Source organism: Nuphar pumila, chromosome 2 (genome assembly GCF_984573655.1).
Source record: "Nuphar pumila chromosome 2, dmNupPumi1.hap1.1, whole genome shotgun sequence".
Lineage (NCBI taxonomy): Eukaryota > Viridiplantae > Streptophyta > Magnoliopsida > Nymphaeales > Nymphaeaceae > Nuphar > Nuphar pumila.
Window position 1 is genome coordinate 140,370,935 of NC_143250.1, and position 103,804 is coordinate 140,474,738.

Consider the following 103,804-nt stretch of genomic DNA (forward strand, 5'->3'; position numbering starts at 1 on the left):
GAATCTGGCAAGATCCAGCCGGAATCCAATCCGATTGCACTCCTATTTCGCATGTTTTCATTAACGGATAAACTATAAAGCAAATTTTTGACACAAATACTATCTAATAAGTCAGTAAACAAAAAAGCAACTTTGTGAACACCACAGTGATTTTTTTTTAAAACTTGGTTTATCAATTGGTTTTAGCAAAAACTAAATAAAAAATCATTTATTAAAAAATAAAAATGGTTGGCATGTTCAGCAACTTTTATAAAAAAAAATGTTCTTAACGGGTTGTGAATTTTGTATTTTGTGTGGCCGGCTACCATGAGCATGTTTAATTGCTTGTCCAAGATTGGATGAAAACAGACAAAACACATGTTTTGTTTGTTATGTAACAAGGTCCAGCATTTGTTTTGACTCAAATAAAAAATCATATTTTTTATTTAAAAATAAAAAAATCACAAAAAAAAACATAAATAACCCTAAACTGCAAGAAAATAAATCATAAATAAACTAAACAACCATAAGCTACAAGAAAAAGAAATCATAAAATCAAATATAAAATATAATATTTCAAACCCTTATCAAAGAAAATCAAAGTTTCTTATTTTTTAGATTTAATTCCAAAGTCCCTAATTTGAAACCCTGCCCTAACCTAATTTAAAACTTGAAATTGAAAAACCCTAATTCTAAAATTATTAATTCAAACCTTAACGAGAACAAGAAAAAAAAAAGTGAAGAAAGAGAAAAAGAAAGAATGAGAGGGGAGAAGAAAGAATAAAAGAGAAGTGTGCAGTGTGTCATCGCCCTTTGCCCGTGTTTTTTTAATCATGTAACCAGTGTTATATTTCACCATTCTAAGGGTGAAACAGTGATTCACCGTTTTTGTAACGTGGCTTATGCGCATCCTCAGTAATGAAATGCAGAATCGAATGCACGTGGATCCAATTACTGGATCTTCTTTATTATTCATAAGCTGTCATATGCTAAATTGATGTGATTGATGTAATTGTCTATCATAATAATGTTTTGCATTATTATATATTTTGAACATGTATCAGGTCAGAGGCATAATGATCAACAAGCTGGCTACTGTTTTTAGCCTGAGGTCCTTGTTTGTTTTCCGTTTAGTGTACCCATGAGACTGATCAGTGAAGTACACATTTTGGTGATTTGACCAAATCTTGTATTTTGGTCTTGATTAAGTTTCTTTTTTTCAGAGAGAGAGAGAGAGAGAGAAATTGAATTAACTTGGTGCCTTGATTGAGAAATTGAATTAACTTGGCAGGCCCACTTTACTTGATCAAGTTTGCACTAGGAACAGGTGAACAGCCTTCACCTGATCATTGCACGTGAGAACTGAAGATATTGTGAGATTTGGATTCTATCTTAAAGCTGGTAGATGCTAATCACCAATCTATTCAACCTATGTTGCAAAAGTCATATTCAAATAATGACCCATCGTGCATAGGCCCCAAGTGGTTCAAGTCTCGAAGTTTTATGCTGTCGGCACAATGACTATAGGTATGGCAGGCTGACCAGATTTTCATTGTTGGTGATTAAATAGACTAGATTGATAGTCTAAACCTAGAGCTAGAAAACAAATTAAGTAGCTTGTGGCTTGGCTTGGCTTGGCTCGGTTCAGTTTGACCCACTAAGATCATGTTCAGGCTCATAAACTAAGCTTGGCTAACTGCGCAATGAGTTGCTTATGTACATTATTAAATCAAGCATGCACACAGGGTGTTCTGCTTGCAAGCTAGGTACACACATTGATTGCCTTAGCTTCAACAACCCAAACTCTATTCTTTCAACCTACCCTAATTGACATATAAGGTGCCTTTGAATTATCTTGATCTCAAAACCAGAGAAAATAATAAACAAGAACGATCAAACCAAACACAACAAGGATACACAAATTTACGTGAAAAAACATTCCCTCAAATTCGAGGGTGAGTAAAAAACCATGGCCGCTAAAAAAAAAACTTTATTGCACTTCTTCGACTGTTACATGAGAGAAAAAAAAAGAATTTATACAAGGTAAGGACAACAACCCTAAACCTAAACAAATCGGGTCAGATCCATAAGAAATCGGCTCTCAAACATAAGCCCAAAAAAAACTTTTGGGGGCGGCGCTATCCCCTATGATCCGCGTTGGGGAAGCTCTCGGACCCTTCTTCTGCAAGGGCAAAAAACTCTGAATCAGGCTCCACAACTCTTCACTAGGATCTCAAATCCCAACCTCTCTCTCCCTTGCCCCTCACCCTTAAGTGATCTAAGGTTTGTTTGATTGTGTGGGATGCTGTGAAAATTAAACATTGGACACAACTAACACGTGGTTACATCCGTGGAATGGTGATTTCCACTGCCCTCCCTCACTCATGTCCAGCGCGTTGCAAGAGATGCCATAAAACTCAAATATTGGACATGGCGGATGTGCAACTGCAGCCGTGGAATGGTGATTCACCAGTTGTTTGAGAGTCCGATCTATTGTGGACCCTACATTAGATCCCACCTCCAGTCAATAGATCCAAGGAACTCCAAGGCATTCAAAAGCACCTATAAACTTAACAATGATTGATGGTGAATAGTAAGTCTCATAGTGAGTGCATCTTATTTAGAATATGCTATCAAATAAGTAAGATTTGAGCATCAAAGTACAATGACCCAACAAGCAAGTATGCCCAAGCTTAGAGATGGATGGGGTTTGGTCAGACCTCCAATCCACACCTTATTTTCAAATACAGTTCATTAAAGTAAGATCTGAAAGGATATTCAGATCAGATTTAAATTTACACATTCAAATCATTTTTTAATCTGAAACAGATTTAGACTAGTGTTTTATCTCTTAATCTATGTTCAGGAGTTGGACACAGTTGCACATTTTACATATAAGTATTGACACAAGAATCAACAATTGAAGCATCCCATCTGAGTTAACTAGACCTGCCCAGATAGCAACCGTTCAGCTTTGGGTTATGTTGGGTCAACAAAATGAAATGCAAACATGTCTAGTATAATTAGAAGGGTACTGAAAACATAATTATGTTTAAAAATACATGCATAATACTTAGGTAGGCCGAGTCAGGTCAGATATCTATTGAAAATCGTAGTTCAAACCCAGCCCCAATATTGCTTGGGTTGGGTTCGGACACACACACACACACACATATATATATATATATATATATATATGTGTGTGTGTGTGTGTGTTCCTTCTGCCTTGTTCTGCCCCCTCAAAAATCATTGTTTTTTACACTTTTTTCCTCACGTCTAACACCACAGATGTGATCTACAGAATCTGTGAGAGGCGTACGCCTCAGTACCTGAAGCTTACGCCTCAGAGGCGAGGCACACGCTCAAGGTACTGAGGCGTGCTGTGATGCGCAAATTGCCCCTCATCAACCTCCAGAACCCCCTCCTTCATCCCCAAGTCTTCCTCCTCCGCCCGATTTGTCGGCTGTGCTAACCCCAAGTGCCGGTGGATCCACCGCCACGTGCCGGCCAACTGCTCCTCCGCCGCTCCCTGCCTCCCCTCCCACCGCTTCACTTCCATACCAGTTGTGAGAGGCGTACGTCTCAGAGGCGAAGCGCAGGCTCAACGCCTGGCTTCGCCTCATCACATTTAACAACCTTGCTACAGATTTTGTTTAGTGGGAACCAGCTTTTGGTTCACCGTAATCTAACCTGTTTTTCGGTAATCCAAAATCAATGGCTATGAAGGTACCAGTTTTTCCTAGCTCATAACATGTTTTTTTGTCGAAAAAACATGATCCATAAGTCGATTACCACTAAATCTAGCATGCTAAACACATCCAACTGTTCAGATCTATCATAAAACACTTCAAAAACTATGGGGCAGAATGAGAAATGGGACCTAATATGTATATATTTGACCAAATCTGGCCCTTGGGTTATATTCTTTCAGCATAAAAATCTGAAAAATTTTTATGATTGAAAATGGCAATCAATTCTTTGTTTTTCAACTCAAAAAACAGACCACATTTAAAATGTCAGGTATTAAAAAAAAGAACTTCTTTACCATGGAGTTTGAAACCCATATTTCATGGAGATCTACCTAATGTATTTAATAAAAAAATTGTTCTACATGATCATTTTACAATACCTAGACATGTTTTTCAAAACATGAAAAATGGACGGCTCACAATTTTATAATACAAAGTATTATTGGTCGTAGAATTTTAGTGGTTTAAAAACTGCATCTTAATATAAAAAAAATCATAATCTAAAATATGTTGCTTTCTAAATAAATGATAAAAATACAATAGGTAGATCTCCATCAATAAAAAACTCAATCATTAGAGAAAAACACTGCCTGATCGTCATTGGTTATACATGTTGCACCTTTTTTATGCACACTCCTCGTGTGTGATTGCTTTTCATGAAACCAACCTTACAGACATGATCTACATGTTTTTGTTTAGTAGGAACAGCTTTTGAATTGCCTGAAGTATGCATGTTTTTATAAAGCTTATAATATGTTATACTTTCTTAGGTCCTGAACTCATGTTTTTCATCAAAAAAACACAATTTAAAAGCTTGTTCCTACTATTTGGAACATGTTGAACACATCTATAAGGTTTGATTAGATCAACACAACCTGCACCTGTAGATAGACTTTTATAGGTTACATGATGTAATAGCGAAATTACCAAATGTTTTACACACGCTCATACACACGTATAGATAGATATAGAGAAAGAGGGAGAGGAGGGAGTAGCTGCCTTCGACAACCTACCATGGGCGTTTTCAAGTTATTTTTCTTAAATCTGACCGCACATATGTGTTCGGCATGGTCGATTTGCTAAAAAATGACACTTGGATCATGTTTTTTTATTAAAAATTTATAATTGATAAGCCTTGAATATTTATGATATTTATAAAAATTATTATCCGATCAATTTTCAGAACTTATAAAAACCTACTTGCGTGCCATAATCCAATGATGCAATAGTCCATTCCTATAAAATCAAATATAGTCAGCTTCAAGAAAAATGTGAAAAGAAACCCCTTCAAAAGCCGTGTAGGCAGCGGTAGGCACCAATGTTGTCAGTCTGGGAATTGTCCCTGAATCGTTTGGCCACCGATTCAGCTGTATTGACCGATACTCAAGTGAATCGCTATGTATAAACCCAAAAATAATAAAAAAGTATTATGTATCAATCAGGTGTTAAAATTATTAAAAAAAATTTAAAATAATATTAAAATTTTATTTTTGGTATTTTTTATATTTATTAAAAAATAGCTTATTCAAGCTTGCAGCTTATCGATTTTCTTCCTATACGATGCATATCTGCCGATACAGGCTGATAAGCACCGATACTGATAACATTGGTAGGCACAGACCGGCGTAGGCAGCTTCTCTCTCTCTCTCTCTATATATATATATATATATATATATATATATATATATATATATATATAATTCAATCCTAAGTCATCATATTTTATTCATATTCATATTTGAATATAAGATCCAACTCACATCCGATCTGTAACCCTACCCAATTTAGCTTTCCAACTATCTCTATCTAAAGTCTAAACAGTCTTTCACATAACTTGGGTTCAAAGTTGTCATTTTACGAAGAATTTTTGTTTTAACAAGAGACAACCCAAGTGGCAGTCCTTGCGATACAAAAAGAAAAAGAGAGACGGTTTCCTCATGTTCATTGCAGTTTTTGTGTCACCTCCAAAGGATATATGTTAACGCTCCCACAAGAAAGGGGTGACTTACCCACTTTCTGGCCTGTCTCTGTCTGACTACAGAAATCAGGATGCTACTGAATCTCTCAGTCAGAACGTGGACAGTACGAATTAAAAAAATATCCTAAACAAATGAAAAAAAGAAACACCACCCTTTTGCTTACGTTTGTTAGTCCAGCCTTTTTCATATTCTTTTGTTTTTTGTATAGTTACAAAGTGTTTGACGACAGGAATCTGACCGTTAATCACTACCCCAGATGGGCCTTCATGGTAGATCCACCTGAGTTTTTTTTCTATTCGGTTGTCCTTTTTCTTCAATAGAAATGGTCTTCTTTTTCGAATTTGGGGAGGCAATGACACCTCATTGGTGTAGGACCCTTTCCTTCATTGCTGTTCATTGATAGAGGGAGTATTTTGAGGGCTCCTCATTAAAAAAAAATCGCAGGAAATGACAAAAACTGCAGTGGTTTCGATGTGGACAGAGACGGACATGGGTTGGCTCAGAAGCTGGACTATGAAGGTGAGGCGTAGAGATAAAAAAAAAAGGAAAAAATCATAAAATATGAAGGTGGGCATGAGGAATTCACGTTGGTGGATCTCAATTTTCTGATTTAATAGACGTGGATTAATGAGAGGAATGGTCTTCATCAAGTGAAGCCTTTTTTGGGGTGGTTTATGTGATTTGTGACATGGGTCTTTCTTGATTAGCTGAAAAAAAAATGAACACATGAATTATTGAGAGAAACTGTGGTCTTCTGTTTAGTTCTGATTTGGGGTGTAAGTTTTTTTGTAAGTGGTTGGTGTGAGAAGCAATGGATCAAGTGGGAAGAGAGGAAAGATCACTAGCTGATACACCGACGTGGTCGGTTGCTACGGTCACCACAGTAATGGTTTTCGTTTGTTTCGTTGTAGAAAGATCAATCTACCGTTTTGGAAAGGTATTGAATGAGTAGGAGGTGTTTTGGTTTGTGGGGATCTGTTAGTTTTTTATTTTATGGATTTCAGTTAATCATTTGTTTGTTGCAGTGGTTGAAGAAAACAAAGAGGAAGGCTCTCTTGGCTTCTTTGGATAAGATCAAGGAAGGTGAAGAATGAAGAACCTCTGTAGATTTCTTTGTGTTTTGATTTTTCTTCTTTTTTTTTGTCTTCTGTATTTGTATTGATGTATACCATTCTTTTGATTAAGAGCTTATGCTGCTGGGATTTATATCACTGATGCTGGGACAATGGGCGAGATGGATCTCTGAGATCTGTGTGAAGTCATCTCTTTTCACCAGCCGATTCTATCCTTGCGCGAGGGAGGATGTTGACAGAGTCTCCATTCTCACTGATGTCAATCAAACAGTTGTTCCATTGGAAGGGATCAGTATGGCTTCTAATAGCTGCGCTGAGGTGCTCTTTCATGTTCATTAACCGGATTCTTATATTCATAGGATTTTCGCAGCCGTCCCAAAAATGCATTACTGAACATTCTCCTTTTTCTTCCATGTCCTGTTTGTATATGCAGGGTCATGAACCATTTGTTTCATATGAAAGTCTGGAGCAGCTTCACCGTTTCTTGTTCCTTCTTGGGGTCACCCATGTATTCTACAGCTGCTTCACAATTGTCCTGGCTATGATTAAGGTGTTTTGTCATGTGTAAATTACACAGAGCTTCTTGTGTTGATGATATTGGTAACATGTAAAGTTTCCGAAATATTTGCTCATCCCCCATCTTGCCTAATTAGTTGATTCTTGAATTTTCCAGATTTATAGTTGGAGGGCGTGGGAAACACAAGCAAATTTGGTAATCAGTGAAAATTTGCGGGGTAAGTATGCACAAAATTCAAGTGATGATTTGTTTAAGGACCACCACTTCTTTATTGCCTGCCAACTCTAGCACACTATTTTATAGATGTATGTTATTAATTGGATTATTTTCCTTTGTGAATTAACTAGTTATGTTTGCTGAATCTCAGTAGAATTTTTGCTGTCATCATGTTGCCCACAACCTAGGTTTTCTTCTGACAGGTTTGCTTCCTATGCAATTGTTTGGGAAATATTAGTCTTAAACCAGTACACGGAAGCTCCCCTTTAGGAGTCGAAGTTTTGCTTCATGCCCAAAAAGCCATTGACGATGAGATTGAAAAAGGAAAGGTTTCATGAATTTAGAGAAAAAATTTCAGAATATGAATAATTATGTGATTAAAAAGAGCCAGGAGGGAAAAGCTCCTCGTAGGTACATATCAAAAATGCTCAAAATCTATCTTCATGATGCAAGTACCCTTGTTTTGAGCAAACTATTGGTTAAAGGAAAACTGCAGCAAACATTTGGAAAGGTGATGATATTTTTACTGGCTTTGTTGATTCTTTTTTTCTTTAAATGACTGATGATGTTCGTTTCAGCAAACTGGATGTGGTTTAGAGTGCTGGTCTTGTTAATGAGAATGAGAAAACATTCATGATTATCTGATGCTTGAGTCAAATGAAAATATACATATCAGGGTTTAATGGAAAACCTAAATGTTTTGTCCTAATACCATTTAAAGTTCTAACACCTGCCAGAGACTCAAAAAGTGTATTAGATTCAAAGAATAGTTAGTGTTGATGCCATGTCTGGGTATATGTTTGGGAGAAGGGAAGTAACACGATGCTTTACAGTAAACAGTATGAAAATGGCCATCATACTAATGTTTAACCAACAGTTTCAATACCGTTTCTAATTTTTCTCAGAAATTGTTATTTTTTTTTTCGTTTCTTTCTCTTTCTTGCAGCCAAACGGGGTGCAGTAATCAAGCGTCAATCCACTTTTGTTTTTCACCATGCATCTCACCCATGGAGCAAGAACAAGGTTCTTATTTGGATGGTAATATAGAAGCTTCAAAACTTTTCTTTTGTGATCCAGTTAAGAGGATGTGCATTATGAGAATTTTGTAGTAGCAACTTAGTTTAACTAGGAAATCAAGCTAAAATGTTGCACACTTTTTCTGTGATTATAACAAGCATTTTATACAATAGTAAGAAGTATGCGATATCTTGGCACAAGCATTTTGCAACATTTTTCTCAAATGAACTGAAAAGACATTTTTGTTGCATGTATCTAGTTTCTGCATGGTTATGGTACCGTTGCATAAATGTAAATAGATGAACATAAGGCATATTTATTTGATATTTCAAATTTGATCATATGACAGATGCTATTTCAAAAGATAGTGCCTGAGAATCTGAGAATAGGAAAAATATTCATGTAGTGGGATTCATGAGCTCAAAAATGAAAATCATCCATTTTAATTTGATGATTGATATATGAGAAAAATGTGTCTGCTTGTCTGTTTGTTTGTATGTGTGTGTATTGTCATAGTAAATTGGGATGTTTGTGTAACACCCCAAAATTTCGACTTGTGATTTCGAAAACCTTATCGAAAAACCTTTCAAAGATTTAAAGTTTAATATTTAAAAACAACAGCGGAAGACATTTAAAAAGGGACACAAGTCAACAATCCTGGGTACGTTAGCTGAAAAACCATCATTCACATGTACAACATCTTAAAGGAATTTAGGAAATAAGGCAATCGATTAAAATCTGCAGTTTATTACAAAATGGGTCTTTTATTCCAAAGTTCAATAAATCTAAGAAAACTCCAAAAAGTCCCAGAGCCAAGCCGCCAGCAGAAAGAAAATGAATCTTGATCCACGTTGCACCACGCCATCGGCCGCCAGTGAAGTCCTACTCCTCACCTGCCCATGAAATGGGTCAGTTTCATAACAAACTAGTAGGTGCACGAACAGATAAGTAGAATGAAAATAAAACAGGACATTCATGAGATAAGCAATTATGATATTTAAGCAATTAAAGCAGTTGTAGTCTATTCTAGCAAATGTAATAAGTGCAAAGAGAAGCAGTGTAAGTCTCAGTCATCTATATCTATTCCTGAATATATTCTTTAAGTTCTGATATTAACTGGCCTGTGGGTACGCACAGACGCGAAACGTAGAAACAACCGAGACCGATCCGGGGGTTTATTATGTCAGGTGTTTTCATTAACCCGGATGGCTGACTGAGTCCGCTCCTAAGGGGACGGTCAGTGACCAAGAGAGTAAATCCCCAAAGGCATTCGTGGCCCATGGATGCATCCAACTTCTGCAGAAGTGCCTGGGAGTTACCACCTAGGATAATTTATGGTAATCCCAATTCCCCTAACTCCGATGACTGGGGAAAACCGAGTCTTTTGCTCGTGGGGTGGTTGTTAACAACCTGTCCATCGGAGTCTTTGTACCATCCATCCTCTCCCTTGATGAACCGTGAAGATCGGATGGGTACGACGGGGGTTTCTTAACCGCCGCCCCATCCTACATGCTCTGGTCTATTAGACCCACTCGAGCATCTTGCCTGTGAAGGCGAATGGTCACCTTTTTATGTGATCTCAGCCTTTTGCTAATTTCACTCATCGAGGTTGCCACAACCTCATCATCCCACCATCGTAACCCACATGGGACGTACTTGTCCAAAAGTACGATCGTACCTTCCCAGAAGTACAACTACGATGAGAGGGCAACATAATGGTTTATGATTCTTTTGGTTCATACATAACATGAATTGCTCTCTGAGCAGAGGGGCCTGGGGAGGCCGGTATCATCTAATGGATATCAATAAGGAATTTCTTAATCACTTTGAGGTACTGAATGACCTCCCGTACTATTGTATCATACTTTTCTTCAGGTCTAATTACCAAAGTAAATTTGTAGGTTCTTGATAGATAGCCTATCACAAGGTTTTATAAATGTCTGTATTATGCTTGGCATGCTCGAATACTAAGAATCAAGAAGTCACCTCCAAGATTCATCAGGCAATAATCAATAAGGCATTTATAGTAACTTATAACAGTGAGCCAGGCGAACATACAGGAATAAGGTCTTTCTAGCAATGAGTCTACTCGTAGAGCTTCAACAATAAGTATGAAATTTCAAAAGAATACAGATGCAGAAACACAACACAGACAATCACCAGTTAGGAATTTCTACGAGTGAGAATGCATGCCAAATAAACTATTCTATCACAAAATCCTTATAATTTTAATTCATTCTTACAAACCCATCGTGCGACTTTCCCCTACCTCGGGATGTCGTGCAGCTGCATGCGTCTACGCGTGTAGATGATACGAGGCTCGGGCCGCGGAGCCAGAGCGAGGGGTCCGATGCGAGGTCTGCAACAGTGCTACGTTAATTATCATGCGGAAAGTAAAAGAAACAAACCTGCCTACAAGAAAAGAGAGAGGCAATAGGGGTGTGCCCCTACAGGCTGAAATCAGGAAAACGACAGGGGGCGAACCCCTGCCTGCAGACAGCCGCGGGGTGACAGGGCTGAGCCCTCTGTCGAAAATAATACCGAGGCGGCAGGGGGGTCAGCCCCTGCCAATCGCAAAGAAGCGGCAGGAGCTGAGCCCCTGCCGGCAAAATAAATATGGCAGGGGTTGAGCCCCTGCCAGAAACAATCAAGTGGCAGGGGCTGAGCCCCTGCCAGCAACAGCCAAGTGGCAGAGGCGGAGCCCCTGCCTGCAATAATGGAAGTGGCAGGGGTTGAGCCCCTGCCAGAACCGATTAGGTGGCAGGGGCTGAGCCCCTGCCTGCGAAAATGAAAGTGGCAGGGGCTCAGCCCCTGCCGGCAACAATGAAAGTGGCAGGGGCTGAGCCCCTGCCTGCGAAAATGAAAGTGGCAGGGGCTCTGCCCCTGCCGGCAACAATGAAAGTGGCAGGGGCTGAGCCCCTGCCTGCGAAAATGAAAGTGGCAGGGGCTCAGCCCCTGCCGGCAACAATGAAAGTGGCAGGGGCTGAGCCCCTGCCTGCGAAAATGAAAGTGGCAGGGGCTCAGCCCCTGCCGACAACAATGAAAGTGGCAGGGGCTGAGCCCCTGCCTGCGAAAATGAAAGTGGCAGGGGCTCAGCCTCTGCCGACAACAATGAAAGTGGCAGGGGCTGAGCCCCTGCCTGCGAAAATGAAAGTGGCAGGGCCAAGGCCCCTGCCAGGAAGAGTCAACGAATGGCAGGGGCCTCAGCCCCTGCCAGACCGAGTCACGGCAACCCCAAAGATGACGACAGGCAAAGAGGTGCCGCAGGGGGTGACTGGACCCCCGCCGGCCCTTTGACAGCCCCACAAGAGAAAAAAAAGGGGAGAAGACAGGTGACAGGGGCCTGAGGGTTCCCTGTCGACCCTCCGAAGGGCACAGGGGACGTGGGAGGGCGCGGCAGGGGCCGTGCGCCGCCTGTCGGCCTCCCGGCGAGGCGACTGAGAGGGGGGGTGAGGAAGAGAAGAGGGAGGAGAAGAGAAGAGGGAGGATGGCGTACCTGGGAATGGTGGCCGGCGTCAGCGACAGGGCGCAGCGAGGGAGGTGACCGGCGCGGAGGGGGGGAGCGAGGGCTGCGAGAGGGAGGCGTGACTCCCCTCGCCCTCCAACCTCTCTCTCTTAAAGTCGCAGGGGGAAATCGGAAGGGGAAACCCCTGGTGGGTTTCCCAAATTTGCCCGCACGAGAAGGGGAAAGAAAAAGGGGGGGGGGGGTTGCGGCGCCTGAACGCTCGGGTTTCTTAAAACCCTAAATAAAAAGGGGCCCGGGTCGGGTCGGGTCCGGACCCGACCCGGCCCGGGTCCAAACAGATGTTTTTTTTTTTAAATGGGGTTTTACATCCTACCCCTCTTAAAAGAATTTCGTCCGCGAAATATCTATTACCTTGAAGAATCAAAATACAGGTGAGGATATTTATCCCTGATATCGTTCTCAGGTTCCCAAGTACATTCGTCAATCCCATGATGTTGCCACCGAACCTTTACAAAGGAAATGGTCTTTGACCTAAGCACTTGGTCACGACGGTCGATGATCTCCACTGGTCTTTCTTCGAATGTCAAGTACCCTCTAATGTCCACATCATCATAATGAATGATATGCGATGGATCGTGAACATATTTCCTCAACATGGATACGTGAAAAACATTATGGATCTGAGCATACTGCGGAGGTAACGCCACGCGATAAGCTGCTTCTCCAATCCGCTCCAGGATTTCGAACGGTCCGACGTATCTAGGACTCAGCTTTCCCTTTTTCCCGAACCGAAATACGCTCTTCGTCGGAGATACCTTAACAAAAACCATCTCGCCAATATCGAAGACAAGCTCTCGTCGGTGTCTATCTGCATAGCTTTTCTGCCGACTCTGAGCGGTACGGAGTCGTTCTCGAATCATCTGCACTTGTTGAGTATAGTGTTGCAAGACTATAGGTGCCTCCAATTTTCGCTCGCCAACCTCATCCCAGTAAACAGGTGATCGACATGGCCTCCCATACAAAGCTTCGTATGGGGCCATCCCGATGCTCGCATGATAGCTGTTGTTATATGCGAACTCCGCCAAACTGGTGTGGGAATCCCACTCTCCCTTCCAGTCCATCATACAGGCTCGAAGCATGTCTTCCAAGGTTTGAATCGTACGCTCCGACTGCCCGTCCGTCTGAGGGTGAAATGCAGTACTAAACTTTAACTTTGTGCCCAACGCCAACTGAAGTTGTCCCCAAAACCTTGAAGTGAATCTAGGATCACGATCGGAGATAATCGAGACTGGAACACCGTGCAATCTCACAATCTCTCTAACATAGAGATCAGCGAGACTATCTAACGATTGGTTGAGACGGATAGGTAGAAAGTGAGCCGACTTGGTGAGTCTATCGACGATCACCCAAATCGCGTCATGCTTTCTCCGCGTCCTCGGAAGACCGACTATAAAGTCCATGGTAACATCTTCCCACTTCCATAGAGGGATCTCTATCTGCTGCATGACCCCACCGGGTCTCTGGTGCTCGATCTTGATTTGCTGACACGTTAAACACCTCGAGACATACTCAGCCACGTCTCGCTTCATACCGCTCCACCAATAACTGCGTTGTAGGTCCTTGAACATCTTCGTGCTACCCGGGTGAATGGTGTATCTAGACTTGTGGGCCTCCGCCAAAATTTCATCTCGAAGAATCGGGTCGTCAGGAACCCAAAGGCGCTCCCTCAACCATATACTTCCATCCTCCTTCAGACAAAAAGGTGTATCTGCCAATACCGCTTGAGCCTTCAACTTCTCGTAGCGTGCATCCGTTTGTTGTCCATTGATGATCCTCGCAAGTAGCTCAGGTTGAGCAACAAGGTGGGATAAACCGATTGAACCTTGAGTGATTGCGAAAGGTTCCCAAGCGGCTAGGTCTTCGACCAACCTCCATCCAGCAAATAAGGCATTAATCGAAACTTCCGGTGCTTTGCGGCTGAGAGCGTCAGCCACGACGTTCGCCTTTCCTGGGTGGTAGGAGAGGGTGAAGTCGTAATCCTTGAGGAATTCAAGCCAACGCCGTTGTCTCATGTTCAATTCCTTCTGTGAAAATAGGTACTTAAGGCTCTTATGATCGGTGAATGCTTCAAACTGCTCCCCATACAAGTAATGTCTCCATATCTTCAGTGCGAACACCACTGCCGCTAACTCTAAATCGTGAGTTGGGTAGTTCTTCTCGTGAATTTTAAGTTGCCGAGAAGCGTAAGCGATCACCTTCCCATTCTGCATCAGCACAGCCCCTAGGCCTGACCCAGAGGCATCGGTATAAATCACAAATCCGCCTTTACCAGAAGGTAAGGTCAAAATAGGAGCACTGGTAAGTCGTTCCTTTAATAATTGAAAACTCGCCTCGCACTTCTCGTCCCATAAGAATTTAGCCTCTTTCTTCAGTAACTTTGTCAGGGGTAACGCAATTTTAGAAAAATCCTAAATGAATCTTCTGTAGTAACCCGCTAGTCCAAGGAAACTTCTGATATCACGCGCGTTCTTTGGTTGCTGCCAACCAAGTACAGCCTCCACCTTTGCAGGGTCCACGGACACTCCCTCCTTAGAAATAACGTGTCCCAAAAACATGACTTCCTCGAGCCAGAATTCACATTTAGAGAACTTGGCATACAATCGTTCCTTTCGCAAGGTTTCTAACACAGCGGTTAGGTGCTCTCGATGTTGCTCTCGACTTTCTGAGTACACCAAGATGTCGTTGATGAACACGATCACGAAGGTGTCCAAAAATGGCTTGAACACCCTATTCATCAAGTCCATGAAAGCTGCGGGGGCATTGGTCAGTCCGAACGGCATGACTGTGAACTCGTAATGTCCGTATCTCGTCCGAAAGGCCGTCTTAGGAATATCCTCATTCCTAATTCTGAGTTGATGGTATCCGGACCTAAGATCGATTTTCGAGAAAACCTTGGCCTTCTGCAACTGATCGAACAAGTCTTCGATACGCGGCAAAGGGTACTTGTTTTTTATTGTGGCCTGGTTGAGCATTCGATAGTCGATGCACAACCGCAAAGTCCCGTCCTTCTTCTTCACGAAGAGCACAGGAGCTCCCCAAGGAGAAACGCTAGGGCGAATGAATCCCTGATCCAACAACTCCTGCAACTGCTTCTTCAGCTCTGCAAGCTCAGCTGGCGCCATTCTGTAGGGTGCTTTGGAGATTGGTGTCGTACCTGGTAGCAATTCAATATTGAATTCTACCTCACGAGACGGTGGAAGTCCCGACAGCTCTTTAGGAAAAACGTCGGGGTAATCGCGAACAACATCCAGCTCACTGATGGGAATGGGCATTGGATCTGACTGGATAACACTAACCAAAAAGGCAGTGTATCCCTTCCGCAAGAAGTTATGTGCCTTAAACGCCGAGATCATCCGGCTTGCTCGAACAGGTCTGGGGATTCTGAAATCTACTCTCGAAGAGCCTGGAGGTGATAAAACGATCTTGCCATCACGGCAAAAGATCTTGGCATGATACTTGTGCAACCAATCCATGCCTAGGATGACGTCAAATTCAATCATCTCCAGCAAGATAGCACAAGCAGGCAAGTGCCGCTCTGCCATAACTACGTCCAAATCAGGTATGTAAGTAGTGTAAACCGTGTTTTTCCCAACGGGGTTATACACGTCTAATGCCTTATCAAGTGTTTTTACCGTTATATGCAATTGTTTTACGAATCTTTCTGACACAAACGAGTGCGTAGCACCACAATCAAAGAGTGCAAAAGCTGCTTGATCAGCAACAAGAATGGTACCTTGAACGAGATCCCCTTTGGTCAATTGATCGACCGTGGCTGCATAAACTCGACCCGGCTCTCTGCCGCTGCTTGGTTGTGCTCGTTGTTGCTGCTGATGAGGTGGTCGAGGAGGCTGAGCTACGTTGCCGGTTTGCTTGAGGTCATCTGCTGCTTTCTTCTGGCAGTCGCGTATGAAATGGCCCATCTTGCCACAGTACAGGCATCCGCCAGTGTCCCGCGGACAAGATTGTCCCACATGAGGCCTCTTGCACCTGGGGCAGTTATCACTCGACGGTTGCCTGGGCGGTGGAGGGCCCTGTTGTCGCTGGCGTTTTGCTGGAGGAAACTGTTTCTTCCCTGCTTCAGTCTTCACTGGAAAAGGTGGTCGCTGCCCTGGGCCGCCGGAAAAGGTCTTCTGCTCACCACCTGACGCGGTTGACTTCTTGGCTTGCACACTTTTTGAACGTTCCCAATCCTCGTTCAGTAGGGTGGCTACTGCTACTGTCGCAGAAAAAGTCGCGGGCATACTGGTGAGAACCCTATGCCTGAGTCCTTCCTTCAGTCCGCGAATAAACTTCCCGGCCCGCTCATGATCATCCTCGTATAGGTGAGGACAATAGCGCTCCAACCATTGAAATTTAGCGATATATTCGTTCAAACTTAAGCTGCCTTGGCACAGTTCCAGAAATTCCACCTTCTTCTTTTCCCTCGCATGAGGAGGGAAATAGTTTTCGAGAAAAACCCTTCGGAAGGCCTCCCACGGAATCACCTCAGCACCCGGAAACTGCACCTCCCGCGTAGTGTCCCACCATTCGCGAGCGTCGTCCTTCAAACGAAAGGACCCGAACATTGTCTTCTTATCCTCAGGAACGGACAACACTTGGAACACCCGTTCCACCTCTTTAACCCAACTCTCCGCCAAGTCAGGATCAACCTTGCCAGAGAAAGTAGGAGGGTCCAGCTTCAGAAATTTTTCATATGTGGCGGTTGGTGCATTCCCAGCAAGGGAACCCGGATCCTGATGGGGGCGACCCTGGTTACGAATCGCCTCAGCTAAGGAGTTGAGGGTATCCATCATGAATCCCCTCTGTTCACGCAACTCATCGGCCATGCTGTGGCTTGAGTTTCCCGCCATCCTTAAAAAGCAACCAAGATTAAAATCAAAAACACTGAAGACGTACCAGTAGGCATAAGTATAGAAACAAAGGCAAGAACATAAATCTTTATTCCGAGAGTCAAATATTTAGAATCCAGCTGTGCTGGTACATAAGCAAAAGTTATATTCCGCAGTTATAAATGAGTTCACAGACTCCAACAAAACTGGGTGCGTGCTACCTCCCCTTAGGGACGACTAGAATACTTCCTAAGATATTCCCTTCTATTGCCTTTGCGCCTGAATCTGCGCTTAGGGGTGAAGGGAAGTGGCTCATCGTAGGAGGGCTCCTGCCCGTAAAGGGGCGTCGCCGAAGTATATTCCAGTGAGCCCAGACTATATTCTGAAGAATCCGTCGCAGGTGTATATGTGGGTGATACACCGCCAACTGGGTCAGCTGGAGGGGGCGGTTGCTCGCCTGCAGTCGAAATTGCGATCTTGTCGTCATGCTTGACCTTGTGGAGGCAAGCATCCACGGTGTGCCCAATTCCTCCGCAGAAACCGCACTCCTCTGCTAACTCAGGGGGAACAAAATCTCCCGATGACTCCTGTGGTGTCTGATGGTGCACCCGAATGTGTGAAGGCGCGAAACCACCTTCTCGAGCATGCACTTCAGCCCACGCTGCTGCCAAGGGTATCTGGTAGGCGATTGGTAGTGCGAAGCCTTTCTCATCCGTAAAAATGGGTAGAGGAGGGCGGTTAGCCCAATAACCAGCCCCGAACATCTCACGTCCGCCCCTTACGGAACGGCCACGTACACTACGCGTGCTCCCACCGCGACTATTATTAGAACCAGTAACCGGATCCATATATCCAACGGTACTACGAATAAAACAAGAATATAATTTAGTCTAAACATGCTATGAAATATCAAAGACTTACTTACAGCGCGATGGGATGCTCAATAGTCAAGATTCACTTCTTTCTGATCTGGCTCTGATACCAAGTTGTAACGCCCCAAAATTTCGACTTGTGATTTCGAAAACCTTATCGAAAAACCTTTCAAAGATTTAAAGTTTAATATTTAAAAACAACAGCGGAAGACATTTAAAAAGGGACACAAGTCAACAATCCTGGGTACGTTAGCTGAAAAACCATCATTCACATGTACAACATCTTAAAGGAATTTAGGAAATAAGGCAATCGATTAAAATCTGCAGTTTATTACAAAATGGGTCTTTTATTCCAAAGTTCAATAAATCTAAGAAAACTCCAAAAAGTCCCAGAGCCAAGCCGCCAGCAGAAAGAAAATGAATGCCAGTGAAGTCCTACTCCTCACCTGCCCATGAAATGGGTCAGTTTCATAACAAACTAGTAGGTGCACGAACAGATAAGTAGAATGAAAATAAAACAGGACATTCATGAGATAAGCAATTATGATATTTAAGCAATTAAAGTAGTTGTAGTCTATTCTAGCATATGTAATAAGTGCAAAGAGAAGCAGTGTAAGTCTCAGTCATTTATATCTATTCCTGAATATATTCTTTAAGTTCTGATATTAACTGGCCTGTGGGTACGCACAGACGCGAAACGTAGAAACAGCCGAGACCGATCCGGGGGTTTATTATGTCAGGTGTTTTCATTAACCCGGATGGCTGACTGAGTCCGCTCCTAAGGGGACGGTCAGTGACCAAGAGAGTAAATCCCCAAAGGCATTCGTGGCCCATGGATGCATCCAACTTCTTCAGAAGTGCCTGGGAGTTACCACCTAGGATAATTTATGGTAATCCCAATTACCCTAACTCCGATGACTGGGGAAAACCGAGTCTTTTGCTCGTGGGGTGGTTGTTAACAACCTGTCCATCAGAGTCTTTGTACCATCCATCCTCTCCCTTGATGAACCGTGAAGATCGGATGGGTACGACGGGGGTTTCTTAACCGCCGCCCCATCCTACATGCTCTGGTCTATTAGACCCACTCGAGCATCTTGCCTGTGAAGGCGAATGGTCACCTTTTTATGTGATCTCAGCCTTTTGCTAATTTCACTCATCGAGGTTGCCACAACCTCATCATCCCACCATCGTAACCCACATGGGACGTACTTGTCCAAAAGTACGATCGTACCTTCCCAGAAGTACAACTACGATGAGAGGGCAGCATAATGGTTTATGATTCTTTTGGTTCATATATAACATGAATTGCTCTCTGAGCAGAGGGGCCTGGGGAGGCCGGTATCATCTAATGGATATCAATAAGGAATTTCTTAATCACTTTGAGGTACTGAATGACCTCCCGTACTATTGTATCATACTTTTCTTCAGGTCTAATTACCAAAGTAAATTTGTGGGTTCTTGATAGATAGCCTATCACAAGGTTTTATAAATGTCTGTATTATGCTTGGCATGCTCGAATACTAAGAATCAAGAAGTCACCTCCAAGATTCATCAGGCAATAATCAATAAGGCATTTATAGTAACTTATAACAGTGAGCCTGGCGAACATACAGGAATAAGGTCTTTCTAGCAATGAGTCTACTCGTAGAGCTTCAACAATAAGTATGAAATTTCAAAAGAATACAGATGCAGAAACACAACACAGACAATCACCAGTTAGGAATTTCTACGAGTGAGAATGCATGCCAAATAAACTATTCTATCACAAAATCCTTATAATTTTAATTCATTCTTACAAACCCATCGTGCGACTTTCCCCTACCTCGGGATGTCGTGCAGCTGCGTGCGTCTACGCGTGTAGATGATACGAGGCTCGGGCCGCGGAGCCAGAGCGAGGGGTCCGATGCGAGGTCTGCAACAGTGCTACGTTAATTATCATGCGGAAAGTAAAAGAAACAAACCTGCCTACAGGAAAAGAGAGAGGCAATAGGGGTGTGCCCCTACAGGCTGAAATTAGGAAAACGACAGGGGGCGAACCCCTGCCTGCAGACAGCCGCGGGGTGACAGGGCTGAGCCCTCTGTCAAAAATAATACCGAGGCGGCAGGGGGGGTCAGCCCCTGCCAATCGCAAAGAAGCGACAGGAGCTGAGCCCCTGCCGGCAAAATAAATATGGTAGGGGTTGAGCCCCTGCCAGAAACAATCAAGTGGCAGGGGCTGAGCCCCTGCCAGCAACAGCCAAGTGGCAGGGGCGGAGCCCCTGCCTGCAATAATGGAAGTGGTAGGGGTTGAGCCCCTGCCAGAACCGATTAGGTGGCAGGGGCTGAGCCCCTGCCTGCGAAAATGAAAGTGGCAGGGGCTCAGCCCCTGCCGGCAACAATGAAAGTGGCAGGGGCTGAGCCCCTGCCTGCGAAAATGAAAGTGGCAGGGGCTCAGCCCCTGCCGGCAACAATGAAAGTGGTGCCGGCAACAATGAAAGTGGCAGGGGCTGAGTCCCTGCCTGCGAAAATGAAAGTGGCAGGGGCTCAGCCCCTGCCGGCAACAATGAAAGTGGCAGGGGCTGAGCCCCTGCCTTCGAAAATGAAAGTGGCAGGGGCTCAGCCCCTGCCGACAACAATGAAAGTGGCAGGGGCTGAGCCCCTGCCTGCGAAAATGAAAGTGGCAGGGGCTCAGCCCCTGCCGACAACAATGAAAGTGGCAGGGCCAAGGCCCCTGCCAGGAAGAGTCAACGAATGGCAGGGGCCTCAGCCCCTGCCAGACCGAGTCACGGCAACCCCAAAGATGACGACAGGCAAAGAGGTGTCGCAGGGGGTGACTGGACCCCCGCCGGCCCTTTGACAGCCCCACAAGAGAAAAAAAAGGGGAGAAGACAGGTGACAGGGGCCTGAGGGTTCCCTGTCGACCCTCCGAAGGGCACAGGGGACGTGGGAGGGGTGCGCCGCCTGTCGGCCTCCCGGCGAGGCGACTGAGAGGGGGGGTGAGGAAGAGAAGAGGGAGGAGAAGAGAAGAGGGAGGATGGCGTACCTGGGAATGGTGGCCGGCGTCAGCGACAGGGCGCAGCGAGGGAGGTGACCGGCGCGGAGGGGGGGGAGCGAGGGCTGCGAGAGGGAGGCGTGACTCCCCTCGCCCTCCAACCTCTCTCTCTTAAAGTCGCAGGGGGAAATCGGAAGGGGAAACCCCTGGTGGGTTTCCCAAATTTGCCCGCACGAGAAGGGGAAAGAAAAAGGGGGGGGGGGGGTTGCGGCGCCCGAACGCTCGGGTTTCTTAAAACCCTAAATAAAAAGGGGCCCGGGTCGGGTCGGGTCGGGTCCGGACCCGACCCGGCCCGGGTCCAAACAGATTTTTTTTTTTTTAAATGGGGTTTTACAGTTTGTCATGCTGAGCTCAAGAAACTTCAAGAATGCTTCCTCTGTAATTTCATGGCTCATATGAGAAAAATATATTTCATGGCTCATATGAGAAAATATATAGACCAAAGTGTGTCCGTCTGTCTGTGCGAGTGTACATTGTCATGGTAAAAATTGGGATGCTTGTCATGTTTTAGATAATTTTCTGCATTTTAATGGTAATGTTGTGGCTGGTAACTGTATCAGAAATGACATCAGAAGATTGACTAAAGCAACACTTAAACAAATGATGAATCCACGTGTATCTGTTGCTGGTAGTACTATTCCCTGAAAACTCAACTCCTGAAATTGATTTCTATTTCGTGAAATTTGTCAGATGCAGGTGATAGTTTTAAGAATATACTGGATATTTTAGTGAATAGCTTGGTGAATAAATCTAGCCGGATATCATTAAGAATACTAAAAGACAGAGCACTCTTGCATTATTGAATTTTTTTATACAAGGATACTCCTCTATTCCATCAGAGGGAAACTGAATGGCCCAAATAAGCACACTTGTTTAAGTTCATGGTTTGGTTATGTCAGTCAAGAAACTGGAAGCCCAAACCTCACCTGTATAATTTAAAGGGTATTTAAACATATATTTTTACTTGACAATACATATATAACATAGGTCAGCCAGGTCAGGACAGACATCTGGAAAAAAATCGTAACTCAAACCCAACCTATATGTTACTTAGTCGGCTTCGGGTTGACCTGAATAATATTCATGTTAGCATTTTTATGCTCATACCTGGATGTTTGGGTCTAGTTGGTCCCTGTGAAGATCCCCACCATTGACAGCCCTAGTCTCCTGTAGGAGCTGCAATTCATGCTGTTTTCCCCTATTAAATGTCAATCTCCATCTAAACATATCTCAGCATTTTGTGTACAACATGAATTGCTAATGCTGGTTGCTGTTTTGTCTTTTTCCATACCATGGAGATCGTTAATGCTTGCTTCCATTGCAGCTTTGCTTTTTCCACCAGTTCAGGAACTCTATGAAACGGTCTGATTATATGGCACTACGATTGGCGTTTATCACTGTGAGTACATTTTTCATACTCTAACTTCTCCTGTGAAGTTCATGGTTGATACCAAAGTTCTCTTGATGTGATGAGTAGCTTAGAAGAAATAATGTCCCCATTAATAACTTGTGCATACGAAAGTGAACTGTTCAATTCTGATTGGTTGTTTTGTTTTAACTACTTTCAGTAGGAAAATTGTTGTCTTTGGCTTCCACATTTTATTGTGAAAACTGTCTCTAATATTTAGCTTTCATATTTTATTTCTTCAGAACCATAGACTTCCCCTATCATATGATTTCCACAAATACATGGTCCGCAACATGGAGGATGAGTTTCATGGGATTGTTGGAATAAGGTAAACGTGCAATTATATAACACATGTTTGATGCTCTCTATATTCAGCAAATTATATTTTGTGGAAGCATTATACTGATTCAAATATTAGTAGTCTTTTTATAGTTGTGACATTAATATATTTCCTGCATAGTTTTCATACATGAGAAAATTGCTTATTTATGTTGATATTGGGCATTCTGTAAACTCTCAATATGCACATATATCCCTCTTTTACATTTATGGATTTGTTAGAGAGGGAATTGAAACTTTTAAAACAAGCTAGCATATATGATTGGCCATTTTAGGAACCGTAGGTAGTAGCAGACTGAACTCATGGTGACCACATCCTCTAATTCAAGTCATGAATTTGTCAAAGTGCTTGTATAGATATCAAATTCAAGCAAACCTCTATAACTCTTTGCAGTTGTTTTTATATTCTTACAGACATCTCCGGATGCCAGCCTTTAAATTAAGGTATATAAGGAGGTTTATGACAAGTTGGATACCAAAGAAGGCGAGAAGGATATTTATAGGCTTGCAAAGATGAGAGATAGGAAATCGAAGGATTTGGGTATGGTTAGATGTATCAAAGATGAAACGCAAAGGGTTTTAGTCAAAGATGAGGAGATTAAGGAGAGATGGAAAGATTATTTTGATAAGCTATTTAATGATAGTCATGCTCAAGATCTTGGAGACTTCTCCATTCCTTTTCATGAGATAAATCGTGACTTCATGCGCAAGATTCAAAAGAAAGAAATTGCAGAGGCTTTGAAGAAAATGAAATCAAGAAGGGCAGTTGGCCCAGATGGTATACCTATCGAGGCTTGGAAATGCTTGGGAGAGAAAGGTTTAGAATGGTTGACAAATCTTTTTAACTTGATTTGGCGAACAAATAAGATGCCTAATGAGTGGAGGAAGAGTACTTTGGTGCCTTTATATAAGAATAAGGGTGATATACAAGATTGCACAAACTATCGTGGTATAAAACTCATGAGTCATACTATGAAACTTTGGGAGAGGGTGATTGAGTCTAGGTTGAGGAAGGTTGTCATGGTATCGGAGAATCAATTTGGTTTTATGCCTGGAAGATCAACTATGGAAGCTATACATCTTCTTAGACAACTTATTGAAAGATATAGAGAGAGGAACAAAGATTTGCATATGGTTTTTATTGATTTAGAGAAGGCATACGATAGAGTACCTAGGGACGTTCTCTGGTGGACAATGATGAAGAAAGGTGTTTCTCTCAAGTACATTAGTATAATTAAAGATATGTATGAAGGAGTAGTAACCAATGTCCGCACTTGTGGAGGGGTGACAACCAATTTTCCGATAACGGTTGGGTTACATCAAGGATCTGCTTTAAGCCCTTTCCTATTTGCGATAGTGATGGATGAGCTTACGAGATCAATTCAAGAAAATGTACCATGGTGTATGTTGTTTGCTGATGATATTGTTTTGATTGATGAGTCTAGAGCTGGGGTTAATGCTAAGTTAGAATTATGGAGACAGACATTGGAAGCTAGAGGTTTTAAGTTGAGTAAGAGTAAGACTGAATATATGGAATGTCGGTTTAGTAAGCAACGAAGTAGTGATGGGAGTGTAGTGAAGCTTGGTGAGCAAGATATACCGGTGAATGATTATTTCAAATATTTGGGATCCATCATTCAAAAGTATGGAGAAATTGATGGAGATGTAAATCATAGGATAAAGGTTGGGTGGATGAAATGGAAAAGTGCTACTGGAGTGCTGTGCGATCGTAGAATGCCATTGCGGTTGAAGGGAAAGTTTTATAGGACGACTATTAGACCCGCTTTACTATATGGTACGGAATGTTGGGCTGCCAAGAGACATCATATTCAAAAAATGAGTGTAGCTGAGATGCGGATGCTTAGATGGATGTGTGGAAATACAATAAAAGATAAGATTCGGAACGAAGAGATACGTAAGAAGGTAGGTGTTGCACCCATTGAAAATAAGATGCGAGAGAATCGTTTACGGTGGTTTGGACATATTCGGCGAAGGCCTAATGATGCTCCAGTTAGAAGGTTGGAGAAATGGGAAAATATATTAGTTAAAAGAGGTCGGGGTAGGCCTAGGAAGACTTGGATGGAGATGATAGGAAAGGATATGAATGCTTTGAACCTCACCGAGGACATGACGTTGGATAGAAATGATTGGAGGAAAAGGATTCATGTGGAAGACCCAAAATGAATTTCTTTTTTGGTTCATATCGCTGACCCCAATTGTTTTGGGATGAAGGCGTAGTTGTTGTTGTTTGTTGTTGTTGAGACATTTGGACAGTTGTGCTACTGTCTCTTGGAAAGTTAGCAAGTGGGAAAAATGCAGTGCCGTGTTGATTACAGTTATGGCAAAGAAATAGAAAACTAGAATTGCCTCCTTGCCTATTCCTTTGCTATTCAAAGTACATTTCCAGAATGTGGCTAAGAAATGGACTTAATGATTAGCCACTCCATTGATATTCTATGATGTGCCTTATGTAGAGGTTATAAAATGAATATCATTATATCAGGGCACATATTTGTCCATATCTCCTTTCTGCATGCCATATTATTGTATGATTCATCTAGTTCAGGATGCTGTTCATTTTTTCAGCTAATTAGTGCAGGAAAAAATATTTTATATGGTTTCTATCTACCAATCTCTTGAAGGCACAAGTTGAACTTTGTAGTTTGTACCACTGTTTTCTATATGCTAGGGGTATCTCTTTTCAATCTCTGCAGTTCACCTTTAGCTATTCTTCGCTATTGAACCCCTTTTATATTTTGTATATATTAGTAGTCTTTTTGTAGTTGTGCCATTAATATGAAAATTTCTTGCATGCTTCTATGATTTTAGGAATTCTGTAACCCATAAAGATGCACATATGTATATTACATTTATGGATTTTTTGAAAGTGTTCCATAATTGAAGCTTTTCCAACAAGATAGCACATATGATTGGCCATTTTAAGGACCCTAACTAGTAGCACAACCAATTCATGGTGCCAACTATTCAAAACCGAAATCTCAATGATGGTTTCACAAGGGAAGGCTCAAAGAGGGAGAAGTGAAGAAACTTCATTTTTAGGCAAAAGCAAAAAGGTTCCAACATATAGGGGGGATGATCCCTTATGTTATACTACCCGACAAAATTGGTTGACTTCTAACCTCCTGAATAAATACAGAATTTCCGCTGAATAGGGCAGCACCAAAACTAGTATTACATATCATCCCATGTTTTGGTCTCCATAGTTGTATAAATAGGGGTCAAAGACCCCCTCATTCTTAATGATTTTCAAAGAATTTTCAATACAACAACAACAACAACTACGCCTTCATCCCAAAACAATTGGGGTCAGCGATATGAACCAAAAAAGAAATTCATTTAGGGTCTTCCACATGAATCCTTTTCCTCCAATCATTTCTATCCAACGCCATGTCCTCGGTGAGGTTCAAAGCATTCATATCCTTTCCTATCATCTCCATCCAAGTCTTCCTAGGCCTACCCCGACCTCTTTTAACTAATATATTTTCCCATTTCTCCAACCTTCTAACTGGAGCATCATTAGGCCTTTGCCGAATATGTCCAAACCACCGTAAACGATTCTCTCGCATCTTATTTTCAATGGGTGCAACACCTACCTTCTTACGTATCTCTTCGTTCCGAATCTTATCTTTTATTGTATTTCCACACATCCATCTAAGCATCCGCATCTCAGCTACACTCATTTTTTGAATATGATGTCTCTTGGCAGCCCAACATTCCGTACCATATAGTAAAGCGGGTCTAATAGTCGTCCTATAAAACTTTCCCTTCAACCGCAATGGCATTCTACGATCGCACAGCACTCCAGTAGCACTTTTCCATTTCATCCACCCAACCTTTATCCTATGATTTACATCTCCATCAATTTCTCCATACTTTTGAATGATGGATCCCAAATATTTGAAATAATCATTCACCGGTATATCTTGCTCACCAAGCTTCACTACACTCCCATCACTACTTCGTTGCTTACTAAACCGACATTCCATATATTCAGTCTTACTCTTACTCAACTTAAAACCTCTAGCTTCCAATGTCTGTCTCCATAATTCTAACTTAGCATTAACCCCAGCTCTAGACTCATCAATCAAAACAATATCATCAGCAAACAACATACACCACGGTACATTTTCTTGAATTGATCTCGTAAGCTCATCCATCACTATCGCAAATAGGAAAGGGCTTAAAGCAGATCCTTGATGTAACCCAACCGTTATCGGAAAATTGGTTGTCACCCCTCCACAAGTGCGGACATTGGTTACTACTCCTTTATACATATCTTTAATTATACTAATGTACTTGAGAGAAACACCTTTCTTCATCATTGTCCACCAGAGAACGTCCCTAGGTACTCTATCGTATGCCTTCTCTAAATCAATAAAAACCATATACAAATCTTTGTTCCTCTCTCTATATCTTTCAATAAGTTGTCTAAGAAGATGTATAGCTTCCATAGTTGATCTTCCAGGCATAAAACCAAATTGATTCTCCGATATCATGACAACCTTCCTCAACCTAGACTCAATCACCCTCTCCCAAAGTTTCATAGTATGACTCATGAGTTTTATACCACGATAGTTTGTGCAATCTTGTATATCACCCTTATTCTTATATAAAGGCACCAAAGTACTCTTCCTCCACTCATTAGGCATCTTATTTGTTCGCCAAATCAAGTTAAAAAGATTTGTCAACCATTCTAAACCTTTCTCTCCCAAGCATTTCCAAGCCTCGATAGGTATACCATCTGGGCCAACTGCCCTTCTTGATTTCATTTTCTTCAAAGCCTCTGCAATTTCTTTCTTTTGAATCTTGCGCATGAAGTCACGATTTATCTCATGAAAAGGAATGGAGAAGTCTCCAAGATCTTGAGCATGACTATCATTAAATAGCTTATCAAAATAATCTTTCCATCTCTCCTTAATCTCCTCATCTTTGACTAAAACCCTTTGCGTTTCATCTTTGATACATCTAACCATACCCAAATCCTTCGATTTCCTATCTCTCATCTTTGCAAGCCTATAAATATCCTTCTCGCCTTCTTTGGTATCCAACTTGTCATAAACCTCCTTATATACCTTAGCCCTCGCGTTTCGAACAACTTTTTTAGCTTCCTTCTTTGCTATCATATACTTCTCCAAATTCTCATTATCACGACTCTTACTTAGATTTCTATAACACTCTCTTTTAACCTTAATAGCTAATTTGACATCCTCGTTCCACCATGATGTATCCTTACCTAGTGGTGCACCGCCTTTAGACTCACCCAATACCTCCTTAGCTACTTTTCTCATACCACCCGCTATCTTATTCCACATTGATTCTGAATCCTCCTCGAGACACCAATCAACTTCCTTAACTACCTGCTCTACAAACATTCCTTGTTTAGCTCCTTTCAGTGCCCACCACTTAATTCTAGGATCTATCCTATGTCTATCCCTTTTGCGGCATTGTCTAATTCTAAGATCTAAAATTAAGACTCTATGTTGTGTAGCTACACTTTCTCCTGGTATAACCTTACAATCGATGCAACAACCCCTATCTCTCTTTCTAAGTAGGAAAAAATCTATCTGACTCGTATTAACCCTACTTTTAAATGTTACTAGGTGAGACTCCCTCTTCCTAAACCAAGTGTTTGCTAAGATCATATCATAGGACAAACAAAAATCTAAAATCCTTTCTCCACTTTCATTTCTTTCTCCTATACCATAGCCTCCATGGATATTCTCAAATCCATCACTACTAATGCCTACATGTCCATTAAGGTCACCGTCGATGAAAAGCTTTTCTCCATAAGATGTCTCTTGTACTACTCCATCTAAATCTTCCCAAAATTGATGCTTAATGAAATCATCTAAACCTACTTGAGGTGCATAAACACTAATAATATTAATAATATCCGTACCTAATACTAATTTAATAAGTAAAATTCTATCACCCTTCCTACGGACCTCAACTACATTATCTATAAACTGACGACTCATAACAATCCCTACTCCATTCCTATTCCTATTTATTCCTGTATACCAAATCTTATATCCCCAAGGTTCTATCACTTTAGCTTTCTCACCTACCCATTTGGTCTCTTGAAGACATAAAATATCAATCTTTCTCCTACACATAACATCTACTAACTCTACCAACTTACCAGTTAAAGACCCTATGTTCCAAGTGGCTAACCTAATTTTATGGTCTTGGACTAACTTCTTTACCCCCACCCGTCCAACAAAGTGAGGGAACCCTTGCCTATTTGACACCACACCCGGGCGCCGGTGTGACGCGTCGCTTCTGGGCGACGACCTAGCAACCCTTGCACATTTATCACTGCCTCCGGGCCTAGAGAGTACAGCGCGTCGCTCAGTAGGGAACGCCCCAACGAAATTCTCATATTGGTTCATTTTCATAGGATATGACAAAGTTTTTATGCTGGCTGTCACAGGCCTACCGCAACCCTCCTCCTTTATCTGGGCTTGGGACTGGCAGTGTATAACTACACAGGCGGAGTTTCAAAGAATTTTCAATATATCATTTTTATATTTTTAGTTCTCTCTCTTCTCACATTGTGTGTGTTTGGTGATTAGCCCTTTGTGGCTTATTGTATTTTGCCTATTAGTGGCTTCTTGTTTATGTTTGTGCCTTCTTTGTAGTTACTTTGTGGCATTGTTCTTGACACTATTGTTTCATTATACCTCTCTAGTGCACTCAACTCCTCAGTCATTGCCTGTTGCCACTTCTCTTTAGATGCTCCCTCCTAATAGGAAGTAGGCTCGACATAGGAGTAGATTAAGGCAAAATACGAACAATGCTGAGGAAAAAAGGAATTATAGAATACAAAATGAGTAGGTATAGAGATTATGGAACTTCTATGTACTTGGGGAGATGAGGACATGGTGGTGGACTCTTAATCTGTGTGCTCTAGATCAACTAGGAGTGAATCAGAATTGGCCTCTATGATCCTTGAATTCTCTACTTCTGCCTGATCCAAAAAAGGTATCTCCATCACACCTTCATGTCTCCGAGAATAAGTTTGCTCAAATCTATTGCCTTTCCCTTGAGCTTCCTCTCCCTAACCTTCCATATTCCTCTTATCTTTTTCTCCCACAGGAAAAGGTATCAGAAAGGACAAATCAACTAATTATTTATCCTTCATCACATTTTTATCAAAATAGGGAGGATTTTCATGAAACACATGTCTTGATACCCAAATTCTTTTTTCAACCGGATCGTAACACTTATACCCTTTTTGCCCATGCAAAAATTCCAAAAAACATTTCACAAAACGAGATGGCTTGTTTTTATATCTATTAGTCAAAACAACAAAACATGTGCATCCAAAAATCTTCAACATCTTATAATTTGGAGCAAAGTCATACAATCTTTGAAATGGGAATATAAGTTTGGGTACTCCTAAAGGCATACGATTAATTTGATAGACTGCCATATACAGTGCATCAGCCAAATTGTCCTTAGGCACATTTCCACCGAAGAGCAATGCTCTAGTAGTCTCCAAGATGTGTTTGTTCTTTCTTTCTGCCACACCATTCTGTTCAGGAGTGTATGGTCATTTTTTTGGGTGTTCAATTCCTTTTTACCGTAGAAAATTTTCAAATATAGTACCAATATATTTTCCACCAAAATCAGTACGCAACACTTTAATCTTAACAGAAAATTGTCTCAATCATTGCATAAAATTTCTTGAACATATACAATAGTTTATTTATACTCTTCATGAAATAAACCCATGTAAATCTTATACAATCATCTATAAAAGTGACAAAATATAATGAACCACTCTTAGACAAAATGGATAAGGGACCCCATACATCTGAATGTACAAGCTTGAAGTGACTCATAGATTCTCTATATCTCAACCCAAATAGCAAGGCATGACCCTTTGCCAACCTACAACTTTCACACTCCTTAACATGTTTAGACACTACCAACTCAGACTCACCTAAACTACCTGAAGCTACCAAGTGTTGCAGCCTAGAGCTGGAAGTATGACCCAATCATTGGTCCCACAAAGCATACTTATTTAAAATAGTTGTGCCCAGACCAACTTCATATCTCTTCTGTTCACTCATGTAGAGCCAGTCCAGGTTATAGAGATCCCCCTTTCTATGGCCAATCTTAATTCTCCTCCCTGATCGTTGATCCTGCACAACACAATCAATATAAGAGAATGTAACATTATAGTTATATTTAGTAATTTGGCCAACATAAATAAGGTTAGTGGCTAGGGAAGGAACATGATAAACTTGGGAAATAATCTATTTGCAACCATGATAAGAGTTTGAGAAAATACAACCAATTTTGAAAACTAACATAGAAGAACCGTCTGTAGCATGAAACACACCACTGCGGAGCTAACAATGGGTTGGAACATATTCATGGGCTATCATATAACATGAGGGCCCTAAATCTATCAACCACCCTGAAGGATGATCTGAGATACCTCTGAAGGCAGCACAAGAAGAAGAGGAAAGAGCAGAAGAAGAGGGGGCAGTGGCTGACTGAACAAGGAGCTGAAATTGTTGGATTTGTTGTTGCATCTACTCCAGAATATGGATATAAGCACCAATCACATGCTTTGTGTGGTCCACTATAAAAGGAACCATAGTTTAAAAACTCACCGGGTTAACCCAGTGACTCAGTTGACTCGGCCCCGATCGCTCAATCACTGGGTTAAAAAAGTTGTTGAACTCGGTTTTTACAAAAACTCGGTCGAGTCATGGGCTGACTCGACCGAGTCATGGGCGAGTTAGTTGAGTCATGGGCGTGTCATGCATATATATACATACATAATATATTTTTATATATAATTACATATATTATATGAGATATAATATAAATATTATGTATATTATATATAAAAATATGGTTAGACATGTATTAATAAAATTATATATTAAATGTATTATAAAAAATATCGTATAATGCATATTATATCATAGTTGGGAAACCCGGCGAGTCGACTCAGGAATCGCCTTAGTTGACTCAGATCGGAACCCTAATGGGTCATTGATTCAGGTTACCGATCCTAATGCCGATTATAATTTTTTTGTCATGTATAATGCACAATTCTTATATAAAGTCACTTGTTATAAAGAATCTAATATTGTTCAATGAAAAAAAGTTAATAATCATGTATAATTATATGTTTTTGTAACTTAACTGTTGACATTATTAGCTTGAAGTTTAGGTATTTTCATGTCTTATTCATGTGCTTACACTATAAAATGTAGTCCTGACTCGTCCGAGTCAACCCGCTGACTCGCGAGTCAAGGATTGGGGCGAGCCCGAGTCAAGAGTTTTCCAACTATGTATTATATATAATATATTGGTAAAATACTATAAAATATAGATAGTATATACATATATTTATATATTTTATATAAAATATAAAGTTAACATGACCCGGCTGAGTGACGAGTCACTGGGTTTTAAAACCATGGAAGGAACACTGCTCTGAGCACCATTGCTACCACTCTCTGACTGCACCTCTTTGGGCTTAGCGCCCTTACCCCAACAGAGGCTGCTACTACACTTTTCTTGTAGGACATATGTTTTTCATGTGTCTGAACTCTTTGCAATAGTGGCACTGAATGGAGGTCATATATCTCCTCTACTTTCCGTTCTCCCACCAAATTTGCGAGCTACAACAAGTACAACCTCACTAGAGGATTGATTGTTGAGAGACTTAAGCTTTGTCTCTTCATCCAACACCTCACCCACCGTCTGTACCAAAGTGGGTAGGAAGGGTCGATTAAGGATGCTACTACGAACACCCTCAAACTTGGGACGAAGTGCCATGAGAAAATCAATAACCTGGTTCTGATCTCTTGCTTCAGCATTACAATTCTTACTTTTGGTTCAGTCATCACACTTGCTACATTTGTTGATGTTCATCATGGATGCAAGAGCATATGATAGCTCTTGAAATCGAGCATAAAAAGCTGGAACCTACTCATTGCTTTGCCTCAAGCTTTTCAATTCTTATTCAAGCTGATGTCTTCTTTCCCAGTTAGATTGTTCATACCCTTGCTTGAGATATGCCCACGCATCTTTTATCAGCCTCAAACCTCATAATGTTCAGAAATATGTTATGTTCAACAGAGCCCAATAGCCATGACTTAACTTTGGCATTGTCTCTCTCCCATTCCAAAATCACTGTATCATAATTCGTGCCATCCTTTTTGGGTTTGGGATTGGTACCATCAAGGTATCCAATGTAGCCGAAGCCTCTTACAACTGTTTGCATAAACTCAGCCCAATAGGCAAAGTTGGTTTAGTCGAACTTGATGGGCAGGATTTGTATCGACTCCTTCTCCATACTAACACCAACCCCCAACTACAAAATATGTTGCTTCACAAGAAAACAACAGCAAACCAATATTCAAAATAGTGTGTACAACGGTACACTAATTCAACACACAATCAGTTATATATTCACTGAGGGTCTTCCACACTATCTCTACTATGCAAGCATTAATACTAAAAACATATCGAGAACACTTCAATCAATCTAAAACTCAACTAAGACTGCACGATATGATAACCAAACACCTCTAACACCAATCTGCTGCAATAATAACCCAACTACAGCAGTCGAAACAAGGTGTAACAGCTACTAATATGACCAAAGCTGGCATCATCCGCACGCTCTTTGAGCAAACTATCGAAGTCTTCTATATCCGATCTTCACTCTCACAATCCTCTAAGAGCTTAAATATGGCTCTGATACCATATTCAAATCAGAAATCTCAATTAGGGTTTCACAAAGGAACACTCAAAGAGGGAGAAGTGAAGAAACTTCATTTTTAAGCAAAAGCAAAAAGGTTACGACATATGTTTTGGAAAATCCCCTTTGTTACACTCGCAGACAAAATTGGTTGACCACTAACCTCCTGAGTAAATACAGAATTGCCCCTGATAAATAATCCTATGTACAAAAGAATAGAGCAGCACCAAAACTAGTAATACATATTACATATTATACAGCTGAATTAGACACTTAAACACCAACATCATCAGCTTCAAGGCAGGACTTATCTCACATCAGGCATTCTGGGCTGTGGGTCTCCAAGACACTTTTTCTCCATCATCCAAACACTGTCCTGTGACCTACAGATCCTAAGTAGTAGCGGATCCAACTCATGGTGCCAACATCATCTGCTTCAGCCTTCAAGGCATGAGTAGTCTCACATCATGCATTCTGGAATGTGAGTCTCCAGGACACTTCTTCTCCACCATCCAACCACTGACCTGTGACCTACATGACTAAACATTCATCCATTTATCTATTCTGTTGATAATGGCAAATTGATTTCCATGAAATGGGAAACAAGAACTATTTGCCCTACATGGAGTCTGTGAATAATTGTCTGATAATGAGCAAGGAAGAATACATATACATGTTTTTTAGATATGGGCAACCCATGACCTATTTTGATTAAATCCTTCGAATAGATACATCTTACATCTGAATTGTTTTCTGTGTGTCTGGTTTGTTCCTTATTGGCTTATAGAAAATATCAATTTAGAAGTTTTGGAATTGCACTTTGTTTAAAAAAATGGCAACTTCTCTGACCAGCACACGTGTTTGGTGGTGAGACACCTAAAAATGATCTCTTACCAGTGCTTAGACAAATTATGCCTAATGGGGTCTCTTTCTGTACTGCCAATGAGGCCATTCCTTCCAAAGTAAAAAGAAAAAATATATCATTTTCCTTGTGCAGAAATTAAGTTCACCGTCAATAATTTATTTTATGATATGGCACTAATCGTATAACACCTTCTGAAGGTTTTTGCTTTCATCATGACAAAAGTTGTGATTTTGATGAGTGTTAATTGCTTGACATCTTCCACTATAATTTCTTGTTTGAAAAATATCAATTCCTTGTGAAATATTTTATCTTGTGAAGATACTCTGCACTTGACAAATATTTTATGTTGTGGATAAATGAAGTATCTATGTTCTGATGTAATACTTCTACAAATATTGCAGCTGGCCACTGTGGATTTATGCAATTCTTTGCATTTTCATCAATGTTCATGGTAATTGCCAGTGCTTTGCTATGTAGGTCACTTGCTTGTTATTTTTTTTATCTTGTACAAGTTACTATAGTAAATGATAAATTTTCTTGTTTGTAACAGGATTAAATGTTTACTTTTGGCTTTCATTTGTCCCTGCCCTTGTAAGCCTCCTTCAGTTCTACAAATTTTGCATCAATCTAGTTTTAATTTAGCATCCAAATTTTATGCCTAATCAACTTTCTTGTGGCGTTTCCTGCAATAAATGACAGTTAATTTTGTTGGTTGGAACAAAACTTCAACATGTTGTTGCAAAATTGGCCCTTGAAGTTGTGGAAACAACTGGCCCATTAACTGGAACCCAACTAAAGCCACGTGATGCACTATTCTGGTTTGGAAAACCTGAACTATTGTTATGGTTGATACAATTCACCTCTTTTCAGGTATAGAAGATTTTTGACATTCTTTCATTATGTTCAGAGTAGACAGTTTATGCCAATATGATCTTTTACATTCATTTTGTCAATGCAGAATGCCTTTGAAATGGCAACGTTTCTTTGGTCAATGGTAAGTTGATACCCAGTTCAGTTGTGGTTTCTCATACGATTTCATTTGCATCATGGGCTAAGTGCACTGTTCTAGTATGATATGAATAAGCATCACCTGCCAGTACTATCCTGTTAGTGCACATGTGAATTGTAGGCATCATAATCATCCTTTGATATGACATACAGCTAACTTTTTGTTGATGGTACATTTTTTCACCTGAAAAGTTTTTGTGGGTTGAAGAGCAAGTATTTTTCCAAATGATTATTTTATTCAGGGAATGTGTCATCTATATAAAGAAACTGACCATCTAATGAAACTGGAGATGCTTATTGGAAAAATCAGAAATGGAGAAACTAACAGAATGAAAGCTGATGTATTCCAAAATAGACAGGAAGAGGAAAGAACATGTGAAGAAAGGGAACTTTGGTCTTTTTTCATTTTTTCTTTTATTTTTATGTTGTCACATATGCCATATAATGGGTCTGTATCTTATTATGGTTATCAATGAGAACACAAAGGTCTCTTTCATTTCCAATTCCCTAGTCTTAATATGTATGTCTTTTGAATATCAAACTTGTTATTGTCATCTTAGAAGAAACTTGCCTTTCTTGTGTTAGCATGCTAATGTACCTGCTTGAAGTTCTTTATTTCAAAATCAAATGTTAGCCTCAAAAATCAAAAAATTCATATAGTTATCATCATGACAAGCATGTTCATAAGGAGATCAGTGCTTGTAGATCTTCGAAAAGTCTTCATGACAAGCATGTTCATAAAGATATCAGCACTTGTATATCTTCTAAAGGTTTCTCGGAGCAATTTTGGATCTATCAAACATTTTTTCTTGGGGGATGCAAAAGGGTGCAATTGAGTTTGAAGACATGTGATTTTGCTATCTACTTGTAATTGTGAGCATTCTGGGACAAGTTTCAAGTCATTTGGTTGAAATTTGAGTGAGACATGAGGTTTTCAAGGTTTGTGGGTACTGACATTTTGGTTCCGGTTTCAATGGAATAATGGATGGTGTCTAAATCATTGACTATATCCATGTCAGTGATTTTTATAGTATTTGATGTTTATTAATTTGATTGGGACCTATTTCATATACTTGGTGTGATTTGAGTTTGTTTTCCTTATTTGATTGTGCATCAGGTGTATTTTTTTCTTATGAAATAAAGTTTTGTTGCATTCTACCATTAGTGTGACTTGAACTTCTTCCCCTTATTTTGATATTGCATTTTAACATTCTTTTTTTTTCAGTGGGATATAAAGACACAATCATGCTTCATGAAGAATCATTTATCAATTGTAATTCGCTTGATTTCTGGGTATATATCCATCCCTTTATATGCAATCAACCTGTGTGTGTGTGTGTGCTTGATTGACATGGAACTTCTTCAATGGACTATTGGAAATCCTTCCAACGCATAGTGCTTATGCAATTGCTACTTGTTTCCTATTGTTTATGCTTTGGAAACAATCTTACTGCTTACCATTTTTTTTCTGTTTCAAGCATCGTGGAAGTTGGATTTGCATTGTTGTTGAATAATCTCTTGGATGTTCTTCCATTTTGGTTGTCTGTGATTGTGTAAGTTGCTTATCTGGTTTCCATAAAATGCAGGATACTGGCTCAGTTTTGGTGCAGCTATGTCACACTACCCCTAAACCTGATCATCTCACAGGTCTGTAGTCTGTACCCAGGTCTTAGTTGCATTGATATTCGATAATTGCCCTTTTTATCTCTGTCCATCATCACCATCCTTATGTCTTATCAAAACCATGTCAATGTCTCAATGGAACCACATATATGAAGCAATTCCTTGTAGCATTTTATTTTACCATTGGGCACCTTGGCTATGGTGCTGTTAGGGATTGCAGCAAATTTAAGACCAATCTGCATCAATTATAAAGGTTTGAATGGTGAATAAGGATGGGGGGAAGCCCTACCACATGAGAGTTGCAACTGAGCACCCCTTGGGCCAGGTTCTTCCACAAACCAAGAAAAAAAAAGGAAATAAAAAAGAAAGAGTTATTTAAAAAATTTCAGTATTTTGGTTCTAATTTTCTTAACATAGATGTTTGATTTTCCAATGTGAACAAGAGAACGAATACAAAAGTGAAAGCAAGAAAACAGATCTAAGTATACTTCTGCACCATGAATGTTCTCATAATGTCCTCCCAATTTTTTTGTGATTTCAGTGCAAATCGACAACCCATAATTTCAAGATCCCATCATCATGAGATCCGCAACCTAGATTGGATGTGACTGTTACCCCATTGAAGTTTATTTTAGAAGGGCCGGTTTTTGCACTTGAATCCTCTTTATTTTAGCGGAACTCTAAATGATTTGGTGAAATTCTAAGACCCAAGTACATCCGATTCCAGTTTAACTTCAACACAGTCAAGCAAATGGAGCCCCTGTACTGGTTTCTGACTCCTGAGTCAGGCCATCTGTTCATTGATTGTATTTTGTCTTCACAACAACAACTACGCCTTCATCCCAAAACAATTGGGGTCGGCGATATGAACCAACAAAGAAAATCATTTTGGGTCTTCCACATGAATCCTTCTCCTCTAATCATTTATATCCAATGCCATGTCCTCGGTGAGGTTCAAAGCATTCATATCCTTTCCTATCATCTCCATCCAAGTCTTCCTAGGCCTACCCCGACCTCTTTTAATTAATATATTTTCCCATTTCTCCATCCTTCTAACTGGAGCATCATTAGACCTTCGTCGAATTTGTCCAAACCAGCGTAAACGATTCTCTCTCATCTTATTTTCAATGGGTGCAATGCCTACCTTCTTACATATCTCCTCGTTCCAAATCTTATCTTTTATTGTATTTCCACACATCCATCTAAGCATACGCATCTCAGCTACACTCATTTTTTGAATATAATGTCTCTTGGCAACCCAACATTCTATACCATATAGTAAAGCGGGCCTAATAGTCATCCTATAAAACTTTCCCTTCAACCGCAATGGCATTCTACGATCGCACAACACTCCAGTTGCACTTTTCCATTTCATCCACCCAACCTTTATCCTATGATTTACATCTCCATCAATTTCTCCATACTTCTGAATGATAGATCCCAAATATTTGAAACAATCATCCACCGGTATTTCTTGCTCACCAAGCTTCACTACACTCCCATCACTACTTTGTTGCTTACTAAACCGGCATTCCATATATTCTGTCTTACTCTTACTCAACTTAAAACCTCTTGCTTCCAATGTTTGTCTCCATAATTCTAACTTAGCATTAACACCAGCTCTAGACTCATCAATCAAAACAATATCATCAGCAAACAACATACACCATGACACATTTTCTTGAATTGATCTCGTAAGCTCATCCATCACTATAGCAAATAGGAAAGGGCTTAAAGCAGATCCTTGATGTAACCCAACCGTTATAGGAAAATTGGTTGTCACCCCTCCACAAGTGCGGACATTGGTTATTGCACCTTCATACATATCCTTAATTATTCTAATGTACTTGAGAGAAACACCTTTCTTCATCATTGTCCACCAGAGAACGTCCCTAGGTACTCTATCGTATGCCTTCTCCAAATTAATAAAAACCATATGCAAATCTTTGTTCCTCTTTCTATTTCTCTCAATAAGTTGTCTAAGAAGATGTATAGCTTCCATAGTTGATCTTCTGGGCATAAAACCAAATTGATTCTCCGATATCATGACAACCTTCCTCAACCTAGACCCAATCACCCTCTCCCAAAGTTTCATAGTATAACTTATGAGTTTTATACCATGATAGTTTGTGTAATCTTGTATATCACCCTTATTCTTATATACAGGCACCAACGTACTTTTCCTCCACTCATTAGGCATCTTATTTGTCCGCCAAATCTTGTTAAAAAGATTTGTCAACTATTCTAAACCTTTCTCTCCCAAGCATTTTCAAGCCTCGATAGGTATACCATCTGGGCCAACTGCCCTTCTTGATTTCATTTTCTTCAAAGCCTCTGTAATTTCTTTCTTTTGAATCTTGCACATGAAATCACGATTCATCTCATGAAAAGGAATGGACAAGTCTCCAAGATCTTGAGCATGACTTCCATTAAATAGCTTATCAAAATAATTTTTTCATCTCTCCTTAATCTCCTCATCTTTGACTAAAACCCTTGGTGTTTCATCTTTGATACATCTAACCATACCCAGATCCCTCGATTTTCTATCTCTCATCTTTGCAAGCCTATAAATATCCTTCTCGCCCTCGATTTCTTATTTTGTCTTATATTTTATAATTAACTATTTTTCATGAGCCAGACCTACGACTTTGGATTGCTTGCTTTCTCGTATATTATTTATGGCATCAAAATGCCCACAATCATTGTTAGTTTAGGGGACACTTGAGTGATGCCAAAAACCGGGTTGAAAACCGGGATTTTGGCATCAATCCGAGTTACAAAGTAAAACTTGGTTTTCTGCTCCATTTAGGTAACATAAACCAGATTTCACCACTACCCTCTCTTGAGAAGGTTGGTTACTTTTTGCTGCACACCAGCCAGAAAATGTCCGGGCTAGTACAGTCCGATAGAGCCCAGCTGGTGATTGACTGAAAATGGCTGAATGTTCTCTTTTTATTTTTATTTTTATTTTTTTGATAGTTTTGTGTATTTTCTGTCCAGCCACTGGCTAAAAAATGACTGGAATGGTATTGTTCTCAAGTGTGGTACTAGCCCTGATGTTTGTCCCTGTTTTTTAGTGTTGTTTTAGTCCAGCCATTTTTCTGCCAGCCACTGGCCAAAAGAATTGTTGAAAATGTGGCCTAGTTTTTTTTTTATGTTTTATCTAGCTATTTATTGGCAAAACACCGGCAGAAAAACGGCCAGATGGTGCTGACATTTCGGATTAGACCAACTCAACCATTTTTTGGCTAGTGGTTGGCCGAAAAATGGCCACACTTTCTCCTTTTTTTTAATCTTTTGACAAGTTAAACTAGGTTTTTGGTCCTCCAAACATGAACAAAACCAGGCTTTTGGCAAACTAAGTTTGTCATACACTTTGTTTTAAGCAAAACTCGGGTTTTTGAAAACCCTGGTTTTGCACCCTGTCATCAAAATGGGGGCCCCAGTAGCTTCTCTAGTAGTTTTTCATAATCTTAAAATATGCTGATAATTGCAGATGGGATCCAAGTTTAAGAAGGCACTAATTTCCGAGAGTGTTAGGGAATCTCTTCATGGTTGGTGCAAAAGAGTGAAAGAGAGATCTAGGCACTCACATCTTCCAGCTACTAGATCAACTTGTTCTTTGACATCTACTATTGATGAGAGGGATGATGAGACCATTACAGTTCTTTCAGGCACACTATCTCGGTGTCCAACTACTACTACGCTGCGCTCACTCTCATTGAATCATGTCAGGGATGATGAGTCCATTACAGTTCTTTCAGGCACATTATCTCGGTGTCCATCTACTGCTACGCAGCGCTCTCTCTCATTGAATCATGTCACTGTTAATTGTGTGGAAAATGATACAGACGAAATTATTCATCAGCAGCAAGAAAACGCCCCTTTTCAAACTTCAGGTTACTTATCAGACTCGTCTGATAATGCATCCTTAGCTGCTTCACATGAATCTGATGTTGATAATGAAATAGTAGATGATCGCAATAATTGCGACGGCGATGGAGAACAACAATAGAATGGGGTACTCCAGTTTGAGCCAATATATGCTCATTTGAACAAAATTGTATTACTGTACTGTTGTATCATATCTTGATAGCGATAAATGTAACATTGTCAAGGAAACTAATGCTTTCCTGCGTATGGAAACAGTGAGGATTATCTTACATAAAAAAAGGATCTGAATCCTCCCTCATGTTTGCATGCATGGATGATGATAATCACTTAGTTCGAGGCTTTAAGAACAACCAGAAGCACTTGCTCCAGTATTTGATACCTAGATTTGCACAGATAGTTCAGTGGGATTTCAGGAATATGCCCATAATATATGAATATGATATTATCAAGTAATTCTAATACATTGAAATCCCACTTCAAACGTGGTCATAGGTTCTCATTTCTTTACTGTTGTAAAGGCAGTTTTTGAAATGCCTCAAGAAAGAGCGATTCAACGTAGTAACCAAAGGGTTGGACAGTTTTTCATTAGATGTGATCAGTGGAGCTGCTCTTGTAATTTACTCTAATTCATAATTTAGAAAACAAATAAAGGGCCAAAACCGTAGCTACGATGACTGAAATTCTTAAAAGCTGTACTCAGTGAGCTAACAATTGTCACGGGCTTATTTGGAAGCACCGTGTGGCACCTGGTGATTCCAACACATGGCGGGCTGTAACACAATATTTCTGTTGTTTTACCACCGCGGGGTTCACCCACATGGCCAGCAGGGTGGTTGCAAGGGTGCTGAGGTGAAGGAATTGAATAAAACCCTGCTGGTGCACGGGTATGTTCGTAGCTTTCAGAGGCAGGCCATTTAAGGCAGGGTGGTCGTGGGGCCGTGCCCAGGGTTTTCCTCATTTCAACTAGGGTTCCTGTAAAACCCCCCTCCGGCGAAGTCGCCGGAGGGGATTAACTTTAAAAAAAAAAGAAAAAAAAAGAAACGAAAGGGGAAACCGCGTAACGAGTGAGGGTGAAGATAAACCTCACCCCCCCCATAATCCGCGGAAAGGGGGGGCGAGGTTATCCTCAGCCCCTCACCCTGCGTGAGGGTTATAAAAACCCTCACGCAGGTCCTTCCTTCCGCACCCTGCATCGAGAGAAATCAAGAGAGAGTGAAAGAGGCTCTTACCGGTGACGGCGACGACGGCGGCGAGGTAAGCCCACCTTCCCCCATCTCCTTCTTCGTGCTTCTTTCCGGTTGGGAGTACAGGGGGTCGACAGCCATTGCTGCCAGCAAGTTGCAATTAAAAAAAAAAAAAACAGACAGAGAAAGAGAGAGGGGTCGGTCGGCCCCTATGGCGGCCGACTCCGACGGCCGGCCCCGGCGACCGACCGACATAGTTGGCCGGCCCCGGAGGCCGGCCCAGGCAGGGAGTGCAGAGAGAGGGTCGGCATTGGAAGGGGCACGACCCCTTCCGCCCCCTTTTTATCGAGGGACTGGTTCGGTCCGAGCTCCCGGACCGAACCGGGTTGGTCTGGGTGCGACCCAGACCGAGCCCACCGGTCTGGGTCGCGCCCAGATCGAGTGCTTTGGAAAAAAAAATATGGTTCGGCCTGGGTGCGACTCAGACCGAACCGGGTCGCACCCAGACCAAACCGGGTCTTGTGAGTTGGGTGAACCGGTTCGGATCGAACCGGTTCAGGTCGAACCGATTCAAGTCAAACCGGTTCGGGTTGAACCGGTTCAAGCCAACCGGGTTGGTTATTCTGGTTCAGGTCGAACCGGTTCAAACCGAATTGGGTCTGAACCGACCCGGTTGAACCAAGGTCCAAACTGAATCATTCGGATCTGGGTTTTCAGTTCAAACCCAGTTCAATCTGGACCTGTCTCAGATCCAGATTAATCGGGTCCAGATCTGACTAGATCAGTCTCGGATCTAGACCCAGTCAGACAGGTCTGGACCCAGTTAGATTACCCTGGATCCAGTCAGGCAGATCTGGATCTAATCATACTGTCCAGGATCCAGTCAAGCAGGTCCAGATACAGTCAATCTGTCCTGGATCCAGTCAGACTATTCTGGATCCAGTCATAATAGAATGGATTCGGTTTGGATCCAATCAGACTATTCTGGATCTAGACAGACTTTTCGGGATCCAGTCAAGCAGTTTGGATCCAGTTATGTAATGGATCTGAATCCAAACAGACAGAGTTTGGATCCAGATCAGAATTGGATCATAAGATAGTCTCGGATTGCCCAAAATCCGAAATGTACCAAGAGATCCATTTGGATACTTGAGATCCATTTCAGTAAAATGGATATATCTTCGCACTCCGAACTTGGAATCGAGTGAGGTTTGGTGCGTTGGATTCGTATTGAAGAGGAGAATCCATTAGTTTATGAAATTCAGTCAAACTAGAAATACAGAAACCGTTGTTTTTTGAATAAGATTCAGGAAGGGTATTTTGGTAATTTGGTAAGAGGGTTGTGAACTGATTCAAGTATATTGCTTTAATGACCAGATCCTATTGTTAGTACTTCGTGAGGCTCGATTTCGGAGAGAGTATGTTGTTCACACTTGAGGTAAGGAATATTATAAGTAACTTTAGATGTGAATAAACCTGTTTCACGTTGTTTGTTATCGTAATGTTTAAGAGGTTATGTGATTAGCATGATAGATTTGAGTGAGACCATGACATGCATGCTTGAGATTATGAGTTCATTTAAATACATGTTACTCGTAATATGTCATGCATGATAGAAAGCAATTGTAATTACATGTCTAATTGATCGTTAATATCATGCATTGTGATGAGATTTAAGTTTGGATTAGAGTCTCATTTAGTTCATTCATGTAGTATGAATAGATATTTAGAGTTCAGCATGCAGTACCCCTTAAATCCCGGAAGTGGCGACCTGTGGCAAGGGCTACCTGGTTCGTGGCCAGAGTGCAGCCACCATGGAAAGTGGGCCGCCGGTGATTTAATGATGTAGAGACACTACATCATTGCGTGTTAAGTGAGAACAGTGTGAGTCCTAACGTCAACATGAGATTAAGAATGAGATTGTTGTGATTAGTCATGACACCACTCGAGAGATAACGAGTGAAATGTGAATGTGAGAATATTGTTCATTGTGTGAACTTAGTTATGACTTAGGATTTCACTCACACTGGTTTGAGACTCTAGAGGATCATGGATGGTTGATAACCATCATATTTAGGATGTAGCATGAACCATGTCGAGATTGAGAGCTTGACCTCCCGGCTAGCTACCGGTGGGGTCTCCGTGGTAGTTCACTGCAGTGCCTGGTGGTCTGGAGACCACTGAGAGTGTATGGTTCATTGTTTGGCCAACATGTAGAATTGGGGTGTTCTACAGGGTTGCTACGCCCATAGATGACTATTACCGGTATAGGCAGCCTAGTGATAGTTGAGAGAGAGAGAGTATTTGAGAATGAAAATGGGAGAAATTAAAATATACAAACATGTGTGGTGTATCGAGAATTAAAATAAGATTAGGGGCTTAGAGCCCACTACAGTTGTAAATTGTTGTTTATTTACTTATAATTATTCTTTACTGGGTTGTAGACTCACCCTCATTCTTGTTTAATTACAACTGTAGGTTCTAGGCAGTAGTATCACAGTGAGCAGTTTCAGCAGAGCATTTGGTATAATTTCTTTTCTTTGTCATTGAATAAATTGTAATTTTTTTTCTGTTATGAATGATGAACATTGTAAGAAAAAGTTTATTATGGAAATAAAATAAAAAGTTTTTTTTAGCCACGCTTTCTCTGTGTAAGCTTTGCACTCTTCCCTCTGGGAAGTAATACCAACCGAACTCGAACTCCTGAGGTCCCAGATCGGGGTGTTACAATTCCTTATCATAAAAAAATTATTTTCGTATTTTTTTAAGAACAAAACATGAAAATTCCATTTTTATGTACGATTAGAGAGAGAGAATTGTTGTTACATTGGCTCTGTCTGGAAACTGATAGTTGGAGGGAGTTATTCCTTTGGAAAAGTGGCAGTTGCCAAATCTTGGATTTGGTGTGGCCACAACCTCTATGAGGTGTAGTTTTTTTTTTCGATAGAGAAAGTTGGGGTTAGGTAGACCCCTACCAGTTATACAACTATACCATTTTGGGTTCGAACATTCAACGTCCCAACCAGTGGCAGAGCCAGAAGTTTTTCGTTGGGTGGGCAGACTTCGGGTCTCGGGGACAATGCTATGGTCTTGAAGGACGATCCTGTAAAGAGTATGCACAAGTAGCAATGACAGTGGAATTAAATGTATGAAATTCTCAAACTATTTAACATGACTAGGGACTGGTTTAAGTACTGATTTATGGAACAAAACAATTCAGCAAACTGTCTCCTAAAAGATGCCTAAACGTTGTTTAAAATGTGCGAACACTGTAAGAACTCGACCCTTAGAAAAAGACAATGGGTGGCCAAAAAATCTGAACCAAACTGGTTCAGCTGAGTCAGTGAGCCATTTCACCAAACAGTTGGTGTGTGTCCCACACCCATACGACTAACAACGCTTTTGGCTTAAAATCCAAGACGAAAAAAATCGTGAAACACAAACCCTGTCCTAAACCAAATTAATAACAATTCAAGCAAGCAAAAATAGAAATCAGATTTAACTCAAAAACTACATATAACAGTTGGAGTTGGTTAACAGGGATAAATAGGAATAGCTAACTGCCCGACAAACGGTATTCAAATTGAATTGAATAGCGTCAAGTAGATAGGAAGATTAACAGCTAAATGCAAACAAAATAACCCACTGAAAATACGCATTCAGCTGGGATGTTGGGACGTTTCACCCAGTGGCGGAGCCAGGGGTGGGCATGGCTGGGCGTCGTGTTGGTAGTCATCGCCGGCAGGTCTTCATGGGTCGTCTAATGCTTTGCGGTTTTCGAGAAACCGAAGGCTTTGGTTTCTCAGAAACCGCAAACAGGGTTATCGTGTTTGCCGATCGACAAGAAAAGCAAAAGAGAGGGGGTAGGGACTAGGGAGGTTACCTGAGACAGTGCGACGGCCGGCTGCTAGCGATGGTCGCCAGAGATTGGCGAAGGTCCGACTGACTGCGACACTGATGCCTCGCATCGCCGGAGATTGCAGCAGAGAGGAAGAAGCTCGAAGGGGGGCACCGCCACTGTGGGTTCACCGAAGGGAGGCCGGCGGCACTGCAGAGCACAAGGGTTGCCGGCGAATGGGGTTGTCGCCTTGCCTGTGACAGAAGGGGAATGTCGGAACGGAGGGACAGAGCACGAACGATAAAGAAAAACTGGCGAGGGTTTTACCCCTCGCCCCTTTTGGCAGGCTCTAGACTCATCGAGAGCCCGGGTCCCGGTCGACTCGGTTTCACGAGTCCCGATTCGATTCGGTTTTTCGAGTCATGAGTCGACTCAGTTTCAAATTTTAGGGTGGGCGGCCGCCCACCCATGCCCACCCCTGGCTCCGCCACTGGTCCCAACACAAGGTAACGTGCACTAACTGCTCCTGTCAGACAAGCAGAGCCTTACCAAACCCAGGATTTAGTGCAAATGCAAAGAGGAGAAGGTTTCACTTCTTTTCCCAAATGCATAAACTCTTATCCTAGCTATCGGTTTCAAAACATCCACCACCAAAGTAGTTTGACCAAGCTTTTACCAAACGCATATAAACTTCCATTCCAACTACCAGATCCCAAACAGAGACTAAGTGGTACTGTGGTAGATTATCCAGTTAGGCATATAATTGATTAACACTCACTTGGGAGCAGCACACTTGTTTGCATTAGCATTTGGTTAATCTCAGTAGTTGAAAAGTACATTCACGCGAGATTTTGCCCTATTAATGGCTATACAATCAAACAGTAATTCAACCACTCATATCAGTGTGGTTCAAAGTTCAAACTTGCATCATCCATCACATGGTGACTTACGCAAACTGCTCCTACCAAACAGCCTGCCCTGGTTAGTGGAAGGTGGACTTGCCTTTCCCTAACTATAAGGGTGGGGGTGTCAACGGGCCTGGTTTACCCGAACCAAATCTTATAGGGTCCGGGTATGGTGATAAATAAGAAGACCCGATTAAGACTCAGGTCTGGACCCGAAGGTCAGATTAAGACATGGGCCTGGGTATAGTTTGTGAAATTTTATATCAGATCCAGACCCAACCCAAGTTTTGATTAAGACCTGCAATTTTTCAATGTAAAAATAAAAAAAAAATATGGTTTTACAGGGTTTGGTTCATGTAGTTCTTATCGGGTCCAAGTATAGTTTTTCTTATAGTGGACCCGATTAGACCGGGTCTGTACCCGATATCATACTTGAAAATCTAGTTCAAGTCTGGTTCCACCTGGGTTTGAACCAAACCCTACTCGTTGACACCCCTATATAAGGGATAAGGTGTGATACTCTTCCTGCATATAAAACTGTTTTTAAAACTAATCTCTTTATTCATTCAACGTGTTTTTATATCATTAGGTTCACCAACTGAGTTGGCCATTGCACCAGAACTTGGAAGAGATGGCCAGCAGGGTGGTTGTGAGGGTGTTGAGACGAAGGCACCAGATCAATCTCTGCTAGCTCTATCCATAGCTTTGAAAGGTGGGCCGCATAAGACTGGGTAGTCGTGGGTTCCACCCAGGGTTTTCCTTGTGAGGGTTCCTAGTCATAAAAATAAACTCTAGAAAAAAAATGAGTCACTTTGACCAAAGCTAGCAAATGGATCATCAGGTCATTTATGTCTCGTCAAACCTCAAGAAAGCTCAATCTCTATGTCTCAAAAGAGTGTAAAAAGATCATCATGGGTAAACCCCAGATATCAAACTGCCCAAATTGTCAAGAATTATATTTTCTCATGTGAAATTCTTTTATCAATATCCTTTCATAAGTCACTTTAATGATAATAAGAGCAAATTTCTTTCTTTTCATATCTAGGAAATGGTTAGCTTCCTTGAAGAAACCCAACAACAATAATTTGATTTTGATTTTGGATTCTACAGAGTTAACCCAGTTGGAGGTAATACTCTAGGTAGAAGAGGAAATATTTTTCGCACAAATGTGCTTACATTTCAATCATCTTGAATCAACTACAATTTTTATCATATTGACAATATTTTCCAGCTATCCTGACATGAAGCAAAAACTTGATGTCTATTTTGACACATCCTAGCGTTACCTTATACCTCTTCAAAAGAAATGCCATATCCCTCATTAGGACTTGATAACAGGAGTTTTCAAGATTCTTTCATTCTTTTTTTAATTTGAGCGCCTTAGCTCTCAGATTCACACACTTCCTTGTGTTCCCCATTGTTCCGCCATAGACAGTTCATTTTTCGGTTCGAGGTCGGGCCAACATCTATATTTTCAGCAAAACGTCACCATAAAAGCTATTTATTGTGAAATTCAATTTTAAATTAATTCCTTAAACCTTTAATTTCATTCGAGTATATATAAATATTTTTAAATTTTATTTTCTTCAACTGCCATTTATCGTCATTTAAACTTTAAAAATTGAACGAAAATCTCCTTTGTTAATTTAATAATTCATGAAAATTTTACAGGTTTTACATCATTTCTCCCTTAAAGAAATTTTATCCCCAAAATTTGTTACAAATCTATTCGAACAAATGTGGGTACTTTTCTCGTATACCAACTTTGGGTTTCCATGTGCACTCCTCGATACTATGATGTTGCCATCGTACCTTGACCAAAAGAATGGTTTTGGTCCTTAGCACTTGTTTCTTCCTAGCTAGAATCTCGACTGGTCTTTCCTTCATAGTAAGATCCTCTCATGTATCCATATCTTTATATTGGATTATATGGGATAGATCATGTATGTACTTCTGTAACATAGATACATGGAATATCACTACAAGAAAAATGTGTATTAGCGACGGATACTATCCGTCGCTACGCCATCGCTAATCTGTCGCTAAATATGTTAGCAATGGATAGCGTCCATCGTATAACCCTAGTTGCTAAACTGCGGCAGAATTTATCTGTCGCCAATCCATCGCTAAATAGTGATGGATTGGCGATGGATCATGTCTGTTGTTAATCCGCCGATAGAGATTGATTTGGTTATGCGGCAGAATTTAATCAGTCGCTACTATTTAGTGAGGGATATGTATCCGTCGCTAATTTGATGATGAACATTAGTGACAGATTTAATTTCATCACAAACCGACGACTGCTTCAAATTGGCGACGGAGTAGCGACGGATATTATTCGTCGCTAAGTTTTAAATTTTTTTTTTTTTTTAATTTTCTAAAACTTGAGAAAAATTTCTCGTTATACAATCATATAACCTGCTTATAAAAAACAAAATACACATAAAAAATACATATGCAGGTGGAACAAATGTAACACAAGTTCTAAGTTAGGCAAACTTTAACAACCAAATACAGTCCTTGCCAAGTTATAATTAGTTACAAGTATGTCAAAAAAATTAAACAAATGAATCTAATCCTCGTCAAGATTTTGGGCATCATCCTCTTCATTTTGTCTATCTGCGCTTCCCTTCATGCCTACATCATCTCCTCTACGCTGATCATCTCCAGCATCCTACAAGAGAAAAAAAATGTTAGTATTTATAAACAAAATATAATGAAATAAATTATATGCAATGCACCTAATATAATGCAACAAAGTAAATGACTGAATGACACAGAGAATAGCAATAAACTGAAGGACATTAATAGAATTCAAATATGTGTTCTAAGACTGGAAAAAAAACATACAGTGACTCAATCATGCAGATATGTGTTTTAAGTTTGTCAAAGAATTTCATAGTGATTCACGCATGCATATATAATTTATAAGGCTGTCAAATAAATGTGTTATGTATCACAATCATGCATATATATGTTGCATGACAGTAAAAAAACTTTCATAGTGATGAAATCATGCTTATATGTGTTCTAAGGTAGTCAAAAAACTTTATATGTGATTCAATCATGTCTATCATCTTCTAAAGTAGTCAAAAAAAATTATAGTTATTCAATCATGCATATATGTGTTATAAAGCATTAAAAAACTTTCATATATGTTAATATCAGGCTCATATATGTTCTAAGGTTGTCATAGTGATGAAAGCATGCTTGTATGTGTTCTAAGGTTGTCAAAAAACTTTTATAGTGATTAAATCATGCATATATGTGTTATAAGGCACTAAGAAAAATTTATAGTGATGAATTCATGCATATATGTGTTGTAAGGTTGTAAAAAAACTTTCATAGTGATTCAATCATGTGTATATGTGTTATAAGGGTGTAAAAAAAATTGTATAGTGAATCAATCATGCATATGTGTGTTATAAGATGTCAAAAAATTTTATAGTGAGGCAATCATGCACATATGTATTCAATCATGCATATACTAGCTTGAAATTTAACGACATGAAACAAATGACATGAATCTTTATACCTAACGGGCACCAGAGCTCATGTTGAATGCAGACGAAGTTCCCCTGTCTTGAAAAAAGTTGCACAACTCATTACAGACAATGTTGAGAATGACTTCATTTAAAAAGTATTGGCATTTTGTCCTCAAGACGCTGACACACATCATCCCAAGACATAGCAGGGTCAATTGGGCGTTGGAAGTTGATGCTGGTGAGAGAACTCTGAGAGTCGTGGCTGCAGTAGGCAACGACTGGTGCGGTGTTCATGTAACTTTCAAACCCGAACACACGACCCTTTTTGGCTTCACCAATTGCAGTCACCCATGCTGCAGGATCAAAAGGCGGATGCTGAGTGGAGTCATCACCATATCGTTGTACGATTTGCTGCTCGTATGACTCCTACAAAGTAATGATTAGAATATGAATTAATAATTTAGAATTGCAATATTTATGATAACGTAATTCAAAGTAACTTGTATATTACAATGTTTATTAATACAATCAATACATACCGATGTCGTTCTCGCCTTCTCTGATACAAAATCTCTCATACTCTTACGTTTATGTGTTTCAACAAACACATCCTTGTAAAGCACACTGTCTCCTTTTTCTGCTTCTTACAATGTTAAATGATAAAAAAATCGATTAATAAGTATGCTGAAATACTTACAAATTTTTATAATATATATATATATATATATATATATATATATATATATATATATATATATTGATGAGTTATCATTCTCTTCTGGTGGCTCCCAAAAGTCCTAGATTCACCTGTGTGAAGATGGGCATCGAGCATCTTCGTTCGGTTTTGTGCATCCTTTGTTGAGCGGTTTTGAAATTCATTACTCGCCCACTTGTCGCACATGCCCTCCCAATAATCTCTCCTGATAGTAGAAGGCCCATGGCCCTTCCACTGCAGTGGATCATCTATCCCACCAGCTATTTTTTTTTTTCTGCAGTCTTCATATTGTGCAGCATGTTGGCAAATCGATTGGCAGTCACTTTCTACCACACTACCCTCACGTCTTTCTCTTCGTTTGCAGTCGTGAAGCGATGGAAAGCCTACAAATACTTTCATAAAGTTAGCACACATAAATATGAAACACTTCTTGTTGTGATAAACGATTGCATACCATGAATGAGGACATTAATCTGTCCAACACCTCTCTCGGGTAGGGGTGGCAAAACCTGACACGACCCGCCAACCCGCCTCTTAGGCGGGTTCGGGTTGGGCTTAAGCCAACCCGTTTAATAAACGGGTCGATCCGCGTAACCCGTTTATTAAACAGGTCGGGTTCGGGTTGGGGGTATGCCAACCCACCAACCCGGCTAACCCGTTTAATAAACGGGTTAGGCGGGTGGGGTCAACCCGCCAACCCGTCTGCCAACCCGCCAACCCGACCCGCCAACCTGACCCGCGAACCTGAGAACCCGTTTACCCGACCCAACCCATTTATTAAATGGGTTGGCGGGTCGTGTCAGGTTACCCATTTATTAAACGGGTCGGGTTCGTGTTTGCCACAGCCGACCCGTTTAATAAACGGATCGGGTTCGGGTTGAGGTATGCTGACCCGCCAACCCGTCGGGTCGACCCGCCAACCCGACACGATTGCCACCCCTACGGGTACTCTTTTCATTGCGCTATCGGTCCTAGAAGATGATGCAGTAATGACTTCATAATTTTTTGTATTACTTCTTGCTGCTTAAACCTCGCACTGCACATGAATTGATACACATTAACAATCGACTGTCGATATACACTTTTTATAAGTTAAGTATTAGACAAGTGACAATGAAATACTTATGGTCGACTATCGATATACACTATTTGAATTACTCATCGTGTGTCACACTGAGAAGACCCTGCATCCGGCGTAGGTGGGTCATGTGTAGGCGAAACAGCACCTACAGAACAATGAGTTAGAAATTCACATAATGCATATTTAAACTAATCAAGTATATAATTATTTAAATGATATACCTGTCGAAGCAGCCCATGAAGATGAAGGCTGAGACTGGCTACCACTAGGTGTCTGACGACTGTGACCTCCACGAACCATATTCTAACAAATAAAAAATATCATGCAATACATTCAAACATTGCAATACATTTTAATGCATTCAAATCATTCACATCAAATACTGCAATACATTAAAACATAAGATATCTTCATGGACCTACATTAAAACATAAGATATCAAATATTACAATACTTATCATTAACTTGCAATACAATTGGATCAGTTACACAACTCTATATCTTTATGGATACATAATCAAATAAAAAAAAATTCATGCAAGACATTCAAATATTGCAATACATTCAAATAATTCTAACACGTTACAATATATTCAATTCAGTAGTTGAGACCTATCGAAGATACATAATCAAATCAAAAATAAGTTCATGCAATACATTTAAACATTGCAATACATTTTAATATATTCAAATCATTCTAATCATTCAGATCAAATACATATATGTATTACAAGATGTATTTCACTAGCTCGAGAATGATTCCTCATCACTTGTTTGACTTTCATACTCTTCTTCTTCCTCCTCATCCTCCTCTTCGTCATCATCATCTTCTTCTTCATTTAGCGCCCATCCACTTGGTATATCATTTGAATCACATTCTTCTATGCATGTGTCATCGGACAATAGAGATATGACATGCATACCATGTGCGACATCGTGACCACAAGAGAAGTCATGCATATCATCTGATTGATAGTAATCACCATCTTCAGCAATCTCGTCTTTCTGTAACTGATCATACTCGGGGTATAGTTTAGACTTCACCTTACAAACTGCCCACCATTCATTTTTATCTGACTTCCTTGTACTCGGATATGAAGTATAGTAAACTTGTTGAGCTTGCGAGGCTAATATGAATGGTTCATATGTTTCAAACCTTGATTTATGATTCACCTCCACAATGTCTGAGGCTTTGTCGACTCTTGTTGCTGTGGGATCAAACCAATGACACTTGAATAAAGTTAAGTTATTATTTGTGCCTAAGTAAGTCAACTCCATTATTTCTTCTATAACACCGTAATAGTCATGTTCATTTTCACCGTAGCTGCTACCCTTGATGCACACACCACTATTCATCATTGACTTGTTGATATCAGTCTTTTGTATAGAATCGATAACCATTTACGATGTACACGTTGTAACATTGCATAACTTTGGACAGACCATTTTGTAAATCACATATTCCTTGATCTTTAACATCATCATGGCGGACCTACAAGCATAAACAATGACTGTGATCACGACCAATTAAGTATCTTATTGTTGTTTACAGGGAAAGAATGTATACAATTGTCCTTACCAACTCTTTCAACCATGCCACAAACTTATTTTCATGTTCTTTTTGTACTTTTGCATCAATGAGATGTGGAAGTTTTCTTTGCAACTCCAGATCAAATCATCCGCATTTAACAAAAACTTATTTTACCGAACCATGTACGCACGTATAGAACTTAGGGTTACATATTAAATATACTTACTTGATGTATGGGTCGATTGCTGAGTAATTAAAAAGGATATAGATTTGTGTTGCATCTTGCTCTCGATCTTCCAAGAGTCTTGACCGACAACTGCCAAATGCATGCCAAAGTGGTTGAAATATAAATAATTTGTCAGTTACAGTTAATTGTTCTCCATCATCATTACGAGGTGGGCATGTATAACATGTTGAAATGTGAGGTTTAAAGTACATAGATGAGAAATTTGAAATCTCTTCTAAAGTGTATGCCTCACAAATAGAGCTCTCTACTCTTGCTTTATTCTGGACCTTTTTTTTGAGGTCAAACATGCATCTGTCAACAATATACATCTCGATTTACAATAAATTTCTCAATAGCATTGAAAAGAATTTTTTTAAAAAACATATACCTTTCAAATGGGTACATCCACCGATATTGCACAGGTCCACCAACCCTAAGTTTATATAGCAAATGTATGATCACATGTTTCATAACATCAAAAAATGTTGGCAAAAAAATCTTCTTTAGCTGACAAATAGTAGTTACGACAAATTCCTTAAGATTCTTTACCTCAGATACTACGATTTCCGATGTGCACAATGTTCTAAAAAATCTACTTAACTCTGACAATACCCCCCATATAGCTTTGTCTAACATATCATGGAATGCTAGGAGTATCAATTGTTGCATAATGACATGACAATCATGGCTCTTCAACCCATATAATTGTCCCTCGTCTATCTTCACAGCCCGAGCAATGTTAGAAACGTATCCATCTGGAAATCTCAACTGTCTCCACCATTGACATACCATCTTTACTTGATCTGGTTCAAGCACGTACATTGCCTTTGGTTTCACTACTTTGCCATTGTACTCTTTGAGTTTCAATTCTGGTCTTTTACATATTACTTTTAAATCCATACGAGCCTTCGAATTGTCCTTCGTTTTCTCTTTCACATTCATTACCGTATTAAACACATTATCAAACACATTTTTCTCCACATGCATGACATCCAAATTATGTCTTATCAATAAGGTCGGCCAATATGGTAGTTCCTAAAATATAGATTTCTTTATTCAATTGTGATCCTTCCCAAATCCAATAAAGGGCGTTGGCTTACGGGCATCTGTCAGTCTACATGGAAAGTATCGCAATCTTCTTAAAATTTCTATGCCAGACAACCTTGTGGGTGGACCTTCTATTTCAGTTGTTCTTACTCAAAACACACTCTTTTATCGTCAGAACGGATGATCGTTGGGTAAAAATCGACGGTGACAATCAAACCAGCATGACTTCCTTTCATGCATCAATCTAAAGTATTTTGTATCCTCCATGCAGTACGGACATGCCAATCTCTCATGTGTGCTCCAACCAGGTAATATATCATATGCAGAGAAGTCACTGATTGTCCATAAAACAGCAACCTTCATATTGAAGATTTGTTTTTTATGGGCATCGTATGTGAGAACACCGTCATCCCACAGTATTTTCAGTTCATCAATCAATGGCCTTAAATATACATCAAGATTTTGGCCCAGAGACGTCGGACCAGGGATCAATAGAGACAAGAAAAAATTTTGATGCTTCATACACAAGCTTGGAGGAAGGTTGTATGGGGTGACAAATATCGGCCAACACGAGTATGGGGTTGATCTACCCCCAAATGGATTAAATGCATCTATACATAAACCTAGCCTAACATTTCTCACTTCCAAAGCGAAATTCTGATGAGTACGATCAAAGTGCCTCCAAGCTTCTGCGTCAACAGGATGTGTGATCTTGTCTTCATCATGTCAAACTTTATTTGCATGCCATATCATTTCTTTAGTTGTCCTTGAAGATATATAAAGTCGTTGCAATCTAGGAGTGAGAGGAAAGTAACAGAGTGACTTATATGATACTTCTTTTGACCTTGTGCTATCATTTTCTTTTGTCTTTGGCTTTAACCGAGGATGTTCACATGATGAACATGATCTGTTATTTTCTTGATCTTTGAAATACAACATGCAGTGATTGGGACAAGCATCTATCTTTTGATACCCCATACCTAGAGCATTGACCATAACCTTCGCACGGTAGAGATTTTGTAGCAATTTCTCATATTTGGGCAACATACTCTTCACAATAGAGCACAGACGGTCAAAACATGATTGGCTCAAATTATACTCTGACTTCAAATTCAGTAGTTGAAGAACTGCAGACAAGATATTGTGACTCTCGCAACCATTCCACAGTGGCTCATCAGCATCTCTAAGTAAGTCATAAAATGTACTAGCTGCATCATTTGTTGCTTCTTCCTCTACCCCAGTTGGTGCATCACTATGTCTCATAGCAGAACTCATTTCTGGTCCTACGACATCAAATATCAAATCCATATATAGATTATCATGCATCACATTTACCCTTGCGTCAAAATTATTCCAAAATTCTTCATCATGAAGCATCCAATTTTGATAACCACTAACAAAACCCTTCTTGTATAGGTGATGTCTAACGCCATGAGGTTCTGCAAATCAATTGTTCTTACACATCGTGCATGGGCATCTGATCCGACCGGTGTGATCCACTATACTGACACTTGTCGTTGCAAATTTAATAAAACTGTCAACACCATCTATATATTCATGCGACACCTCATTATCAACTATCCTACGGTACATTCATTCACGGTTTACAGTCATTTTGTCCTATAATATTACAGATATTATCATCACCAGTTAAAAGAGAATCTTAATAATCCTATGATGAAAAAAATATTTAATTTATCTATTAATTCTTGTTTGGTGATTGTTTGTGAGTAATTTTTTGAATGCATATATTTTCGTGTGTAACACCATCACATTATATTTATACACATCACGAGAATATTTAAAAATATGAAATCATATTTCATAAAATGATACATTTATTTGAAGCATGTTTTCAGGATATAATTTTACATGAAAGGTATAAACAAATGGAAAATAACTTCGTGCAAGCATGGATACAAACACATCAAACATTGCAATACATTCATATCAAAACATATATCAACATGTACCTGCAGCAAACACACTCCAATATCTCGCTAACTACTACCATGCTGAGCATGGAATCCGTACTCCAAAAATAAGAACACTTCTATTCTTATACATTAAAATCATACCCAGCATGATATCCAAACTTCATCAAAGCAGTCCTAGATATCCACAACTAAGTGAGTGTGTGAACAGAAAAATGTTGCATCCAATAAATTAAATAACATGTGATGCACTTGCATCACTTACTCACCACGGGTATTTACCCGATTTGAATTGCTTATGCCTTTGAATTTTTTTCTTGTTTCTATTTGCATTGCATTTTTAGCCACATGTGATGCTTAGCACTAAGCATCGTGCAATTAGCTCAGCAATGTACCTGCAAAGCATAAATATACAGTATAATACAAGAAGGCAGGTCGAGGGGTTACCTGCGAGGTTGCCGAAAACAGGGGTAAGGCGTCGGGGATGTCCGGAACACGAGCAGAAAAGAGAGGGAAAGGAGATGTCCAGACGGGGGTGTCGGCCTAGGTCGGGTGCACGACGGAAGGGGGTCAGCAAGACTGCCAGAGAGGGAGGGGGTAACAGTGAGTTAGGTAGGAGGGTCAGCGGCGATGTTGTCGGGTTGAGGGGCGATAGGAGGCGTGTCGGGGGCGACAGGAGGTGGGTCGGGGGCCAACCAGAGGTGGGTCGGGGGCCGACTGAAGGTCGGCCAGGGGGCGACGGGAGGCAGGCCAGAGGCGACGGGAGGCGAGCCGGGGGGCGACAGGAGGCAGGCCGGGGGGAGACAGGAGGCGGGTTAGGGGGCAATAGGAGGCGGCCCGGGGGGGCAACGGGAGGCTGGTCGGGGAAACGTGGTGGAGACAAAACAGAAAAGAGAAAGAAAAGAGAAAAAATAGGGATTTACGAGAAAATTAGCGATGGATTCACGACAGCCAAATTTCATCGCTAAGTCATCGCTATTTGGCGATGACTTAAAGACTGAATAGTTCTGGCGCTGATCTGTCGCTAAGTTGTGACGGATATAGAGACAAAATAAAATCCATCGCAAAGTAGTGATGGATTAACGACATAATATTTTTCGTCGCTAAAATCGCAAATAAACTTTATTTTAGCGATGAATATCTTTCTCTCTCTAATCCATTGCCAATTTGCCATGGATTTTGTCTATCGCAAATGTCCATCACTAATTAGTATTTTTCTTGTAGTGTATGTCATGTATCTGTGAATATTGGGAAGGTAGCGCTACTCTGTATGATGTCTTACCAATACATTCCAGTATCATGGATGGTTCAACATATTTGAGACTGATCTTTTCTTTCTTGCCAAACCAAAAAACACTCTTTGTAGGAGATATTTTGAGGAAGATAAAATCCTTCACTACAAAAGTGAATTCCCTACGCCTCTGATCCACGTAGCTCTTCTGCCAACTCTAGGTGGCATGGAGTCTATCTTTGATCATCTGTACTTGTTGTGTATAGTCTTGCAACTCCATCAGTGATTATCCTATTCTTTCACCAACCTCAACCTAGTAAACTGAAGATCAGCATGGTCGTCCATATAGAGCTTCATAGGGTGTCATTCTGATACTTGCATGGTAGTTGTTGTTAAATAAGAATTCAGTGAGTATTACTTGTGTATCTCAATCACCCTTCCAATCAAGGATATAAACTCACAACATATCCTTGAGAGTCTGTATTGTTCTTTCTAATTGTCTGCTCGTCTGTTTGTGGATGAAAAGTGGTACTGAACTTTAGCTTTGTACCCAAAACTTTCTGCAATTGTCTCCAAAATAGTGATTATAAACGAGGATTTTGGTCCGATATAATTGAGACTGGTGTCTCATGTAATTGCAAAACTTTCTGAATATACAATTATGTGAGGCTTTTTAGTAGTTGATTAACCCGAATTGGTAAGAAATATGCCGATTTGATGAGTCGATCGACGATCACCCAAATTGCATCATGTTGTCACCCGGTCTTGGGTAGTCCTATCACAAAATCTATCATGGTATCCTCCCATTTTCACTACAGGATCTCCATCTGTTGCATTATACCACCTGGTCTTTAATACTCGATCTTGACCTGCTGGCAAGTTAAACATTTTGAGACATACCTATGATATCAAGACAATAAGCAATTTAAAAAAAATCCCCTGAAATACCATAAAATTATTCAAAAATCTACTCAACACCACTCATCTTGCGATCTCTTGTTTTATTTTGTTCCACCAATACCTTCGTTGTAGGTCCTTGTGAATTTTTTTACTACCCGGATGTATGGTATATTTGAATCTATGAGCCTCATTCAATAATTTTTCTCTTATTTTATGGTCATTTGGTACCCAGATCTAGTCTTCATCTATAAGCTTTCATCATCCTTCAACCTAAGAGAGGCATGTTCCTCCTGTGTGAGTGCCTTCAACTTCTCGTACTGAGGGTCTATCTTTTGTGCCTTGATAATCTTGGCAGTGAACTCAAGTTGAATGATCAGACTGGATATATGAATCACTCAATAATCTTCCAAAAATGGTTTTCAGTTCACAAATTCTTCTAACATCTTCTAGTCTTCTACCACCAAACTAGACAAGTTGCCTCCTGCTTTTGGCTCAAAGCATCGGCCACCACGTTGGCTTTCTCAAGATGGTACGAGATAGTGAACTCGTAATCTTTTATAAACTTCAACCAGCGTGGTTGTCACATGTTCAATTTCTTTTAAGAAAATAAGTATTTTAAACTCTTGTGGTTTGTGAATACTTCGAACTACTCTCCATACAAGTGATGTTGCCATAATTTCAGTGTGAATACGACAGCAACCAACTCGAGATCATATGGGATAATTCCTCTCATTGTCTTCGATTGTCGTGATGCATATATGATGACCTTTCTGTGTTGCATCAAGATGCATCTCAATCCAGTCCCCAAGGCATTTGTGAAGACTACAAATTCGCCATGTCTCGACGGTAATGTCAGCATTGGGGTTGTAGTGAGTTTCTGCTTCAGAGTTTGAAAACTCTCCTATCACTTATCATTTTATTTGAACTGGATGCCTTTCCGTAGTAGCCTAGTCATGGGCAAGGCTATTCGTGAAAAAATCTGGATGAACCATCTATAATAGCCTTCCAATCCCAGAAAACTTCTGATATCACTGACAGCCTTTTGTTGTTCCCAATTCAATACTGCCTCCACCTATTACACTTTTTTTTAGGTTTAATCATAAGATTTCAAAAATTTTAAGTTGTTTTTATACATATTTTCAAAAGAGTTTATTAAGTAATATGTTACCTTCGCAAGGTCTACCGAAACGCCATCCTTTAAGATCACATGACCCAAGAACGTGACTTGTTCAAGTCAAAATTCACACTTGGAAAATTTTACACACAACTGATGTTTCCAAAGTGTTTTCAATACGGTTCGTAGATGGTCTCAGTGTTGCTCACTGTATTCAAAGCATATCATGATATCATCAATAAATATGATTACAAATAAATTGAGATATGAGCAGAATATCCAATTTATCAAATCCATAAATGAGATCGAAGCATTTGTGAGTCCAAATGGCATGACTACAAACTCGTAGTATCCATATCGGTTCAAAAAGTCATTTTCTTGACATCATCTTCCTTAACTCAAAGTTGATGATAACTCGATCTAAATCGATCTTTGAGAACACCTTTGTGTTCTACAATTGGTCGAACAAATCCTCGATATGTGGTAGTGGGTACTTGTTCTTTACTGTGGCCTGGTTCAACATCCGATAGTCGATGCATAGCCTCGTTGACCCATCTTTCTCTTTATGAACAAAATAGGTGCACCCGAAGGTGATACACTGGGTTATAACAAACCCTTATCCATGAATTCCTGTTGTTGTTTCTTTAATTTTTCAAGCTTCGTTGGTGCTATCTGATAAGGTGCTTTGGATATAGATGTAGTTCTTGGTATCAATTTGATACCAAACTCTACTTCTCGTGTTGGAGAAAGTCCAGGCAGATCTTCCAAAAATACCTTTAGATATTCTTGAACAGTCTTCACCCCTTCTATTGGTATGTGTTTTGGATCTATAACTGGCATGTTGACCAAAAATGCAATACATCATTTCCTAATATACTTCTGGGCCTTCAATATGGAGATTGCATGATTCTTCAGAATAGGTCTTGAGAGTCTGAACTTGATTATAAGGCATCCAGATCGGGACAACACAATATTTTTCTCATGACATATAACACGTGCGTAGTGTTTGTATAACTAGTCTATACCCAAGATCACATCATATACTGTCATATCGAGCATGATTAGGTCAGCAGATAGATTGTGGCCCTCTAGTTCAATGTTTATATTAGGCACATATGTCACACACATTGAATTAAAGCCTATATGATTGTATACATCTAGGGCATGATTCAATGGTTCTATATGTACTGATGTCTTCTTTTAAATCGTAATTTTGAAAAGACTTTTAAATGTAAAACATGTGAAAACCAGACATCAAATAATAAAAACCGGTTCTCACTAGTGGATGAGATCGGATCGAACTCAGGGAACGGGAATATATCGTATTCAAGTACACAAATCTAAACTAATCTTTATTGCCGAATTATTTGAAATGTAAAATGTTCAAGAAAAGTAAAAACAACTAACTATTACAACAAATGAATACCCTTCGCAGAGGGCGTAAAGTGCAATATTTACAAACCTAATTAAATTCCTAATTCTAAACTGAAAAGTAAAATTCTTCTATTCTTGCACTTCGTGTCACGTAATCAATTCCGCTCCAGTCTCGTGCTATCCTGCACAATTCAAATGAACACGAGCAGTACAAGAGAGAAAAGTAGAAACAGTGCTAAACGGAGAATACTAAAACAATGGAAAGTAAAATAAACGAAATCTAAATGACAATAACTAGATAAACCTAATGGCAATTAACTAAGTAATTCTAAGATTTAAAGTAATATTAAAAACAACTAATTAATCCATTACAACTAAGTAAGTTTTATGATCTAATATTGAGTAAGCTAGTTTACTTTATTAATCAATCACTCTAACAATTCCTAGTTACTTAACTAATTCAAACAAGCTTATTCTACTATACTCATTCCACAATCCTGATTTAAATTCTATACAGCCATCACAGGAAAATGAGCTAAACAACACTGTAAAAAAATTCAGTAAACTATACTCCTGATCACTGGAAATTAGATAGATCTTCAAAAATTTGAAGTCACATTGATCACTCAAACTGATCCAGAGATCAGTATCTCATCACTCTTGATCCAGCAATTCAAAATCAATCAACACGGCTGAACAACATTTCTCTTTCATTAACCCAGCCTTTTTCAGAAATCACATGATCAACCAGGAATAGCCAAATTTCAGTTGGCACTTTGATAATAGATCAGTCAATTAACTTTCAAACAATCACTCGCCGGAAAATTCATTAAACCACAATCCATCACCGGAAATACAGTAAACATCATGCCATCAGATGGAAATCAATCCAAATTTTCGGTGCTCTCTTTTTCTGATGTAAAAAAAATTATGATGATCAGTTAAACACAACAATAGAAGAAATCTAGCTATCTGATCGAATGAAATCAACACAGAAATTAATGTGATGAAACAAAAAAAAAATTATAATGAAAAAAACAGGGAAAGAAAGAAAAAGAAAACACAGAATGAAATTAAAAAAATCTGGAACTACATTATGCTATGAACAGAATTTTTAGGAATGAGAAAGAAATAAAAAAAAATGACAGAAAATCAAAGACAGCACGAAATTGATCCGCAGATGAAAAAAATTCAGAAAAATCAATGATCACTTTATTTTTTTCTTTTCTTTTTATTTCTAATTTTTATTTCTATTTTCGTATTTTAAGTTTTTATTACACAGTAATAAAACCGGAATTCATTAAGGAACCTACAGAAGAAGAAGAAGAAGAAGAAGAAGTTCTGAAGAAGAAGAGGAGGAAGAAGAAGAAGAACTGAAGAAGAAGAGAAGAAGAACTGAAGAAGAAGAGAGATGAAGACTTACCGTGAAATGAGAAAAGAATTGGGGAAGAAGGCGGCGACCTCCATTACGCTGTCGCCGGAATGAGGAGCTTCCACCACTGCCGCCGGCTGGAGTGTAGACAGAGAAAGAGGGAGAAGGAGAAGTTAGGGAAAGGGATAGCCACCGGCAATGGTGGAGGAAGGAGAGAAGAGAGGAAATAGAGGGAAAGAGGGGAAAGAGGGGTTTCAGGCGTGAATGGGAGGAGGCGCCCGATTTTTGTGATTTTGGGGGTTTTAAAGAACTCAAACCGGTTGGAACCAGTTTCAAAAAGATTTTCAGTTTTAAAACAATGCAAACCGGTTCCAGCCGGTTTGCTTATTAATTTTTTAGTTTTTAAAATTCAACAACCTTGTAAACCGGTTTATTAGAATTTTTTTTTCAAAAAGTTACAAACAAAACTTTATTTCATTTATAAGAAAAATAAAACTATTCTACTAATTTTTTTCTTCTTTTCTAAAAAAAACAAACATTTAAAATGATTTTAAAAACTATTTTCTCTATTTTTTTATTTTTAATTGAAAACTAACACTAGACTACTATGAATATAAAAAAAACTAAAATATATATAAAAAATTGAAAATAAAACTATTTTTCATGCATTTTCTATTTTTAAATTATTTTAGCACATTTACTCGAAAACTAACATAAAATTGGGTTTTTAAAACATTATTTTATAAAATCATGCATATTTTAATGTTAATAAACCCTGAATTATATGCATGATCAAATACCCCCATGCTTATGTTTTGCTAGTCCTCGAGCAAACTAGAAAAATGCACGAAATCAAACTATCACCTAACTCACTTTCGTAGGAATCACGGTTGCATTTAGCTCATGCAACAAGCCCTTTCAACCCCTGGGTTACCCCAGTGGACGAGTAAGGTCTCGTGAGGGTTTGCAGTGATGCTACCCACAAACATCTCTGTCATGTATGCATAATATTACACATTCTCATAAGCAGTAGGTAATTAAAGACTTTGTTTTCACAAATATTTCCTGTTATTTCAAAATCACAATATAATTAGAGTTTTTTATATACCACCACAGAAAAGAATTTCTTTCACTTTTCTAAATATCACAATTATTTATGTTTTATTCTTAGAAAATCTAATAAAAACATATTATTATTTACTTATCCTCACTCATATGTTTTCTGCACAGGTTTTCTCAATTACTCTTCTAAGCACTGAACTTTTCTCTCTTTTTCAGCTCTTTTCTCGATTTTTTTATTTTTTTTTCACGTTTTTTCTTTTTGCGCACTTATTTTTCTCTTATAGCTTGCGTGTGGTCTGCTTTTATGCCTTGTGCAATGTTAATATCTTCTATACTTTTTCAATACATACCAAAAGATATCAACTAAGACATAAAAGTGACTTCCTTCATTCACCTTTATAACGTGAGAGTCAAACATTTCAACTTGTATCTGTTCTCAGTTACTTAGGATCACGAAGTTTTCCACTCTCCTTTTCGAAAATGGAATTAAAAGTTTCAACTTACATCTAAGTTCCATCTACTAAGGATTGTGGAATTATCCAAACAACCTAACGCATGCTTTTTCTCACTTTTTGAGCTCATTTTTTTACGCTTTTGTTCATTTGCTTAGTTTTTCAAAAATAAAACTGTGCATATTCATATTTATGATTCAAAATAAACTCTAACATGTATCTATCATCATTTCCTCGAAATCCGCATAAACAACCATAATTTTTAGATCTATGTCAGAAAAAAAATTTGTGGGGCTTAAAAATCCTCTAAAAACATTAGATTTGAAATAACATTCATATAAGTTCAAACTCTTTCTTTAAAAATCTACTTTTTATGAGAGATGTGTAAACATGTGCAAGAACTTAAACAGAAATATCAAGGTGTGCACTCTATACCCTCCTCCATGCTTGAATGACACTGTCCCAGTGGCACTCCCCCATGCTTATATGAAACTAAGTGAATGCACATGAGAGAAAATAAATGAGGGAAAAGAGTAGAATAACCTGACATGAATTAAAAATACACGTTCTATAAATGTAATGAATGTAATGAATGCAATGTATACATGACAAAACATGAAACTCATAGAAAAGATAGAAAACGAAAAATAAAACCAAATGAAATCTACAAATCCTAACAACAACTGTAATACTGTACAGAATATGGGTTGCCTCCCATAAAGCGCTAAGTTTCACGTCCCCAGCCAGACGGATCCCTGGAAAAATCTTTCATCGTCCATGAGATCAATGGACATGAAGTCAGACTCAACCGGGTTCTATGAATTAAAGAGTGTCATCTGTGACACTACGCACTGTGTTTCCATCCCTTCTACCTCCAAATGTAGTATCATAACTCTCTCGACGTGAAGAACAGATATTAGTCTCATCTGAGAGACTGGTCAAGAAATGAGAGTCTAGGACCGACCGAGTATCAATGAATGCAACTTCAGACAAGTGGTGAATATGATCAGGCTTGACTTGGTCAAGCACCTTCTGCATCTGCACCTCTTACTTAGTAAAAATTGGTGATCCTAAAGGCTGAGAAAATGGGGCTCTATATGATGAGAATGCATGCTGTAGGTCTGGCCCCTTCTGTTGAGGTATCATGGAGATCGACTTGTCAGTAGAAATGATATGAGGTTCATGAGTCGATTCCTGAGTGGGGTGAAACGCCTTCCCATACTGAAGGGGTGTAACAGAGTTAACTTGCTCATGATGTGAAGCAGTGGGTTGCAAGTTAAATGACATGGAATCCTCTCCCTTGGATGTGACAACAGACTGACTAGATGGGTTCCCCTCGCTTTGCCTACTGAAGGTCTCAACCAACTGTCCCATTTGAGTCTCTAGCTTGGCTATTGACTGCGTATGGGAGCTCAAAACTTGTAATATCCTATCTTGGAAGGATTGACTAAATGAAGGCTCATGAGGATGGGGTTGAGTATAAGCATGTTGGGCTGGGGGATGAACCTGTGGAAAAATGGGATGGGAGTAACCTTGTGAAGGGTTACTGGGTCTATACTGTGTCTGGGAGGGCTGATGGGATGGAAAAATAGACTGGTTTCGCCAACCTGGGTTATATGATGATGTAAACGAATCAGGCATGGGTCTAGCGAAACCTTGGGCAGCATTCACCTGCTCCTGAACGAATTCAGGATATAATGGCGCTGCCGGACAATCTGAAACACAGTGTGCAGGGCTAGCACATAGCTCGCACACTCTTTCTACTGGACTTCTCGAAGAATTGGCTAGGAATTGATCTAACTTCCTAGTCAACTGGTCAACCTTGGTACGCAATTCTAATTCAGACCCAACTTCGGAAATCCCAACTTTCCTAGGACCACTAGACAGAGATGTAGTCCTATCGAGCCGTGAAGACAAGGTATGATGCATCGTGTTTTCACTTAAGGTCTCGAATAGAGACCATGCCTCGTCCTCACTCTTGAGCATAAAAGTGCCCCCACAAGACGAATCAACCATTTGACAGTGCTTTTCAGTAAGCCCGTCATAAAAATACTGCACCAACTGCCAACGAGGCACCTGGTGATAGGGACACTTGCGGAGAAGATCTTTTAATCTCTCCCAAGACTCGTGAAATTGTTCTCCCTCAATTTGAGAAAAACTGGTTATAGCTTTACGAAACTGGTTCGTCTTACCAATTGGGAAATATTTTTTTAAAAATTCTTTTTGCAATCCTTCCCAAGTAGTAATACAAACCGTCTCAAGAGATTTTAACCAGTGCTTGGCTTTATCTTTGAGAGAGAATGGAAACAAAGTTAACCGCATAGCATCATCTCCAAAGTTATTGATTCGCACAGTCGAGCAAATCTCAAGGAATTCGTCGAGATGACGATATGGGTCCTCATTGCTAAGGCCATAAAACGAAGGTAACATTTGAATCACACTGGCCTTAATCTCAAAATGGCTCGCTCCTACATCAGGTCTCGTGATGCAGGAGGTGGGAGTATACGTATTTGGCATGAAGTACTCCCTCAAAGGACGGATCAAATGATGATCGCCAGCCATTGCGTACACCTTGGAGTAGACCGGTGTAGCACACGTCCTAACTTTGGGTTTTCTACCTAACTAATGCACTAAGCGGCCAAACCACGCAAACCACAAAGCGAGTGAACTAAAAACAACAAAAACTAAACAAACACCACGCAGTGACACATAACAGAGATTATGCAAAGAATTATGAAATCTATGTGTACGGTACCAATCATACACAGTCACCTCTAAGGGGTTCCTAGTAGGTAGGGCGTGCAGAAAAGTAAGCTCGTCTCTAAGATATGCATATACGTGGTTCTAAACCTAAATGCAAACAAACACTAGGCAATAAAGCGAATACTAATATTACGCCGTTCCCCGGCAACGGCGCCAAAAATTTGATGTCTTCTTTTAAATCGTTGTAATTTTGAAAAGATTTTTAAATGTAAAACATGTGAAAACCAGACATCAAATAATAAAAACCGGTTCTCACTAGTGGATGAGACCGGGTCGAACTCAGGGAACGGGAATATATCGTATTCAAGTACACAAATCTAAACTAATCTTTATTGCCGAATTATTTGAAATGTAAAATGTTCAAGAAAACTAAAAACAACTAACTATTACAACAAATGAATACCCTTCGCAGAGGGCGTAAAGTGCAATATTTACAAACCCAATTAAATTCCTAATTCTAAACTGAAAAGTAAAATTCTTCTATTCTTGCACTTCGTGTCACGTAATCAATTTCGCTCCAGTCCCGTGCTATCCTGCACAATTCAAATGAACACGAGCAGTACAAGAGAGAAAAGTAGAAACAGTGCTAAACGGAGAATACTAAAACAATGGAAAGTAAAATAAACGAAATCTAAATGACAATAACTAGATAAACCTAATGACAATTAACTAAGTAATTCTAAGATTTAAAGTAATATTAAAAACAACTAATTAATCCATTACAACTAAGTAAGTTTTATGATCTAATATTGAGTAAGCTAGTTTACTTTATTAATCAATCACTCTAACAATTCCTAGTTACTTAACTAATTCAAACAAGCTTATTCTACTATACTCATTCCACAATCCTGATTTAAATTCTATACAGCCATCACAGGAAAATGAGCTAAACAACACTGTAAAAAAATTCAGTAAACTATACTCCTGATCACTGGAAATTAGATAGATCTTCAAAAATTTGAAGTCACATTGATCACTCAAACTGATCCAGAGATCAGTATCTCATCACTCTTGATCCAGCAATTCAAAATCAATCAACACGGCTGAACAACATTTCTCTTTCATTAACCCAGCCTTTTTCAGAAATCACATGATCAACCAGGAATAGCCAAATTTCAGTTGGCACTTTGATAATAGATCAGTCAATTAACTTTCAAACAATCACTCGCCGGAAAATTCATTAAACCACAATCCATCACCGGAAATACAGTAAACATCATGCCATCAGATGGAAATCAATCCAAATTTTCGGTGCTCTCTTTTTCTGATGTAAAAAAATTATGATGATCAGTTAAACACAACAATAGAAGAAATCTAGCTATCTGATCGAATGAAATCAACACAGAAATTAATGTGATGAAACAACAAAAAAAAAATTATAATGAAAAAAACAGGGAAAGAAAGAAAAAGAAAACACAGAATGAAATTAAAAAAATCTGGAACTACATTATGCTATGAACAGAATTTTTAGGAATGAGAAAAAAATAAAAAAAAACGACAGAAAATCAAAGACAGCACGAAATTGATCCGCAGATGAAAAAAATTCAGAAAAATCAATGATCGGTTTATTTTTTTCTTTTCTTTGTATTTCTATTTTTTTCATATTTTAAGTTTTTATTACACAGTAATAAAACCGGAATTCATTAAGGAACCTACAGAAGAAGAAGTTCTAAAGAAGAAGAAGAGGAAGAAGAAGAAGAACTGAAGAAGAACTGAAGAAGAAGAACTGAAGAAGAAGAGAGATGAAGACTTACCGTGAAATGAGAAAAGAATTGGGGAAGAAGGCGGCGACCTCCACCACGCTGTCGCCGGAATGAGGAGCTTCCACCACTGCCGCCGGCTGGAGTGTAGACAGAGAAAGAGGGAGAAGGAGAAGTTAGGGAAAGGGATAGCCACCGGCAATGGTGGAGGAAGGAGAGAAGAGAGGGAATAGAGGGAAAGAGGGTAAAGAGGGGTTTCAGGCGTGAATGGGAGGAGGCGCCCGATTTTTGTGATTTTGGGGGTTTTAAAGAACTCAAACCGGTTGGAACCGGTTTCAAAAAGATTTTCAGTTTTAAAACAATGCAAACCGATTCCAGCCGGTTTGCTTATTAATTTTTTAGTTTTTAAAATTCAACAACCTTGTAAACTGGTTTATTAGAATTTTTTTTTCAAAAAGTTACAAACAAAACTTTATTTCATTTATAAGAAAAATAAAAACTGTTCTACTAATTTTTTTCTTCTTTTCTAAAAAAAACAAACATTTAAAATGATTTTAAAAACTATTTTCTCTATTTTTTTATTTTTAATTGAAAACTAACACTAGACTACTATGAATATAAAAAAAAAACTAAAATATGTATAAAAAATGTAAAATAAAACTATTTTTCATGCATTTTCTATTTTTAAATCATTTTAGCACATTTACTCGAAAACTAACATAAAATTGGGTTTTTAAAACATTATTTTATAAAATCATGCATATTTTAATGTTAATAAACCCTGAATTATATGCATGATCATGTACCTTATGTTGTTTTATAAAATCAAAAGATATAAAAGTGTATGTTGCTCTACAGTCGAATAAGGCAAGTGTTGTATGTCCAATGATAGAGATTGTACCTTGTACCATGTTGTCATTTTTTAGTTGTTTGGCAGTGATGGCATGCACTCGCCCATATACCTTATTTTTGGCAGATGGTGGTCGTTGATGTTGTTGTGGTGGTGATGACTGTCTTTCTCCTACAGTCTGCCCCTGAGCATATGCAATCCCAAGCGTAATGGCCGACCTTTCTGCAGTAATGATAGGTGCTCGTGTTACGAGGATACGACTATCCTGGATGGGTCTAATGGCACTTTGAACACGATTTGTTCTGCTTTTGGGGCATGCGATTTTTTCTTTTTTATTTCTCTTCTTCTAGGAGGTTGCTCTTTTCTGCCATTGAATGGTGGCCTGCGAACTCCACCCTTGCCATCAGGTCTGTTGTTGTCCTTCTTTGATCTTTCTCACTCTTCACTCAGAGTGGTAGCAACTTCGATAGCATCATTAAACGTAGAAGGTCTTTTGGTCAATACATAGTATCTCAATCCATCCTTGAGTCCTTAAATGAATTTATTATCCTTGGCCTGATCATCAGGAAAAAGATTCAGGTAGTGATGTTCCAAGTTTCAGAATTTAGTGGTATATTCAACTAGGCTCATGTTGCCTTGGGTGAGCTCTAGAAACTCTTGTTATTTCTTTTGTCGTGTATGTGGAGGGAAATATGTCTCCAGAAAGGTTGTCTTGAAGTTATCACATGCAATATATTCTATCCCAGTGAACCGAACCCGTTGGACAGTGTCCCACCACTTTCGAGTGTCTCCCATCAAGTGATACATGCCGAAATCAATCTTTCGGTCCTCTAGCACTAGTAGAACACGAAAGGCTCACAGATCTCTTTGAGCCAACTCTTGGCCACCTCAAGATCAACTTTTTTTTAGTATATAGACGGGTCTAACTTCAGAAACTTCTCATAAGTCATCTGACCATTATTTGGGTTTGCCTAAACTGGTGCTGCATGTTCGGGTTGATTCTGCATGTGTGTGTTCAAAGTTTGTGCCAAGTTATTGAGAGCCTCTCTGCTTCTGCCATTCATTGGCATTGTTGGTGTTCGCGTTTGTGTTAATGTTCACATTTATGCTGGCATTTGCACAGTGACTCATCTGCCATATTGATCATTTTTTGTAATGAGTACTAGTTATCATGCATCTATTTATCAAAGTGTTACAATTTTTAAATTTTACATAATAATGGTACGATATTCATTCGGGTTCATCCTTATAAAGATATTATCATAAAAGAACTTATTTATTTTGAGTTCATTGCTGACTCATTCCAACTATTGGTAGAAGAAAAAAAATTTGTTGTCCTTCATGGGCACTGCGAGTACATCTTAAGGTACACCCTCACATTACTTGTGCACATTTGTTTTGGTGAGTGTTCTACCTCCTTTGCCACTGTGGCAGACAGAGAAAGTCCCACCAAGTGACTTGAGCCGTTATCGATGAGAGTTGCCACTGCAATGTGCTTTCTATATGTGGCCTTCCTCATTTAGCAATCCCGAATGACCTTCCATGCAGTGATGGCACCACCAACAACCGTCTTGATTGGGTACCTAACTCAGCCACAACTCTGGGGTTGGCACTTTCCTAGCTTGTCAGTTGTAGGTCCCAAATAGTTGTGGCCTATTGTTGCATTGTCTTTACAAGATCCTGCATCGCTTCAATCAACACATCCATCTAAATTTTCCTTGCCATCTATCAATCACAAAAGAAACCCATTGGTGCTCCTCACTAAGGTAAGTGTTTTGAATTTATGTTTTCTTCCTTTAATTTTTTTGATTGCTTGCTTTGATTTCCCCAAAAAAGAGAAGATTGGAGTTGGGAAAGAAAGAGTGTGTGTCTCTTTCCTTGAAGTCTTCACCCACAAATGTAAGGGGAGAGGGTGTCACCCTCTTCCCTTTTCCAGGGATGCTCATGAGTTACCTTATTCCTTATATTTATTTTTTTCTTTACTGTTTTTTTGAATTATCTCTATAAAATAAAGAGAGAGAAGGGGGTTGACTTCACCTCTTTGGTAGGTGGGTCCCACCAGGGGTTGAGCCACCATATCCACCTTTCAATTAAAAATTATATTTTATTTTTAATATTCTAATTAGAATTCTAATTTGGGTTTCCTATTTGGTTTTGGATCTTATTTGGATTGCATTCAATTTGGATCAACTAAAAATTTAAATCCAATTCTAGGATGGATTTCAAATCTATCCAACATCCGGTATCCAAACACCAAATCTAATGTAATTGGATTAGATCCAATCTACTTCTAAAATGGATTCTAAATCTACCTAAGATCCAGATCCAAATACTAGATCCAATAATTTTAATTGTGGAATTCAATTTCAGGTTAATTCCTAGAACCTTTAATTTCATTCAAGTATATATAAATATTTCTAAATTTTATTTTCTTCAATTGCTATTTATCGACATTTAAACTTCAAAAATTGAACTAAAATCTCCTTTATTGATTTAATAATTCATGAAAATTTTATAGGTTTTACACATTCACACACAAATGATTTCATCAACAAAAAAAAATATAATAAGCTATTGAACATGTAATAAGCTACGTGCACTTAATACTATATTTATAAATTTAGTAAAATATTTGTGAAGTTATGACATGTTTTAGTTACAAGAAGATTGCGAATTTGGTTATGCGAACTTCGTATTATATATATGAATTTAGTAGAATATTTGGAAGTTTTGATAAGTTTTAATAATAGAAAGTTTACTATATATAAGAATTTATGTGAAATATTTGTGAAGTTTCATCATGTTTCAATTATAGAAAGTTCGCAAATTTGGTTATATGAACTTCATGTTATATATGTGAAGTTAGTGAATTCAGTTATACGAAGTTTACAGATATAGTTATGCAAACTTTTTACCATATATATGAATTTAGTGTAATGCTTCTAAAGTTTTTAGAGGTTTCAATTACAAGTTTACATATATGGTTATGCAAACTTTGTACTATATATGTGAATTTTTGTGAAGTTTGATAGGTTTCAGTTTGTAGAAAGTTTGCCAATATAATTATGTAGATTCCGTGAGATACTTAAAAAAAACATATAAATCTACCTTTTAATGAGAGTTTGTGATACCCATAGAGTACACTGATATATTACACAAATTTGATAAGGTTTGCTCGTATGAAGGGTAAAATGGCCCTAAAGAAGTCAAACGTTTGCAAAGTTGAACATGAGGAAGAATTTGAAAATTGTAGGGTATTTTGAAAAATGTGCCATTTTCACTATACAATATAATTATTTTCTGTATACTTTATTTATTTTATGTATTATCAAGTTCTAAAAACACTTAAAAACTTAAAAAATAACCTTTTTATAAAACGAGCCAGCTGTGATCAGCTTTCCAAGCTCAGGTTGGCTTGTGACGGGCTCACGAGCTGAACCCGAGCAGGGGTGTAGCCTTAACGAGCTGAGCCGGAATAACCCATGCTCGGCTTGTTCAACTCGTTTACCAGCCCCCATCCAACAGGGGATTCGGGCTAGGGCCTTGGTTCGGGTCAGGATGGACAGTGCCCACCTTGAGACCCGACCCAGGCGTGGAAACACACGCCCCCAACCCCCATTCTCTCTCTCTCTCTCTCTCTCAAGATTGAAACTCTGCCTCGCTCGTCTTGCCCCCTCTCAGTATTGTTGGAGCGCATCAGCAGCAGGCCGGTGGCCTCTCCGGCGAAGCACCACCACCGACTGCCTCTCCGACGCCGCGCCAGACGTGGTGATGGTTCTCTCTCTCACACATGGAACGAACGGGATGAGCATGGATTGTGAAGACTGAGGCGTGAGTCCATGCCCACTGTTGTGCACAATGCCCTCTCTTCTTCTTCTTCAATCCATCTTTTTAATTAATCATTTCAAACTTTTCATGAATAAAGCTTGATAAGGTTTTGATATTAGGGGTTTTGTTTTGTTTTGTTTTCCAAATTAGCATAATGCATCATGTTTGTTAGGATTTAAGATTTTGATTTAGTTGTTTCTATTTTTTAAATAGCACGAAATTTTATCAGGGTTTTAGGTTTTTTTGTGTTTTTCTGTTCAATTAGCATTAGACATGATTCCATGAATAATGAATGCTTGTTTTTTCTTAGAATATTAGGAGCTTTGTTTGTTTGTTTGTTTGTTTTAATAAGCATAAATTAATGATCTTTTAAGATTTAAGGTATTGATTTGGACTTTTCCAAATGACATGAATGTTTAATTAGGCTTTTAGGGTTTCTTTTTGTGCTCTTTCTTCTTTTCAGTTATCATTAAGCATGATTTCATTAATGAATGCTTGATTTCAGTTTTCAGACCCTTAAATATTTGTTTTTTGTTAGGATTTAAATTTTTTATTTTGGTTTTTCAAATGACATGAATATTTAATTAGACTTTCTATGTATTTCTGAGTTTTCGTTTTCAATCAACATTAAACGTGGTTCCATGAATGCATGCTTGATTTTAACTAGAATTTCAGGAGTTCTTTTTTTTTTCAATTAGCATATCTATGAATGATGTTTGTTAGGATTCAGGATTTTGATTTGGTTTTTGAAAAATATCATAAATTTAAATATGGTTTTGAGGTTTTTCTGTGTTTTTGTTTTCAATTATCATTAAGCATGAATCCATGAATAGTTAATGCTTTAGAACTTTTTTTTAAACATATTGTTAGTATAGTTTATTAGTAATTATTATTTTTTTTTACTGTGCTTTTGTGCTCATTCTAGTTTAGATTCTTGGCTCCGCCCTTAGTATAGTTTATTAGTAATTAATTTTTCTTTTTTACTGTGCTTTTGTGCTCACCTTGGTTTAGATTCTTGTCTCCTCCCCTGGATTTAACCATCCTCTAACTCTACCACCAAGCCATTTCAAAATGGTAGAGTTTAATAACTCCTAATTTTTATGTAGTTGTATGCAAAACTAGTGATTACAAACCCAATATTCTTTCATCCTTTACTTCCTTGCCTCCTATTACTTGATGGTCTTTTCCCATTTTCTTCAAACCGTCCTACATGAGCCTTTTGTGCAAATAACACTTTTCTGTTTTAGTGGAGCAAGAATGAAGTGATGTAAAAATAACAACCCTCTTTTTTTCTTTTTGTTCTTTTGAGTTTCATGTGATATGCTGGCTACATGTTCTATTACATTTACATTTTTTCTTTTCAAGTTTACAAGTTAGTAAGTTACCTTTGCCGAAACTGTCTCTACCACAATCCCTACCAGTTATTAGCTCTCTCTCTCTCTCTCTGTGTGTGTGTGTGTGTGTGTGTGTGTGTGTGTGTGTGTGTGTGTGTGTGTGTGTGTGTGTGTGTTTGTGTGCGCACTAGTGTGTATGTATGTGTGTTAGGGAGAGAGAGTTCCCAAATATGCACTTGTGATTGGGAAAACTGTGTTCACGGAGCACTGAATGCAATGTGCACTTATGGCTTCTTTTTTCCTAATTATTGATTTATTTTCCTCGTTCATCTTATGTTTCTAAGTGGCTCGCTGAAATGCAAATTCAATTGACATAGATTCACTGGTTACTCATCCAATTTAACCCAAAAATTCATTCCACAAATTCTAACAAGTGTCACCAACCTCAACTAAATGCATGCCACATCATGCCTGGCAAGGTGCTTTTTTATAGCATGTATGACGAGTGCTTAACCTAACACTCCAGCTAGCCAAAAATGCACCATTTCTGGCCGTTGGATCTCACAGAGATCCAACAACTAGAATAAACCCTATTTATTTTACCCAACTTTACCCTTCTCCCCCATTTTCGCACAACCCCTCCCTCTCCCTCTCTATGCAACTCCTTAGCATCGGAGATACCTCCCACGTCGGAGATCCCCTTGTCACGAAATGGCACAAAATTTAAGACACACGTAATACAAAACAATAACAACAATTTTATCAAACATAAATGAAATCCAAATGCATTTGGCTAGATACAGCCATGAGGAAAAACTAGACATAAAAAATAAATATTTTATTAATGAAAAATATTTGCACAATATACAAGTCAACCTCAAAAAAATACCCATGGTTTTGGTCGTCTATTTCTAGTGCATGTTATCATTTGTTGGTTATGATTGATTTGAAACTTAGGAATGTGATTGTAATGGGATTTTTTTTCTCTTTTTGCCATTTTCAATGTCTCTCATTGCAGTAGGAGAAAGTTTCAGGTTTATCTTGTGTTACCCGATACAGTTCAAACTTATGTTTAGGTAATTCAGTCTGATCAAGTTCTTGCAGATTCTAGATTGGTTGCATTGGAAGCTTTGAATGACATAGACATTTTACTTGCTGTTTATGCATGCGAGAATTCTAGCATTCGAAGCTTGGAATTCTCTGTTACTTTCTGGAGCTGAATGTAGTTTTTATTGTCTACGTTTCTTCATTGGTACTTCTCTGTGTGTGTGAAATGATGCCTAATCTTGTTAGTACCGTAATTAGTGAGTTTACATGATCTTAAACTTTAATTCTGTTCAATCACCCATCATCTGTTGTGTTGGGTTAATTCGATGTGGCACTTAAATCAAACTGAAAAAAATTATGTTCAGAAATTTTTTATTTTTGCAAAGTTCCTTTCATTAATGGCAAACGAAAGGATAGCTTAGTAGTGAACCTAATTGTGGAAGCTATTTAAAAATTGCTTAATTTAGAGCTTTCTTTCTACTGAAGAGGGCAATAATGCAACATGGTCTTAATTATATTAGGTTCGTAATAAAATTGTAGAATTAATATGCTTACTTCATATCACCCATCATGAAGTAGAATAACAAATATTTATAGATACATGTTTGCTTTTGTTTTTCTTTAGTATATGAAGGTTCTTTATTGTTTATTTTAGCAAAGTAATTTCATGTGATTCAACTCAATCATTGAGACTACATATTTATGGTTTTGCTTAAGCATCTTATCTTTCATTTTTATATTAATGCTAATCATCATCGTTCAATGGATCTGATTGTTTACTGATTTGTTTTTTTGTTGATTTCTTGTTCAAAAGGCTGAAGAAGGCTTAAGCTGACACAAATTGGTGTTCTACAAATCTTAATGTGGCAAGGAAGATGGGCATGTCTGTTAATTCAAATATAGACAATGGTGGAGATGTAGGCAATTGTGAAAATGTGCATGTGAGTTTGGCTTTGAATGTTGATGAAGAATTTGTTCCAGAATTGGATGCACAAAATGATGTTGGTCATGTGCCTATTAATGCAAATGAAGGTAGTGTGATGGAAGACCAAACAAGTAAAGAATACATTCCAGGTGTGCCATTGGAGAGTACACCTGTTAAGGGCATGGAATTTGAGAGTGACGTGGATGCACAAACGTTCTACAATACGTATGGTAGGATGGGTGGCTTTGATACTAAAATAAATACTTCAAAAAGAAAAAGGGGAGTAGTTTTTTGGAGACAATTTACATGCAAAAAGGAAGGCTTTAAGAAAGAAAATGGAGAGTTAAAGAAGAAAAGAGCTATTAAGAGATGCGGTTGTAAAGCAAGAATGACTGTTCGGTTATGTCCCAAAAAGAAGAAGTGGGTTGTTCTTAATATTCAATTGAGACACAATCATGTATTACATTCTTTATCTAAAGTAAACATGCACAAGTTGGCAAAAAGGACCAATATGCCTCGAAAAAAAGCTATAGATGCATGCATTGAATCTGGTATGAAACATTCTCAAGTGATGCATGTCTTGGCCCATGAAGCAAGAGGAATTGAAAATGTTTCTTTTACTGAGAAACAACTTACAGTGCATATTCCAAAGGAATCAAAAAAATATCATGGCAAAGACTTTCAAATTGCATTACAATATTTTTTGAAAAAGAAGGAAGAGAATGTAGATTTTTATTATGCTATTCAGGTTGATGAGAATGGAGATATCTGCAATTGTTTTTGGGCTGACGCTAGATCGCGTGAAGACTATTGTTTTTTTGGAGATGTAGTTGTATTTGACACAACATATAAGAGAAATAATTATTTGATGCCATTTGTCCCATTCACCGGAATTAACCATCATAATCAGTCTATTGTACTTGGATGTGCATTACTTCTAGACGAGAAAAAAGAGTCCTTCATTTGGATTTTTCAAGAATGGTTGCATGCAATGGGTGACCAACCTCCAATATCTATTATCACTGATTTAGATCCAACAATGGCAGCAGCAATAAAAGAGGTATTCCCAAATGCATTGCATAGGTTGTACATGTGGCGTATCATGCAAAACCTTCCAGGATTTGTGAGAAATATGTATAAAAGTTGTCCAGATTTTAAAATGCATTGGGATGAATGGTTTTACAGATCAGTAACAAGTGAAGAATTTGATGCTAGATGGTATAAGATTCTATCCTTATATCCTAAAATGAAAGATATTCAATGGGTTAAAGACCTTTGGAAAGACCGCACCTTATGGGCTTTAACATATTGTAATGATACATTTATGGCAGGAATATCTACATCTCAACGCAGCGAGAGTATGAATAACTTGTTTGAGAAGTGGGTTGATGTACACACTCCATTGCAGTTGTTTGTAGAAAGATATGGTGCCGCACTCGAAAGTCGTCGCCACAAAGAAAAAGAATACGACTTTAAAATGATAGAAGGAGATGTACCAACTCAAACATGTAGCAAAATTGAGCATCAATTGCGACATGTCTTCACTCCAACAATATTTTCAAAATTCAAGGATGAATTTTTGAAATCTGTAGGTTGTTTTGCAGAGCTTGAAAGTGTTGGTGATATTAAAACATTTAGAGTGGTACAAGAGATGAATGAAAAAATTGAAAAAAAGTACATTGTTACATATGAAGAAAGCACACAACAATTAAGTTGTCAATGTCGCTTATGGGAATCATCAGGCATTGCATGTTCTCACATGTTTTCTATTTTTAGAGTTGAACATATTCGTGAACTACCTTCTAAATACATCCTTAAAAGATGGACAAAGAATGCAAAACATGGTGCCATACATCAATTAGGTTGTTCACGACTATCAAACGAAACATCTACAATTATGAAAAAACATGTGCTTTTGTTGAAGGCAAACAAATGTATCAATGATGCAATGGAGTGTGATGATGGTTACAAGTATCTTGTAGATCTCTTGGACAAGGCAACAATTGATTTGGAGAAAATTAAAAATCCGGCTCGTGCTACTGATGAGAATGTTAGTGTTAATGATGAAAACACATGTAACAAAGGTGAAAACATGAAGATGCTGCATTCCACTGAAGTTTTCATAGATAATGACATTATTCCGAAGGATCAAGATCCACTGCGTGCTAAAGGATGTGGTGGTTGTCATGGGCATAATGCACAAAATTGTAGCCTCAACAAAAAATCAGGGTAATCAATTGTTAATTTATTCGTTTATAGGATGATTTGTTATTTGTATAAATGCAAGTGAGTTTTGGGAGAATTTTATCATTTTATAATGCTAATTAATATTGTTTATGTATTTTTTTATTTTTTGTAGGAATAGTTCTACAAATCTTGTTACTGGCAAACCTCCACGACTATGTCATATTTGTAAAGAGACAGGGCATGATAAAAGGAATTGTCCGACATTGAAAAAACAGGTCATATGTTTTAAATAATTATCAATTTTACTTACTAACTAGTCTTACTCTTGTTTGAATGATTTTTTTTATGTAAAATGTATCAGGTGATAAAAGATGGATATACATAAAGGTGGACATGCATAATGTACAATGGAAAGGCATTGCATCATAGTAAGGTATGTTCCTCATGATTTTGATATTGCTTTGACAGATTATTTTTCTTTTGATGGTAAACAATTTTTTTTGGAAAGCTTGTTGTGTTCCGTTGTCATAATTTCTGGTGTTGTGCAAGCTTGGAACTGATTGATGCTTCTCAGTTTAGTCTCATTCTGCTTTTGGCTGGGGTTTCCCATGCTCCTTTGCTGTCATATAACTTGCATGTAGGAACTACCAGTGTTGTAAGTATCTTATGGTATCGTATGTTATGATACGATACATCATTGCTTTGGGAAATATCGATATGATACACACCTGTATCTCAATACTGGTATATATCGTAAGATACACCTACACAATTAGTGCAGTTTAGGTTTGCACTCAATGTGTTTTTTTTTCCCTTTTTTTTGGGAAACATATAAGACTCTTTAGGGTGAATCTGTGTTCACTCCTAAAGAACTTGAAAGTGATTTGAGGTTGATTTCTTTGTAGAAGAAAACTTCATTTTTGTTTAAACTTAAAAAAAAAAATGGTTATGTAAAACTTTTAAGTATTGACAAAACACTTTGGGATTTTGTTCTTGTTTATGTAAACATGCATTGTTATAAATCTTATCAGTGTTATAAAAAACGTGCCTTGAGGCGCGCCCCCCTGTGCCTCAAGGCGCAAAAAAAAATTAACTTTTTACAACAAGATTTCTGAGATATGATCAACAAGATTTTTGTAGGTTAATCTCATATATTTTCCAGTTATTTCAGTTATGTAATCAGTTTCTTAGTATATTACTATATTTTAACTTTTGTTGGTTAATCTTGTATATTTTCAGTTATTTCGGTTATTTAATTAGTTTCTTAATATATTTTAACTTTTGTTGGTTAATCTCATATATTTTCCGGTTATGTAATCATTTTTTTAGTTACTTTTATATGTTAATCTCATATTTTTTAGAATAATCTCATATATTTTTACTTTTGTAGGTTAATCTCATATATTTTCCAGTTATTTCAGTTATGCAATCAGTTTCTTAGTATATTTTAACTTTTGTTGGTTAATCTCATATATTTTCCAGTTATGTAATCAGTTTTTAGTTACTTTTATATGTTAATCTCATATTTTTTAGAATAATCTCATATATTTTAACTTTTGTAGGTTAATCTCATATATTTTCCAGTTATTTCAGTTATGTAATTAGTTTCTTAGTATATTTTAACTTTTGTTGGTTAATCTCATATATTTTCCAGTTATGTAATCATTTTTTTTGTTACTTTTATATGTTAATCTCATATTTTTTAGAATAATCTCATATATTTTAACTTTTCTTGGTTAATTTCATATATTTTTCAGTTATGTAATCGGTTTCTTAGTATATTTTATCTTTTGTTGGTTAATCTCATATATTTTTCAGTTATGTAATCATTTTTTTAGTTACTTTTATATGTTAATCTCATATTTTTTAGAATAATCTCATATATTTTAACTTTTGTAGGTTAATCTCATATATTTTCCAGTTATTTCAGTTATGTAATCAGTTTCTTAGTATATTTTAACTTTTTTTGGTTAATATCATATATTTTCCAGTTATGTAGTCAGTTTTTAGTTACTTGTATATGTTAATCTCATATTTTTTAGTACTTATTTGAGATTTTCTATTTCTTTTTGGTTGTTATTTCATCAATAAAGCATTTTTTATTTATTTAGATTTTTAGAATTTTTTTATAATTTTTTTTAAAGTTTTCAAAAAAAATATTTGAGGCTTACGCTTTACACCTCGCCTCGGTTTTTGGTGGAGCGCCTCGCTACTCCTCAACGCTTTTCACAACACTGAATCTTATGACTTGTTAGCTTAGTTTTGTTTATTATTTCACAATTTACATTTTTCTTGTGAGATATGCATGTCATTCATAGCATATTATCTTTATTATTGAATGTTCAATGTTTTATGCAGCTAATAATTTCTTGATATATGATATTATGGTTTTATTTATCACTTTTTCTTGTGTTATGATTTGTTTAGAATTTTCCTGATTTGTTTTTGGAATTTTTGGAGGTTTTCTGTTAAAAATATGAATTTTTAACGATACGTACCTTACTTTGGACCTGGCTGATATGGGTTACGATATGATTTTTACAACCTTGGGAACTACAATTATATGAAAGTGACTGAAAGATTGGGAAAATGTAACGTAATGACATTTTTTGACTAATGTACACCTTCATACAGATACACAAGAAATACATGCTTGTATAATCTCAAAAAGGACTATCAGGATGCTTTCTTTAACACTGACATGCATCATACGTTAGTCATATTAAAAAAGTTAAACCTTATTGGACTCACCTATGAAGCATTTGCTTCTGCATTGGTAACTTATTATCTAGCGGAAAGTCATAGGTCTGAGCTTTATCTGGTCAATCAGAACAGTGGACGAGTTTAGGATGGATAGCATATCAGGAAACACACTTTGGAGTTTGGATCATAGTTGTTCCAATCTAAAAAGCTCATTTGAAATTTCGTCACATTTTTTGTCATCCATTTTTAAGCTATTAAAATGCCTTTTACACGTTACATTGACACACTGCAAAACATGTTTTTTCACTGAAGAAACTGTGCAATATATGGGCCTTAGTTAACATTCACACTCCACTAGGGTCAATCCAGATGGTCTGAATCTGTCCATTTCTCTTTGCAACAAAGAAGTTGCCGTGGTTGGATTTTACAACAATCAGCTCTAGATCTTCCACCTTTTCTTGAGAAATCCTATTCTTATGCATCTATGTTTTCAGAATTATTGTCTTTCGAGTGTCTCAGAAAAAAGAAGAAATAGAATGTGATTAAAGTTCAATCATTTTTAAAGGCATGATATATATATATATATCCATTAATTATGGATTGTTAGTATTTATTGCTAATATTTTATTACTCTTGATTGCTAACATATGTCATATTTACCAATTTATGAATTTAATGTCAGAAACTTTGATTTTTTACAACGCAGCTTAATTATTACCTGCATTTGCCACTTTTTTATTTAAATGCTTCCACCAACACTAGTTTTGTCATTTCTTTTCCTCCTTGTTCAGAGGTTAATTTTTGACAAACCAGAAGATGGTGTGAGAAAAATAGTTCTTGCCACTAATATGGCTGAGACCAGTATTACCATAAATGTAGTTTTTGTTAACTGTGGAAAGGCAAACATCTTATGATGCATTAAGGGGGCGTTTGCTTGTCACGAAAGAGGGTGCCACAGCACCTCTTCGTGGACTCTCCTTCCACTGAAAAGGAATCGGACCCCTCCAATGGGAACCGTTTCTGCTGAAAAGGGTGATCCAGCATTGATTTCAGGCTTCCTTTCATCGCGGAAAGGGAACCCGATGTTTGTTTTTCCACTGTGGGCCTTGCGGAAACGCATCGACAGGCGTGCATTTCCACGGAAAGCCACACAAGCCAATGCCCCTAAACAATACCCCGTGCTTGCTTCCATCTTGGATTTTGATGTGCCATCTACGGTCTAGGCATAGGGAAGGGGATTGACAATGGAGTTTTAGGAGATGGGACCACTTGCCATGCGGTTTGCTCATGGTTTGCATGCTCACATTATTTTACTCGTGGTTTTGACTGTGAACCTCTGCTTTCTTCAGGTACAATCCCTGTGATATAAAAGATCAACTCAATTGTAGGTGAAATTTCAGAGCTGGACTGCAGAAGATCTTCATACTTGGTTGTGTCAGGGCTAAGACCACTTGTTGGCAGTGATGGTGGGGAGGATATACTTTTTATATGCTGTTTCTGTTTCTGTGGGAAATATGTAAATGAGATGTAGGTTTTATTTCTTTGGAGGACTGGCCATGTTAACTTTGTAGAAGTGACAGTGGCTGTGTTTGTCAGTTACCAAAAGAGATAGGACCGTTTTGGGATTAGTATAAAAGGTGGTCTGACCTGTAAAGAGGGGTGTGAATGGAATTTTGAAGTTGTGTTCTCATTTGAGTTCTCAAGTGTTTGCGCCAAAAAGTCTGCAATTGAACCAAACTAAGAGACAATTTGGAGAGAGAGAGAGAGAGAGAGAGCAATTAAATTACGATGTTCCAAATATCAGGAAGCAACATGACCACAATTAAGTGCTCTAAGCAAAATTAGATCCAAGTTTCCCTCACAAGATAGTTTAAACCAAATTAAGAGACAAAAACTAACGGCTAACAATCAACTATGCTTATGACTGGGCTTAGCCTGTGAGGGACTCCTCCTTGTGGGTCTCAATGGTCACGTCGGATGTTGGGTAGGCAATGCAGGTGAGCACGAAACTCTGCTCGATCTGGTCATCATCCAGGAAGCTGCCATCTGATTGATCGACGCTGCCACTCTTAATTATGCCGGCGCAAGACGAGCACGAACCAGCACGGCATGAGTAAGGCAGGTCTATGCCTTGCTCCTCAGCATGGTCAAGAATGTAGACATCGTCCGGGCACTCAAACTCTTGTTTTCCACTTGGTGTGACCAATGTGACCTTGTAACTGGCCATGGCCAAGACCCGGCCACGCCCAGCCTTTAGGCCAAAAAGAGTGTGGTTCACACTAAGGAGAGACGATCGGAGAGTTGACACGGGCTGCCGGCGTACAAAGGATGTGCTGCTGAGCATGGTGCTAGACAGTGTAGCTGATGCCATGGTTGTCTGTGCTATGCGGGAGCAAGGAACCAGGACCAAGTATGTTACCTAGCAGAAACACTACCACAAACAACACTGTCTATGGAGAAGGAAGGTGTTAAGCCTAGAGAAGTAATAAGTGTGTATGGACAGTGGGGCTAGTGGATGAATTGGTTCCTTACCCTATCTGCCACGTGGCATGCTAATGCTGGTTTCTTATCTCCTTATCAACGAATGGCATTCACTCATTTTTTAGGGCTACAAATTGCTCTGCTTTATTCAAAGTGCACTTGGTGCTAGGGCTGTCAATGGGTAGGGTTTTCATCGGGGTACCCGACCAGACCCAAATACGATACCCAGGTATGGGTATAAAAAATGCCTGAGCCCAATATTATTCGGGTCAAACCAAACCAACCCGAGTAATGTGCAAGTTGAGTTTGAGTTAAAACTTTTGTCGGATATCCAACTCGAGTCGCCTGGGCCTGTGTTTTATATGTATTTTTGGTGAATATAAGAGGGTTTGGATACACCCTGATGGTTTGGATACTTGACCCAGTTGATAGACCTATTTGGTGGACTTAATTGCTCACATTTCTGAGTTTTTCACCATGTGTTTTGACATACTTTGTTGCACCAACTTGGACATAGACAAAACCGGGTCTGGGTCTGGATCCAGGGCCTACTCTGCAACTGAGTCTGGCTCTAGTGAGCTTAGGAGACAATGGGACCAACCCAAACAAGCACCAACCAATTAGGTTGGGTTTTTGTAATTTCAAAGAAAATTGAGGTTTATGTCTGCCATCAATTGGCTTCAATGGTCCGGACCCTTCTTGGAGCAATTTTGTCCACATGGTGGATGGTGGGGCCCATTATGTCGTGTCACCCCTAGAGCCTCTTATACCAAGGAACACTCTAGAATCTGACCATAACGAAGCCACAAGATATGAAGTGAACGCTGAAAGTCTTAATCCAAGCATTTCATGTAGCTATTTCACCACAAATTTTAGGTTTACTTGATGCTTAAATTTCTTAATAAATTTTAAAAAATATATATTATAGGAAAATATTGGTATATCTAATCTTTAAAAATATATAAATGTATATGAAAACATTAAAATATAAATATACAAAAATGTAAATATCTTGTTAATAACGCGATATCGTGACGTGTCATAGTGACAGGTATCATTAAAAAGTTTTTTCAGTCATCATTTTAAACAACTAAAACATTGCAATATTTTCAAAATATCAAGATATTATCGGTTTTAATAAAAACATCACAGTATCATCACAATATTTACGTTTCTAATTGTTATTTCGCATGCATAAAACAACTTTTTTTAATTTTATTTGTTTTTATTTCTTGTAACATATTTTTTAATTAATTTATTTTTACCAACAATTGGATCATAAAAACACGAAAAATAAAAAAACGTTTCAATTTCTCACAACAAATTAGCCACCGTTATTTTCCCTTTTTAAACTTTTGCCAATATTGTTGCCTCCTTGCATTATATTCTTAGTGGAAAAATTACACAAGAATCGCTTTGTGTCCCGTATGCTGTTAACATGGATAGAAACAGAACCTTTGGCCATATTCTGCTTAAAGGGTTGCATAAGTGCATGCATATGAGTTCTTGTGTGTGTGCATGCATGTGTATATTACTCGAAGAAACCACATCTGGGATCAAATACTTGGTTACACTAGCTTAGCCTGCCATACCTGCAATCGTTGTCTCAGAGGCGTAAAACTCTGCGGCTAGGACCGGATGCTGCCCTCGTTAAGCTAGGCTAGACTAGGCTAAGCCTGAGTCGGTTCAAGCTAGAGACCAAATACGAACCATACCTGACCTGGCTCTGTAGGTCTAGTAATCGAATGATCACCCACCAGATGTCAGGCTCAATGTCCATCCTCAGACTCCCAGCCATAGCAAAAAATCTCACTTTTTATATATATATTTATATAGAGAAACCACCCTCAGGATCAGAGACCTAGCCGCGGTGGCTCTCTCTGCATTACATTTTTTTGAGATGGAGAAATCGTCTCCATGATCAGAGACCTAGTCGCGCTGGATCTGCCTGCCATACTTACGATCGCTGTCCTGACAGCATAAAACTGTGGGTTTACACCTTGCCCCAAGAGGGTCGCCACACTTCAACTTGTGCAAGGAGTGATGCCCATGAGATTTGAACCTAGACCACCTGCCTAGCGGCCTAGGCCCCATCCCACTACGCCAAACCTCTTTGGGATTTGCCTGCCGTACTTACAACATTGTCCTCACAGTGTAAAACTCCGTGGGCATACCCTTTGCCTTTGAGACTTCCTTCGCAAAGGAAGATCTTCAAATAAATTGAACTTTTTTTTCTATTTGAGAAAATACTTAGGAAATCTATGCCGAATTGTGAGTAATGGTATCTATACAAAATAGTAAAAATATGCAAAAATAAAAAATAAAAAACAAATATATAAAAATTATTATATATTTGAGATGGACAAGATTTCAAAAAATCTTATGTTGTGAATATCTCAAGCAAATATAGCAAAATTTTCAAAATCTCAATAAAATCTACGATAATCTTCCTAGCTGCCATCCTAAACATATTCATCTAAATTATTGATGCATGGCTTATAATTGAGCTAGTTGTTCTCAGCCAGGTGGATCAGGTCCAGAAACCCGTCTAACAACTTGCAGTTCACCACCAATTCAAGCTTGGCTCATGCTTGTGGCAGGCCAAACCTAGCCAAGCTCGAGCTAACTCATTTCCAAAAAAAAAATACTTTGTTTCAAAGTTGGAAAAAATGACACCTTTTTTATATATCTAAACAGACAAACCACCCTCAGATCAGAGACCTAACCGTGCTGGCTTTACCTGACGTACTTACTGTCGCTGTCCTAGCAGCATAAAACTCTATGGGCTTACCCCATTGCCACCAAGTCACCCTTTTGGCTTGCACAAGAGGTAACACCCATGAGATTTGAACCTGGACCACCTGCCTAGCGGCCTAGGTCTCATCTCACTACGACAAACCCCATGGGGGCAGAAACAATGGCACTTACAACTCTAGACCTATAGAGTCAATAACCAACTAGCACACACACTAGTTTAAAAACTAGAAGCAATAGAATTTTGAACTCTAATGTAAAATATGTTTATTGCTACTTACCGAGCTTATATAATCCGAGCCAAGTCCATCACTCATTGTCAGTTTCAGCTCAATAAGTTTGAACGAGTTCTTTACGAGCTGAATGCGAGCCGAGCCATGGGTGGCTTGTCTCGCTTTCCAACCTTACCCTTTTCTTTTTTCCCAAGCATATTTTTCCTACCCGATGTAGTGTAGGGGTGGTAGTGGACAGGGGCGGGGGAAGGGGACAAGGTCTCCAAATCCTGCCCTTTATCCCCACCTTCATCCCCGCACAGGTTTTGATTTTAACTTCCATCCCTGCCTCCATCACTGTTTCATGTCCTCCATCCCTGGTCCAAATGGGGCGAGACCCTGTTTCCCCTCGGTCCATTGCCATCCCTAAAGAAGGATTGGGGATGGGATGGGGTGGGGTAAGGCAGGGATCGGGATGGGTACAGAGTGGGGCGGGGGAAAGCGTAAGTCCATCCCCGCCTCCATCCTCTCATGGGTTTTGATTTTAATCTTCATCCCTATTTCATGTCTTCCATCTCCGGTCCAAACGGAGCGGCGGGGCCCTGTTTTCCCGATCCACTGCCATCCCTAATATAGTGGTTGTGAAAATAAAAAAACTTGAGAGAAACTAACATTTTTCTTTTCTTTTATATTTTGGAAGAACAGGCCCTTGATGATACAGACTTGTTGGTTGTCCTAAATTCACAAAAGCTCCCTTCCATTCATTTATCAGCATTGCCACTTTTGCATTATACAGTAACAAGGCATGGGACTTCTACTATGGACAATGCAAGACTTATTGGATATATTTATGAAATCATTTGATTAAGAGATATGCATTATACATTAATATCCAGATAAGACATAATAAACAAATCCAAAACTTCATAATTCCTTGTGCATGGTGCAGCATTGGTCGCTGAGACCTCAAACTAAGGCTTTAGATAAAATAAGATAAACTTATTCCGCATATTTTGGACAGGAAGAACATGGCCACCATTGTGATTGATCTAAATGAAAGGCCTTGCATTCAGGAAGAGCTCTGTCAACTTTGTCTTCCACTCTCCATCACCAAAACCCTTCCCCGAGGCCGCGCAACTTGACAGAGAGAAACATGCATCCACCAGTCAATGTTTGGGAAGTTGCAGCCCGAGACACCATCTCCCTGTTCCAACATTTGCAATATGTGGTATTAGATTTTTCAAAATTGGCATCCATTGTAAAACCACCCGACGAATTCGTCAAGTGAAAAAGGTAAAAAAAAAGAAAAGAAAAAAGGGAGCCGATGAAAAAAGAAGATTGTTCCTCAATCACTGTGAAAGGGAAGGAGGATAAACCTCACCCCCCATGAATGGTGTGCGGGGGCTGAGGGTATACCTCACCCATTGTGAGAGCTCTAAGAGCTCTCATGGTGCACCTCCTGCCCCCCTCGATACACAGAGAGCGAGAGAGAGTCTGAGGAGAAAAAAAAATGAGAAAAAGAGTTGCAGAGAGAGGGGGAGAGAATTACCGAAGCACATCGCCGGCGACCACCACAGGTATGTTTTTTTTCTTGTTCATTCCCTCCCATTTTCATTCGTTTAGAAGGCCGACAGCCATGTCTGACGGCAAGTTGCAGGAAAAAAAACACAAACAACAAAGCCAACAGTTATAGCAGCCAACCTTGTTGTCGTGAGAGAGAGAGGATTGGCAATATCTGCCGCAGAGAGGGGGGAGGTCGAGAAGGGGTTGTGCCCCTTCCGCCTTATACCCAACTAGTCGGTCGATCTGGGTCGCACCCAGACCAAACCAAGTAAAAAAAAAGGGTCGATCAAACCGGTCTGACTCGATCATACCGAATCAGACCAGTCGATCTGAGTGTGAACCCAGACCGGGTTGAGTCTGACCAAGACTGACTCAATCTGGTTTAGTCCAAACTGAGTCTGGTCAACTGTTTCAAACTCGACTCGGTTGATCGAACTGGTTCTGACCGAATTGGGTCAAATAGGGTCTCAGTTCCTTGCTTGGTTCTGTTTTGATATGGTCCAGATTGGATCTAGGTTCAGTCGGTTTGAACCGATCCAAGTTGAACTGGATCCAAACAAAAATTGGGTATGGATCTTGTTTGACAAATCTTGATCTAGATAAAAACTAGATCTAGATCCAGTCTAAAATTATTTGGATCAGTACTCGATCTAATAAGTAGCTGGATCTGGGTCTAACCCATAGCTGTTTGGATCAATTCTGAATCTATATCAGAACTAGGTCTGGATCCAGATTGATAATTTTGGATCCATATCAGAGTTAGATCTGGATCTAACTCATACCTGGATGGATCAGTTATGGATCCAAATCAAAACTGAGTTTTGATCCAGTCTGACAGTTCTGCATCCAGATCAGAGTTAAATCTGGATCTAACTCATAGCTAAATGGATCAGTTCTGGATCCATATCAGAATTGTGTCGGGATCCAGCCTAACAGTTCTAAATCATAACTGAATTTGGATCTAGTTTGTGATTAATTATGAATTTTGATAATCCAATTGAGTTTTTAAACCAAAACTAGATGGGTCGAGACTAGGTTCAGTAAACCTAGTATTCTAAACTCATACTGAACCTGTTTTGACCTAGGATGAGTCAGGTCAAATCATAAGAATTGAAATGACCAAATTACTTTTATGTGTACCCAATATTTGATTAAATAAAATGAGCATAATGTTGCACTCCAAACTCAAAATAGAGTGAGGTTTGGTGCGTTGGACTTGTACCATAGAGGATAATCTTTTTTTCCTATGGTTTTGGTTAAATTAAAGGCACAAAAATCAAAGTCTGACGAGTCAACTTGAAAGAGGTATTTTAGTAATTTTTTCAAAATATAAAAAAAGGTATGTATATTAATATGTACATGCATGTGTGATGATTATATCCTATTGTTAGAGTCACTTGAAACTCGATTGCAACTAAAGTACAACAATTGTATTCGATGTAGGATATTATAAGTAATCTTAGTTGTGAACAAACTATATTGTGTTGCATGGTATTATTGATATTGTATATTAGCATGTTTGAAAATGTAGTTATTAAGTGTGAACATGATATGTATAAAATGACCATGCATGAGATTATTGTAATGAGATGACTATATGCACATGTTAGTCATGATATGTCATGCATATTAGAAAAAGATTGTTTTATGATAACATATCTATGTTATAATCATATCTATGTTATAATCTGCGAATAACATGCATTGTGATGATATTATGATTAGCCTTGAGTACATTATTATTTTCATGTCATTTAAATTTTATATTGAGATTAGTATGCTTTAACCCCTTAAATCTTGAAAGTGACAACCTTTTGAAAGGACTACCTAGTTCGCGGCAAAAGTGCAACCCCCATGGAGAGTGGACCACCAGTGATTTAATGATGCAAAGACTCTACTTCGTTGTATGCATAGTATGATACAAAGTGTGAACCCTAATGTCATTCTAAGATTGAGAGTGTGATCCATTGTGATTATTTCACGATAGCACTTATGGGAGAATGAGTGAAACACGAACTTAAGAGTAAGGTTCAATGTAATGAACTTAAAATATGACTTAGAGTTATATTCATACAGTATCTGGGACTCTATACAACCATTGATGGTTGAAAGTCATTATGATTAGGATGTAGCATGAACCATACCGAGTTTGAGTTTGAGTCTGACCTCTCGGCTTGCTATAGGTGGGGTCCCCTTTTTTTATTTAATGCAGTGTCTGGTGATTTGGAGATCACTAAGATTGTATGGTTTATATTCTGACCAACAGTTTAGAATTAAGGTGTTCTACACAGGTTGTTATGCCCATAGACGACTATAACCGATATAGCCGACCTAGTGTTATAATTGAGAGAGTTAAGAAGAAAATTTAAAACATACAAACCTTGTGTGGTGTGTCGAAAACTAAACTCAAATTAGGGGCTTAGATCCCACTACAGTTGTAAGTTAAAGTCATTATTTGTTTATAAATATTCTTTACCGAGTTGTAGAGCCACCCCTGTATAATTACAACTGTAGGTTTCAGACACACTAGCGCAGGCAGGACGTGATCAGCTACTCCGATATTGCAGCAAAATATTTGTTAGTTTTATTTTCTTGTTATTGAAAACTCATGTAGTTATTATTTTCATATGTTATGAATGATTAATTTTGTTAAAGAAATTGAGTTTACTATAAAAAATTACTCATATTTTCTCTATGTGAACTCTGTATGCTTTTCCTCTGAGAAGTAATACTAACTGGACTTGGACTCTTGAGGTCTCAGATCAGGGTGTTATACCCATCCTTAGAAAAATGAACTCCTAGGCTGCTTTTGGATGTTTTTTTTTTTACTTAAAGAAACCACCCCAAGATCAAAGACCTAGTGCAGTTGGCTCTACATGCCGTACTTATGGTTGTTGTCCTAGCAGCTTAAAACTTTGGGAGATTACCCCTCGCTCCCAGGGAGTCACCACACTTTGGCACAACATGGGATTTGAACCTAGGCTATCTGCCTAGCAGTCAAGGCCCCATCCCTGGGCTTATTTTGGATGCTTCATATTGGATTTGACAATAGAGGATCTCTAGCCTCAACCCCCTCCCTTGGTCAGGCCAAAGATCCATGTTTTTTCTTCAAATATATATTCTAGATCCCAAAAACTAGAGCTCACCCCGGGTTGTCCAAGTGGTTGGGATAGTTGTTGGAAAGATAGTCTATTTTACAGGATTGATTCCTCCTCGGATCAATCTAATTGCAAAGGCTACACAGAATTATAAAAAAACATGCCAACTCAGTCTTCCTATGAGAATGCTTTCATAAAGAGGGAGGTACGAAAGGATTAGCACATGAAAAGTGGTAGGCAAAGAGAAAAATTGAGACCTACTTGTGCCGGCATGGCACTTTCCTAACATGACAATTTGATGTTTGTTCAACTCATGACGGGAAAAGGAAAGGAAAGATGCCAGCTCGAGTAATTTGGTATGAAAATTGCATGAAACAAACAAGTAGACGATGATTTGTATATATGAGAAACAATAAAGCATGGCCAGGCATTTGATTCATGATTGAAAGTGCAAGGAAAAGAATCAAGAAGAAAAATTGGTCTTTACCTTCGGCTGAATTTTCAGCATTTCGAGCGCCCGAGAAGCGATGACTGACAGAACCATGCATGATAGCTCTGTGGCACCTTCATTTACCTCCCGTGACAACTCTACACTTAAACTCACAAGTTGGAAATGCCCTACTTGCTCTCTTCCCAACAACTGTTCAAGAAAACACATTAATATGCAAAATCTTTGACAGGGCGCTAAACAATTAGAAGCCTCTGAGTACAGTCCATCATAAGATTGTTAGTACCATGTTTAGGAATCCTTTACAATGTGGGTAATAAATTATAGGAATGAATCATACAAAGTAATAAATTTAGAAGTCCCTCATAAACTGATATATAAACTAAAATTGAATTATAGCAATTTTCGATTATGGCCATTTTATTGTATACTAATAATTCTACTCAAGCTTTAACTCAAAAATATGTAAATCATTAGCTCACAAAAAATAACTAGGAAACGTATCAGAAACACAAACCAATTTAGATTTACCCCCTATAAGATCTATATAAACTAAAATTGAATTACAACAATTTTCGATGTAATTGTCATCTTGTATGGTTATCCCATACTTCTGTAGTATGTCATTCATTACAGATCCATTATATTCTTTCAATTATGGCCATTTTGTTATATACTAATAATTCTACTCAAACTTTAATTCAAAAGTATGCAAATCATTAACTCAACAAACAATATCCAGGAAAAGTATCAGGAACATGTTGGAATATAGATCAGATCCAACATGATGTGACCCAGTTTGACATGGGTACATCATGGGGTGGTGCATGACTCATGGGAGTTACAGGGCAGTTGTTGCAACTGCCCATGCATGTTAACCACTAGAAGTGGTAACCACCCACTCCTCCCACTGCATGCCTCTCTTAGAAGGCTATAAGAAGGGTCTGGTTCCATGATGAGAACAACCATAAGGTCATCTTCTTTCATATACAAGGTTCGGGGTCCTGCTCACCATCGACCTAAGGCCTGGGCTCATCGTGGGCATCGATAGGCTGAGAAAAACACTGGGCACCCGCATGTCGCATCCATGGCGTCTACTGGTATGTATTTGCATTCCGGTTTTGATTTTGTGAATACGCCAACATTGGGTTATGGGCCTATGTACTGCGCAATTCTGTTGTGTGTGTGGGGGTGTGTCGAGAGCATTTGGTTTACACTCACCGACGATGGCGTATCAAATTTTTGCTGCTGACACAGACTCGAGCCTGTTGTTGCCTTTTCGTGTCGTCGACAGTAGAGGTCACTGCTGACGTATACGGGAGGTAGCAGAATAGGGCCCAGCATGTGCGTATACCCATTCTGCTACTGATGACTGACAACAACGCTGACAGAAACTACAGGTGATACTCTTCGGTTTCTCTGGTAAACCAAAGGAGGCCGGTTTAAAAAAAAATCAAACGCAAGTCAGGGTTTCCACTTTAACAATGTATAATGGAACCCGACTATACGGTGGCCAGGATGGTGATGGAGCCCTTCTCAATGCCGACGTCGGTGGTGAGGTCATGCTGGAGGTACGCAGTTGCCATGGGGAGGCTTTCGCCGATGGATTCACCGGTGTCGGAGGCCTTTTCGGCATCCAGGGTGTCATTCCCTTGCAATCACCGGTGGACGAGGGTGGAAGTCGGTGACTGATCGCCATCTACCGACCGTCGCCGATGCAAATTTAGCCATCTTTCGGTGGTGACTACAGCCCCGACGACCCTCTGTATAAAATAAAAAAAATCAGAGCATCCTTACCTCTCGGCGGTGGCACTTGGTGTCGCCAGGGTGCGTCATCGGGGGGAGGTGACCTTCGTCGGCCGAGCACCGATGTCGATCGTCGTGGGGAGACATGGGGAGGTTATGGGCCTTTTAATTTTTGAGAAATCGAAGCCTTCGGTTTCTCATAAACTGAATGGTCGGGCCCCCTTTTCACTGTGCAGGGTACCAGGTCGGATAGAGTGTACCAACCCGATGGCGGGCCCAATCCAGACCCATTTTGGGTGGATCGAGTTTGCCTTACCTTTTGGACCAGGACCGATCCAAGTATCGGATCCATTAAGGAGACGATTTGATGGACTCATTTATGTTATGGATCTGGTTTGATCCGGATGAATTGGATGGTGATCTGGATCTGGATAAGGCATGGGTCTAGGTCGGATTCAGACAGCCTGAGTCCTGTTTGGACCGGGCTTGACCCGAGTCCTGTTCGGATCGAGTTCGACTCGGGTCCTATTTGGACTAGGTCATGTATGGATTGAGTTAGATCCGGATCTTGTATGGATCGGGTTCGCTCTGGATCCTATTTGGATTGGGTCTGACTCGGGTCCTGTTTGGATCGAATCTAGATCCGAATTAAATCAGATAGGATTAGAAACAGGATCTATGCACTATTTACACATGAACCAGATCAGTGACCAATACGACCCTTTTTAGGACTGGTTCAGAGCTATTTTTGATCGGTTCCTTTCTTTTTTTCACTGGTTTCGAGATGAAGAGACCCTGTTTTCATGAATTCATTAAAAGACAAGGATTTTCCCATTTGGGTATAGGGTTTTATGAGCTTTTGTTCATGTATTATACTGGTTAATTAGGTCCAGAACCGGTTCGGTTTGAAGTTATTTAAGACTGGTTCGGGGTATTTTTAGACCAGTTCCAACTTAAGGACCTCCCGTTTTACCCATATGAGCATGTTTCTGTTATTTTTCATGATTTATAAGTGTTCAGTGTTAAAAAAACATGACCTATGCATGTTAATACATGTATTTTATGTTGGTTTAGTTATACATAATGTTTTTAAGCATGAATTATGACTAAATTTTTGATATTTTATCATCAAAATTAGTTTATTCATATAAGTTGAAACATGAACTTGTATTTTGATGATATAATGTATATTTTATCATGAATATACATGCATTAACATGTGTGCATAGGCATGCTCCATAATACGAATATGTTTTCAGTAAAATATCTTGTTTGACCGATTTATGCAATCACTAAAGTGATTTGAGTTATATTGATTAAGGATTCTTTAGACCATATTAAGATTCGTTATTATGATTGTGTGTGACTTTATGAAACAACAATTCTACCCAAAGATAGGTTGTTGTATTTTAAATTCATACAGGGTGTAATAGTAGATGTGTATTTCAGCTCATTAAGCATGTTCGTTCTCAAAGATATAGTGTTGAATTGTCTCTGGTTACATGATCTGCTAGTTTAACCAACTGAAGGCAATTCTTTGTGAATCGAAGGGACTGAGCAACTATGAGTATTATCGTTTTCACCAAAGTAAAACGATAATGGCTCAACTATACTTATCTTAGAAAATGTGAATAATAAAGGGTCTCATTTTTACCTTTTCATTATAAGTCTCGTCTAAGTAATAATAAAGTTTTCTCTTTCATTTCTTGTTGTATCAGGGTATTTTCTTATTGATGATTCTAGTAACATTCTGCTTTTAGACGGATCTAATTTTTCAGATTGGAAAGAACTAGTGTTGTTCATTCTAGGTTACATGGACCTTGACTTGGCCCTTAGAACTAACGAACCTTCCGCTCTTATATATCAGAGCACAACCGAACAGAAGGCTGCCTTTGAGAAGTGGGAGTGCTCGAACAGACTTAGCCTATTGCTTTTGAAATCTCGAGTGACTAAGAATATTCGAAGCGATATTCTTCACTGCAGGACAGTGAAGGAATTTTTGGGAGCCATTGAAGCTCAATTTGTCAATTCTAATAAGGCAAGGTCTAGTATATTAATGTCCAAAGTGGTATCTATGAAATATACTAGTAACATTTACATCTGACAACATATTTTAGAAATGAGAAACATTGCATCTCAGTTGAATGACATGAAGTTCGTCATTTCTTATTCTTTCTTGGTCCATCTAATTTTGAACTCGTTACCTACTGAATATGGACCATTCAAAATCTTCTACAACACACATAACGATAAATGGTCTTTTATTGACCTCTTGGCCAAGTGTATTAAAGAAGAGGAGAGTCTGAAGGGTGAGAGGGTGCCGCGTGCACATATAGCCTCTCATAAGAAAAAATAGAGGTTGGGGCCAAAAAAAAGTTCCTTCAAAAGGAAGAACAAGAAGAAAGTCTCTGAGGAGGGTTCTAACTCTCAGGCGAAAGCCAAATCTCAGGCAAGAGACTTTTCTATAAAGTGTTTCTTCTGCAAGAAGAGGAGACATAAGAAGGTGGACTGCTTGAAGCATAAGAAATGACTCAAAAATAAAGGTAATAAGTCATTCGTTTCTCATGAGTGCAATTTGATTCATGTTCTATTGCATAGTTGGTGGATTGATTCTGGTGCCACAATGTACATTATCAACTATTTGTAGGCAATTATGAACAAAAGAGAACCAACAGATCATGAAAGAAGCATCTTCTCAGGAAATAAGACGTGTTCGCATGTCAATAACGTTGGGACATGCAAAATTATATTGGAATTGGGATTTATTTTGGATTTGGTTGATACATTTTATGTTTCATCATATAGTCAGAACCTGATTTCAATTTTGAAACTTGATAAGTTTGGTTTTAGTTTTAATTTTGAAAACTCTAAGCTTGTTATTATCAAAAAATTTATTAATGTAGGTTCTGCATATGTGTGTGATGGTTTGTATCGGTTAAAAACCGAATTTCAAATTCAAAAATCTCATTCTATTGAGAACACAATGATTGCCAATAAATATGGTCTAAAGGAAGATCAATCATATTTGCTTTGGCATCGAAGGTTAGGACATATCTCGAAAGAGAGAGTCCAAAGACTTGTGAAAGAAGGAATCCTTGGATCCCTTGATTTTACAGATATAGAGCCATGTGTTGACTGCATAAAGGCTAAGCAATCTAACATGTATAAGAAAAATGTCAAACGGAGTAATGAAAAGTTGGAGATAGTGCATACAAAAGTTTGTGTCCCTTTTTTCACCGTGTCATACGGGTGAAAAATATTTTGTTACCTTTATAGACGATTACTCACGGTATATGTACCTCCACTTATTATTTGAAAAATCAGAAGTCTTTCGGGGTTTTAAAGACTTTAAGAAAGAAGTAGAGAAACAAACTAGTGAAGTTATTAAGGTTGTCAGGTCTGATAGAGGTGACGAATATTATAGTCGTTTCACTGAAATGGGACAAAAAAAAGGTCATTAGTGTGGTTTCTAAAAGAGAAAGGCATTGTACCTCAGTATACCATACCTGATAGTATTTACCAGAATGATGTAGCTGAAAGAAGAAATTGTACGCTTAAATAAATTGTTCGATTGATATTGAATCACTCAAATCATCCCTTGACCTTATGGGGTGAAGCTCTTAAAACAGTAGTGCATATTTTGAATAAGGTTCTTACGAAGGTTGTTTAAATGACCCCTTACGAGTTATAGACTGGTAGAAAACCTTCTTTATCATATATGCGCATATGGGGATGTACAACAGAAGCTAAATTGTATAACGCACATATAAAAGACTTTGATCCTACAACGACTAGTGAATTTTTCATTGGTTATCTAGAAAGGTCAAAGGGCTTTAGGTTTTATTGTTCATCTCATACACCATAAATAGTGGAAACAGATAAAGCAAGATTTCTTGAAAATGGTTTTATTGGGATAGATGTATCTCAAAATATTGATTTTGAGGATATGCAGGATTCAGGTTTCATACTTGCAAAGGTTAAACACCTAGTTTTTTCTATCATTGTCCTTTTAGATAATGTCAGGAAAAATCTGGTCAATGAACATCAATCTCAAATAGAGCAAGTTATTGATAAGGATATACAATAACAACAGGATACAGAAGTTCATTTTGAACCACCTGTAGTACCTGTATAGAGGTCTACGAGGACTAAGAAATCCACTATCCATCAAGACTATGTAGTGTATTTACAAGAGTTTAATAATTTCATAGATATTGATGTTGATCTTTTCACCTTTACAGAAGTCATTGAAAGTGAAAGATCAACACATTTGATCATGAAAGAAGAGCTTGACTCTATGGCGAAAAACCAAGTATGGGATCTTGTACCTCAAACTGATGGAGTTAGACCTGTTGGTTGTAAGTGAGTCTATAAGACCAAAACAAACTCTAAATGTCAAGTAGAGATGTATATGGTTAGGCTTGTTGCAAAAGGTTTCATATAGATAAAGGGCATTGATTATAATGAGACTTTTTCTCTTTCTCAACTAAGGAATCGTTGAGGATAATCATGGCCTTCGTACCTCATTTTGATTTAGAGCTATATCAAATGGATGTGAAAATTGTCTTCCTGAATGAGGATCTGTGAGAGGAGGTATGCATGCAACAACCTCCTGGTTTCAGTATAGATGACTCGAATCATTTAGTTTGCAAATTGAAAAAGTCAATTTATGGACTTAAACATGCCTCCCGTCAGTGGTATAAAAACTTTAATCAGGTAATTATAAACTTTGGATTTACTGAAAATATTGTTGATCAGTGCATTTATATTAAGACTAGTGGGAGTAAGTTCATAGTTTTAGTTTTATATGTTGATGATATTTTCTTGTGACTAAATATTTGAGTTTACTAAATGAGACAAAAGATTTAATTTTCTCTCATTTCGATATAAAGGACATGGGTGAGGTCACATATGTCCTTAGAATCGAAATCCATTGTAACAGAACTAAGGGTGTCCTTAGCCTATCTCAGAAATCATATATCCTTAAGGTTCTTAAAAGATATGAAATGGAGAATTGTTCTCCTAGTTTGGCACCCATAGTGAAAGGGGATAAATTGAGCTTAAAGAACTGTCATCGAGATGATAATGAAAAGGCTCAGATAACAATTGTCTCATATGCTTTAGTGGTTGGGAGTTTGCAGTACGCGTTGCACATGACCTGATATAGCATCTGCTATGGGAATGCTTGGTAGATATCATTCAAATTCAGGCATTGTGCATTGGAAGGCAGCGAAGAAGGTCATGTGTTATTTACAAGAAACGAAAGACTATATATTGACTTACAAAAAAGTTGACTACCTAGAGGTCATTGGATACTCTTATGCGGACTTAAGAGGATGTCTCGACAGTAAAAAAATTCACTATTTGATACATTTTCTTATTAGCAGGTCGTATCGTCTCATGGAGAAGTAGAAAGCAATCTACAACTACTGCTCATACCATAAAGGCAAAATTTATTGCTCTATATGATACTTCATCTCAGGACATTTAGATAAGAAACTTCATTATAGATCTTGGTATTATGGGCTCTATTGATAGACCACTAAAGATCTTTTGTGATAACGAAATAGTCGTGTCCCTTTCAAATAACAACAAGAGCTCAACCTTGTATCGACACATGGAGTTAAAATACTTTATTATTAAAGAAAGGACTGAGAATCATCTGGTATGTATTTATATAATTGGTGCGAAAAAAATAACTGTGAATCCTCTTACTAAAGGGCTAGCATCGAGATTATAAGGGGATGGGTCTTTTTTTATTCCTTCTGATATATGATAATACATTATGTGATCATATTTATAAAAATCAATTGATTTTCTATGACTTTATATATTGTTAATTTTGCATAAAAGATCTCTCATTTGGTTAGAGACAATAGCAAAACAACAATATTAGAGGACCAATATAATGAGTTAGAGACCACCTTATTCATAAAGGTAATTTTAGCATGTTAAAGCACTGAAAATGAATTATATTATAACACATGAAAATATGAGATTTCATAAAGAAGTATTATCTACATGATTTGTATGATTCATTATTGTAATAAAGGATGGCACGTGAATCCTCCTTAAAATTGAATCAAAATAACAATAAAATCTTCATGATGAGAATAACCTTAAGGTCCTCTTCTTTCATATATATATATATATATATATATATATATATATATATATATATATATATATATATATATATATATATATATATATATATATATATATTATATAGTTCAGGGTGTTGACCATCAACCTAAGGCTTGGGCTGATAAGCTGAAGAAGGCCGAGCACCCGCAGGTCGCATTCATGGCATCTACTGGTAATTATTTGCATTCCTGTTTTGATTTTGCTATGTTTAAAACAGATCAAATTGAAGCAGAGGAGGCAAAAGAAACTACTGCACACCTACCTCAAGAAAGCTCCCAACAATGGACATTGTTTGCAGAGCCTAAGGCCCACAAAATATCGATCTTGCAGCCATCAAGGAAACGATTTTCACAGGCCTCAAAGTGCAAAAGCCTCGGTGGTGAACTCAGAATCAGAGACTCAATCACCATCCCTTTAACAGAAAGGTGTTTCATATTGGGTGCAGCAATTTCAATCCTCCTGAATCCATTGCAGGCAGACACTTCCATCTTCTCCAGCAAAGGGTACGCCGAGATCAATTTCTTCACTTCCAAATTATCAACAATCCGAACAAAGATCAATCGCAGAGATTTCAAAGACGGAAAACCAGGCGCTCTGGCCGACGCCTTTGAGGCCGGGAAGGAAGGGAATCTGCAATAGCCGACGGTCATCTCTTCAAGATTGGAGAATGTGAAAAAGATGAATCTTGGGAGATTGTAGAGGTACCATCCACAACGGGAGATTTCGTCGTTGAAGCTCAGATTGAGGCGTTTTAGGCCTTGAAGAACAGAAGGGGAAGACAACCACAGATCGATTTCGGGATCGGATTCGGGAGGGTAGAGGTTGGAGATGGAGAGGCTGTTGAGATTGCCAACATGGTGGGTCAGGAATTGGGTGATGAGGCTTCTTAGAACTCGTTGCTTCCTCGCCATCCTTGGGGTCGAAGAAGAAGGAGAGGTCGGGAACCGAAGCCCAGTGAGTCTTCCACGAGGAAGAGAGAGCTATGGTTCTGTAAGCGTCGAGTGGTGGGAGGAAAGAGATGATGTGATGAAGAAGGCAATCTGGTAGCCGGCTCAGCCGGTCTTCTTCTTCTTCCATGGTTGCCTCTCTCTCTCTCTCTCTCTCTCTCTCTCTCTCTCTGTTATCAAAGTGTGTGTGTGTTATCAAAGTGTGTGTGTGTGAGAGAGAGAGAGAGATGAGGGAGTGGAGAGGAGGGAAGATCAGGTCATGGTGAATATACCTGTTGGTTATGTTCAATTCCCACCGCACATCTCACTTTGATAACCGAGAGAGTGGGGCCCACGCACGTCCCGTCAAGTGATCAAGTGAGATGTGGGGTGGGGATTGAATATAACCGACGGTTATGGAGAGGTCTTCGGTAGAACCCGCGGTTTCCTTTTTTGAATTGGTGCAGAGAGCCGTTGGAGATTATGGCGGTTTAAAATGTTTAAACCCAATTCCTGGGTGCCAGCTGGTTTTTTCAAATTTTAGAAAATTTTGGAGTGAAAATGGGATTGGATCTGGGTTCGATCAGGTCCTGGGTCCTGATCAAACTCCTTCCATAGAGTATATGACTAGGGCTGGTAAACACGAGCTTGAAGTGTTCAAGTTTGGCTCATTCTTGTGGCTAGCCAAGCTGAGATTGAGCTTAGTCTCAGTTAAACTAGCTGAGTTTGAGAGTGTTTATAAAAAAAAAATACATGCAAGTATATCCAAAATATATCTTGCTACCTAACCATCTTATACGAGTCAAGTCGAGCAGAGTGCCCATTGTTCATATTCAGATTGTCAGACTATTTTATGAGTTTGGACGACCTCCTTACAAGCCAAACATGAGCCAAGCCTAATATGGATCGGCTTGTTTTCCAGCCCAAATTATGACTATTTTGTCCAGGGTCGGGTCTGAGTTGCTTCTTAGCATGATGATACTAAAGCTGGTAAAAGTAGGTTCGAGAACCCAAAAACCAGGTGGTTTAGATCTGATATGGGATCAAACCCAACTTGAGCCGAACTCAATGAACAGGGTCAGAGGCTGTACTGAATATCCCTAAACCTAATTGGAATATTAAAAATGGTCTCGCCTCTACCCAGGAAAATCTTATTGGACTCATGTCAGAGCAGGGGTTGAGCCAGAAATCTAAATTAGGTAGACACGCATGCAGAACGAAAACGAAAAAAATCATGCAAAAAATACAAAAAAAAACCTAAAATATTCTATTCAAACACCTTGTTAGATACCACTTGATCCTTTAAGAAGAATGACACTAAAACTTTAGAGAGAGGAATTGGGTGGTGCCCACCCTGACCCAACCTTTCATAGGGTCAGGCCGACCCAACCTGTTTCAAGGTCAGAGTGGGCACCTCCCACACACACAAAATATATATATATATAGCGGTGTCCCCGTACCTACATTTTTCGAACTTGTCGTGTCATACCCTCCGTACCCATACCTATACCCTCACCCGCACCCGTACTCCCATATAGTGTAAAATTTTTGTTTGTTATGTGATACAAAAACCATTGTGGCTGTAATGGGCAGGGAAGTAGCCGTTTTGTTAGAAGGTGACAGGTTCGAATACAGTGACCAACCAGATAGTTCTCTTATTGTTGACAATCCAGCCACTCATTTAAGATGTATTCTTCTGTGTTTCAATTGCAAGGTTGAAAGTATAATTGGTGTCAGTTTCTTTCTTTATTTCGATCAGCTGGCTGGGTCCTATAAGATAACTCAAATAAACAAAAAAGAAGTCACCATCATGCCACGTGAGCATAAGTCTTGAAGAGGTTCGATGGTATAATCTTTTTTATTAGGACGCCGAGTGCCACATAGGCAATCTTGTGTATTCTTCACCAAGAGAATATGTACCTCAAACTTCACTAAATATTGTGAAGCACAGGCCGCTCGTGTGGTTCAGAAACTATTGTTATATTTTATTCATATGCATGCAAGACTTTACTCTTAGCATTTACGACCTTCATGAGCACTTTACCCCTTTTGAGTGGACAGTCAACTCCGACGTAACGGCCTTTACAAGTCTTGTTGTAGAACAGTGTTTCACATGAACATGCATAGACAACGACCTATATGAATCGACTGCTCAACACACATAGTCACAACAAGCACTGGCCCAGTCAAGCCACAACGGCTGGGCATTTTTTGGTCATGCCCACCCTAGCCCAAATGTGGCTCCGCCCTTGTGTCAAAGGCTCCATACTGTTTTCACGCCAAACATGGTCATCAAATTTGCAAAAATTGTGATTTTCAAAACAAAATACAAGTGTGATTGGCATGGACTTGTTGGTAGGTACCATAGTTACCTGAAGCTTCTTAAAAATCCGAAAGCTCATTTGCAAAAACTCATTTGGACGTGAAATTCATACCGTTTTTTCTCTCTTGAGTTGTATCCGAGGCTCCATTGTATCCAAAATTGAACCTATTTGATATAGGAATGCAACTTTTTTTATAGGCAAGCTGGGGTTAGGCAGACCAATACAAGTTATACAACTATACCATTCGGTTTTGAACATGCAACGTCCCAACACAAGGTGACGTGCACTAGCTGCTCCTACCAGTCAAGCAGAGCCCCCATTGGTATGTTCCCTAAAATACTTGATGCTTCGTACATTGTCATTTTCTCTAAACTCAGCTACTCGCTTCAGCTTTTCACACCCCTGAGCAGATCCAGTGATCAGGTCCGAGTACTTTACAAAGTAGTTGAGCCACCCAAAACATAGAAAATCGCTGTGCGTATAAAGATTTTTTGTGTTTTGTATTTTACACAAAAAATCACTGCCATGCGTGGCGATTTTCTGTGTTTTGCATGGCCCAAGTACACAGGCTGATCTTGCTTTTGCGGCTATGGTTGGTATTGTCCTAGATCTGAAACTCGGGGTTCTGTTTGGAAA

The 103,804-nt window shown here is 38.9% G+C and overlaps 3 protein-coding genes across 4 annotated transcripts; 2 read left to right on the forward strand and 1 right to left on the reverse strand.

Annotated features, from left to right (window-relative positions):
• The first annotated feature begins 6,345 nt into the window (after positions 1-6,345).
• Positions 6,346-76,935, forward strand: MLO4 (Seven transmembrane MLO family protein). Of its 2 annotated transcripts, none has more exons than XM_089996942.1 (15): positions 6,346-6,644; positions 6,733-6,790; positions 6,893-7,098; positions 7,214-7,330; positions 7,454-7,514; positions 8,460-8,551; positions 22,113-22,187; positions 22,439-22,524; positions 34,558-34,607; positions 34,707-34,747; positions 34,856-35,026; positions 35,115-35,150; positions 36,390-36,457; positions 36,751-36,811; positions 40,284-40,972. In XM_089996942.1, exons 1-15 carry the CDS (start codon positions 6,519-6,521, stop codon positions 40,800-40,802), a joined length of 1,767 nt encoding a protein of 588 aa, XP_089853068.1. In that variant the 5' UTR covers positions 6,346-6,518; the 3' UTR covers positions 40,803-40,972. The 2 variants fall into 2 exon arrangements, with proteins under 2 accessions (XP_089853068.1, XP_089853069.1); XM_089996943.1 differs by lacking the exon at positions 40,284-40,972 and adding an exon at positions 76,469-76,935 and having other exon boundaries at positions 6,448-6,644.
• Positions 76,936-77,647: 712 nt separating this feature from the next.
• On the forward strand, positions 77,648-83,923 carry LOC149847341 (protein FAR-RED IMPAIRED RESPONSE 1-like). Its single transcript, XM_089996944.1, has 4 exons — positions 77,648-78,808; positions 78,939-79,041; positions 79,128-79,199; positions 82,819-83,923. Exons 1-3 carry the CDS (start codon positions 77,670-77,672, stop codon positions 79,149-79,151), a joined length of 1,266 nt encoding a protein of 421 aa, XP_089853070.1. The 5' UTR covers positions 77,648-77,669; the 3' UTR covers positions 79,152-79,199; positions 82,819-83,923.
• LOC149847342 (ferredoxin-A-like) lies at positions 83,228-83,944 on the reverse strand. Its single transcript, XM_089996947.1, has one exon. The coding sequence runs from the start codon at positions 83,838-83,840 to the stop codon at positions 83,400-83,402; it is 441 nt and encodes a 146-aa protein (XP_089853073.1). The 5' UTR covers positions 83,841-83,944; the 3' UTR covers positions 83,228-83,399.
• Between the last annotated feature and the right edge of the window lie 19,860 nt (positions 83,945-103,804).

Bases quoted from the DNA above. Each gene is read 5' to 3' on its own strand.
- MLO4 (XM_089996942.1), top strand. From the start codon at position 6,519: ATGGATCAAGTGGGAAGAGAGGAAAGATCACTAGCTGATACACCGACG. The intron at 6,645-6,732 runs GTATTGAATGAG...TGTTTGTTGCAG, and splicing joins CAATCTACCGTTTTGGAAAG to TGGTTGAAGAAAACAAAGAG. The intron at 35,151-36,389 runs GTAAGTTGATAC...TTTTTTTTTCAG, and splicing joins CAACGTTTCTTTGGTCAATG to TGGGATATAAAGACACAATC.
- LOC149847341 (XM_089996944.1), top strand. From the start codon at position 77,670: ATGTGGCGTATCATGCAAAACCTTCCAGGATTTGTGAGAAATATGTAT. The intron at 78,809-78,938 runs GTAATCAATTGT...TATTTTTTGTAG, and splicing joins AGCCTCAACAAAAAATCAGG to GAATAGTTCTACAAATCTTG. The intron at 79,042-79,127 runs GTCATATGTTTT...AAAATGTATCAG, and splicing joins GTCCGACATTGAAAAAACAG to GTGATAAAAGATGGATATAC.
- LOC149847342 (XM_089996947.1), bottom strand. From the start codon at position 83,840: ATGGCATCAGCTACACTGTCTAGCACCATGCTCAGCAGCACATCCTTT.